The sequence below is a fragment of the Phyllostomus discolor genome, chromosome 3 (genome assembly GCF_004126475.2).
Source record: "Phyllostomus discolor isolate MPI-MPIP mPhyDis1 chromosome 3, mPhyDis1.pri.v3, whole genome shotgun sequence".
Taxonomy (NCBI): Eukaryota; Metazoa; Chordata; class Mammalia; order Chiroptera; family Phyllostomidae; genus Phyllostomus; species Phyllostomus discolor.
In genome coordinates, this window is record NC_040905.2 from 6,037,292 (window position 1) to 6,172,048 (window position 134,757).

At 47.2% G+C, this 134,757-nt stretch overlaps 4 protein-coding genes and 1 non-coding gene across 9 annotated transcripts; 4 read left to right on the top strand and 1 right to left on the bottom strand.

Moving 5' to 3' along the window:
- The first annotated feature begins 6,349 nt into the window (after positions 1-6,349).
- On the top strand, positions 6,350-36,648 carry PAIP1 (poly(A) binding protein interacting protein 1). Its single transcript, XM_028518482.2, has 11 exons — positions 6,350-6,549; positions 7,307-7,460; positions 15,402-15,588; positions 19,419-19,531; positions 22,857-22,968; positions 24,575-24,700; positions 28,143-28,249; positions 28,714-28,831; positions 29,546-29,600; positions 33,302-33,395; positions 35,499-36,648. The coding sequence occupies exons 1-11, from the start codon at positions 6,522-6,524 to the stop codon at positions 35,590-35,592; spliced, it is 1,188 nt and encodes a 395-aa protein (XP_028374283.1). The 5' UTR covers positions 6,350-6,521; the 3' UTR covers positions 35,593-36,648.
- Positions 36,649-44,160: 7,512 nt separating this feature from the next.
- C3H5orf34 (chromosome 3 C5orf34 homolog) lies at positions 44,161-63,164 on the top strand. 4 transcript variants are annotated; one of them, XR_004901884.1, is made up of 12 exons: positions 44,165-44,498; positions 44,650-44,739; positions 47,073-47,722; positions 49,507-49,608; positions 50,657-50,780; positions 53,526-53,617; positions 54,948-55,017; positions 55,703-55,873; positions 56,305-56,399; positions 57,528-57,626; positions 60,575-61,670; positions 62,763-62,820. XR_004901884.1 is itself a non-coding variant. In XM_028523882.2 (12 exons), exons 1-12 carry the CDS (start codon positions 44,304-44,306, stop codon positions 62,951-62,953), a joined length of 1,920 nt encoding a protein of 639 aa, XP_028379683.1. In that variant the 5' UTR covers positions 44,167-44,303; the 3' UTR covers positions 62,954-63,164. The 4 variants fall into 4 exon arrangements, 3 of the variants coding, with proteins under 3 accessions (XP_035876059.1, XP_035876058.1, XP_028379683.1); XM_028523882.2 differs by having other exon boundaries at positions 44,167-44,498; positions 61,630-61,670; positions 62,763-63,164; XM_036020165.1 differs by lacking the exon at positions 62,763-62,820 and having other exon boundaries at positions 60,575-62,458.
- A 560-nt stretch (positions 63,165-63,724) lies between these two features.
- TMEM267 (transmembrane protein 267) lies at positions 63,725-74,805 on the top strand. Of its 2 annotated transcripts, none has more exons than XM_036020167.1 (3): positions 63,725-65,033; positions 67,644-68,034; positions 70,278-74,805. In XM_036020167.1, the coding sequence occupies exons 2-3, from the start codon at positions 67,723-67,725 to the stop codon at positions 70,611-70,613; spliced, it is 648 nt and encodes a 215-aa protein (XP_035876060.1). In that variant the 5' UTR covers positions 63,725-65,033; positions 67,644-67,722; the 3' UTR covers positions 70,614-74,805. The 2 variants fall into 2 exon arrangements, with proteins under 2 accessions (XP_035876060.1, XP_035876061.1); XM_036020168.1 differs by having other exon boundaries at positions 63,727-63,865.
- Positions 74,806-85,936: 11,131 nt separating this feature from the next.
- Positions 85,937-86,060, bottom strand: LOC114514429. Its single transcript, XR_003686059.1, has one exon. It is a non-coding gene; the product is annotated as a small nucleolar RNA SNORA25 (small nucleolar RNA).
- Positions 86,061-88,845: 2,785 nt separating this feature from the next.
- Positions 88,846-106,856, top strand: CCL28 (C-C motif chemokine ligand 28). The gene is made up of 3 exons (XM_036020169.1): positions 88,846-89,015; positions 101,874-102,000; positions 105,787-106,856. Exons 1-3 carry the CDS (start codon positions 88,952-88,954, stop codon positions 105,992-105,994), a joined length of 399 nt encoding a protein of 132 aa, XP_035876062.1. The 5' UTR covers positions 88,846-88,951; the 3' UTR covers positions 105,995-106,856.
- The last annotated feature ends 27,901 nt before the right edge of the window (positions 106,857-134,757 follow it).

The following is a 134,757-nucleotide window of genomic DNA, read 5'->3' on the forward strand; positions in this document are numbered from 1 at the left end:
TGCACTGGAAGTAGCGTTTCCAGCTATTACATTGCCAGTGAGGCCAGCGAGGACTTCAGTTCAGTTCGTCAAATTGTGCAATGACGAGAATGTTGCATGTTGCAATTATTTACCCAGCACTTCCTTGGTTTAGCTCTTATAACTCATGCTCTGACCACCACTGGCTTTCTTATGCAGCTCCCTTATTTCTGTCTCTTGCCCCCTCTTCTCTTCCAATCCATTACTTGCCTTTCACCTTCAACGCTTTCTCCCTCCATCTCAAACCATGAACACAGCCCCTCAGCCCCTTCCTTCTGTCTTTATCCCTCTGCCTTAACCTCACGGAGGAATCTTGCTCCCACCCACAGGCTCCTCAGTTCCCGCATCAGGTCGCTGGAGAGAGAGATCGCAACATTGTCGATGTTGCCTCGACAAATCCTGCTCTCCGACCTCAGCTGGACCTGCTGCACCACCCAGGGGTCCCCCTCTGAGCCCCCCTGCTTCTCCCAGAGCGGATTCCGCAGCCACAGACACTTTCCTCCAGATCCCTCTTTTCGTGCCTCCCACCCTCCCAGCAAAACCCCTGCCTCCGTTTTGACTGAGGCTGAGACCATCTCAAGTTTCCAGCGCCTCTCTCCTCCTGCAATCTACCTGCGTCGGCTTCTGTGTTTCAGTGGAGTAGCTTTCGTCCCACCCAAAGTTCTTCCTGCTGCCCGTACCCTGGATGTGTGACCTGCCACCTCCCCTGGCCCTTAATTCCGTTTTCCCCCTTTTCGCTTTGCCTCATCTTCAGCTAACAAACACATCTTTCTCCCATCTTAAAAAAAAAAACAAGAGCAAAACGTCTTTAATACATTTGCCTAGCAAATATCCCCTCTCTCTCACTTATTTCACACCCAAGCTTAGAGCTGTCTGTGCTTCCTCATACTGACAAGTGCTTGCACCCAAATCTGTCATTTCCATAATATTATTGGAATGCCTATTTACTACCTTAGGTAAGAAATGTGGCTCAAGCGGAGTAGAGCGTGTGCATCAGCAGAATCCACTTACTTGCTCTGGAGACGAAGGGCAGCATCCTCTTCCAACATGCGGGCTCTGGGTTTAACGGAACGGAGTCGCTCACTATTTATGTGACTTTAGGCAAACGAATTAGCCTCTCTGAACCTCAGTGGTTTTATTTATAAAAGGGGGTAAGTAATAGTAGCTGCCTTGTAGAGTTGTTTTGAAGATTAAATGAGATATTTAGATGAAATAATCCATGTAAAGCGTTTACCTGAAACATCGTTAAGTGCTACATATCAGCCAGCACTTTTGTCATTGTTCCTCTCCAAAGACAAGTTGAACAGACAGCCAAGGTATGGTCAGAACACTGTGTGGCGGTGAGGGGGGACTTGGTTCCCGGGTCGTTCACGCAGGCAGGGCGGGACGTGCCAGGAGGGCAGGAGCTCAGGACGTGGCCCGCTCTCACAGGCCCTTCAGAATCCTGCTTGCACGTGACATCTCGGCCACACACGACACTTCGGGGATCCCCCTCCTTGACCCCCAACTCCCCACGGGCTTCTCTCTCGGTTTCAGTCCTCTGTGAGTCGGCGTGAGCAGGTTCCTCTTCTCCAACCCAGCCATGACGTTGGGTGCTCCTCTTTGCGCTTCTGCCGTCATACACTTCCCGTGAGCCATCTCCTTTCTCCCCGTGGCTCCGGCCATCGCATCTCTAACTCTAGGCAGCATTCCTCTGGACTCCAGCTCCACAGCGTAACTGTCCACTGCGCGATTCCACGTGCCTGCTGCAGGTGCCCAGTGAAATGCCCCGCATGTAATTAGACAGTGTCCCCTCTGTAGGGACAGCCTGGCCCCTTTGGTATGCCTGCTCCTAGGGATCCAGGCACTGAAGCCAGAATCCTGGGAGTCATCTTTCCCTCTGGCTTCTCTTTAAGCCTCACACACATCGGTCAACCTGTTCCCAACCACCTCCGATTGGGTCTTTCTCTGCAGCCCCACCACCACGACCTTAGTGGCTATCATCACTTGTCTCAGAATTCTGTCCCAGCCACCAGACAGAACCTTCCACTTCCGGCCTTGCGTACCTCGCACCTGCTAATCTCACATGCCTGCATGTCCTCAGCACATAGAACAGTGCCTGGCTCACGGTAGGCATGCAGCAAATGCTGAACGAATGAAAGAGTGAACGGATAAGTTCCTATCCTCACGGAGTTTACGGTCCGGCTGAAAGATCAGGACAAAACAAGTAAGTGCACCACAAGAGATCCCAAAGAGCATCCCAGGCTCTTGTGGACTCAAAGGTGTATTATTGAACCCTAATCCACATGGGAGTCGTGTGTTGGCTGGCTGGGACTGCCTTTCACGGCGAACCCGAGGGACTAGCAGAGGAAGGTAATTTACACAAATGAGACCCAAGAGAACAACACATCCGCTTATTCTCCATTTGAACGTGTAAGTTGCTATGATGATTCGGGCAGAGAGGAGTGAACTGGACGATCTAGGAAAGAGTTGGGAGTGATGGAACAGGTTTATATATGTGTTTGGGTTTTTAAACTTTTTATTTAGAGATCACGGTAGGTACGCCTGCAGTTGTAAGAAGTACAGAGATCTCATTTACCCTTCATCCACTTTCCCCAGGGGTAACATCTCACATAACTAGGGGGGCATCCCCAAAACACTGGGATTATCTTCTGGAGGGTGGGCCCCTTGTAGTCCAGGCTTCCCCCACTGAGTGAGTGTTCTGGCAACCCACCTGTATCAGTGCACCAGCTGGTGTTGTTGTGAGAGGCTGTGTTCAGCTTCAGTGAATTTTTTTAAAGACTCAACATGATTTTATGATGGGTGACTTATGAGCACACCTGCCCACTGCTAAGAGTTTAGTTTTTGACCAAAAAATGGAATGACCCCCGTGCCCCACCCTCCCTATTCACTCGACCTCACTCTCCCCACCCCAGGGAATTTTTTTTTCTCATTTTCCTGGATGAAAAAAGTCCTCAAAGGGAAACATTTTGCCCATGTGGAAGAGGTGAAACAAAAAACGGCAAAAGCACTAAAAGGCATCAAAATTGAGGAGTTCAAAAACTGTTCTGAACCATGGGGAAAACATCTCGATAGGTGTATGGCATCAAACAGAGAGCACTTGGAAGGTAACTGAAGTTTAAACATGTGAGAATAAATGCACAATTTTAATGAATAAATTCCGGGTTTTGGGGTGCCCCCTTGTATAATACACATCCAGAAATTTGACAATCTACAATCCACCTACCTTACTTTCCCGTGTACTCATTTGTGTGTGAGCACGCGCACAAGGTGTGTGTGGCCTCTTGGCATTTTGCCACACCTACCACCGGGCATTTAGCCCAAAAACTGGACCCAGAGGAAGTTAAGCCTTTGGGATATCTTGGGACCTTTTTTGTAAAATGAGGATGATTGGAATGTCTACTGTTTCATAGGATGTGAGGGTTAAATAAAATGATAAAAGTAAAGCTCTTGGAGCAGTCGCTGGCACATAGTAAACACTCACAAAGGTTAGATATTATTATTATCGAAAAGCTAATTCCATTCATGCTATCTTCAAATCCACCTTTCCTATTGTAAGAGTAGGGCTACAGTTATGTCAGAGTAAGCCGGGAAAGGCAAAAGATAACATCTGAGTTATCTAACTTGCCTAACAAAACAGGGCTGTAAAGATGCAGATGAGAGAATCTGCACAGGTACAAAAGGTGCTACCACACGAGTTCTAGGGGGGAGGAAAGGGTGCCCAGTGCAAACAAAAGCTGGGACTTCGACTTCCCCAGGGCACACAGGACAGCACCCTCACTGTCTTCAAGTGAAGGAGACCAGAATATGTCACTCTGACCTTAGTTTAAGTTCAAGTTACTAAAGAAACAGCCAGTGCAAGGACATGCTGACCCTCCTTTGTCCCCTGAAATCAAAGGATAAATCTCCCACGTGAAGGGACCCTCCCTGGACCCAAAGGGGAGAAGGCATCCTTATCACCGGAGAAAGGGAATTCAAGGCTTGAGAAGGCATGTAAGCAAGCTTTATTACTTCATCACTAATTTGCTACCTCAAGCCCAAACCTCATTGTTTTGCTAATTCTTCACAGGTTTATTGTCTCCTGGTCTAACAGGTGTAAAAGCTGCCTGCTTTGGTCACTTTCAGGGAGTTTCCTACTTTTATGGGCTCGTGTACACAACATACAAAATTCAATTTGTGTTTCTCTTGCTGATCTGTCTTGGTCAATTTAGTTACTAGAACAACCCAACAACATAGAAGGGGGGAAGGGAAAGCTTTTCTGTCCCTGCGCGAGCAGGCTGTTTGAGTCTTTCCTATGTAATAGAAAATCCCAGGCAAGAAGTGGCTGATGAAAGAATGGGTTTTAATGTTACAAGCATTAACTCATCTAATTTTCACATTGTAATCTTGTCTTGCCTTTATTTTTTTTTAAAGATTTTATTTATTTATTTTCAGAGTGGGAAGGGAGGGAGAGAGAGAGAGAGAGAGAGAGAGAGAGAGAAACATCAATGTGCGGTTGCTGGGGGTTATAGCCTGCAACCCAGGAATGTGCCCTGACTGGGAATCGAACCTGCGACACTTTGGTTCGCAGCCAGCGCTCAATCCACTGAGCTACGCCAGCCAGGGCTGCCTTTATTTTTTTTTTAAGATTTTATTTATTTATTTTTAGAGAGGGAAGGGAGGGAGAAAGAGAGAGAGAGAGAGAAACATCAATGTGCGGTTGCTGGGGGCCGTGGCCTGAAACCCAAGCATGTACCCTGACTGGGAATCGAAACTTCGATGCCTGGTTCGCAGCCCACGCTCAATCCACTGAGCTATGCCAGCCAGGGCTGGCCTATCTTTAAGAGGTAGCTTATAGCTACAGCATCCTTATTTTGTAGCTGAGGAAACTGAGGCTCAGAGAAGTTAAATCCCTCACTTACTCAAGATCACCCAGGCATTCATGGTCAAGGCCAGGACCCAGACCCAGCTCTGGCTCCTTTGAATCCTACATTCTTCCTCAACACCACGGAACCACCCTTTTTGCTAGCTTTCTCCCGACTTCATTATTTTTGCCAACCATCAGCGGCCTGAATCATGACTGCCTTCATTAAAGCCATGTTTTCTCACTCCTTTAGGTCAAGATGTCAATGTTTTCTGTATTAGCAAGGAGAAAAAGGTCAAGATGAGTTTTTTTTCTTAATTGGAATGATTCTCCAGAGGACGAGACTGAAAAACATTAAGCCCTGCTGAAAATACAGGGTTACAATCAGTTTGTGGAGATGTTCCGCATCCTTCATTTGGCTTCAACGCAGTCAGGCCTGACAAGAAAGTTATCTACACGTAAAGTCTGTAGAAATTTGTTGTGCCACGCGGTAGCCCCTAGCCACCTGCTGACTATCGGTTATTTAAAATGTACCTAATCACAACTGAGTTGCAGAACGTGTAAAAATCCACATTGGATTTTGATTAACGTGAAAAATCGCATTAGTATTTTGTACTTATTGCATGTCGAAATGATGCCATTTTGAATATAATGGGTTAAGTAAAAAATACATTATTAAAACTCATTTCACCTGTTTCTTTTTACTCATTGAATGTGGCTTCTAGAAAACGTATAATTACGTAAGTGGTTTGCATTTGTGGCGTGCTCCATGTATTTACTGTACGACCCTGGTAGAAGATTAGGCAGAGAGGATTTTCATCCGAAGGTAGTGCATTTCCTTAAAATTTCCACAAGGGAAGGTAAAAAGGAAGAGACTGAAGCGTGGTCCCAATAGGTGTGATGTAGAGTTAAATGGCTGCAGTGAATTGAAAAGGCGGCGGGGGGGGGGGGGGGGGGGGGGGCTCTAGCTCGGCTCTTTCTGCTCCCGCCCCCTCCACGAAAGAAGCGGGCGGCGGAGCTTCCTCCACGGGCGGTTCCCCCGGGCCGGGCTGCGGGCGGCAGGCCGCTGAGCAGCCCACGGGTGAGCCACACACCTGCGCGCCCACCGAGGTGCGCGTCCGCGAGCCCGGGCGCCGGCCCCACGCCCCTCCCCCCGCGTTTTTATTTTCCCGGCCTCAACCGTCGGCCTCGCGCGCGTCTTCGGAGAACCACGGCGCAGGGAGGGCCCGCCCGGGGTAAGCGACCCCGTCCCCGCGCCCGGCCCCCGCGGCGGGGAGGACGGTCGGGTCCCGGGCGCCGCCCGCCGCGGGTCCTGCTGGGCCGCGGCCGCAGTTCTGTCGCGAGCGGAGCGGCCGCGGCGGACGCGCCGGGGGCCTCCGGGCCGCGGGGGGCCGCTGTGACCCGCCGGGGCCCCGCAGCGCCGGAGGCGGGGTAGCGGGCTCCAGGGGCGAGTCGGCGAGGCGGCGAGCGGCGAGGGCGGGCGCTCGGCGGCGGGGGTTGCAGCTGCCGTCCGCTCCTCGCGCGGCGCGGACGACCGAGCGGGGCCGGCCGCCCCCCGTTCCATGAGGCCCGAGTGAGCGCGCGGCCCGCGGCGCCTCCCCGCGTCCTCCCCCCAGCGCAGAGCTGCGCGGCGCCGCGGCTCCGGAGCAGCAGGCGGAGCATGTCGGACGGTTTCGATCGGGCCCCAGGTGCTGGTCGGGGCCGCGGCCGGGGCCTGGGCCGCGGAGGGGGCGGGCCTGAGGGCGGCGGTTTCCCGAACGGAGCGGGGCCTGCGGAGCGGACGGGGCAGCCGCCGCCGCCGCCGCCGCAGCCCAAAGCCCCGGGCTTCCAGCAGCCGCCGCCGCTGCGCCAGCCCAGGACGGCCCCGCCGCCAGGGGCCCACTGCGAGCTCCCCGCCGGCCCCCCGCGGCCCGCGCCGCTCCCAGGTACGGAGCCGCGCCGCCCCGGGCCCCGGGCCTCCGGGCCCCCCGCGCGCGCGGTGTCCCCTTGCCCCGCCCCCCCGCAAGCGGCCCCGAGGGCCCGGGGTTTCTGGTGGGGACGGCCCGCGCGGGTCCGGAAGGTGGCTGCGGGACTCCTTTGTGCGCCCCGCGGGGGAGGGGCCGCGCGCGGGCTGCGAGCGCGGCGGCCCGGGGAGGAAGTAGCCCGTCGCCGCCCCTTCCCCAGCCCTGCGAGGGGACATCTTGGGGGAGCCAGCAACCACCTTTCCCTCACCGACTCTTGTAGAAGGAGAGCACCCCCGAGCATCTGCGAGGGGAGCAGGCCTGTCCCTAAATGAGCCAGGGCAAGTCTATTGTTCCTTTTTTGCAGGCTCTCTGCCCCCATCCTAGCTCTTGTGTAACTCTTAAAAACCGGTCCTTCTCAAATGGCTTTTCGCTGCACAGTAAGTTACTGAACAAAGGTATGAATGCATCTAACGCCCCCCCCCCTTTTTTTTTCCTTCCTCAGAACAAGAGAGACCCCAGGACAGTGTTTCTCAGCAGAACTCGGAGTCAGCGATGGCTAAGCCCCAGGTGGTGGTGGCTCCTGTATTAATGTCCAAGCTGTCTGCGAACGCCCCTGAATTTTACCCTTCAGGTTATTCTAATTACACAGTGAGTACGCCCTCTATTACAACTCTAGGCTAATGTGACTGGATAATATGGTTATTGCTTCATCAGTCAGGGTATACTGCTGTTTTCTGTACTGCACGTAAAAAAACCTGAATTCGTGGAACTCAAGAGGAAACAAAACTGATTCAGGAATGGATTTTGTGGTTATATTCAGGGCATCGGTGGAAGGCGGAAGAGTAGACTCTCGTATCTGTTCTGTTCTCCGCTGTGTCCTCAGCATCTGCAGAGTCAGTCTCTAGGCTGGTAGAACTTGATGTAGGCAAGGACCGCCCACCTTCCATTTACAAAACAGAGACTTTTGCCCAGACTTTATGGACAACCTAAAAAATAGGGGCCCGACAAAGCTGATTTTCCATTTGAGTTTATAGCAAGACAGCGGCACATTCACTGGTAGATTTAGGGTAAATCAAAGTGGTTTTGAGGCTGACTAGTTTGTGTAGGTTTTTCAATGTTGAGAAGTACACATCTGGGCTCTTACATTAAAATAGAAGTGTTTCTGGTCCTGATGAACTCCTGTTGCGCAGAAGTGTTTAGGGGTTTTGGTAAAGTGTTTAGGTAGGTGTAAACAACTCTTGCAAGCTTTAATGTTGATCTTTGTCAAGACTTTTTAAAATTGGTCACATTTTTCTTCAGTACCAAGATGAAACAGCACAGTTGGGGTGGATAGAAAGGAATTTGTTCTGCTAAGTAAATGCATAGCAATTCATTGCAGATAAGTGGGGCAGGAACCATTCTGGATTGAAATAATGAATAGTTCAGCGTTAGTCCTGCCTTTCCTACCCCCTTAGTTTTGTCAACACAGAACTCATAGGGCAGTGCACATGAAGGCTAGCTCGAAGCCTTAGCACCCGGGCCCCCCATAGCCAGTCAAGAAAAGGAGCATTCTCGACATCCCGAAAGCCCCCTCTGTCTCCTGATATTCATGTCTCACTTCCATGCAACATCAGAACACATCCCTGTTGTGGCAGGTGATTGGAGATGACTTACCGTCATTGGTGGCTTACTCTACTGTGTGGCGTACCACAGTGCTGCTTGCCTTGAATGTCGGGGCAGCTTCCACTTTGGGGCTGTTATGAATAGGGCTGCTCTTCTTGGCCATGTCTTCATGGGTATTCACCCTTGCTTCCTTGTGGGATATACCAGGCAATGGAATTGCTGGGACCTAGGGTAGCCAGCTTTGGCAGAGACCGCCTGCTAGTTTTCCTGCAACGGCTCCTGTGGATGCTTGGAGAGGGGGATTTCCAGGTGCTCTGCTTGCTTGGCCGCACTTGGTATCTTCTGTTTTTTAAGTTGAGCCAATTTAGTGTGTGTGTGTGTGTGTGTGTGTGATATCTAGTTGTGATTTTAATTTGTATTTACCCAGTAACTAATGGTAGCACATCTTTTTTGTTACTTTTTTTTTTCTTTGCTTCCACATTTGAGAGGAAGTACGGAGAAGCTGTATTCCGTGCTTTAGAAACTCCACACTTTGGGAAAAGCTTCGGGGCTGGAAGGGGGGGAAACGTAGGCGTAGCAGACAAAGCCATTTATTTGGGTCCAGAGGAGCTGTCAGTCCTGTAAAGTGGAAGTTGAGAGCAGGCTGAGCTCTTGCCAGAAGATTGTATGTGGCCCAGAGACGAAAGGAGCCATCATCGGAGAGCTGCGAGTAGTTGAATAGACTCAGGGGTGCTCACCTTCTGACGGCACGGAGATCCCCATCCGTTTATGACTCCCTGTCGACTGAGCTACCTCGTGATAGGAGGGATGCTGGTTTTTCGCAGTTTTACGTAGTTCAGGTGACTCCTGGGCTGGCGGAGGAGCAGTGGGCTGAGCTGCATCAGGCCGCTCACGTGGAGCCGCTGTCATCTTCAGGCATTCCTCGGTGACCTCCAGCACGGCTGCCCTGCCCAGTTCTCCAGAACGGACTGCAAGCTGGCAGGCAGCCTGTGGCTCACGTGTAGCCTGTAGGCGTGCTGCCTTTGGTCCTGTTTTTTATTTTTTCAAAGGATTTTTTAGCCCTGGCTGGTGTGGCTCTGGAACGAGCACCAGCCTGCAAACCAGGTCACCTGTTTGATTCCCAGTTGTGGTTCAGGCCTAGGTTGCCCGGTCCCTCGTTGGGGGCGTGTAAGAGGCGGCCAATAAATATTTCTCCCACACATTGATGTTTCTCTCCGTCCCTTTCTCCTTCCCTTCCCCTCTCTCTGAAAATAAATAAATAAAATATTTTTAAAACGATCTTTAATAAGTTACCAACACTTAAATTAGATAGTGCCCATCTGAATTTTCTGGTTTCCCTTGAAATCGAAAGATCGGTCTTACTGGACTATTATTTTGGTAGAACCTGGCTGAATAGAGGCAGCCCCTTTAGATGGAGTGTGTGAGCTCTGATTCACTCACTGACTTACCTCGTTTATTTGTAATACACCTGGGTTTCATCAGCACTCAGGTTTGCTGCCCTGCTCTGGCATAGTCTCTGGCCTTTGCCCTTTAACCGTCCGTCAAGGCTAAGCTTACGTTTTCTATAATCCCCTAGTCCCCTAACTCTTGGGAGAAGGTCTTGCTGTGAGGGAAACTTCTCCTTACAGTAGCCGTGATCCCAAGTTAGCTGCAGTCACTCACTCACGTGACAGCAGTTGAATACGTATCCTGAGCCAAGCGCTGGGGGTACAGCAGTGAACAGACGGGACAAAACTTCCTCCATTGTGGAGCCTCTGTCCTGGTGGTCTCCATCCAGGCTTGGTCTCCAGAAGCCCCCTGAGTCTGCCTTCACTGGACACGCACCCCCGCTGCTGGGTGTCCTGAGCCGAACCTGCTCTCGAGAGAGCGTGCTGTTTCTAACAGCCGACATCACAGGGTTTCGCTGTGCTTTCTCGACCTTTCCGACACCCTGGGCCCTTTCGTCATCAGTCCTTCTCTTCACCGCTAGAATGTCCTGCTCTCTCTGATCCCTCTCCCCGGCCACTGCTGCTGCTCAGAGAAACGAGTGCATCTCAAACAGTTAACCACAGTTCATTGACGAGAACCAGAAATTCCACCTAGGAATTCACGGGGAATTTATCACGAGACAAAATTCACACACACACACACACACACACGAGTCCCAGCTTTTTTCTAAGAACATGCGCTTTCAAGTTGCTGCCCAGTTTTCCTCTGCCTTTTGGTAGTAATGTTCCCCGAAATGTAAAGTTAGCTATTCACGGTGGGTGCTGCAACTGTTCCCCGACTGTTCAGACCTCTGCGCACCGATCCCCCTCATTGTACTGGTACTGTTGTGGGGACGCTTACTGGCGCCCTCGGCTTTAAAACCTGTGGTCCTCCCGACCCTCGTCCTGGGCTCTGTTGACCCCGGGGTGATCTGTGGGTTTCACTGAGTCGCAGTGTGCCCGGCCCTGTGCTGGGTGCTAAGGGTACGGCTTCAGCCTCTCACGGTCCCTCTTAGTTTTGGGGGAACTGAACATTCAGGGTGATAACTTTTACCTTCACCTTCCCTCTCTGGGCGGGGTCTCGTGCACTCTGGGGACCCTGTGGCCGGCCTTCTCTCAGATTTCAGCCTGTGAAACTCTCTGCCACCTTCGATGCTGTCAGCACCTCTTCTCACGGGCTAGGGTCCTCTCTTCACTCCCCACCTTGCAGCCCCTTCCTTCCGCGGTCTCGGTGGGCCTTCTGTCCATCTCACTGGCTCATCTGACCGTGGCCTGCCTCCCTCCCTGCCTGCCGGTAACTCCGAGGTCTGATTTTTCCTCTGAACTCCGTGCCTCGTTTCCTTTTGCTTTGACTTCTTCGTAAGGATCTCCCATCCAAACTCCAATATAAAAAAGAATTCATCTCCTGCAAACCTCCCCTGATGTTTTCATATCCCGACTAGCTGCTCGGGCTCCACAGCCTTGGTGGTACATCCTCGCCTTTCTCCTTCATATTCTGGACACTGCAATCCCGTCAGCTAAAGTACAGTTGACCCTAGAGCAACGTGAGGGGTGCGGATGCTGGCCCCGGCACGGTCGAAAATCCATGTATAACTTTGATTCCCCCCAAAACTCAGTGGTCCCTCAGTATCTTCAGGGGATTGGTTCCAGGACCCATGCGGCTACCAAAATCCACGGATGCTCACGTCCCCTCTATAAAATGCTCTATAGTCAACCCTCTCCATCCCCGGACATCCCAACTGCAGATTCAAAACAGAACAGCGGTTCGTCAGAAAAAAAGCTCCTGCGTGTAGGCGGACCCGCGCAGTTCAAACCTGCGTGCAGGGGTCCGCGGTCGTCGTGACGACGCCAGCCTCTGCGGGTCTGCTCGGCCGCCTTTCCCCCCACCGCTCTGCACTGGGTTCCCGATCCGGCAGTGTGCTCCCGGCACCTCCTCGGGGGTGATGCGTTTTCTGACTGACATCCCTCCTAACCTCTCGTCGCCGAGTTCTTCCTAAGAAAAGCAAATAAACGTAAATGCTCCTCGGTCTGGAAGCCGTGCAGGTCCACACGGACGACCGGAGAAACCCGGCACCGGCGAACCGGCGCGAGCTCGCACTCGCCTGCCTCCGGTAGCTCGGAACCCCGGCCCTGACTCCCGTTCCGCTCTACACAGAGCAGCTCTGCTTTCATCTTCAGAATTAATGTTTCTGTTGCTAGTCCTCGCCCCAGGACGTTTTTTCATTGCTTTTAGAGAGAGAGGAAGGCGAGGCGTAGAGAGGGCCCGAGAGAGAAACAAACAGATTGGTTGCCTCCTCCTAGGCGCCCTGGCTGGGAATCGAACCTGCGACCTTTCAGTCTGTGGGGAACAATGTTCCAGTCAACTGAGCCACGCCAGCCAGCCAGGGCTCAGATTTTCTTAAAAAGAGAGTTTTGCCTATTAAAAAAAAAAGATTAAAATTAATGATCTAAACTACTCCTGTATTTTGCCACAGTGAATGACATTTGATAGAAACCATTAGGAAATTAATACCTTCAGCTAGGACCCGTAGACTTCCCGCTTTTCATCATCAGTAATAATGGGATACTGCAGGTCTGTAGCAACTCTTAACTACATATATCAAAAGCTTAACTTGGGTTTTAATTGTAAAATCTCCACATGTATATGGTTAATATTAAATGTATTATTTAATGTACGTATTTATAATGTGTGACTACTTTCACAGTTTCATAATAAATGATCATATTTATAACAATTTTCTTTTTTAATATATTTTTTAATGTTTTGGTATTTTTTAAAAGATTTTATTTATTTATTTTTAGAGAGACAAGGGAGGGAGAAAGAGAGAGAGAGAGAGAAACATCAGTGTGTGGTTGGTTGCTGGGGGCTATGGCCTGCAACCCAGGCATGTGCCCTGGCTGGGAATCGAACCTGCGATGCTTTGGTTCACAGCCCGAGCTCAATCCACTGAGCTACGCCAGCCAAGGCACAAACAATTCTTTACAGGTCACTACTATTATCCCTTGTTTATCTTTCCAGAAGTTCATTACCTATAAGTCTCTTTTAAACAAAAATTATACTAAAATACAGTTCTTGATTCTCTTTTCATTTAACGCTATATTGGTGATATGTCTGTGTTGATATTTGTAAATCTTGTTTCCTTCACTGTCTATGTGATATTCCATATATAGAGATCTAAGGTGCTGTATTTAACTACTTCCTTGCTGATGGATTGTTAGATGAATTTTGGCGCTGAGTGTCTTTGTACTTACATTGAAGATGGCTTTTGAGATTCTTTGTTGGTTGGTTGCACAGCACAGAGGGTAGAAGACAGGTGGTGTTCTGTGCTCAGTTCTAGCTCTGTGACTGCGCGTAGGTGGCATGGTCCTTCCTGGCTGAGCCTTCCCCAACAGCCACACCCTGGGTCTTGCCCGCCCCCCACCCTCCGCTGCCTTTCTAGGAAATGCGTGAGTGTGTTTCCCGTCACCCTCCACCATCTCCCTGTCTCTCTGATTGCTCATTAGCTCCCACCCCCTCCTTGGTTTCTGTGTTCTGGCCTTTCTCTCTCTCGAAGGCGTCAGGCAAGCACCTCTCTCCGTGGGGCCTCTTTCTGTTTCAGTTTCTGTGTCACCTCTTTGGGATCCTTCCCCGACCATTTTTTTTTTTCATAGTGTATCTCGCTATCTGAATAATGCCCCCCATCACGGAATATCAGATACGTGGAGGAGGACCTTGTCCCCTCTGTCCATGGCCTGACAGTGCCCCCCCCACCCACGCCGAGAGCCGTCCACACCCGCACGGTTCTGAGTGAGTGACGTGCGTGCAACTGGTGCCGCCGCCGGTGACCTGACCAGTCGGAGCACCATCCCCGGTTCCGAGCAGTAGTTTCTTCTCACTCTGCTTCTTACACTGCAGCCCTCTTCGGTAGGACGGCAAGGCAGCTCCATTCGGCCTACGTTTCCGTCTTTAACTGGAAGTCAAAAGTGTATTTGTTCAGCACTCAGTGCCTTACTCTGTGCTGGTCTGGTCACTGGGTCACTGGTTAACTTACTCATTAACTCTCTTCACTGATCAACTCGTTTACTGGTGACCCTCAGTCACACGTCTGTTGGTGATTCGTGGATTTGAATTGTATCAACACTAATTAAGTTAATGTTGCTTAACTTGGATTCAGGTGTGTGGGGGGGTGTGCGTGAGAGAGAGCAAACAAACGTGATGTGTGAGTGTGCCTGCTCTTCTCAGAGAACACGGAGCGTGACTTAGGCCCACGGGTCTGCTAGGGTTTCCTGGTGCCTCGTGGCATGTTACGTATGAGCTTAGTGTCTAGAGATAAAGAAAAAATAAGCACCAGGGCCTCGGAGTGGTGGTCAGCAACACTGGAGAAGCAATTTTCTGGGTCAGTTTTTCCATCAAGATTGTCCATCTCCAGAAGGGAGCTTTTTTTACCTAAGAAGAATTCTGACAAAAAGGTGTGTTTTTTTTTTCTTTGTGCACTCTCTGACTTAGAACTTAACCCTTTCTGTAGTCGTAATTCTAATCCTTTCATACTGGTTTCTCATTTGACTCCTTTTGGAAAGGGGTAAATTTTATCAAGTAACGTGGCTGCTGTTAGAGCATGACTGTTGAGTACGCTTCAGGGCGCTTTGGGTGGGATCCACACGTCGAGACTGTAAGCTGGCGCTCTCATCAGCTACCTTTTGCAGTGCTCACCTGCTCGGCCTCTTGCCATTAATTAAAAGGTTGGGAACCTCCAAAGGCGATGGTGGTGGATATAATGGTTGGAAACTACTGCTCTCGAGGTTGGCTTGGAACCTGGGTATGACACTGGTACACTGGGATGAACTTTTATAGTCACTTACCTGTATGTGTTTCCCTGTCCTTGGGCATTAACAGATAGATGACAAACTTACTTTTTCCGATTGGAAGTTGTCGAATACCTACCTGAGAGTGGAGAGTGGTGTAGTGCATCCACCTGGCCTGGTCAGTCGGCTTCATGTGGCCATTCTCAGTTCTGTATCCGTGGCCCCACCTCCCCTCCCACTGCAAACCCTGGGTCTTACTGTATCCATAAATAGATTAAAGTCTTAATTTTGATATTGGTATTATAGCAAAACATTGGTTTAAACTTCATTTCTCAGCCATCTTGTAAGTCCACCAGGGATGAGAAGACAGTTCCCTGCCCAACTGGATGGGACCCTCTGTTACAACATTTTGGCCATGGGACAAGGAAGAAGAATAGTTCACTGGACTTAATTTTATTGAAGAAAATAACACATTTTATCATAAGAAGGATTCCTTAAAAAATTATCTGTTGGCCCTGACCCGGTAGCTGGGTTGACTAGAGCATTATCGCAATACGCCAAGGTTGTGGGTTTGATCCCTGGTCAGGGCACATACGAGAATCAACCAATGAATGCATCCGTAAGCTGGAAACACTTTCATATCAGTTTAAAAAAAATCAGTTTGTGCTAGGGACATCTCAACTTGAAGCTTCCTCCTGTCTCTTTTAGCCAGTTGCATGGATTAAAACTTTTTTTTTAACTTTGTAGGACTGCCTATGAGGATGGTTGTGAGGACTACCCCACTCTGTCAGAGTACGTTCAGGATTTCTTGAACCACCTGACGGAGCAGCCTGGCAGTTTTGAGACCGACATTGAGCAGTTTGCAGAGACCCTGAACAGCTGGGTCACGACTGACGATGCTTTGCAGGAACTCGTGGAACTCATCTACCAACAGGTGGGTTGGCTGATAGCACGTGGCATGTGGTGATGGTCATCCGGTGGCCTCCTTGAAGCCCAAGGGTAGCAGCTGTTCCTTGAGGGAGGACAGGTTCATGGTCACCCGCCTGCACACTCGTTAACTCTTGATGGTTCACGGGAGCTTTTAAGTGCGTGTTGCAGGAAACTCTTGTCAGTAGGGCCCCAGGGCTGGAGCCGGACGGCAGATCCACCTGTGTGGCCGGGGCTCCGAACAGGCCGTAGGGAGGCGCTTTGAGCATTCGTGAGGAAGGTCCCTAAGCATCAGCCTTTCCCATCCCTTTCTGTTTTGTGGGGCCTGAGATTGACAGTACATTAAAAGGACCACAGTCTTTTCTCCTAGGTGTTGAATAATACAGCATTATTGCAGTCGGGCAGGAAAAAGACGGGAGAATTTTCTTGCCTTATAAATGAGTCCTTTCAAAAATAATCCGAATCACAGAGCACCCTGTCTTGTTTCAACATTTCTGCTTGTATATAAAATTTTCAACAATTCACATCTTCATTCCTTGAAAGTCTAATGCCCAGGTTGGTTTTTCACACAGTTTCGTGTTGAGCCTAGCACACCATCACTGATACGTCACTGCTCTTTTAAGAGGGGAACATCGACAACCCTGGATTTTTTCAGACGTTTAAGGTCCTGTGAGGCCGGCCAAAACCGAGGAGGAAAGGAACGCAAATAGATCCTTTTGTGTTCGTTGGGTCCCCGCTAGGGGATCAGCTCGGACTCGGAATGTGGGGACGGTCGCGAGAGTGGGTGGGTTGGCGTGTTTGCCACGTGACGCCTCATTTGACTGCGTTTCCGGTTTGTCCTGGGTTGTTCCTGGGCCCCCAGTATATTGCAGCGCAGCAGTTTCCAACTTTTTTTGTCTCCTGGCACCTGTGAACTCATCATCACTGCAGTTCTGCGGCACACCAAAAAATATGTTTTGTCGATATGACAAAAAATAGCTGTAACTCTGATTCATTCACACCAGATGGCTGTTGTGGTGTTGGCCGTTGTCATTTTTTTGACGACCTAAGGGAAAAGAGGTCATTGCCCCTAAGTAGTGGGGTACCGCACGTTTCACAATGTCCTGCACCGCTCTGGCTGAGAACCGTCCTAGCCTGCTCCTCGGGTGTCCGGGAGTGCCTGGGACGTCAGGGACGGGGCCGCTCTGTTTGTCCCGGTACCCGCGCTCCGCCTCTGAATGGGGTGAAAGGAATGCGAGGTAAGACAATGGAAGACTTACGCTGACTCCTTACCTGCCGAGTCTCAGCTGTTCGGTGGGCCGCCCGATCCTAGTGCTTCGGGGCTGGGGGGAAGGGCTGTGAACCGACCAACTGTGGCGGCTGTGCCTGTCTCAGAGCCAGTTCTTCAGACATGTATGTGCTCAGTATTCAGTGTTAACATTCCATGACCAGTGATGCACAGATTTACCAACAGTTCTTACATTTCTTTTTCTTCTTTATAAGAAGATCTTACTTGTTTTTAGAGAGAGTAGAAAGGGGAAAAGGTAGAGAAACATCAGTGTGTGAGAGAAACATCAATGGGTTGCGTCTCAGCCTGCAACCCAGGCATGTGCCCTAACCGGGAATTGAACCGGCAACCTTCTGGTTCACAGGCCGGTGTTCAATCCACTGAGCCACATGAGCCAGGGCTGAACAGTTCTTAAATTTCACTGAGGGAATTAACTCATAGCAACTAACAAAGGAAGACCTATTATGGGGAAGAAAAGAAAATGACGGTAAATATCCATGTTCAACTTTGGTTCCTCCCCAGATACCACTACAGTGGCAGTACGGGGTTTTTGGAGGCCAAAGCCTGTGAGGACTGGGAGGGGAGAGGGGGTGGAAAGCCCAGTTCGGAGGCTGGAAAGCAGGAGGGGTGAGTGGTAACGGACTTGGCAGATCTAAGTTGAATTCCAGACCAGTGAGGATAGCTGAGAATCTCCCTGGTTTGTGATGCAGAATTTCAGAAAGACTCTAGGATCTAAAGGAATGAGGCAAAAAGATTGCAAGAAAATCTAAAAAAAAATTAGACCCTCTAGATAACGTTTGTACCAAGTAGCCAATTTAAAGTTTTACTGGAACCGTTCTTGAGAAGTTATGAAGAAGGTACTCCAGCAAAGCAGGAATTCAGCCAAGGACAACGACGTGGGGACTAGGAAACGGGGAGTTTTATGGAAGTGTGTGCCATCCAGGCGGTGGTGACAGGCGGTCACAAGAGAGTGGCCACGGGCACAGCCCTCCGGGGGCCGGCCTCACTGGGATGGGGCAGATGCTCCGGGAAGACCCCCTGGTGAGGTGAGCACAAGGGCTGAGAAATTTATGGACTAGTGAGTTTAAGAATGAATCAGTGAGAAGTGCATAAAAAACAAAGTACTAGGAAAACAACTGGGTGTCTAGGTAAAATAGTTGTACACAAAAGCTATAAATGGAAACACTAAAATGGTGATATTACCGTATTGGTAGATGCAAGGACGGGAGAACAGTGGAATGGCCTGAGGTTACGTGGGGTGGAAACTGAATGCTCATCTTGCATGGTGGGAAACTAGTCAGAAGTAGTGTCTCAACTGGAGGATCATGGCTCATGCAGGGGTGAAAACCTTTGACCTGCGAGAATTGAGGGCGGTTGTCCGTGGGAGTCAAAGCGAGGGGTAGTCAGGGAGCGGGACCCTGCAGGCACCGGCCTTGTAGAGCTTCCTGACTTTCAGTTGCGTGCGGCGATCTTTAAAGTAAACCAGGAGCGGGCAGTGCCGCTAATGAGAAGAGTATAATTTGTAATTCCAAGTCTTCTGTGGTATCAGACACACAGTCATGATGCCAGGAGAAGCCAGTCTTTCTCGAGAAATGCCGAGGGCCCCGGATGAGCAAGGTGATGATTAGAAATGAAATGATCTAGTAATTATAAAGGACTTTACACCAGTGATGCTGACCACTCGACGCGTAGTGAATGTGCCTGCTCCTTCCTCAGTGGTTGTGCGGCATTACTCTGATGCCCACTATATGTATCTATAGATATAGATATATCTTAACCGTGAAGTTAGATGGCGTTTCTAAGGTTACCACAGCTAGTGAACAGACCAGCATGGGGTCAGAAGGGTGTCAGGCCGTTCGTGAGATGCAGATTCTGGTTAACTATCTTTGTGGCCTCGGCCAGGTCCCTTAACTTCTCGAGGTGTATTGTCTTTGCCTAACATGTAGTAGTGAACTCTGTCCTCTGCTATTTAAAAACTACAAAATGAAAGTTAAACTTCTTGAGCACTACTTTGGCAATATCATACAGTCTTTGAGATACCGTGTTTTCTCACTCTTATTTTTTTCAAATGGCTTATTTGTTTTAGTTTTCTATTTACCCCCAAGTGTTTTTGGAGTGTTGTTCAAGTATTACTCTCTCGCATCGGGTACCATTAATCACCTCTTTAGGAGTCAGGAAACCGAAGCTCAGGGAGGTTAGTGAAGTCCGGTCACGAAGCACAGGCCTGGGAACCTCTTTGTGGGTGCCCAGGTGCCAGAGTCGGTGCCTGCGGTTGTTGAGAAACAGCACAGATCGGTAGTTTGGCAGACACTCTGGTTCATAATTGGCACTATGCAGCTGGGTACATGTACAGATTTTGTGCAAAAATGGGTTCTTATAAAGAGATTAAGTGTCTGTTTGTTTTCAGGTAAATGATGGGGAGAACTTACCTTAAACCTTTTTCTTTGTACTTGAACTGGTTCTTGGTATAAGGATGGGGGAGTCGAAATGGTTTTTTTCCTCTCTGAAATGTTGCTGTTTGCATTTATGACAATGCGTCTGTGTCATACAAAACTTTTTCTTTTTGAAAGGCTACGTCTATTCCAAATTTCTCCTACATGGGAGCTCGCCTGTGCAATTACCTGTCCCATCATCTGACAATTAGCTCACAGAGTGGCACCTTCCGCCAATTGCTGCTTCAAAGGTCAGTGTGAATATATGACATTAAAGGAAAGCTGCTTTTAAAGGAGCTAGAATTTGACTGTTCCTTTTTTCCCCAAGACTGTACGGTGTAGGAAGTTGCGGGGAGAAAAAGAACAGACCCTGCGTACTTGTGCAGTGTTAAACGTTCATAGTTGTTTGTATCAGTCTTTTCTGCAGTGGTCTCCACCTTCGGTTTTGTGCTTAAAACAGCCTTTCCTTTCCCAAGTTCATGAAAAAAGATCACATATGTATTTCTTTGTACTTTTATACTTTGGGTTTGAGCCAGGATCTGATTTATTTATTGCCGTGTGTGGCCAGTTTTTCCCACACCACTTTTTTGAAGGACCCATTTCCCTACCGATTTGAACTGCTTGCTGCCTTTATCACACTGTATCCTTCTATTTGGGTTTTGATGCTGGACTTCCATTATTTTCCACTCGTCACTTGTTTTATCACCATACTGTTTAAAAGTACATTAGCTGTTTTTTTTTTTAAGATTTTATTTATGTATTTTCAGAGAGAGGGAAAGGGAGAGAAAGAAACATCAATGTGTAGTTGCCTCTTGAGTGCCCCCTACTGGGGACCTGGCCCGCAACCCAGGCATGTGCTCTGACTGGGAATTGAACCAGGGACCCTTTGGTTCGCAGGCCAGTATTCAATCCACTGAATCATACCAGCCAGGAGTAGAAAGTACGTTAGTTTTTTAAAGATACTTTTAATGGTTGCAAAATACTCCACTGTGTGGTTAAGCTGCACTGGAACAGGGTAAAGATTCCAGAAGCCACTTCAGACACACTTGGAAATCAAGCTTTAGACGAAGGTGGTGCTTCAGACGCACAGGTGTGAGATAAGCCGTGCTGCTGACACGGCTGGCTGGCTAAGTCGGTTGGGCAGAACGCAAAGCCAAGATGGGCTCCTGCCCCTTCACACCAAAATGTATTTCAGATGTATGAGAGATCTGAGTAAAAGTGAAACGGCAAATAGCAGGAGGAAAATTGGCAAACAAAAATCTTAGATTGGTAAAGCCCTTTTAAGTAAGATATGATACCCGTCTTGGCCTTAAAGTAAAGATGAAACCGTTTTACACATAGTGTGTAATATCTTGGGGGGTCATAAACTTATGAACTAAAGTAAAAATAAGAAAATATATAACACACGGTGATTCGCTCATTTACTTAATATGAAAAGAGAGGCCTCTTAGGAATGAGTAAGAAAAAGACCAGTATTTTAATAGAAATGTTTGGAATGGCTCAGAATAGGGCAGGTACAGTTTGGGAAAATATAAATGACAAGGTTTAAAAAGATAACTGACCTTCCCTGTAAGAACCACAAATTAAAGCTTCTGGAAAGATGTGAGGGTGGGCCCTTCCGGGGCAGATGGCAGAGAGGCCGGCGTGCCCTGTCAGGGCTGCTCACCCTGCCCTGCCCTGAGATGGGCGAAGCCCCTGCCCCCCACTCAGGGAGATTCCCATGTAATGGGCTGAACCCGAGCCCCAGCTTGGTTTCCAGAGCTGTTGGAGTGAGCCTCCGGTGTACCCCTGGTCGAGAACCCCTCTCCCGACTCTCTTCCTCTCTGCCCACGTGTGCTTCTGCAGTGGCGACACTGTCGAAGAGGTTCACGTGGAGAAATGCAAATCGTATCACCAGAGAGAAGCAGGACACAATCTGTCACCTAACCTAGAAATACGCACACTCGAAACAGACAGAAGTTACCTTCACAGCAGTTACCTTTGGGTTGCAGTGACTTTGTTCTTTATTTTTCCCTGTTTTAGCCTTTCTGAAATAACCATGCTTTCATAATTGAAACTCTATAGCTTGAAAAGGTTCAGGTTCTTTCCTTTCACCTAGATGATCAATAATGTACATGAGTAGGAATTTGCTTTTGCACACACATTCACCTGTCTTAATGTAAAATAGTCACAGTGTTTATAAAACAAAAGGTCATTGCATCAAAGATGTTACCTGCAAAGTCGTAAAAGTAAAAACAGATAAAGGAGGGCAGGCATAAGGTGCTTGGATAACTGAATTGGCGTTATTTCACTGACCCTTTCCACTGTTAAACGCAGTGTTCTATTTAGAGCTATGCCACCTTTTTCCCCGATGAGGAGTTACTACTACGCACGAGCAGGTAGTGAACACCTCTGTATCGGACTCGTACAGAAGGTGGGCTCGTCCGATAGAACTTGGAAGCACTGGACTCAGCCACAGAGGCACGCAGTAAGCTGTGTTAGGGTTTGTCTGTGGTTGATTCATAAACTGGCCCAAGGAAAATTCTTGGTCAAGGAGTGACTTTTTTTTTTTTTCTTTTGACAAAAAATAGCAACCTAAACTGGTCCTTCATGAATGAAAGCCAGTCTCCATAAGCTCCTCCTTTGGTCTTTAAAAGAACTGTCAAGATCAGTTTTATAAAACACACAACTTTCCTGCTTATCACCACCTTAATAATGAAGATAAGAAAAAACATTTAACACTAAAATAGTAAGCAGTTTAAAAGTCCATTAAAAATTGGCATTAGCAGTAGCTGACTTCCTTATTCACTGACACAGGCAGTGACAGGCTTGTTGTGATGCATTTTCTTTATTTTATCCTTGCCCAAGGGCTCACTTATTGATCTGAGGGAGCAGGGAATGCTGCTCTGACTGGGGACCGAACCCGGGACCTTTGCAGTCTGTGGGTCAACACTCCAGCCGGCTGAACCACACCCATCAGGGATTGTTGTGATGATTTTAGAAATCTTGTAGGAACTGTGTCTGAAAAGCTCCAAGAAGACAGTTTCTTTTTGTTATTATGTAAGGTAAATGGACCAGGTCGGGGGAAAATAAGTTATTTGATGCTTTCAGTCTCTATTTAAAAATAGAGACCAAATTAATTGCTTTCTGTATGTCTGTTTTGGGGATTTTCACCTTATTTCTCCTCTGATTTATATAATGGAAATTACAAGGATACTGGACTTAATATGATCTGTTTTAAAGTTAATATATTCAGAAAGAGCAGACCATTTTACAGAGACTGCTTGGTTTTATAAAATCAGTGCCAGTATATATGAACCTCATGAAAACTTATGTTGTTTAAACTTATTACAGCTTGGTCTACTGGGTTTATTTTCTACTATTCTTACCAGTTTCTTAAAACTAGGCGTCTTAGTATGAAAAGACGATGCCCAGTCTGGCCTCTACGATGCACAGGCACACTTTTTGTCACGGCAAGGCTGGGTCATCTGAACTCGTCTCTGCTGCTCATGGACAGCCCAGCTGGCAGACGGTCATCTGGTTGGGCTATTTACGAAACAAAGCGGTGTGAGATTACAAAAGATTTATCTTTATTAGATGTCGGGCTGAATATGAACTTAAAGATCAAGCTGCAAAGGGGGATGAAGCCACGCGAAAACGATTCCATGCGTTTGTGCTCTTTCTGGGAGAACTTTATCTTAACCTGGAGGTGAGGAGACCTTTTCTTTTGATAAGTACTTTTGGGAACCGTGGGATCTCAGGAAGGGATTTGTGTTTGCACCATGCTTTTACAGCCTTAGGAGTGAAATGGGGGAGGGAGAACGAGGGGAGGGGGCAGAAACTAATGCTTCAGTGCCCACTCGTGGTGGCGTCCCAGGGGACATTTGTTTTCCTCTTTGTGGGCGAGGTGCTGGGAAGTGGTTTTAATTAAAGTCTCCACGTACTTGGGCAAAGCCACGGTGTCCGGTGCATGTTTAAGCTTTTCAAATGTAGACACTCATGCTCTTTGAATTCATGCATCAGGAACATTAGCACATAGCACGTTGACACTCAGGTGGTGGCGGAGAAGCAGCTCGACCTACAGGACACAAGGCTCGGAGCGGGGAGGTGGGGGGAGACGAGAGTCTCTGGGTTTTTCCACCTAATTCACCCAGACTAGTTCTTGGTCCTGTTACATGTTAATCTTCCGCATAAAATGCATTTGTACAAAGCGTACAGCTAAATTTATTTGTTAAATTGGTGGTTTACTTGAACATATGCTTGTTTTTGTTTTTAAGATTTTATTCATTTATATTTAGAGAGGGAAGGGAGGGAGAAAGAGAGCGAGAGAGAGAGAGAAACATCAATGTGCGGCTGCTGGGGGCCGTGGCCTGCAACCCAGGCATGTGCCCTGACTGGGAATCGAACCTGCGGCACTTTGGTTCGCAGCCCGCGCTCAATCCACTGAGCTCCGCCAGCCAGGGCAAACATATGCTTGTTAATAGGAAACTTAAGCGTTGGGTATTACTTTGTAATGGATTTGTGTGATTTGTGTTTTGACTAGTCTCAGGTACAGGTTTGTCTCTTTAAACCGTGCATTGAGGACCTAGTACCATCAACACCACTGAAAAGACACATGACCCACTACCAAATACATGTGTCAGTGCATCCAAAGGTCTGGGTCCAATCTAGGGCCTAATGGACTAATGCTTTTTATCCAAGGGGCTTATTTTATAAAATGTCACGTCTTAATCCTTTTCAGTTTGTTACATAAAGCAGAATGAGAGCGCGGTCTGAAGCGTGCCCTGCGTGGGCAGCCACTTTCGGAATGCCGCCGTGTTCCTCTTTGGAAGCGCCGGCGCTCTGTGTGGGGGGGGGCGGGGGCCCGGGGGGGGGGGGGGGTTGCGGACAGTGGACAGGTCAGGCATGGCTCTGCAACCCGAAACTCTTCCAGCTGGAGAGCCAAGACGTGTAAACCATTATCATGCAAAATCAGAGTATTTTAAAGTTACAAAAAGCAGAGTAAAATTGTGTGTTCCCCAAAAAGGTGGTAGCTTAATAAACTCGGGGTGCTTCATGAAGCAGTAACGTTCAAGGAGACTCACATTATCTGGACTGTGCGTTTGGTGTGATCAATGAAAATTTTTACCTATGGTTTACTAGTCTTGTTAGAAACGTAGTTACATGTGAGGTGAGTAGTTTTGTGAAGATATCTGCGTTGTTCCTATGATGTCTGTATTGTTTTAACATAAGATACCGACACTTCGTCAGACCACTTATATATCTGTGTTATGTGTTGGCATACTTGCTTTTTTTATTTTCTTCTGTCCCAAAAGATCAAAGGAACAAATGGGCAGGTTACCAGAGCAGACATTCTTCAGGCCGGTCTGCGGGAGCTCCTGAACGCCCTCTTCTCTAACCCTGTGGACGATAACTTAATTTGTGCGGTGAAGCTACTGAAGGTGGGTTTCACTTTTCTTTCCTTCAAGTGTCCTTGTTCTACTCCTTTCAGGTATAATTTGGAGGAAGTATGGTTCCTTTAAGGTAAATGCTGACATTTTACTTTCCTCTCCGATTTAATATTGGAAAGCAGTATGTACTTACGTAATGCAAGAAGCAGATTTTAGAAGCGGAAGGTGGAAACCCTTCACTCGACCCCTTCCTCTCCCGTGCTGTCGGCGTGCTCTCCTAAGCACGGTCTTACTGTGTCGGGGCTTGTCTTCACCACCTACCGAAGGTCTTGGGTCTTTGTGTGGCTTTGATCTTCTTTCTGCGGGAGCGTCCAGTATTCGTTGTTTACACGCACGCTGTTTGTCCATTCTGTCTCACGGCCGTTGGGTGTTTTCAGTTTGGTTATTTCTCTGTGGCACTGTCAGTGATCGTGTCTTTTTATGTGCGGTTACTTGTGAAGGTTAAATTCCTGCATGTAGGTTTGGTGGACCAGAGAGTGTGTGTGCCCTAATGTGATGAGTACACATGTTCCTTGACTTAGGGTGATGGGGTTACATCCCACTAAGCCCATGGTAAGCTGAAAATATTGTGTGTTGAAAATGCATTTAGTACACTTGACCTACCAACCAGCACAGCTATGGCCAGGCCTACCCTAAATGTGCTCAGAACACTTGTGTCAGGCTGCGTTGGCAGAATCGTGTAACGCACAGAAACACAGCAGGCTCCATTGCTCACCCCGTGATCAAGAACCTGCCCGGGAGGTGTGGCTCTCAGCCACTGCCCAAGAGGACCGTACCACGTATCACCAGCCTGGGGAAAGACCGGAATTCAGAGTAGTTTCTACTGGATGCTTACTGGTTTTGCACCGTTGCAAAGTTTAAAAAAATTCTAAAAATTGTAAATCTAACGTAAGTTGGGGGCCTTTGGTAATGCCAAATTTCCCTTCCACACACTGAGCCGGAGGGTATGCCCGCCAGCAGCGAGGGAGTGAACCGCTTCCCATCCACACCCTTCGCAGTGCGGGGTGCAGCCAGTCCTGGGTTGGGTTCTGTCGTAGGTGATGAGGGAAGATGAAAACCTCATTTCAGCTCGCATTTTCCCGATCACCAGTGAAGTGAAGCATTTCTTCATGTTTGTTACACATTTTTAGTTTCTGTGTATTACTTGTTTATATCCTTAACTCATCTTCTCCTGAAGTTTTTCATAGAAAGCTTTAATATTACTGCACTCTGCATGTATCAAAAAGTGACATATTAGACTTCCGGCCAAGACCGAGGCGTGGGTAGACACGCTGTGCCTCCTCGCACAACCAAAAGAAAGACAACCAACGAATTTAAAAACAAAAAACAACCAGAACTGACAGGAAATCAAACTGTATGGAAGTCTGACAACCAAGGAATAAAAGAGGAAACGTTTATCTAGACCGGTAGGAGGGGCGAAGTCGGGCAGCCAGGCGGAGAGGACTCTCGGCAAGGTGGCGGCTGGCCGACCCGCCGAGGCAGTGGCTTGCAGACAGGGCGGTCTGACATGCCCTTGCAGATAAACCGGGAGGGACAACTGGGGAGCGGGAAGGACCCACAACCCAGGGCCCCAGCGCCAGGAAATAGAGCCTCAAACCTCTGATTGAAAACACCTGTGGGGGTTGAGGCGGCAGCAGGAGAGACTCCCAACCTCGCAGGAGAGTTCGAAGAGACACCCACGGGGTCCTAGAATGTACACAAGCCCACCCACACGGGAATCAGCACCAGAAGGGCCCACTTTGTGCGGGGGAAGTGACTGAAATCCGGCAGAGAACAGACCAAGCGCCATTGTTCCCTCTCGGGCTCCGCCTCCCCCCTTCCCATGCAGCGTCACAACCCAGCGAATGGGTTGCCCTGCCCTGGTGATCACCTAAGGCTCTGCCCCTCATACGTAACAGACGCGTGGAGACAAAAAACATGGCCCAAGTGAAAGAACAGTTCAAAGCTCCATAAAAAATTCAACTCAGCGACAACAAGATAGCCAGCCTGTCAGATGCACAGTTCAGAAGACTGGTAGTCAGGATGCTCCAGGAACTCACTGGGTACTCCCACAACATAAAAAAGACCCAGGCAGCAATGAAGGTCGCATTATGTGAAATAAAGAAAAATCTACAGGGTACAAACAGTGATGGGAAGGAAACTTAGACTCAAATCAACAGTTTGGAGCAGGAGGAAGAAAGAAACATTCATCCAGAATAGGGTGAAAGAATAAGAATTTTAAGAAATGAGGAGAGGCTTAGGAACTTCCAGGACGTCTTGAAACGTTCCAACATCTGAATCAAAGGGATTCCAGAAGGAGAAGAGGAAAAGCAACAAATTGAAAACTTATTTGAATAAATAATGAAGGAGAACTTCCCCAATCTGGCAAAAAAAATACGCTTTCAGGAAGCTCAGAGAGTCCCAAAGAAGTTGGACCCAAGGAAGCACACACCAAGGCACATCATAACTAAGTTACCCAGGATTAAAGATAAGGAGAGAATCTTAAAAGCAGCAAGAGAAAAGGAGACAGTTACCTGCAAAGGAGTTCCCATAAGACTATCAGCTCATTCCTCAAAAGAAACCTTACAGGCAAGACGGGGCTGGAAAGAAGTGTTCGAAGTCATGAAAGGCAAGGACCTACATCCAAGATGACTGTATCCAGCAAAGCTTTCATTTAGAATGGAAGGGCAGATAAAGTGCTCTTTGTCTAAGGTCAAGTTAAAGGAGTTCATCATCACCCAGCCCTTATTACATGAAGTGTTAAAGGGACTTGTCTAAGAAAAAGAAGATAAAAAATATGAACAGTAAAATGACAACAAACTCACAACTATTAACAACTGAACCTAAAAAAAAACAAACTAAGCAAACAAGTAGAACAGGAACAGAATCACAGAAATGGAGATCACATGGTTATCAGTGGGGGCGTGGGACAGGGGGAGAGAGTGAGAAAAGGTACAGAGAATAAGTAACATAAATGGTAGGTAGAAAATAGACAGGGGGAGGGTAAGAATAGTATGGGAACTGTAGAAGCCAAAGAACTTACATGTACGACCCATGGGCATGAACTAAAGGGGGAGAATGCGGGTGGGAAGGGGTGTGCAGAGTGGAGGGGAATAAAGGGGGGAAATGGGATAACTAATAGCATAATCAATAAAATATATTAAAAAGTGACATACTGATTAAAATGTTATGGCCTATCTTAGTCATACAGGGTATATACCACATAGTCATTGACGCACAAAACCTGTGATTACAGTTCTGCTGCAGTTCCTTAATTCCTCTCAATCAAGAAAAACAGACGATATTGAGGTAACTGAGTATTAGATGGTAGAGAACACGCAATAGGGAATATTTAACTTGTTTAAAGAATGCTTGAATTGCTACTAATATATATTGAGAATATCTGTGGTTTATTGAATTCTTCATTTTACGGAAACTGTGGTTTTTTTTTCAGTTGACAGGGTCAGTTTTGGAAGATGCCTGGAAGGACAAAGGGAAGGTTGATATGGTGGAAATCATTCAGAGGATTGAGAATGTTGTCCTGGACGCGCACTGCAGCAGGTGGGAGGAGCAAGGGAGGCAGGCGGCACAGGTCCCGTCCTCACTTGTGCTGGGGGTGGTTTCTGTGATCAGCTGCAGCTGCCGGAACAATGGACACCTTACAGATTGCTCTACAGAAACGTTTTCTTCAGAGGCATAACGCTTTACCTGTGGCTTCTGCTCCCCGAGCCATTTCCCTTCAGTAACTCAGTAAATCTTTGGGCGACGTACTGTTATAAGGCACCATAGAAGTGTCTGCAGGATGGCCACTGTCTTTAAGAACCATCTAGTTAGTTACATGAAGCAAATTTCAAGTCTGTTTTTTTGAAAAAGTAATTATGTCCTTACAGGAAATGTGTAGAAAATGAAAGCACCGACTGTCCGGGTTAGGTTGACGGGTGGGTTTCAGGAGTCCGCGATGTTCTAGAGCCCGAGGACCCCTGCGGTGCACGCACTCTAACCCCTTTCCAACCCTCCGTCTGCAGAGACGTAAAGCAGATGCTCCTGAAGCTCGTGGAACTCCGGTCAAGTAACTGGGGCCGAGTCCACGTGACCTCAACATACAGAGAAGCAACACCCGAGAATGACCCTAACTATTTTATGGTATGCCAGCGTTTACGTGTTAAAGTTTGCTGATTGCTTGAATTCAGTTCCGGAAGTTTCTAGATCAGTTACAGAGAAAGTTGTTCCCAACGTGCAATGCCTGACACCTCTTCATGGGTGCAGTAGGGTCACGTGGTGGCCAGCAGAGCGGGTAGAGGGAGACACACGGAGTCCTCCCGGGAACGGGTGGGCCGGGAAGAGCCACCCAGTGGGGGGGGGAACTTGGCAAGGCTTGGGCTTGGGGGTGAGTATGGGATTCCAGGAGACGGTTTTTCCAGAGAATTCATAACAAAGCCCTGCATCTCGAGCTTTAGTTGGCGTGTTTTCATAAAGTAAATTCAGAAAATAAAAGTGGTTGCCGGGCCGGCGGTGCCCTGAAGCTCGAGATGTGCCTGGAAAGCGGCTCTAGCGGAATCCCTCCCAAACCTCAGCCTTGGGAGTTCTGAAAGAACAGAGTGGTGGGAGCCAGGTGTGAAGCCGCACGGCACGGCACGGTGCAGCGTGGGAACAAGGACCCGAGGGAATGCAGTCAGTCCCAGAGCCACAGACACTCCCAGTGACACGATGCGGGCGCCAGGAAGTCAGTGTTTCCGCTCCGGGTGCGCTGCGCTATCCCATGCACACGGTGCCTCCGGCCCGGCTTCCCTGGTGCCGGGCTTCCACAACCCCGACTGTGAGATGCTCACACACTTCTGTCGCTCTGCTCTACCCTAGAATGAACCCACGTTTTATACGCCTGACGGTGTTCCTTTCACTGCCGCTGACCCAGGTATGCTGTCTCGGTCCTTTTCCCGGGGGTTTTTTGTTTGTTTGTTTTGGTAAGATGGTAAATTACAGAAAACCGTACCTTCACCAGCACAAACCAGCTTTTTGAAGAGTTCGCTTCATCCTGAAACCCAGGGTAAAGGCTCATCGGATGTAGAGAACTCTGTGCAGTGACCACTGGGAACCATTCCCAGCGGGACATCTGGCTCAGTGGGTAGTGTCTTGTTGCTCTAACAGTAAAGAAGTGGAAGAGTCCCCCTAATTAGAAGAATTAAGGGTGACCGTTTTTATTTTGTATTTCCTCTAATATTTTGGTTTTATACTGTTTTAAACTTTGGGGTGATTAGAATGAAGGGGAAAGATGGCTCTAATTCGCTACATAGTCAGCAGCTTTCGTTAATGCAGGTTAATAGTTGCCGATACCAAGAATTATGGATGTCGTTAATCCTTGGTGGGTCAGAGTTAACAAAACCTACGTCCCTGCGTGCTTCCCCTTCCGGAGAGGGCGTTTGTAGAAGCCGTGCTTTCATTGCGATAAACGGGGCTGCAGTGTGAGCCACAGGGGGGCTGTTTCCACTCGGCACAAACCACAGCCAGCGGATGGTCAGCATTTCCCCGAGTGCCCTCTCTGGACAGCAGGCCCTGACCGTCTCGGCCTGTGGCACAAGGGGACAGAGAGGACTGGTTCCTCAGCTTTAAATTAAGAAACATTCAAAAAAAATGTAAAAACCACAAAAAACTGACCTGTTGGCGCACAGTCAAGATTAAACCAAGCTCACTTTGCCATACTACTGTGTGCCTTGGGTCTTTTTAAAGACATACAACCCTGTAGACAGTACTAAACCATTTCCCTTCGCAATGACCCTTCGCCCCCAAGTTCAAGCCTCCATCACTTCTCTCCCGAAGGTGATGACCATCCCTACTTTGTGTCACCGCGATGTCTCTTCACTTCGTGTGTGTCTGTAAACTGCTGGATTGACACACACAGTAGTTTTAATCCCAGTGCTGTCTTCATGTACCCTGCCTTCTGCAACTTATTTTTATTCAGTTTATTTTTCTTATTTGTCTGTGTTGATGGCTATAGCTTCGTTTCCTTTATTTTAAATGCCAAATAACACTCAGACTGCACCACAGTTTATAGATCCCCTGTGTGTGTGGGTGGGTGGTCAGGTGGTTCACACCTGTCCCTGCAGACAGTGCTGCGCAAACATCTTTAAGTCCTTGTGCACGTGCAGGAGTTTCTTTAGGGTCAGGAGGTAGAATTGTCGCGTTCTAGGCTGCTTGTGTCTTCAACTTCACTAACCGAAGTTTGGCTGCTTTTCAGGCAGTTACACCACTTGGTTTCCACAGCCCATGGGGTCCCGGTCTCATCTTGGCAGCACTTGTTACCAGGCCTAATTTTTGTCCGTCTGATTGTGTGAAATTGTGAGATTTTATCTTCTTGCTAATGGTACTGAATTTCTTTTCGTGTTTCTGTTGAACTTTGGATTTCTTCCTTGGAGAATTGCCTGCCTGTGTTCTTTGCCCATATTTCCATTGGGTCATTTGTTTTCCTGGTCGATTTGTAATTCCCCGCGTCGCCTAGGAAGTAATCCACAGTCGTGTTCCCATTTGTCTGAGCGCGAAGGAGCTTTGAGTTCAGTGTAAACTAAGTTATGTCTCCTTTGTGCTCCATGTGACTTGGTCTCCTCATTGCCATCAAATCCCATTTGCTTCTGTAAATCTTTTATTGTTTCATATTTAGGTCTTTAACCTGGCTGATTTTTATGTGTGGGATACAGTAGGAATTAAGTGTTTTTTCCACAGTCTTCATGTCAGCAGGTGTTGACTCATCCTTCCTCTTTCAGACAAAATGTTCCTGTGTCGTATACCATGTAACGCCCCTGTAAACTGTCTTATTCCTCTGTCTACATGTGTATCTTTCTTCTCTTTGTCTGAACACCAGCACCACGTTCTTAATTATTCTGATCTTGCTCATAAATCTTACAGTCTGGTAAGACAAACTTTCCCTGTTCCCTTGTGCTTCAAGATTACTTCATTCCCTCATGGTTCTTCGTCCTCTTTGTTGGATGTGTTTTCCTGCCGTTTGTTCTGTCCACACTTTCTCTCTGACGGCTGTGGCGTGTCAGTGCCTTTTTCTTCTCGAGAACTTGTGGTTTGGATTGCAGGATCATCTGTCCGGAGTGGGTTTTATATTTACTCCTGCCGGGAACCACAGGTGTAAGAGTGGCTTGAAATAAGTTTTTATTTTCTTGTCATGGGTTGTTTTTTTTTTTAACATAGGTAGTAAAAATGTGAGGTGTAGGCTTATTGTCACAAATTCTCCGGGGAGCCCGAGTGCTCCCACCCCCACTCCAAACCCAGACAGACATAACCAGGCTTCTTTGCCACTGAGGTCTTGTACTTTCTTTTCAACCTGGTTCGTCTTCTGCTAGAGAGAGTCAGCCCTTGAATGCCCTGGCTTCGTACAGAGTGAGGTGAGCGTGGACGTGGGTCCCATCTTCCTGTCTCCGTGGGCCCAGGACCTTTCTTTGGGTTTAAAGTCCAAGTTCACTGGTTCCCCGTGGTCAGCCAGCTTCCCGGCCGCAGTAATGGCGTGTGGCTTTCAGTTCCCTTCTCGTTTCTGTTGTCGGGAGACTTGATGTTTTTTGTGACCTCATCTGTACATTTAAAGAGAATGTTTGTCTTACCTCCTACCTCAGCTGTTTGTTGCAGGAAGGTTTCATAGTCCAGATGGTCTCCAGATTGCCAAAATTGATTGTCAAAATGTTGCTAATCCTTTAAACTGGAATTAAAGTTTTTACAGTAACTGACAGTCTTGAGAAAACGTGGTCTTTACCCAGTCAAATATAATTATATTATGCTCTTGAGACCTGAGGTAGCTGCTGTCCACAGGAACCTAATTCTGAGGGAACAGTGTGAATATACACTGGTCCACTCTATTACTCAGTGGCAAGGCCTCCGTACAGACATGCTGATCTTACAGGAGCCTCAGTAACTGGGCCCAAGGCAGTTGGCAGGCGGAGAGCTATACTATCCCCTGTACCGCCGAGGGAGAGCCCACTGGCCGGCTGAAACATTTATTAGGCAGCTGCCTTCCAGCTGTCTCTGAGGACAGGGAAGAAGAGAAGAAACGCCCTGCGTGCGGAACCTTCGTTGGGGCGGCCTCCTGTGATTGAGGACCCCGGGTCAGTGGCTGTCACCTGCCAGCCGGATGGACGGCTCCCTTTACCTCCCTGGGGAGGAGCGACAGAGCTGGAAGTCAGCTTATTTGAATGGAATCTCTCCTGTGGAAGGAAACCGGGAGAATGGGGGGAACGTGTTCTTCCCCAGCCAACGGCGTGGCTAGCGTTTTGTCGGATGGAAAGAATCGGGAGAGGGTGGAGGCGGCGTACACAGAGGCCAGGAAACGTGCTCCGGTGAATTCACAGTGGCTCCGACGTCCAGCTTACGCTTGGGGGAAAATACATGTAATGAACATCTGTGAGCATGCAGAGGGGCAAAAGCAAGCCAGTTAGAGTATCAGATTTATGAAAGCTATTCTTAAGTGTGTAATTAAGCTTACTTGATAGTAAACATGGCTTACTGGTATTTAAAATTTGGGTCTACTTTAATGTCATAATACGAAAAATTAAAAATAACTGGATATTTCATAGGACTTTTTCAACATTTAAAATTTTCCTTTTACTTATTTATTTTTTGTAGATTACCAAGAGAAATATCAAGAGTTACTTGAAAGAGAAGACTTTTTCCCAGATTATGAAGAAAACGGAACAGATTTATCAGGGGCTAGTGATGCGTAAGTTCTCGTCAGCTACTGACTTTATTGGTGAAATTTCTGTGGCCACAGCTTATATAGAGAGTTTAGACTAGAAGAAAGTAGGTAAAAGAACGTGCCTTTTGATTTGATGGTATTATAATGGTACATATGTAGTACTTATTTACCGAAAATTTTCTGATAATCATGTTGGAAACCACACAGACTGTGATTTTTAAAGTTTACATCTAGTTGAGGGGAAGAACTATTAAAATGTAGTATACTCAAACATAATTAGTTTTTACAAAGTTCCATTATCATACCCAAGATTTTAAAGCAAGCGGCTCTAACACTGTAAGGTCTTGGGCAGGTTGCTCCACCCATAAAGCAGGAAGAATGGTACCCTCCTCGAGTTCCTCTGAGAACCGGGTGGAAGACCGTGCTCCGGCCCGGAGCAGCAGGCTCCAATCCGAGCCGTCACAGGATGAGTTAAGACTGAACACAGCGGGTTACTGCGTAAAAACGTTTGGCCTGCCCTGGCTTACGTGGCTCAGTGGACTGAGTGCCGGCCTACAGACCAAAAGGTTGCCGGCTTGGCTCCAAATCAGGGTGCAGGCCTGGGTTGTGGGCCACGTCCCCAGTTGGAGGTGTGTGAAAGGCAACCACACATTGATGCTTCTCTCCCTCTTTCTCCCTCCCTAACCCTCTAAAAATAAATAAATAAAATCTTATCTTTTTAAAAGCTTTAAAAATAAATAAATAAAAATCTTGAGATGTTTGGACTGATCGGAAGATGTAAGTTACAGTCCTGTTCTCATATTTGTTTCTTACCTGCCGTTCTTGGTAACAAAGAAATTTTTGTTACTTTTATCATTAGATTTAACTATATATGTATATATATTTTTTAATTTAACCCTCAATTTTTTTTAAATTTTTTAAATATTTAATTTATTTTTAGAGAGGGAAGGGAGGGAGAAAGAGAGAGAAACAATCAATGTGAGGTTGCTGGGGACTGTGGCCTGCAACCCAGGCATGTGCCCTGACTGGGAATCGAACCTGCAATGCTTTGGTTTGCAGCCCACATTCAGTCAGCTGAGCTACGCCAGCCAGGGCAGATTTAACTGTATTTTTTTTTTTTTTATGGAGGGATGAAAAGCTTGTGAGGATTAGTCCCAGCCCTGTTAATAGCTCACATGAATTTGGACAAGCTGCTCGGGCTCCCTTCTTCCTGAACAGTGGGAGGAGTAAATTAAGTCTGTGGCTTCGGTTCTTCCCACGTACCTTCTCTCATTGAGTGGGTTTTAAAAAATAGTTGAACCGCTTTTATTCTATCTAGTGACATTTTACATTATAAGTCAGTTTGCGGTCTTCTAATACCTAGTGCCATTCTTAGAAACTAGTTTAGTAGTAAAAAGTCCAGGTCTTTAAGGCCCTAAGCACAAGCACAGTTAGGGCAGGTTTGATCTACTCTACCTGCTGGGTGTGCCAGTGGAAGTTCAAGTTGTGCTTGGCACTAAGATGGTCGTAGTGCCTGCCTTTGTAAGATGGCTATGGGGGTTCGGTCAGGATGTGTATATATTAAGGCCTTCATGGGCACGAATCTATGGAAAGCCTAGTTTTCCATCATCTTAAACTACTGAATAGTGGGGGGGGGACCCGAAATACAATAGATGATCTCGGAAGTAGCTTCTTGCTGTGAAACTCTGATTCCCAATGGATTGTGACTTATGTTGTCACTGCAGAAATACCATTTTCAGTGTTAAGTAGACACAAAATATTAATGCATCATTAGAGGGGGATGATACATCTGAAATGTTCTAATTTTAGTGCAAGTGTTAACAGGCTAAATTTATGAAATTAATATCAGTCTTGACTCCCCAAGTTTTTCATACATAAAACCTTTAACTTTTAGATTAGGTTAAGGAATTTAACATATGTCTGAAAGTATCGCAGAGCCTTCAAACAAAGGAACTCTGTCCAGTGTAAAACTCAGTGCGCCGTGGTGAGCATTTGTTGTCTAAGGACTGACGTTTGATGTGACTCTGAAGAGTTCTGTCGGGCACTTCTTGTCACGGCTTAGTGTCTTAAGAAATTTCCTGCACTGAAACACATTAAACTTATGAGTCACCTTTGCTTTTTTCATAGATACTTGGATGATATTGATGACGAGATGGACCCAGAGATAGAAGAAGCTTATGAAAAGTTTTGTTTGGAATCAGAGTGTAAGCGAAAACAGTAAAGTTAAATCGCAACGTATCAGTTTTATAAACCAGTTTAGGTTAAAGTGATTTAGCAGAACACAGGACAGAAAGGAAATTGTGTCACTTATACCAAATTAAGGATTTTGAGTTACGTTACTAATGTATGCAACTTTAATTTTGTTTAACACTATCTGCCAAAATAAACTTTATTCCCTATAACTTAAAATGTGTATATATATAAAATAGTTTATTATGTACAGTTAATTCCACTGTTTTGGCTGCAATAAAATCGATTTTGAAATAAATAAAATGTTGAAAGTAAATTTTGCTAGCTGGTTAGAAGCTTATCCTTTAAATTCAGCTTTTCTTGAGGGAAAAAGTCTTAATCTGGAAATACATATTACTGCAAAAATGTAGCATCTTTCTTTTCGGTTAAGTACGTAGCTTTCATTAGCTTTACATTGAGTGTCTCAGTGAACTCGGTTTCAAATATGAACCAATCATACAACTCTCTGGCACTAAAGTCTTAGAATATATCATTAAGTGATTTATATACCCAGATGTTATTTGATACCAAGGGCTTTTAAAATGTCATAAAAAAAGAGAACTCCCAACTAAACAACCAGGATTCTTCACTGAGGATTTATTGCAATTCTAAATTGTTCAATTTTTTCACCTAACTTCATTACTCAGAAGCCTAGGATGTTATTCTGCTTTATTTATAAGGCTTTCTCATTTTTATTTGGTAGCATGAGTTGCATTGACTTTTTTACTAGAGAATTTTGCTAGATCTTTGTCACTCAGTTTTCATCTCCTTTATAATTGATACACCTTGAGGATCACTTTTCTAATACTTTTGCTATAATGTGGTACCACCTTAGCCCTATTTTTACCTAATGTCAGAAATCTTTTTCCAACTAACTACAAGTAAAACTTATGTACAAAAGGATTGCTTGTAAATATGCATGTAAATAGTTCTGTTAATAACCCCACTGTTTTACATTTGGTACACCTGTGTCTGCTACTACAGTCGGCTTTCTCACTTTTCTGCTTGTTTGTTCAGTCTGGATTAAAATTAGACTTTGAAAATAAAATTGAGATGGTTTTGTTTTCTCTAACTTTTTGGAATGGTATCCTGGTTTTTTAAAGAATTTGTGTTGAACTTTTTTATATGACATTATAAAATTATGGCTTGAAATCACAAACTATACTGGTATAGAAGACAGTCTATCCATTGTCTCTTGAATAAAAATTCAGTTCAATGACTAGTTGGAAAAACTGGCATATGTGCAACATTAAAACTTCTAGATTCTTCATTGTAAAAACTACAGGGTTTTACAATGGCAAAAGTAGGGCAAAAGTAAGGCAAAAGTAGATTTACAGTTCATATGGAAAAGACTATAATAATCAATAAATAATAATACAAGAATAAACTGTTTTGTGTACTCACAACTGTAAACCCACTTTTGCCCCAACTTATATATGCGATTAGAGTTTTTGGAACTCATAATCGTCACAACTCTTTTTTTCCTAAATGGCTCCTGTAACACGGTGGCTGTTACCTTAATCTGCAGTTCTCTAATGGGGGCGCTCACTGCCTCTCTGGGGGCAGGGGAAGGGGCAGGATGTGAGGACGGGGCCGGGGCAAGTACATGCTAACTGAACACTTTAAACTTGCAGCGTTTGCTCTGTGAATAACATTACTTGTCCTTCTGTCCACGAGCTCACTGTCGTCTACCCCTGCCCCTAACAGCCTCCCACATGGTCAACGTGTGTTCTAGTTCCTGGTGCTGCTTAAAACAGCACCCCAACTTAGTCTTCGTACATAAGCATTTTATTTATGCTCGTGGATCCTGTGCCCCCTACTCCACAGTGTTTGAGGCCTCGGCTGGGAAAACGAGGAACTGGGCGGTTGGGGTGGCCTGAACGCTAGCGGTGGCCAGAAGACATCACTGGACGGAGGACGCAGGGAGGGCCGGCGTTCAGAGGCTGTGGGCGGCGTTACCTCCACTGCAGTCTGGCTCCAGTCGCTAAGGCCATATCAAACAGGGCTATCGGGAAACGGGTGGCCGTGTTTTAAAACTGCAACAGTGCATAATTAAAGGAAAATCTGGTCCTATGCTACAGTTGTTGGCCTGTAGAATTGCCATATCTTACAGAAACATGAGTCAGTAAGTCTTTGGTCCGGATTATTCATTAGTCCGAGTCTGCAGAGAGGATGCAAGGGAGCGAGGGAGTGCCATTCTTGGGGCAGCGAAGTGCAACCCCGGTCTGAGCCTGCTGGTCCTGTCGTCACCTCAGACCCTCTGTCTTTGTGTTCCCAATGCCCTCCAGCTAAAGACTGGCAGGAGCACACCTGACCCTCAGCACGCTGGGCTTGGTGCCTGTGGTAGGGCAGAGTATGCACTGTGGGGAACTGTGGGCTGTCAGAAACAACAAATTACAGGATTGCGGCTTTGATGGGGTGATTCGGGAGAGTCTAAAAAAGGGCATCCAACCCTTTGTTGGCGTCTCTGAGCCACACATGAAATACACAAAAACTGATGAGCAAAAAGAAAGGTTTTAAGTGAATTTACGACTTGGTGTTGGGCCACATTCATAGCCATCCTGGGCTGCATGTGGCCTACAGGCCATGGGTTGGACACCCCTGCTACATGTTATCAGAAAGCAGGGGCAATTGTGTAATTGGGTATTTTATTATATCTTAATAGGGGACAGACAGGTATAGATTAAGTTGTAATTTATTTGAAAAGGTACATTTAGCAAGAGAGGAGGAAACTTGGCTTGGTTATGAAAGTAAAAAGTCATCCAGGACTGAAGGACTGAAAATTGACTCAAACTGGGGGGTAAAAAAAAGGAAAAAAAGGACCTGCTGTTCACAGGCCGGGAGGACGGACTCAGAGAAGACCCGCCGGGGACTTGACGGGAAACGTCCTTTCTTCCAAGGTCGTACGGGGCAACTACACCCTGCCACCCTGACCCCTTCTTTCTTTGTGTGACCGCTGCTCTGTTATCAAGGACACTTTTGGGCGTCTTTGCTGTCCCCTCCCACCCATTCCTGGGGACACCCAGTGGCTAGACGGCCCTCGCGCCCCACGGCACCCACCTAGTTAGTCCCCGCCTCTCCTACTCCTGCCGCGGGGACGGCGCCCCGCCCAGAACCGGTCTCCCTTCCCCACTGCCGCCGCAGCACCCTTCAAGGGAGCCCAGACCTCCCCCCTACCCCCACCCCCAGCTCCTCTGCGGTGGCCCCTGGCTTGTAAGTCAGTCAGGGTGACTTTGTCCACCTGCAGGCGTGAGCCTACAGTAGTCTTTGGCTGATGACTTTGGCAGATGTAAATTTAAGGTCATGCGTGCTACTGCCATATTCTGTCAGCCTATCAAGACGCCAAACCTGGATGGACCCTACACCGGGGCTGCAGCCAGACAGCTGAAGGTCGTATTTCTGGCTCTTGCATCCCACAATCCATTCTCCACTCCGCTGTCCCAGGCATATTTCTGAAGTACACAGAGCATCACATACACCCTGAGTTGTAAAGAGAATTGACCTCTAGGAGGTTCTCAGACACTGGCGAGAAAAAAGGTGGGAGAGGGCCAGGACCTGAGTTAGCACTGTATAATACAAAACGACGTAAGGTTGAGGTCAGTGTGCGTATCAGACGTTTAAAAACGGAGACGGACTTAAGCAGTTACATTCCTCCCCACCCCGTGGTGCTGCCACCTTTGCTCAAAGCCCTTGTAATAGTTTGCTTTTAAGAGGAAGTCTGAAATCCCTAACTTCGTAATGATCTTGCCCTGCCTACCTCGTAGCCCCCTTTCAGGTTTCTCTGCCCTAAAGGCCTGCTCTTTCATCCTTCCTGCACCAAACTGGATTCCTGGCCTCAGGGCCTTAACCCAGGCCGTCGCCTCTGCTTAAAACACTTCTCTTCACCTGGCTATTTATCCTTTGGATTTCCGTGGAAGTAGTTCCTCAGCCCGGGTGAGGGCTACCACTATATGCTGGCAAAGACCGGAGCATTGTATTTTAGGGCCACTTACCACAGCTCTGGTCAAATTCCTGTCTAGTCGTTTCTTTGCAGTTGATCTCTAGCTCCCAGCCTGGGCCCCCCTCCCTGCTTTGTCCCCAGCGTGCCTGGCTGCCTGGCGCAGGGCAGGCGCTCGGAAATGCTCGTCTAAGGACAAGAAACTGCAGTCAAGCCTACTTGCCATTTTAGATACAGGTGCAGATACGAAAAGGTGCAGACACACTTTCTGACACCAAATTAGAAGAAAAGGTCGAGCTCTTCGTTTACATCCTTCTTGGGGTGCAACCGTCGGTCAGTGACTTCAAGCAGTGTCGCTGCACGAGGGCCCGCCCGCGCGGTGAGCGTGGCCGGACCGTTAGAAGCTCGTCGCCACCGGCTTTCCGACGGCGGGGTCGGACGGCTTCCGTGCTGAAGTACCGGAAGTAGCCGCGGAAGAGGAGTCCACCGGATTCCGCATTGGGACCCCCGGGGAAGTTTCCCCCACTTCCGGCCCCTCCCTTCGCGGGGAGCGCGAGGGGGCGTGGTCCAGGAACGGGGCGGAGCCCGGGGCGGGACTTCCGGACTTCCGGTTTCCCGAATGGGAAGCGGTTGCCACACGGGGCGGGAAAGTCTGAATCACTGTTGTTGGGCTGTGTTTTCTCTCCGGCGGTGCCCCGGGTGCTGCCGTTGCTCCAGCTACTCGGGCCGGATAGAAGCGTTAGACAAAACACTCTCCCAGTGGCCTTAGACCCCCCCCCCCCCGCGATTGTGATTGTTTCATCGGGAAACATCACTCGTTGGTAATTTGTTAAATTCGGAAAAAATTCCTCGAGAAGCAGTCATGGACGGGCGCAGACGCCGCGGTCGGAGCCTTTCGGCGAGTTAAAGTGCAAGGGCCGCGGATTGGCCTCGTTCCCACGACTTTTCAGCTCGGAGCTGCTGTGTGAGTTCAGAACGTTGTTCGCTTTGGTGAACTTTTCCTGTAACTAGGTAATTGCATTTTGAAGAAGGAGGTTGCCCTGGCCGCGGAGCTCAGCCGGTGAGAACGTCTTTTGATGCCCGGGTTGCTGTTCCCCGGGTCCGAGCGCATGCAGGAATCAACCGATGAATGCGTAAATAAGTGGAACGACAAATCCATGTCTCTCTCTCTCTTTCTCTCTTTCCTTCCCCCTTCCTCCTGTCCCCTCTCTAAAAGAAAAAGGAAAATGAGATTCCTACCGACATCAAGAACAGAGTTGTGGCTTAAAAGAAATAATAACAGACTTGTGGCCTTTTGATGGTTAAACATACTCAGACGTAAGGTGTGCTGGGTGTTGAAAACAAACAGGAAGGAGGAGTAAGACAGTTGTGGCTGGAAATGTGGACTGGGGCAGATTTATGATATGCCTCGAACTTTAGACTTATGTTCTCGTGTACGCTTCTTATTAAAAAAAAAAAAGTTACACCTCAATAAACTTTATAAAGAAATAAAAGCCTTGGCCAAAGATACTTTCCCAAGTGTTATCACAAAATATGTTTTCCTCCTTTGTTTGCTTTTTAAACATTAGTGTTTTGTGGCCTTTTAAAAAAGATTTCATTTATTTCTAGACAGAGGGGAAAGGAGGGAGAGAGGGAGAGATACAGGAATGTTGCCTCTCGTGGGCCCGCCTAATGGGGGGGATCTGGCCTGCAGCACAGGCACGTGCCCTAAACTGGGATTTGAACCAGTGACCCTTTAGTTCACAGGCCAGCACTCAGTCCACTGAGCCACACCAGCCAGGGCTTCTTCCTTTGTGTATGCACATATTTTTGTTTTCCCCCCACCCCCTGCAATAGCAAGTAGACATCATATATGTGACTGTCAATATTTATTGCACACAACAGGCATGTAAACAAGTGATGTAAAGTGGTTGGTATGGGCTGGGCTGTGCACAGTTACCTATGACAGCAGTCCTGGAAACATGTGGGAGAGGGAAGCAGCTAGAGAAAGGTGCCACGGAACTGCAGGAGCTGCAGGAACTGGGAAGAGTTGACGGCCTGAAATGGAATAGGAGGGAGGAGCCAGGCTCCTGAGAGAGACCAAAGGAACAGGACTTGTTTCAAGAGAGTGGAGGGAAACAGAGTCAGAGGTCAAATATTGCTAACACTGAGCTTCATTGACTCAAATTGCAAAGTCAAGAAAAGCAAGAATTTGAGATCAGCTCGGGCACTGAAGGAGGGTATGGCCGTAGACAAAAAGCAAGAATTTTAAAATGTACTTATTCTTTCATCATTAAGTAAATATTTATTTCACCCTTATTATTTTCCAAGTATTGTTTTAGATGCCAGGGGTACAAATCTGATTAAGACAGATGAAGTCTCTGCTTTCATTGCATTTATGTCCTAGAGGGAAACGACAAAAAGTGAGTAAAAAAGTAGAATCACTTCTGAGAGTGATAGATGCCCTGAAGGAAGAGATACAAGGTGATTGGAAGCAACTGTAATTGAGATGGTCAGGCCTCTGAAGTTGTGACGTTTGCACTGAGATCTTGATGGCAACAAAGAGCCAGCACGTGACGAGCCAGGAAAAGGACCCGCTAGGCAGGAAGAGTAGTGCAGAGGTTCTGGGACGGGAGACGGCTTGTTGTGAAAAACATGAAAAAGGCCAGTGGAGCTAGTGCCCTGAGCAGGGAGACAGCCAGGAGGTGACATTCCGAGAGGCAGAGCGGCCAGAGCGCGTGGCTTAGGTTAGGTCCTGGTTAGGAATCTGGGTTTTGTTGTGAGTGCAAGTGGCAGGTTGTGAGCCAGGGAGTGATGTCTCATTTTCACTTTAAAAGATCCCTCCGGCTCCCGTAGGTGGATGAACATGACAGGTGAGTGTTGACAGTGAAGTTAGGGGCTATTGCAGACATGCGTGCTCGCTGGGAGTGTCTGAGTTCCGTTAGTCATGCTGAGTGTGATTTCTCCGTGGACAGGTGGGGGGCGGGGCCAGCAGCTGGAAGCCCTGCAGAGGGTCGGGTAGGTTTGGAAGGTCTTTAGAGAAAGAAAATAATCACAGTTGCGTGAATCTCCTCAGGAGAGATCCTACGGTTTAACATTTACCTCTGCCCTCACATAGTCCATAAACAACTGTTAGTTAATCACGTGTAGCGATTACATACATGGAAAGGGGGTAAGATTTTTTTTAAAAAAGCAAGGGTGGGCGTAAAACTGACACGAGTGTATGTAGTTAAGGAAGGAAATGGGCCCTCAGGTCAGGTCTTGAATCCTGGGTTTAAGAGAACGGTGAAGAGGAATCCTTACACCAAAAACAGAGGTAGACTTGGGGGGCAGTGGGGAAGCTGTGGCAGCCCCTCTCCCCCTTTTTTAAAATAGAAGGCAGAGGAAGAGCGAGTTTGCTAAGAGCAAGGTGGACAGTGCTGCCGCAAGCTGACCAGTCTGCCAGGACGAAGACCGAAGTCACTGGTGCAGGGCGATGTTGGGGACCGTTGTGAAACGGTTTCGGTGGTGGGGTGGAGAGGAAGGCTGGATTGCAGTGGAGTGAAGGCTGGTGGACAGTGAGCGGATACTGCACTTGAGAGGTGTGTCGGTAGGAAAGGGGGGTAAACTGGGGAAAGTGGTGTCCAGGGAAATTTATTTTTTTTCTGTCAGGTGAATCTTGATCACCTGAGTAATAGAAGGAAATAATGTCCTAGAAGGACATGCAGTGAGTGTTAGAAAGGAATCGTAGTTATTGAGCTCCTACGAGGTGACATTGGCAGTACTAGGTACTTTCATATGTGTTATCTCCTTTTAGTCCTCACAACAGTCCTGTTACTGTCCCCAGTCTACAATAGGAAACAAGCAGCCTGAAGTGCATCACTAGTGCGTGGTAGACACAAATGGGACCCATCCCCTAACCCCGTTTCCGTTGTACCTGTAATATGGAAAGCAGAGGTGCAGGTAGCCAGCCATGTTAAAGGTGGAAAAGAGGAAATTGGACCGAGTGAGACGAGGATGAATCTAAGCCCTAAGAGATGGTTAGCTTGCTCTGTAGTGACGTGAAGGTACCTCCTGAATGCCAGGCTAGGGACAAGGATCCAGGTGTCCTTTTAGGCCTAATAGTTAATTTTGGCCTGCCTTTTGCATTGTATTACAGATGATCTCCTGGATTCTTATTGCATGGGTGGAATTTACGTGCTGTTGGAAATGAGATGTTGAACATACGATGTTCTGAAATTGAACTTCAGGAGAAGTAAAGCTCCTAAAATGATAAAGGCAGTTATAACTTGGTGGGCCGTCTTTGCCCTCTAGGTTCTCTACCCACCCTGGAGTAGAGCCTTGGGGGTTAATCAGGGCATTCTGTCAAGGATGTTAATTTCAGACCATTTAAGTGTGTCTAGTAAGGTACCGTATTTCTCAGACCATAAGACGCACCCAGGTTTTAGAGGAGGAAAGTAGGAAAAAAATTTTGAAGCAAAAAATGTGGTAACATATTTAATTATATAAATAACATAGTAGTTCGCCAATGTAAGTGTAAACAGAGCTCAACAGCAGCATTAACAACCATTATTCCTCCCAAATCGGGAGGGGGGTGGTGCGTCTTATAGTCTGAAGAATACGGTAATCACTTTTCCTTCCACAAAACTAAATGCAATGGCAGTACGTTTTACCTATGCTCTTAGAAAATGCATCGGCTTATTTCGATAGGACTTTTGTACATTAAGAGAACTCTCTGTGCTCCCGTTTCCTAATCCCTTAGTCCTCCTCGCCTCAGAAGGACGTTTCATCCACGGTAACTAACGGCGATGGCGGCCGAGGTGCGCATGATCCTTTATGAAGACGACTCAGTGCAAGTGCAGTACGTCGACGGCTCCAGGCTGCAGCTCTCTCCCTGTGGCTCGGAGTTTTTGTTTGAAAAGGCACCTCCTGCTTCAGCACATCCTTTAGAACAACCAGAGAGAATTCGTCAAAGGACACACTTTGTTATTAGCGCTTACCGAGTAAGTCAAGGTGACACAAACAGCACTCTTTTTTAGCACTGAAGTGTTGTTGAGGTGGCCAGAATATGGAAAGTCATCAGGACGCTGAATTGCTGCCGCACTAAATTTATTCCCAATGATTCTTTAAGATTGTATGTGTATCTTTTTGTAGGAGCAACTACGGAGAGCCCTAGATTTTCGAAACTCTTTCGCCACTTGCCCTTTTTTGTCGGAAAACATTATACCTTCTGAAAGAAAAAAGGTAACTTTTTACAACTCAGTTTTTTAAGATTTGAGGACAAGTGATTAGAGTAGGTTTTTTAATATCTAGTCTTTTTCTTTACGACAGTCGGAATAGACGTGTTGCTATAGGATGCATAGGCCTTTACATTTCACCAGACTAGGGAGCTTTCATGTTTTCCATATTGACTGAGACACAGAAGTTGCATAATTCATTACCCTGCATTTTTTCTTTGTAGCCCAGGATTATACTCAGAACTTTTCATACTGGTGACTGTTTGATGGTTGGAGGTGTGAAATTTCAGAAATTATGTGGACATTTTTAGTAGCTTATGTGTAGTTGTTTGTTCATGTATAATAGAGATATGTAATTACTTATGGGCATACAAATTTTATTCTTTTGCTTGTATTCTACTTTGAACTTGGAATAATAATAGTAACTATCCTTTATTGAAGGTTTACTGTGGGCCAAGAACTGGGGGTGACATTAAAAATATTTGATAGCACCCTGGCTGGCGGAGCTCAGTGGATTGAGCGTGGGCTGCGAACCAAAGTGTCACGGGTTCGATTCCCAGTCAGGGTGTACATGCCTGGGTTGCAGGTCATGACCCCCAGCAACTGCACATTGATGTTTCTCTCCCTCTCTCTATCTCCCTCCCTTCTCTCTCTAAAAATAAATAAATAAAATCTTTAAAAAAAATATTTGATAGCACCCGTTTGCCTTGGGGTGCCTGCTGGTTAAAGTGAGTGTCCAACTAGTCAGAAAAGGTATACTGGCTGGAAATCAGCTCCTTCTCACAGGCGAAAGAACTAAATCTCAGAGAGCTTGCCTAACTGTTCCATGGAAATTTTCTTACCGGCCAAGTGATTTGAACCCAGTCTGTTTGACTCTGACGCTGCCTATTGTCTACTTCTGTTGCCTGTTTCTACTGCTGTCATGATTTCCTGTTGTATCGTCTCGTCTCGTGACAAAGAAGCCGTGAAAAACCGTGAGCCGTAACTTAGCCTACAGGCTGCTTTCCCCCTGTGTCTGTGCAGCAGTTCACTCACTGAAGTTGCGTATCTTGCTGCTGGTGCTGCAGCAGGGTCGTCAGGCAGTCTGATTCCAGAGGAGAGGACTTTCTGAGCTGGTCATCCTTACAAACCAGCTTTGCCATCAGTGAATACTGCCCTTAACTGTAGTGCACTAGTATAGCAGTGCAGACTTAAGAGGCTTCCTAGACAATGGTTTTGGTAAATTTAGAGTTGTATGGAAATGGAAATTGAAGTGTTTAGTTGTTGGCAAGATGAACTGATTAAAAGACTGTTCCGTGACGCCTGCTGTTTCCGTCTGAAGTGAAACTTCATAGCCAGCGCCGGGACCTGTTACGAGTCTGTTTGCTGTTGGTCAGCATCCACTGACCTTTGAGTAACTCAGTTGTTAAAAATGTTACTCCTTGAGTCACCTGGAATTTATTGTAGTGTATGGTGTGCCAGGTGCGACCCAGGACAGGAACCTTAGTCTGGGTTATAATCCTTTGAGATAACATTTCCTAAGTACTATTCAGTAATTCAGTGCCATTTCTTAAATACTTCTCCCTTTTCCCTTTGTTTTGAAAAACTTGTTATCTCATGTAACATTTTTAAGATATATTGAGTCTGTTTCTGTATACTCTGAGTTCTGTCAATGCTTTATGTGCTAATTTCATACCATTTAAGTTAGGATTGCTTTCAATATAGTACATTCTAGAGCTAGTCTTCCTTCATTTATAGTCTTATTTTTATTTTAATTCTCTTTTTTTAAAGATTTTATTTACTTATTTTTAGACAGAGGGGAAAAAGGGAGAAAGAGAGGGAGAGAAACATCGATGTGCCAGAGACACATCGCTCTGTTGCCTCTCACACACTCCCAACTGGGGACCTGGCCCACAACCCAGGCATGTGCCCTGACTGGGAATTGAACCGGCGACCTTTCAGTTCACAGGCCAGCACTCAATCCACTGAGCCACACAAGCCAGAGCTATAGTCTTTTTTAGAGTAGACTTTTGGGAGGGGCTCAAAATCTTTTTATCTCTGATTCAGTGTACATTTTAAGCAAAAAAAAAAAAAAAAAAGTCTTAACACTAGATATAATTACGATGATTTTTTCTTCTTTTCTCTCATTTTTTGTCAGTGTGTGTGTTGTACCATTCTAAAGAGATATCAAATATTCTGTGGAAAATCATATGTAGGCTGACAACCCGAATCTCCTTTTTCATTCTCTCTAGGTAGTAAAGCAAACTTTAAGAGCTCTCTTACACATACGTATCAAACGTATGGAAAATTTGGTCTGTTAACAGAAAATATTGACCATCTCCTTTTCTCCCCCCGACTCAGCGTGTCTTGCTCGATGTCTCAGAAGCGAGGTGGCCCAGTCATGACGCCGATGACGGCGTGGTGTGGCTGCAGGGCGGCACTGTGAAAGTGGCCTCTGTAGACGGTCATGCCTACCTCTGCCTGCCCGCCTCTCAGCATGAATTTACAGTGCATTTTTTGTGTAAAGTAAGCCAGAAGCCAGACTCGTCTATCGTATTGTCAGAAAAAAATAATACTCAAGCCAAGAAAAATAAACTGGTTGAAAAGGCAGGCAAAGTCCTTACGTGTGGAAGCTTACCAGGACAGAGGCTGAAGAATAAAGAAAATGAACTTCACTGTCAGACCATGAAACCCAAAGGAGCTTCAGAGGAGGAGCGCTGTGTAAACGGAACCGAGGGGAAGGAGGCGCTGCCTCCGCCTGGCCTGAAGCACACGTGTGTGCACGTGTGGGTAGAGCAGCGCTGGTCCGTGGCCTCCTGTCCAGAGCAGTGGAAGTACCCTCTGTCTTTAGCACTTCGTTTCCACGATAAAATCCGCAGTTTGTCCGGAACTGATGTAACTGTCACCCAGAACGCGACTCTAACTTCCAATGTGTCAGAGGAAAGAGGAAAGGAGGTTTCTGCTCTTCCCAGGGCCCTGCCACTCAGCTGCCCTGTGCCACACCTGCACAGGTAATGGCATCATTGCTCACTTGGCGTAAAGCTGTTGTCAGAACCAGTCCTCCTGAGGGTAATTTTTCTTTCTAAATTATCTGATACCATTTGTAAGGAGAGTTCATTCAGTTCATCCAAAAGTTTGTTTAGAACTTCTAGGAAATGATTTCCCTAGCACCTGTGTTGATCGTGTTTCTTGACTCTGTGTCCATGGAATGAACGTTTAGGGAAGGCCCCCTGTGCACGGGATGCTCTGTGGAGTGCAGAGACAGATGACTAAGACCCAGTCCCTGCTTTCTAGGAGCTTATGGTCTAGTGAGGGTCACTGTCACTGCAAGGATTATTTATTTATCTCTTATCTTTTAATTTTTAAATGTATTGATTTTAGAGAGAGGAGGAGAGAAACGTCAATTTCATGCATTCGTTGGTTAATTCTTGCACATCCCCGACGGAGGATCGAACCCACAACCTTGGCACAGTGGGGATTCTGCTCTAACCCACTGAGCTGCCCAGGCCAGGCTGAAAAGATGATTAAAGTGTGGGAAGGGACGGCCCGGGGACTCGCACAGCGCTCTGTGGGCACATCCACTGCCACTCAGTGGGGCCTGTTCCCTCGATTGCTGCAGACAGAGCTGAGGAGTTTATGATCGTTGGTTCTTTCTGCCACAGTTGTTCTCAGAGGCCATCCCTGTCTTTGGTTGACTACAAATGTGTCCTTTTTATAAAGTGGTAACGTGGAGAGGCTTCTGGATGGCTAGGCATAAACCTTTTACCTCCACTAAGAGGTGAATGACCTAATGATGCTAGACGTAATATAAGCGGTGCAGTGGTAATGATAACAGCTAACACCGAGCACTCACTGTGTGCTGGGGATGGCGGTACTTTTCCTGTTTCCTCCCTGTAGTAGCCCCGTGAGATGATAAGTGCTATCTATCATCGCCCCGTTTTGTGGAGGAAGCCGAGAAATAGATGTTAAACAGCCTGAGCAAAGTCGCATAGCTGGTACTTGCAGAATTGGGATTTGATCCCAGGTAGTCTTTTGAATACATATTTGTTACTTAAACAGAGTATGCATCAAAAGACATTAATGCTTCTAAATCCATGATTTTTCAATAACTTGCCCCTGGCTGTAGACTGAAATTCATTATCCTTAAATATGGCTCAATAGGCCTTCCACGACCAGGTTCCTTCCTGCATCCGTGGACCCTGTCTCAGAACTGGACTTCTTGCAGGCCCTGAGAGCTTGCTCAGGCTTCCGTTGCCACTGCGCCTGCTCGCTCTTCTGCCAGGAGTACGCTGCTAACTTGAGTTCATGTCCAGGTCTCTGCATGAGCCTCACTTCCTGAGAGGGGCTGTCTCCAAGGCCGGGGGCTGGATGAGGCTCTTACACACACCGTAGCATTCAGAGGTTCCCCTTGCTTCGTGCTCTGCGTCTGCCCTCTGACGTCACAGCGACCATGTTTCCTTTTCTGGGGGTTGTATCATCCCCAGTGTATGCGCAGTGCCTGGCCCACCGTAGGTACTTCAGTGAGAGTATTTGTTGTCTGGATCCTAAATTTTAAAGGTTAGTAAAGCCTGTTAATTTATGTAATTGTGCTGAGACTCAATAATGAGATCATTGAAAATGCATGAAAAACGGACTCATTTTAAAATTTAATTAATATACTTTCATATTTTTACCTTTTTTGATCTAATGAGTTAAGCAAGGAATAACTCTTGTGACAGTAGCACTATTTTGTTGACTTCTCAAGATAATTATGTTGAGTAACCCAAAACAGTAACTTGCATTTGATCCCTCACAGGTGGAGTTTTTGCGGCTCCCTCTCACTGGGACAGTCTGACGAAGGAGAACATTCCTATCCTGAACTGGTGAAGGTGGTGTGGTACAAGGGCGTTACGTACAGGTGAGGCGCCCGTGTGGGAGTTGGAGCCATTCCGTGACGTCACCGAGGGGACAGGACTAGCCTTGCAGATAAACTACAAGAGGATAGAGTTTGGTGGGGGCCACCATGCTCCTGTGTTTGGTCCTGAGATTCAAGGTCACGATACTTAATTATATTAGGGCAACAGGGGCCTTGTTACTAATTCCCATCAACCATATCTGCAAGATTTTCGTGACAGCTCCGAAGGCGGGGATTAGTTTTGCCAGTGAATGAAATACACATGTCCTTTATTTAGGGTACCCCTTCCAAGCACGGGGGACCCGGTTGTCTGAACTCGTCCCAGCGGAAGGCTGCCTGGGGAGTGTGGGATGAGAGGGGTTAGGTAGCTCAGGGGAGACTTCAGCCTGCACTCACTCAGCAGATACTCACCGAGTGACTGCCTTGTGCCCACACCATTCCACTGAGGTGTCCCTCCCCCTCTAGCGACCGGGACACTAGTGCTGGCCAGACCTGGAGGTTCACGTCTGTAAATAATGCCGAAGAGTACTGCAAATTGTTTATTCGTGGGCTCTCTTTTTCCTGCATGAGGACCCACTTGCTTCTGACAGCATATTCTTCATCTGTTTCAGTAAAATTGACTTGGCTTAAGTTTTTATACCTCACATGACGAATCTTACCTATCAGGTATTGATTTTACTAGCTCATTGTTAAAGGAGAATCTTATTTTCAGGTTCTAGAGTTGTTATGTTTAGCTCCTAGGCAATGAGCATTGCTTTGGTGACTATTACGCACCAGCCACTCTGACGTGGGGATACCAGGATAAGGAGACAAGATGTTTCACTTCCAGAAGCTGAGCCTGGTTAACTGAAGTAAATACATTAACCAATTCTCTGTGTTCTATTTACTCTGCTGCAAAAAATTCATTTAGCTGGCTGGTGATACAGAATATGAAATTATCCATTTGCTAGATAGGTAAAAATTCATCTTCGTTATTGTTTGATAATTGACTTGATGCATGTTTTAATCTCAATTAGAAAAACATTTTTAAATGATTATTTCTTTTCCTTAGACTTAGCCATAAAAATGTGAACTCAATAGAGATTTATCCTGGAGATGGATCTGTTTTCAAATCAGAAGGAGCTTATTTTGGGAACTTTTTCACATACTATTCCACTCAGGAAGGATCAGAAGAGGTGAGCTGACAATAAGGTCTCAACTCAAGATTTTTGGTGTAGAGCTGTTTCCAAATAATTGTGGATTTATATGGGATATTTGATCTTTAGATAACATAGCTTGCTACTACTTAGTCTAAACAATTAACATAACCTACTGCCAGCACTGGCACAATAATTATTAACCACCTTACTTTCACTGTGTTCTCATACTGTATTTTGTCCTCTTTTTGCCTAAGCAATTTGTGTTTAAATCAGAAGTTAAATTCCTCTGTTAATTTATCAATAGGAAGCACTAAAACCAACAGAATCACTTTGAATTGATATACTTCTTTGAATTAATACTTGCACATTAAAAAGTATATCCTTTTCCCTCCAGCATGTATTATTTGCATATTTTAAATATCTCTTAACTCCTAAATCTTTATGTATAACTAGAAAGCTGAACAAGATTGTTTTCTGTTGTTGAAAAAACAGGGAAACATAACATGATATATCTAACAAATCAGATCAAAATGTAATAATGTGGATATTTTGTTAGTAATTCTTGTCCCTAGTCCGACACTTGACCTTTTATAGGGGTCACCATAGTATCACGTTGCTTGGCCTTGCAGGATGGAACACAATAAATGCATTTTCTTTCCCTATTACAGAAGAGAATATTTAAGTGATAAGATTATCAGAAGTGCTAGGGAGAAGAGTTAAAAATAGAGTAGATTTTTTTCTTTTTAACTATGGAAACTTGCAAACAAATACAAAAGTAGAAAGATAAGTGTAACACACCTTCATGTACCCATCACCCAAATTGTTCCATCTACACTTCCCACTGCCCCCGACTCCCTGTTTAACTTGACGCAAATCCCAAGCACTTCATTCACAAATACTCTAGTGTATACTGGAACAGATTCCCTTCTGGCATCTATTTGTAGGAGAGTATTCATTTATTCAGTAAGTATTCATTGAACACTCTCAGACAGGTGCTCTATTAAACACTGGGTGAAGATGAAGATTTCCTGGCTTCGAGTGTCCACGGCCTAGTGGTTAGATTGGCAAACAAGCAAATGAAGTGAAAGCATGACCAGTAGTGTGTGTGGGGGGGTGTGTGTGGTACATGAGACAAGAGTGAACAGGCAGGTAGGGTAGGTGTGCATATCTACACTGCTGACTGCTGTGTACCAGGAGGTCACAGAACTACAAGATGGATACAGGACATCTTCTTGGAGCTTCCGTTCTACTCAGAGGCATCAGGAGGAGGGGACGATCATTCTTCTATTGAAACAAACTTATCATGAGCTTTTTGGATAAAACACAAAACTTTCAGACAAGTTGTGCCTTTGTGGTGGAATTCTCACACTTTCACTGTCCTCTGTCTGCTTGGGTGAGAAGATCAGAGACAATTGGCTCTCTTTTGGGGATAAAATTGTTTGCTCCTTACTTTCACCTGTACTCCAAAATAAATCCTGGATGGGTGTGAGGGCTAAATGGAAGAAACCAAACTTTTACATAATTGTTAGAAAATAGAGGGGAAAAGTGTTAATAATCTTGGTGTAGGAGAGGCCTTCTTAAGTACAATACAGAAAAAAACAAGCCATAAAAGTTTGATAAGCTTGAAATTTTCAAGCTTATGTTAAATTTTAAATATTTAATGTCTGTTAAATTAGTCAAAGCAAAAAATGCAAAGGCATGGAAAAAATATTCTATGTTATAAATCAATGGTAATCCTCTCCCCGTGGTTATGATAATAGCAAAGGCAATGAATATAACCCATAATACTTGAAAACATGTTCAACTTTACTCTTGCATCAGGGAAATGAAAATTAAACTAATAATTTTAGTATTTTTCACTCATCAACTTGTCAAGAACTGAAAAGGCTGAGACTGTGTACTGCCAGCAAGGGTGTGGGAAGCGGGGTGCTTCCATTGTTGGGGTGTGAATTGGTTCGGCCGTCATGGAGGCCACGTTGGCAACGTCAGATAAAATTGGCCAGAAATGCTTCTGTGAATGTATCCTAGAAGAATAGTGGCACATGCATACAAAGAAGATGGCCAAGAATGTCAGTTGTGTCATTGTTTGTATAGCAAAAAATAAAGCACCCTACATGCTCATCAATAGGGAAATGATGCAATGAGCTTTACTTATCGGGTGAGGGGAATGCTGTGCAGCAGTTTAAAAGAATAAGGAGAACGTAGGTGCATAGGAGAGATATCGAAAGCTCTCCAAGACACACCATTGAGTGAAAAAAAGAAAATGGCATTAACAACATATATAGTGATAGCCTTTACATTAAAAAAAAAAAGCCCCAAACCAGGAATCTAATCAACAGAACAAACGGAAATTCAAGACTATAAATAATATTGTCTTCCATAAACTGTAGCAATAGTTAATTCCATTAATAAAATGTAACAAAATGATTCATGGAATTAAAATGATTTTTTTGCTGTTTTTTTGTTTATTGGTCTAAAGGGAAAAGCTTATGTGATGTTTCCTAATATGTAGGAATATTAGTTTGTAACCGTGTTAATTTAAGTATAGCCAAGGTTTAAATTGGACAGTAAGTTATAGGCTATGAGAATATAATTTTTGAATAGGTAGGAAAAATGGAAAAGCATCATAAACTACCTTTAAACATACAGATTTTATGGCCTTTAAGTTAAAATAACTGCTTGCTTTGTTCCTATATAAAGACATATTTCAAGAAAAATAGCTAAGTAATAATAGCCAATATTTATTATTCATGATATTTTTCATTTTAAACTAATTTTCAGAGGGAAGAGAAAATGTATTCAGTAAATAACCTTCCTCCAGACAGACCAGGAAGTCCATTCTCTGTGCGTTGTCTAATTAAACAGGCAGCTAGGTGAGTTCTGACAACCTTGATACCTTTCCTAACAGTTAGGATGAAATTAAGAATTGGTAGTACAATAGAAACACATGTATCTGGTAGAAATCTGTCAACTTTTCTGGTCTCATCATTTATAAAATAAGGTAATCACTGTATTGTTAAAAGAGTAATTCCGTCTTTGAAATGTAAGGTGAATTATGAAGAAACACTTATATGTGACGAGCAAGTGCTGCTAAGAAATAGGTGACTTCTCATTAATTTGGCACCATTATTGTTTCCTGGAATTAAGTTGAGGATTTGATACATTTAAAATTTTCATACTTCCTTATTATCTTCATAGTGATAAAGATTTCTAATGTGTGCTGAAGATGAAGTTTAGATTAGTTCATGTTTTTTTTTAATTCTAATTAATCTGTAGCACTGAGGAGACTGAAAGGGTAATGTTAGATTAAATGATTTAATTTTATAAACTATATCTAAGCCAGTTCCAAAGTGGATTTGAAGGAGCAGGTCTGTAATTTGATTTCCTGGGAACAGTCAATTTATATCCCGCCACTCAGCCTATTCTAAGCCTTTCAGGTGCTGTGAATCTTTCCCTCTTAAAAAGAATTTGCACCTGCAACTTCTGTTTGGAGTCATTTCATTGCTAAAAACTAGAGGAATAACTTCAAGTACAAAAGATTAGCACAAAGGGAAACAGTAGTGGTACTTGTCTAAGGACTTAAGGATTTGTGGGAGGAGATAGGTCTGGGCATATTTCAGTGGAAATGAACTACTTGCCTGAGATGCCGTATGGCGGTGGTTTTCATCACGTGTGCCACAAGAATTTTTAAAACATGCAAGACCCTGGCCCGGTAGCTCAGTTGGTTGGAGAGAGTTGTCCTGATTAGTCAAGGTTGTGGGTTCCATCCCTGGTCAGGACACATAGAAGAATCAACCAATGAATGCTTCAATAAGTAGAACAACAAAATCAATGTTTCTCTCTTTCCACACTGCCCCCCTTCTTTTCTCTTTCTCAAATTAATAAATGAAAAAGAATTTTTAAAACACGCAATGCCTGAATATTTAGTCGGGGCTCTGACCTCTCTTCCCTTAGACTGTTACACAAAAAAATAACAACAGCCAACACAGTAATAGCCATCTGCTGTGAATGAATCAAAATGATACCTATTTTTTGTCAGGCAAAAAATATATTTTTGGGTGTGCTACAGAATTTTATTAGTTTATGTGTGCCACAAGAGGAAAAAGGATGAAACTGGCTGCTGTATGGCATTGAGAATGTTTTGCTACAATTTGAAAATGCTATTATTGGCAAGTGTTGAAATTGTGCTTTTCCAATTCACAGGATTCTTCAGCATTGTGCCAAGATGAGGCTTTCTCTGAGTCATAACTATTGTATATGCTGCTGGAAAATGGTATCTTAAAATTATTTCAAAAGCAAGATATTTTAAATTGTTTTTATTGTTCCTGTATATACTAAGTTCTGCTTTCATCTGAGTTGTGCGAGAAATTCTTTGTAACAGTATTAATTTATTCAGAAAAATATCCACTTAATAGATAAACACTGCAAAATGATGCATAATTTTATGTTATATTTTTATTGTATATAGTTTGTTTGTTTTTCTTCTTTTAAATGGAGCAGGAAGGCCATGGGAATTGATGGCATCTGTATGTGTTTATGGCCTTGAAGTTAAAGTAGCTGCTTGCTTTGTTCCTCTATAACAGTTATTATAAACCTTAATACTACAGTCTTCTACTCTTTTAATGTTATAAAAGTATTTTCTTTAATGCTTACTTGAAGGAAGTGATTTCAGACTTTGATTTCTATATTTTACTAATATGGTTATGTTGCTGCCATTTTTATCTGTGTCCTGTGTAAAGCTCAGAGCAGAATAGTAACTTTCCCAAGATACCGGAGCTTGATTTGCTTGCAATAGACTGTTTTGGGCATTCACTTCTGGAAAAGTTAAAACATGTGTAAGGATTCTACAGTATTGGACTTCTGCATAAGAATCTGAAAGTCGCCTCAGAGTTTATTAATCATTTAAATCTTATCAATGGATAACTCTACTTCCTGCTGTTTTTACTTACTTGGCTTAGGTCCCTGGGATAAAGGATAACAATATACTGCCTTTGCTTTTGGGAGAATCATTCATACCTGGCGTGGGAAAATTTCTTGCATATTCTGATGACAAAGTACACGTTATCTTCTTAGATGGCGTTACTCTAACCCTCAATTGGAATTTTGGCTCTTTTCTTGAAAAGAGTCAGGTGAGTATGCTTCAGACTGAAATCTGTTTTCTACTTTTCTTTCATCTGTGGAAATACTTTCGTACTTTATTTTTTGTTTTTTGTTACATTGCAATTTATTTTTTGAAGTATAAAATCTGTCAAAAGGCTTTACTGATCTCATTGGAATTCCTAGCAAAATTCGGATAAATGTGGCAAATAGTCATTTTTATAAAAGGTAACTCTTAGAGGGAACGGCTAGTATTTTTGTTCTTTTGGTAAATATTTATATAACAATGGTAGTTTAATCATGTCTCATATAAAATATAACTTTTAAATTAGTCACAATAAATTTGTAATGATTTATATACTTTTTTAAATTGTTAAGTTAGAACAGGGTTTTCTTTGGGTTTCTTTTTTTTCCCCCCCAGTTTTTGAATGATAAAACTTACCTTTCCTCCTTGCTTCTGAAGGTAAATCAAGGACTCAGCTTAGGCTGGTGTAAGTTAACTTTTCCTGATGGACACGATCAGTTAATTCAGATTGAACACTCCAGACCATATGAAAGGTACTGAAAGGCAATGTTAAAAGTTACTTTTATATTAGTAAAAAACCTTTACTTTTAATTGACAGAGGGGAAAGATATAAACCATATTTGCATGTCATATTTTTTTTAGTTTTTACATGTGGATGTGAATGAAGTCATTTCACAGCTTTCGGAGCTTACAGTTATGCTGGCATCTAGCATAATAATAACTACAAAGATTAGGTCGGCTTTAATTACTTCCATTTGTATTCCAGTGATTTTTCCACGTGAACGTGTTAGATATGACAGGCCTGTGGAGGTTGTGGGCAGATATGTTAACCAATTAACCCCCTTGCCAGTTTGAAATAAGATTTGCAACCACAAATAACTACCCCTTTGTAAATTTCTATAAAGTAGAAAAAATTAACTGATTATTCTTAAAATGAAGAAGATTCTCAAAGTCAGCTTTTTATGAATATACTTTTTTTCTTTTGGTTTATATAATTTGTTATCATCATTGTACTTACGATGTTTTTGACATTTTAGTGATTTTACTTTGAGAATGTTCACAAAAGAATTGTTTTTTTACCTCTTGAATTTATTTTTCTGTTGGGATTTACTGCATTTTTGTCTAATTGCTCTGCTACTCATTGCTAGTTTGAATAATTTGCCTCAAAAAGATAGTATCTTTAGCAAATATTGCTGTTTGTTTTTAGCCAGTTACTTCAGAACGATCAGTTTATTAAACTTGATATTTGTTTTGTATATTCAGTGAATTATTTATATATATATACATGTGCATTAATGGGTGTCTTCTAGTTTAAATTTTAAAAAGCAAATGCTCACTTAATCTTATGTGTAAACACATTTACATGATACAGTTTAATGAAATTCATTTTTCTTTGAAAAACTAAAAGGAGAATTTAGACATTTGAATTTGAACTTTGAATGCAATCCAAATATCCCCTTTGTTCTGACTCTTAAATCTCATCTTCATTAATCATGAATGTGAGTAAATAATTTTCTCCTTGAGGAATATTTCCAATGAAGTAAATGCCTTACTTTAGAATATTCTCTTTACCCTTCTCCCCAAATTGTCTTAATTTTTCAATCATTTTTTAGTATTTTTATAAATATTATACAAGTATTTCTTTTAATGTATTCAATTAGGTATGTGTCAGCGGTAATATCATGGTGCAGAAAACTGGCCCGGACTAGTCAGAGAGAGAAGCTCACAGATCCTTCATTTTCTGTTCCTGAAGAAAATTGGTATTTATATTTCATTTAAATTTTTTAAATTGTTGTTCAAGCACAGTTGTGTCCACTTCTCCCATTACTCTCCCCAGCCCTACCCACCTCCACCTCCCACCCTCAACCCTGCCTCCCTTTGGCTTTGTCCATGAGCCCTTTACATGCTCCTTGACGACCCTTCCCCTTCTTTTCCCCATCATCCCCCTCTCCCCTCCCCTCTGGTCACTGTCACTTTGTTCTTTATTTCCATGTCTCTGGTTATGTTTTGCTTGCCCATTTGTTTTGTTGATTAGGTTCCTGTTAAAGGTGAGATCATATGGTATTTGTCTTTCACTGCCTGGCTTGTTTCGCTTAGCATAATGCTCTCCAGCTCCATCCAAGCTGTTGCAAAGGGTAGGAGCTCCTTCTTTCTCTCTGCTGCATAGAATTCCATTGTGTAAATGTACCATAGCTTTTTATCCATTCATTACTGATGGGCATCTTGGTTGCTTCCAGCACTTGGCTATTGTAAATTGTGCTGCTATGAACACTGGGGTGCAAAGGTTCTTTTGAATTGGTGTTTCAGGATTCTTAGGGTATAATCACAGTAGTGGAATTGCTGGCTCAAAAGGCAGTTCCATTTTTAATTTCTTGAGGAAATTCCATACTGCTTTCCACAGTGGCTGCACCAGTTTGCATTCCCACCAGCAGTGCACTAGGGTCCCCTTTTCTCCACATCCTCACCAGCACTTGTTTTTTCATCTGTTTGTGATGGCCATTCTGATCAGTGTGAAGTGGTATCTCACTGTGGTTTTAATTTGCATCTCTCTGATGGCTAGTGATGCTGAGCATCCTTTCATATGTCTCTGGGCCCTCTGTATGTCCTCCTTGGAGAAGTGTCCCTTCAGGTCCTTTGCCCATTTTTTAATGGGATTGTTTGTCTTCCTGGAGTCATGTGCGTTCGTTATACATTTTGGGATCAAACCCTTGTCTGAGGTGTTCCTGTAATTGGCAAATATATTTTCCCATACATTTGGTTGGTTCCCTTTTCATTTTGCTGATGTTTTCTTTAGCCGTCCTTTTTTTAGCTTTTAATTTTGGTGAAGTCCCATTTGTGTATTCTTTCCTTTGTGTCCCTTGCTTATTTCCTTTAATCGTGTAAAGGAGCCAACTACTACTCAAAATTAAAATGTCAAATGGTAAACTCGAAGACTTTTTTCCTAAGAATACCTTTTTCTTAAATATATTTAACCATGTTTTTGATAGCTTAAGATTAAAAATAATTTATCTTGCCCTGACTAGTGTAGCTCAGTGGACTGAGCATGGGCTGCGAACCAAAGCATCGCAGGTTCGATTCCCAGTCAGGGCACATGCCTGGGTTGCAGGCCTCCAGCAACCGCACATTGATGTTTCTTTCTCGCTCTCTTTCTCCCTCCCTTCCCTCTCTAAAAATAAATAAATAAAATCTTTTAAAAAATAATTTATCTTTAATCAGATATATAATTTATTATAGTTCATTATCTTATATTTCATCTGGAGATCAGAAAACTACACTGTTAAAACATCATGTCAAAATGTTTGTGACTCTTTCAATGTGAGAAATTCATCCTCAAAACTTTATGGAAAAGTTAAAAGGAAGTTTAAAAAAAAAACTTTAGTAATACTAAGGGAAATAAATGTTGACTACATAATAAGCTTTCAGAAAAAATAGATTTTTAGGACCTTCCCCAAGTTAACTGACAAATCAAACAAGCGTTGTAGTGCCTCTTGTGTGCATTTTGATGCGCAGGACACTGGCACTGGGCGCAAGGAAATGCTTAGGGAAAGTAAGACATTCTAGGGAGGAAGTAAGGACAGGGAAAAAAGTGGATACCTTGGAACGTGGAGATAGTGAGAAGATAGGTTTTACGGAGCAGGCGCTGTCTGTTAGGTATAGTGGGGGTTTTGAATGGATCTTATATTCACTAAAGGAATTCAGACTGGATGGAATTACAAGTTCCTATATGGAAAAAATGACAAGAAGAAAGGTCATTAGGAAGGTTAGTATCCCTGAGCGCATAATCTGAATACACTGGAAAAGAAGGATACCAGGAACAATTCAGGAAGCTTTAAAGTAAGTTGTAAGGTGTCTTAGCCTAGTGTGGTGAAAAATATAAACATTAGCATGATTCCTATCACCTTTTCTGAAGTTTGTCAGATAAAGAGGCACAAGCCAGCAGATACTATTCAATTGCCCCCGCTATTTTAAGGGTTCAGCTTTCCCCATCCCTCATGCTTCCACGACATCCTGTTTGGAGCAGAAAAGTTGTCTGAGTAACTAGCAAAACACATAGTTGGGAAGGAAGGGAAATAGTACGTAGCTATAAAATTGTCACTTCATCATCGCTCAGCTGGCACTTTGTAAGATGCCAGCCTTTTTATGTGAAGGCTTAGAAGAGGGTAACTGTCAAGACACACTAAAAAGCGAGGGAACAGAGGTGAAGATGGGTGATGGCAGCGGTGGGTAGAAACAAGGAGAAGCCACAGAGAGATGAAGGAATTGAGGAGGATTAGGGAGGGGACCGCTTGCATTAGCCCGTTTCCTTTGCAAAAAGCCCTAAGACATCTCCCACTGTAAATTGTTTTCTTGTCAAAGGTGGGCTGAGGAAAGAGAAGAGACTGCAGAGTACATAGCTACCTAAATGGTACCGCAGTATTTTTTTCCCAACTCACCTTTTGTTGTTAGCCTACTCATTCAACTTTTTAATAGGGATGCTAGTCTGAAAATAATACGGAAGATGTTTGATAAGAAGTTTATTCATTATATGAGCAACAGAACTAAAGGTAGTTTGTGTCGTTGTTTATGGCCAGAAAAAAAAAATGTGTCTGTTTAAAAAAAAAAATAGGTATTTTGAAGTGATGAAAAATCAGCAGGTTTTGAGTGAGTTATATCCAAATCTTTATCATAAATGCTTAAAATGATGAAAGATCTCACTCTCCACCCACAGGCTAGAGTACAGGGAGAGAGTATAAGCTGACAAGGAGGTACATGTGGTCCATTGTAGGAAAGCCAGGGGAGAAGTCACATATCCTCTTACAAACTCTCAAGAAGACCTTTCTACAGACTTGAATAAAGAGGCGTTTTAAACATTAATGCCCTCCTTAATTTTGCAGAGAGCTAGTTGAGTCATGTTATTTTCTAGTTGTATGCCACTGCTCACATTTGACTGTAGCTTGATGAGGAAAGAGAGAAAGAACACACAAGCAAGAGGTTCTGCTGGAGTTGCCTCCTACTCCATACCAGTTGCCCCAAAATCTGTCTCTGTGGAAAATGGGAAGAGCTAATGTTTGCAATGTTAATCCTTTAAGTCAAGGAGAAGAGAATGTTTAGTGTGACTGTGGTTAAGAAGACAGTGAAATGACAAGGTAGTTTGTTCCAGAAGGAATTTAATAGAAACTGTTATGACCTAGTTCAGCTGCATAAAAACCTTCCCAAACCATCCATACCCTGAGTTCCATAGTAATGAAGTCTTGCTGTCTGTGCACAATACAGAAGAAGAAGAAAGGGTCCATACTACTCAAAGAGACAATCTAGGTATTAAAAGAATAAAAGAGTTCAAGAGAACACATTACAAATAGGTATATGATTAATTTAAATAATCTATAGGAATTCAAGGGAGGAGAGATCACTTATTGCACAAAAGTGATGGGGTTTTAGTAGGTTTTTAAAATTTGAGTATACTTTAAGGAAATAGAGGGTTTACTGTGTTAATTCTAAGAAGTTGTAGCAGGAAGTCCATTACCTTCAAATATCAATACTTGATTAAAAATTCCTGGGGGTGGGTACTTTTATTCACTTGGCTTACTCATTAAAAGCACTCAGTAAATTTATCAGCTGAGTCAAGCTGATTTTTTAATAAATAAAGCTAATATAAAAAGCTCTTAACTTTTAGGTTTTTCTAAAATTCTAACCTTTATGAAAAAAACTCAAGTATGCTTATTTGAAATATTGTGGATAAAATAAGAATGAGACAACTAGCATGAACTTTTTTTTCCCCCACAGGTGTGTGGCTTCTGAACTTGAAAAGATCCAGAAGTTTAACTGTATCCTTTAAACATAATGTGTTGTCCTGCATAATTACTTTCCGTTCTAGGCTTAATTCATGACTGCAGTTTATGGTAATCCAAATGTATATTGCAGAGCTTCATTGAATATTTAAGATACTCTAGATGTATCTTGTCTGTAGAAGGTACATCCTATAGATTTTTGCATGTGTATCAGGGATATTGACCTGTAATTTTCTTTTCTTGTAGAGCCTTTGTCTGGTTGTGATTGTCAGAGTAAGGCTGGCCTTATACAATGAGTTTGAAAGTGTTTCCTCCTCTTACTGGTATTTTTTCTTCCTTAAATGTTTGGTAGAATTCACTAGTGAAACTGTCTGATCCTGGGCTCTAGTTTTTGGGGAGGTTTTGATTACTGTTTCAATCTCCATTCTAGCATTCGGTCTGTTCAGATTTTCTATCCATGATGCAGTCTTCGTAGGTTGCCTGTTTTTAGGAATTGACCCATTTCTTCTATATTGTCCAATTTGTTGGTGTGTAACTGTTCATAGTAGTTCCTTATGCTCCTTTATATTATGTGCCGTCAGTTGCAATTTCCCCATTTATTGTATTGTAATTTTGAGTCCTGTCACTTTTTTCCTTAGTAAATGTAGCTAAAGGTTTACTGAGATTTTAATTCTTTTATTTATTTCCTATCATCAAACCTCCATCCAAACACACACATACGTACGCTTTCCTTTACCCCTCCCTTACACTCTAGTTTCATCTGTAAGGGATAGACTCGATAAGTTTTGAAGTGCCAAGAGATCTTCCTCCCAATGGAAAAATCGGATTTTTAAAAATTTTTTATAGCAAAAATTTTTTTAAGATTTTATTTATTTTTAGAGAGGGAAGGGAGGGAGATAGAGAAACATCAATGTGTGATTGCTGGGGGGTCATGGCCTGCAACCCAGGCATGTGCCCTGACTGGGAATCGAACCTGCGACACTTTGGTTTGCAGCCCGGGCTCAATCCACTGAGCTACGCCAGCCAGGGCGAAAAATCGTATTTTAATATGAACGTCAGGCTTCCTGAAATGAAAAATACTTGTATAATGAAAAATGTGGGTAAAATCTCCTTAACTAAGCAACTTAGCGTTACTGGAGACTAGTGATGTCCTAAGCCAGATTTCTAACGAGAAGAATGAACGGTCTTCTGAATATACACCAGAACGTTCAGAAACCTTGCTAGAAGAAGTTAGTGGAAAGACAGTATCAGTAGCACTGAAAAAAATCTCTGAAGTTATTCAGGATATTGACTGTCTCCTATTAGACTCTAAAAAGTGAAAAAGGGGATTATTATATTACTAAATCTTAAGGATGTTGTTTCAAGTGACTGGTATAAAATTACTAGAGAACCAAGGAATTGTACATTATGACTTCTGTACAATAATTACATGAGAAGTGACATTAAACTTTGTAACCTGTAAACTTAAAAACCTGTAAATTTAAAGTATACATTTATAAAATACTTTATTAATAAAGAACTATTTTGAAATCTTGAACTTTTTAATCTCAGATTTATGAGAAAAAACTGTAAAATTAGTTTCATCCTGGAACTATCGATCAAGGCTGTCAATGACGCAGACCGCCCCAAGGGGGCGGTGAAGCGCTGCGGCGGCGCCTCCGCCCGGGGCCCCGCGGAGCGAGTCGAACTACCTCCCCCCTTCGGGGGGCGCGGCCGGGACCCCACCCGCTTCGGTGCGGCTCACTCTGCGCCCCGGCCGCCACTTGGGTCTGCCGCACGGCGCCGGCTAAGTCAAGAACGAATCCGGGTTTGACAGACGGGGCCAACCTGGCACCTGCCGGTCTCACCCCGTCGTCCCAAAGGCCTCCTTTCGGGGGGACGTGCTGGGGAAGAACTCGGGGTATCCGCTCCCTCCACCGAAGAACGTTCGAATACCGGCTCCTCCAGGCGCGGAGCGGCGCTGCATCCCGTCGTCCCCTGGGGCTGGAGCCGCTCTGGCCGGCGCCGGCATCTCTATGGCACCGGCTGAATGGAGGGGCGGGGCCTTCCCCGCTTCCGCGGTCTCGGAGCGGGAGTCCAGGGTGGGTGCCACGGAGCTGCGGCGGAGGGCTGGGTGGGAGAGGGGGTGTGATGGGTGCTGCGAAACTGCGCCTTCGGCGTGGGGCCGGAGGCAGGGACCAGCCGAGCCTGAAGCCTGGAAGGTCCGGGTTCCAGATGGGGAGGGCGTGCAGGTGCGGCAGGCGCGCGGGACCCCAGAGCCAGCAGGGTGTGCTTGGCTCGCGGGCCGGCACCGTCCGTGCCCTGGGACTTCTGCAATGCCCTCCGCTTCGTCGCGTCTTCCCCTAGGCTCCACGCTGCTGGCGTTTCCTTGACCCAAGCTGGGGAGCCGGGGGTTGGGGCGGGGTGGGCACCGGGGAGCTGCTAGAGCTGCCCACTGCTATCGTGATCTGGCTGCAGAGCCCTTGGGCGCTCCCCATCCTGGGAGGCACGGATGCGACGAATGTGACTGAGTCTTCCCTGCGGACGCCACGGTTTCCCGCCCTGTTTTCTTAATCGTTTTAAAAGTTATGGCCTCGCAACAACCTGGCGAAAGAATGACTGTGAGAATTTGCTGAGACTTGAAACATCACGTTGAAATGCAGCATCGTAGGTTTTATTCGTAATGGTCGTAGGAACTAAACGTTTTGTATGCAGGCTATAAAAAGTTTCCGTGAAAGTGAGCAAGGTGTGTGTTTCTTTGCAAGTTAGCTACATTAGATTTGGCATCTGCTTCGGGTGTTGTAGCGTTAAAGAAAGACAAGCTTCGCAGCAACTCCAGTTCAGTGAAAAGGACTCGTTTGTAAGGCATAGTAAAGGCAGTTTTCCGCTTTTATATTGTGCTTTTAACCTCGAGTTTTTGTAGATGTTTGTGAGTAGGGGAGGGGAGAGGAAGGGGGTGAAGTAGGAGATGACATTTACCTTGGGAATTTGTTAGCTCTGATTTGTTTTGGCAGAAATATGTCTTAAGAGGTTATTGGCAGACAATACATAATAGTGTATAATTTAAGCTACTGGTTAATTATGTGTTTGTGGAGTTAAGGAAAAGGAAGATCACTGCTGTGAATACTTGGAAGGCCCCACGGTTGATTGCATTTTACTGTAATGAGGATGAGATGTGTCAGAGTTTGGCAATGACGGAAACTGGTTCCTGCAAGTCAGAGAAATGTGTGGTGTAGGAGACTGGCTCTCAGAGCAGAGAAGTCACAGCTTTCGTTCCAAGGCTGAGGATTGCTTACCTGCTCATCCCTTTTATTCAGTACAAGGAAATATTTATTAAACACCTGTGCACTTTAGATTGTATGCACGACAGATTTAAAAGAAAATGATAATTACTGTTCTTAAGGAACCTGCTCCCAAAAAGTGAGTATGTAAAATAAACAGAAGGCTCCTGTACAATTTGGGAGGTGCCTGAGTCCAGTCTATGTGTAGGGGGAGAAGCAGGAGTTAGACGAGGGGAGAACAAAGAAAGAATAAAAGTGGGTCACTTAGGTGTCCCGGTCAGAGACGGTAAGTAAGATGACGTGCACTTACTAAGTTTCTCTGTCTCGACTAGGAATCTAAATATCTGCACCAATAGTCGGAGAGGAATCGACTTCAGAATTGTGTGTTTCTGGGACCATAATTACACCTTTCTAAAAACAGAAGCTGTTTCGTAACTATTGCTGCATAATGAATTACCCCAAAACTTAGAGGCTTAAAGTAGATCTTTTCTTTTGTCTCAATCTGTCTCTTAATAGAGAAATTTAACATTTACTGTGCTGTTTGTGTTTGCTGTGCTTGGTCCTAGTTGCTTTTGGGGAGGCAGGGGTCAGGGGTAAGGTTTTCTTTGCTTTTTTCCCTTTTCTGTTCTGCTGTATTGATCAAGTTTTCTCCGTTCCTCTCCCCTCTCTCCAGAGATTGAGAGATGTGGAAGTCCTGCCCCTCAGTCTTCTCTTCCAAGGAATCGTACATAGGCGTTGTAATTTCTGAGGCAGAACGCCCAAAATTCGCGACTGTCACCTTGGTCCACAAGGTGCCCGAGTCTGGAATCCGGCAGCGACCCTTTTGTCTCAGAGTTCTGCACCCCACAGTGTGCTCGTGTTACTGTTGATGTTAGTCACGCTGCTTTGCAGATACCCTCTTTGCTTTTTCCTGACTTGAATGCCAATAGAGAATGTTCTCTTTATTTTTCATATTTACTTTTTCTTCTAATGCTAGTTCTTTGTTCTTTTTTCCCCCCCTCAGGCTTCGGGGGGAAAAAAATAAAAATTGAACCTGTTTGTGTTCACGTGTGGTTTTCGAAGCACTCGTCTCACTTTGCGGTGCTTCTGCTGACCCTGTAGCTGGGCGGTCAGGCTCTTCACCTCCGTGACCTCTGTCTGGTTTGCAGATGGCTCCTTTTACGTGTACGTCTGCTGTTGTCATTGACAATAAAGTCTATCTTCTTTGGAGTGTAATCGACACGATTATACTCCAGAAGTTACTCCATATACTCCACGGTAAACTAAGAGAAAGGAAGGGAGAGAAACACTGATTGGTCGCTTTTCGAAAGCGCCCTGACCAGGGAACAAAGTCCCCACCCAGGCACATGCCGTGCAGGGCTGGGAATCCGTCACTTTGCAGGACGACGCCCAAGCAGCTGAGCCACCCGACCAGGCCCTCACACCACAGTCCTGGTCCCTGTAGCTGTATGATATGGCTTGAAATCGAATGGTGTAGTGCTTCACCTTGATTCAAAGTGTTCCTATTCTGGGTCTCTTGCATTTCCCTATAAAGTTTAAAATATGCAATGCTCTGTCTGTAGTTTTTATTACAGAATCGAAGTTCCGTCATTCTCAATGAATCGCTTAGTTACTCTTTAGTCTCAGAACTAAAACAATGCAAAACAAAAAATTCAGGTGTCACACCCTGTGGGTAACTTGAACTGGATAAGCGATTTTGGTGTTCTGTGCCAGGTGAGCACTCCGCACAGACGTTTCACATTAGTTGGGGTTCTGCGGTTGGAGGCCACAGGGAGGAGGAAGGGATTTCCTGGGGAAATGCTGGGCAGTTCGTAGCCGTGGAGGGCAAGCTGCGGGAGTGGAGGGCAGCTCTGGGAACTGGGCGCTGGGCCTGAGGGCTTGACATCCTTACGATTCTTTTTTCCCCGGGCTGCCCCGTGTCTCGGAGCCCAGGGTCTGCAAGAAGGAAATGAACACTCCTCACCAGCTCCACTTAGGAAAATTCTGGAAAGGAGTCTGGTCCAGCCTGGACCACCTCCATCACTCATTTAATCACTACTAATCAATCACTACTGGGAAATGATTACTAATTAGACGTTATTAATTAATCACGATTACTAACAAGGGAGACGGAGAATCCTAATTGGTCAGCTCTGGAGTTTGGATGTTGTGATGAGCCGTTTTCCCGAAGGAAGGGGATGCTGTTACCACAAGAAGCGTGGAACGTGCTATGGTCGTTGGGTGCAGGGATGGGTGCCCACCGCCGTGTAGTGAGCATTACTGAGGGAGAGAGGACCTCAGAGAGAGGGGTGACAGCGGGCTCTCGCACGTCCCTGACACACATGCCCATCTAACCCGTCCTTCCTACAAAGCTGTCCTCTTCGGGTCACTTAGCATGTAGTACATGACATGTAAGAAATGCCTTTTTTATACCTGAAAGTTATTAAGAGAGTAGATCTTGAATGCTCTCTACACAAGAAAAGGTGACAATGTGATGTGTGTGTTCACTAACCTTACTGTGGTAATCGCTTCAAAGTATGTGTGCATATCAAATCATAAAGTTGCCCACCTTGAGCTTACACAGTGTACCAAATTGATCGTATCTCAAAAAAGCTAGGAAAAATAAAATTAACTGATGCCAGTTTAAAAAAAAATACCAGTCTTACGCCTTGGTTGTATATTTGTGAAGTTACTGCTGATAACGTTTTGATAGTATTGTGTGGCAGCCCATAACCTTCATGTCAATATTTTTCTCTGCTTCCCACGTCAGGGTGACGGGGAATGGCCGCGAGAACCGGCTGCCCGTGGTGTCCTGATGGCGTGGCGGGTGCGCTGACGCGGGGTCTGTGATGGCCTCGGAGGCGGAGAAGGCCCAGGCCCTGCTCCAGTCCTGCAGCACCAAGCCCCTGCTTTCCAGCCTGGGGCTGGGGCTGTTCTGCCTCGTGGCCGACAGGCTGCTGCAGCTCCCCGTGCTCCAGCAGAACCCCTGGTCCCGCGCCCTCTCCGACAACGCCGTGCACGGCGTGATCGGCCTGTGGTCCTGGGCCATCGTCATTGGGGTCAAGAAGAAGGCCGACTGGAGAGAAATCCTTTTAGCTGGATTTTTAGCCTCCGTGATTGACGTAGACCACTTTCTCCAAGCAAGATCCCTGTCTTTAAAGGTAAGAAGCGTGTCCGTTTGATTTTTCAGTTCTCTCCTTTAAGGTCGTTAGCTCCGCTATGTTGAACTTTGCAGCATCGTTTTAGTTAGAGCTGTAGAAGACGAGCCACATTTTAAAATAAGAAAGCCCATCCATCCGCCTCTTTGGATGGTTGGAGCACTGTGTATCAATACTCCCCCAATGGTGCACACAGGCAGCGGGGTCATCCTCAAGGCCGTCCTGTCCTCCCTGTGTCCATGTTCATCCTCAGGACCCCACTCACGTTTGCCCGCATCTTCTTCATGATTTATCGCCAGCACGCAGCTGCTGCGGGTGCTCCCTAACCGCGGAATGGCTTTAAGATGATCCCAGGCCTGGGGCGGGACTTCGGTGGATTCATTCCCGAGTCCCTCTGGGAGCCACAGGTGTGCATGTCAACGGGCTGCTCAGGGCACTGTCCCTGGCGGAGAAGTTGCAGAATTTCATTACGTCGTCAGGGGTTCGGCCATGCAGGGACCGCCAGCCTCGCACATGAGCCAGGCTTAGCGTGGCAGGTCAGATACTACTTTCTAGTGTCAGCAGATGTGTCTGCCTTTTGTACGTGTTTGTGATCTGCAAACATCTCATGGAAAGAAACATAAACTCATAGAGGAAGGACGTCGTCTACCCCCGCTGGCCTCGAACAGTGCCCAGCCCACCTGGCTGTGCTCCATAGGTACGTGTTGAACAATGGGAAGTGGCGGCCTCTTCTTCCCGTCACGCGTCAGCGCTGTACCAGGCGTTTCTCAGAGGCTGCCTCACTTGCTTAGAGACTCGACCCATGCGGAATCAGCAACTCCCGACTAAAGACAAATCTAACTTTTTTTTTTTTTTTTTTGCTCTATGTGGAGGCAGTACAAGATTGGAGTCAGAAGATCTGAGTTCGGATCTAGGGTTGTGTATATTGTTAGCACGCCTTTTCTCCCCTCAGTCTCAGCTTCCTCGTGGGTAAAATGCGGAGTATACCATGAACGACCTCGGAGGGTTGTTGGGAGGACTAAAGGGGCAGTGACACGCCACTCCTCAGCACGTGGTTAACGACAAATGGTAGAGGTTAGGATAAGCTCCGGAATTTATCTCTCTTGTTGCAATCTCTAAAGATATTTGGGCTGTTAGCCCTGCGGACTCTGATTCATTTGGAAGCCGTGGTGTTACGACTGTAGCCACGGAGTCGGGCAGGGACCCGGGTCGGTTCCAGCTCCACCACAGGCCGCCCAGCGCAGGGCAGGTGCTTAGCCTTTCCTTGTCCCAGCATCCTCTTTGTGACGTAATCCCCGGCTCAGGGGACCGTTACAAGAATTAAATGAGATAGTGCAGGTAAAGTATAGCATTGTGCTGATATAGATCCTTTTTTAAACATTAAGTAATTTCTTAAGTTGAGATTATTGGGATGACATTGGTTAAAGCCACACAGGTTTCAAATGTTCTGCAGGCTGCATCGTGTGCCCATCCCCCACAGTGAAGCCCCTTTCCACCCCCAGCCATCCCCCTTTCCTCTCTCCCACCTCCCCCATCCCCCTTTTCCTCTGGCTGTCACCACACCGTTGCCTGTGCCTGTGTATTGGGTTGACCAATACACTTGCACAACTTTTAGATGTGTATCGGGTTGACCAAAAGTTCGTTTGTTTTTTTCTCTAAGGTGGTGCTAGTAGCACTTACTTATGTTTAACTTCATTCAAAACAATTTTGTTAGATTGTATTGTGACAGCTGTGCTTTTAAAAAAAATCAAAATTGGTGGCTTTTTGCATAGCCATTTTAATATTGTAGGTGGAAGAAATGCACAACACTTTTGGCATATTATGCTTTATAATTTCAAGAAAGGTAAAAATGCAACTGAAATGCAAAAAAAAGATTTGTGCCGTGTATGTAGAAGGTGCTGTGACTGATTGAACATGTCAAAAGTGGTTTGCGAGGTTTCGTGCTGGAGATTTCTCACTGGACAATGCTCCATGGTCAGGTAGACCAGTTGAAATCGATGGCGATCAAACCAAGACATTAACTGAGAACAATCAACATTATGCCTCACAGAAAATAGCCGACACGCTCGAAATATCCAAATGAGTCACGTTATTGGTGAATCTGAAAAATGTGTCTTTTATTTTACAAAAGAAGCTTAACGGACTTATTGGCCAACCCAAGATCTTGCTTAATCCCTTCCTTTTTTCCCCCAGCCCCTTGATGGATCCCTGGTTTCGAATGAAGTGTTACATTTTTTCCCCGGCAGGCTGCGCTGAATCTCCCTCGGAGGCCCTTCCTGCACTGCTCCACGGTGATCCCCGCCGTGGCCCTGGCCCTCAAGTTCCTGATGCACCTCTTCAAGCTCAAAGACTCGTGGTGCTTCCTGCCCTGGATGGTGTTCATGTCCTGGACCTCACACCACGTCCGTGATGGCATTCGCCACGGCTTGTGGATATGCCCGTTTGGGAAAACTCCTCCCTTGCCATTCTGGCTGTACGTGGTGGTCACGGCATCTTTGCCGCACGTCTGTTCCCTGGCCATGCATTTCACCGGGGCCAGACAAGTGATGTCTTCCAAGCACGGCATCCGCATCGACGTCTGAGCTGGCCACGGGGCAGCTGCGAGGAGCCCGGCTCGGCCGGGACAGTGACGGGCAGCCCGCATTACAGGGAGTTTTAGGACACATATTAGGTGCTTATGTTACTACTATAATTCCTGAGTTCTCTTGCTCAGCAGGCATGGACACATTTTTAAAGCGATACACTTGTAATTCTGCTTCTCCGTCTAGATGTAGTGCAGTACTAGAGGTCCGTTTATTCCCTTGTTTCTTCTGTTCCTCTAGCTCTGCTAATAGCTCTGTGAGGTCAGCATCCAGTTAAGTTTTCCGGATGTAGAGTTTTAAGGGAGTCTATTTCCTGATGAAAAACAGTTCAGATTTTAGGGAGACTCATTTGTGGACAGTTAGCATCATATTTGGATCCTCCTTTTCCCGAGATGTTGAAACAGTGAAACGGCCAAAGTGAGCGAGCTCACGAAGGAGGTGACTAGGGAACGCTCCCATTTCTCTCTGCCCTGTGCGTGTCCGGACGGGAGTCTACTTTGCCAGGTGCCGTCGTGCGTTGAGATGACTGGCGGAATCGGCTTCAGCGGGCCTGTGAGAAATGGTCATGATACTCGTACACGCAGCAACTAACATTAGATCGAGGTTATTGTTCCACAGTCCCTTCAGGAAATGACTGCAGTGTGTTGGCTGGAGTAGCATCCTCCCAAAGTGCCCCCAAATCTCGTGTGCTGCAGTGTTAACTGTTTGGGAAAGCATAACTAAATTTAACAAAATGTTTGCTAAAAATTAACATGAACACAGTATCGACATGTGGCTCATAACCAGAGAATTTGAACTCACAGCCGGAAAAGGACTCTCCGGCGGTGTCATTTCGAATGTGAGCTCCTGAATGTGCCGGTGAAATGGTTTTAGTTGCTGTCGGTGTGTCTGCACACTCTTCTGAAATACTGCACCAGTGTTGTGTCATTTTTTAAAAAAATCGGCCTGATACTGAGAGACGACGCGTTTTTGTCCCGAGTAGTCTTAGAAAAGTTGATGTTTCCTTTTTTTCTTTCAGGTTGATCTTCTGTCAAAAACGGTTAGCCTTGGTTAGCGAAGGGACTCTCATGCTATCAGCGTCACACACGCACAGTTTACGTTGCTTGGACATGAAAAAGCCCGCGCCCCACAGGCACCAGCTTGCGTGGCACACGCACCACGCGCCGTCTTCGCGTGTCCTCACTCACCCGTGACTCTCGGCGCTGGTGGCTGCGTGCCCTCCTCTCTGGGAAGTGGTGCGGCCGTGCCTGGCTGACGCGAAGCAGACTGGGTTGTGGAGTTGGATAGCTCTGTGAATCGTACCACGGCTCCAGCCCTTCAGCTCAGTTTTCATTGTTGTCGTCCATCAGTCGGTCGTAATCCGTTATAGTTTACAGCCTCCTGGGCCTTACAGTCTGTTACTGTCTTTGGAGAGCAATTATTGTATCTGTTGGGTTGGTTTAATAGTAAATATTGTGGGGGGTAAATTAAGGTAGAGGTTTTTCAAAAGCATGTGACTTCAGAAACCCATAGAAATGAAGTCTGGATCTTGTATAACTTTTCCTGACTAAATTATGAAACTCTGCTTTTCTCTATGTTAAACAAAGGACTGTCTTTAAAACATAGGGCCTTCCTTAAGAATGTCACAGTGAAAATCTGGGGGTTGTTCTGACTTCCTTTATTAGAACGGGGGTCCCCTTTGCCCGTGACGCTGTGCCTACACAGTTAAGTGTGGGCTTGCCTGTGCTCCCACCGCCACCATCAGGAGTGTTCCCCGTCCCCGCCGTGGGCTCCGAAAGCTGTGGTTGCCACCTCCAGAAACACGACAGCCAGCCTCCCGTGCCCCGGTTCTGTGCCTTTTCTTAGTGAAGGAGTTCGTGTCACGACCTTAGCCCGACGGCTGGGCTGTGTCTCGTCTGCCTGTGTGTGACGTCTGTCCCCTGGATGTCCTCCGTCCTCTTACCTGTCCCGCCCACCCACGCTGCCACCTTCCTGAGCCATCCCGGTTATGCTGGCCGCCCCCAGGGCCTTCGCCCTGAACTCAGCACCCCGAGCCTCGTTTTCCTTAGTTGGGGGCCAAACCCCCCTGGTGCCTATGGGTTAAAATTCCCACTTACCCCCTCCCACCCACACCCCGTCATGCAGACCCACCCTGGGCTCTTTTGGCTGCTGGAGTGCTTCCTGACTTGAGTCCTTTTTCCCCATCTGAAGGGGACAGGACCAGGGGCTACCATGGTCCTTGCTCACCCTGTCACAGCTAGACCTTTTTTTATCCATCAGCATTCTCAGTTCCCTTCATTTGATATCTCCTTGTGTTACTCCCCCAAACCCTCCTCACCCCCACACACTGTCCCTGAGGACCACTCCCACCTTGGACCCTGGGAGCACTTGGTTCCCTTTTGTCTTTTGATTTCAGCCCTCGATGTCACTCACCCTCAGGCATCAGGGGGCTGCCTGAACTCTGGGCTTCAGCATTTCCCTCCTCACCTGCGCCCTGACCTTTGTCGTCCCATCCTACCAGCCCTGCGCCTTGCGGCAGGCCTCCGTACCTGCTTTCCAGGTGCCACCGCCCAGTTCCGAGACCTCCGCCTGGTTCCTTTTTGTCTCCCAGCGCCTCCCACACCAGCAGACATCAGTGTCACCTGTGAGTCAGGCTGAAACGGAGAGTGCTTGAGACCCATCCTCAGAGCTCTGGTGTAGGCGCCAAGAATGTGCATTTCCCACAAGTTCCCGGTTGACAGGTGTCTGTGCTGCGGCCCAGGGGCCACACCTGGGAGCCACAACTCTTGGTGCACTTCATTCTCCTCCCCTCCCGTCAGCAAGCCTGCTCTCTGCCTTTCTAGGGCTTAAAGCCCATAAGCCTTTTATGGCTTAACCTGGGACAAAATAGGCATCACCAAACTGGCTGCAGCCTTCCCAAGACCCAGAGCCGCTCCTGAAGACAGCCCAAGCGAGTGAGCAAAGACCTGCGTGATCACAGGAGGCAAAGAAACTGATCTCCCGTGGAAATGAGGTGACAGACCCGCTAATGTGCTTCTGGAAGGGCAGTGCTGGGGCGGAGATCTTCCCAGCACAAACAAGGCCGTGCAGGAGAAGATGACAGACCTCTCACAGACCTGGACCCCTGGCAACCCCACATTCCCCCCGACAGCTGGTGTGTGCAGGCAGAGAGAATGTTGCTCGTCGCCTCGTGTCCCCAGCCCCTGGCCAGCCGGTTAGCCACCTGACTCAGGCCCAACAACCCGTGCCCTCAGCTGGAGGGACCTGAGGATATCCTCAGTGGTGACAACCCCATGCTCTCAGGACAAAAAAAAAAAACAGGATGGAAGAGAATCTCATGTTGTGATTTTCCTCCTTGTGACTATTTTCGGAAAGCTGGGGATCGGCAGGTACCCCAAACCAAATTCCCGAGAGCCACAATCCCAACGCCTACCACAAACACAGGATTGAAAGAGGGCGTGCTCACTGCCCCCGTGCGTTCTTTGGCAGCAGAGCACCGTCGCTCTGGGTGCTCTGTGCTCTCCTGCGGAGGCCGGCACACACTCGTGCCGGGCAGACAGAAGAAATCATGGGAACTTGCTCGTGTGCCCTGGGCTCCCAGCAAAGTGACGTCTATCGGGCTACATAATCCTGACGTCCTGGCTGTGAAACATAACGTATATGCTGCCCACACATAGTAACCCAGCGATCAAACGTGCAGATAGGTTTCCACTTGTTTTCCCGTGGCATCTCCTCTGGACTCAAATCGTGGAGCTCTAGCCCGTAAGGAATTTCTTTGCCTGATTTCCAATCCCCTCATCTCATGATGTGACTCCCCCAGCGCAAAACTGCACTGTCACAGTGCCTCAGGGAAATCTGATGGCCTTTTTGCCTTGGTGCAGGAGAGCATATAAATCCTCCCACGTGGATGCAGACCCTAAGTCTCGGGGTCTCCTGGGAAAAGCCGCTCGCCACTTCTCTTCGACAACAGTTACTGTGTTAGTAACGCCTGGGGTGAAAGACATGCTGAACGCAATTCTAATGGACTCTGTAGCTGTGGTCAGAGGTGCATTGTGATTTAGTTTTGTTATGAATTTATAGGTATTATTTTGTTTATTAGGGTACTTTTTACCTATCTGTTTTATCAAGAAATGCTTGTTTCTAATGGTTGCAAATTATTGTAAGTATAATTGCTGTTATAGAAATAAATCCTCATTTAAATGTAAACCCCAAACCATCGGATCTAATTAACATGTAAGAGAAAACAGCAATGAATTGTTCTGATTGTCAGTTTGGCAAAGTTTAGAAAGATCCACAAGACTCAGTGTGGGCAGGAAGTGTAAAGTGAACGGGCATCGTTGGTGTGGAGCAGACCTTTCTTGCCGGAGGGAATTTAGTAAATGTGTCTTTAAAGTCTAAGCCATTTTACCCAGGAATTCCAAATTCCAATTCTAGGAATTTATTCTGAAGAACTTAACAGGTACGTGTACCAAGGAAAGTTTTGCTGGCTGCTGACAATGAAAAAAAAAACAAGTACCTTGAAACCACGTAAAAGCCTTTAACTAGAGAATTACGCCCTCAGTTACTGAACAGCGGAATGCTAATAGGTGAAGCAGACCCATGTAATGATATGCAAAACCACCTGTAGGGAATACTTAGAAAGTAAAAACCAGTACTGGAGCGGCATGGTTTCATTTTTGTGAGATCGGTATCTCCACTTTCCTACTGGAGGCGCGGCTCTCAGGCCGCGGAGCAGGTCTGGTCTGACGTGAGCCCCCGGCACCCAGGGGTCCTCAGAAGCCCAGGCCATGGGTGCTGGCGCAGTTGTCCCAGCAGGGCAGCGAGCCGTCCACCTGCTTCTCTGCGTCCACGTGGATTTACCACCTCGGATAGACCCGCATGGCTCTGACTGTCACTGAACTGTGTGTCACCTGACCCAGGGACAGTCCAAGACCCACGTGAGAGCCAGCCCCAAGCCAGGAGGCTCAGGGGCTCCCATTGCCATCTGAGAACCTCCTATGAATGAATCATTCTCCACGGTTGCCTTGCACTTTGCATAAAACCACAGCATGGCCACACGTGTCCCCTTGGCATCGGCTTACTTCCCAGGAATAATGATGATAATGCGTGAGTTTCTGAATCATTTTGCACTTTTGCTTGCCCTCGCCAGGAGGTGTTGGGTTTGCATGCCCAGCAGCGCCAGCGAGTGTTGCTCCGAGGTCCGGGCAGCCGTCCAACCCCAGCAGCCCCGTAATTACCTGGACACATGCTTTGATCTTCCTCAGACAGCTGTGTGTTATTAAAGCATCCATCTGAATTCACACGCCTTTACCCATTCAGTACGGATTTGACTTCATTGCTTAATTAAGAGCACTGGCCAGGTGCCCAGGTGCCCAGGTCAGCAATACCATCCAATCACACAAAGGGGAAGGCAGGGAGAAAATTTCCCCCAAATATGCGGGTGGTGCCAAATGGAGCATAAAATGTGGACTGGCATCCCCTACCAGAGGGCAGGCAGCGTGCCACTTCTAAATGTCAGTGGTCATACCTCACGGCCCTCCGCTATCCGTCACAGGGAGTGGCTGGAGCTTTTTCAGGTATTCATAGGAGGCCAGTTATAAGGACCACATTGTCAGCTGCGTGGCCCCATCTTCTCAGAGAGCCACATATAAATGCACTTCCTTCTTGCTGGACCTCCAGGGTGTTTGCCTGGAACAATGGTCTCAGTGTTAGGCCTGGTTTCCTGGCCAGCAGAGAAGCTGGTGTTTCTCCACGTTCTGAAACGGATGAGCACCGGGCCGCCCCTGGCCCATCCGGCCTCCCCCAGAGTGGCAGGCGCCCGAGGCCTGTCCCAGGGCATGAAACCCAGAGCGAATCGCTCTGCAAGCCGCGTGTCCCCACCTCGACGTACTGATCCAAGAGAAATGGGATGGAAATAACTTCCATGGGATCTTTGAAAGGGTAAAAATACTACAAAAGAGTGAGAAGAAAGCACAGAAGAGAGAGGGTAAGCTGTATGGCCCACTTAGAGGGGTGTGTGTGTGAATGCTGTGTTATCCTTCTTCTACTGCTGTAACAAATGACCATAAACTCAGTGCTTTAAAACAAGACAAATGTATTATCTGACAGTTTTTGTGTTTGAAACCCAGCATTGGTCTCCCTGGGTTAAAATCAGGCGTCGGCAGGGCTGGTTCCCCTGGAGCCCGGGGGACAATCTGTCTCCTCGCCTCTTTGAGCTTCTCCCCGGCTCCTGGCCTGGCCTCCGCCTCCCAGCTCAAAGCTGGCGCCCAAGGCGAGGGCGTAGCAGCACGAAGATGCCTATGGATTCGGTGCCAGTTACCTCGGAATTGGGGGTGCTTACAATCTGAGAGTAAAACGCTAGGAAAGCTATCTAAGGAAAATCGCCCCTCCCTTAACCAAATCAGGGATGTGGTCCCTCTGCCCCTGACGGTGGCCTTTGAGGATCACGCCCGGCCTCCTTGCACGGAGCCCCGCAGCACCGCACAGCCCAGGACGCAGCACCGCACAGCCCAGGACGGAATGCGGAATGCGCGGGCCCGCCTTTGTGCGCGTCCTGCTCCCTCTGCCTGGGAGGCTTTCCCTCCCCCACTCGCACGTCTGGGCAGCTCTCACTCCCCCAAGACTCACCTTAGGTGTGTGCTGTCTGTAAACAGTCTCGCGCCCCTCAGTCCAGCCTCCAGCGCAGCGCTGGGGCTCCAGGTCCGTGGGGTCTGCTGCAAGTCCTTCTGGCTTCCGGTTCTCACAGTGCCACGTGGGGCAAGGCCCAAAGGCTCGCCCTGGCCAACCCTGATTCAACTCTGGGGGCAAGGCCTTGCAATTAGATCACGTCTGTGCATTTACCATTTATTATGTGTTCATGTAAAAGGCTCAGTGCTCTCTGAGGAGGGTAGCCCCCGATCTCGGTCAACAGGAAACCAGGGCAAAGACATGTTGGTGCAGGGAAAGGACTTTCTCATCTCACCAGGGATTCAAAGGGAAATTCATCCGGGGGGGGGGGGGCGGGTGCCGAACCCACCGCAGCCCTTCACAATGCCTCCACCTTTTCCTGAGCAGCCGTAACTGGGCAGAGGCAGAGAGCGCAGGGGTGCAGAATCTCCAGGGCAGCAGAAGGCTCCAGTGAGGACTGAGGCTGGCCTCCCAAGGGAGGGGCCCGTGCCTGGCTGAGCGCAGCACACTGAGGCCGGAGCAGGGAGGGAGAGCTGGGAACTGATGCCCCTCCCCCTGCCCACAGGTGCCTTGCAAAAGGCCCGGAGATGCCCCTGCGGGAGGCCCAGGAAACAAGGCCTTGCCCCAGAGAAAGGCTGGCTCACACTGTGTGTGTTCACTTTGGGGTGGGGTGTGGGGGCGGGGGGGGGGGGTGCATAAGCAAGTATCAGGAAAATAGATAGATGAGGGTCTACGGAAGTTCTCAAACTTCCCTGGCTGACAGTTCTTCGCATCTCAGTGATTCTTCACCGTACACTAGGCCAAGAGAAATACCAAACAGTTCCTGCTACCGTGTTCGATCCAAATGACCTCACACTGGCAGACGTGTGGTGTCCCAATCTGAGACGGTGGAATCTTTTTGGGGGTGCTTTTAAAGAAAACGACAGCGAAATGATTGGGGCGATCTGGAGACAGGCTAGCTGGGGCATGGAGGAATACACTCTGGTCAAACGTTCCGAGGCAGACGGACGGCAGTACCTCGGGTCCTCACGCTGCTCCGGAGCCTGGCCGCGCTCCATTGAGAGGGGGAGCCTGTCTCCCTGGGTGGGACTTTCCTTTTAACCTGGGCGGGACTTCTCGGCTATCCCGACTAACCCAATGCGGTAGACGTGACCCTGCGTAAATTGCCAAGACAGGTCCTAAAAGGCAATATAGCTCCCACCCGGCTCACTCGCACTCTCACAAGACACTACTCAATGGCCACCATGCTGTGAGGAGGGAGGAATGCAAGCTAGTCCTGTGGAGAGGCCACCGGGGTGCAGCTGGCACCCAGCACCCACGGCGGAACAAGGGAGGGAGCCCCTCCAGGTGGTCCCAGCTGCCAGCCTCCCAGTCACCCCGGGGAAGACAGGAGTAAGGCGTGGACTCGTGAGTGACATCAATGCTGTGGTCGTTGAGGCCACACGTGTTGGCCTATTTGTTACAAAGCCTCAGCCGTTGGAAAACTTAAAACATTTCTTTTTGACTGCTGTGTCTGCAAAATGTGTACCTAGTGTGGTGTGGAACACAGAACTCCGGACTCGGACCGCCTGGGTTCCGGTGCTAGCCCCAGCCCTTACACGTTTGATGACCTTGAGCAAATTACATCAGCTCGTGCCCCCGTTTCCTTACCTGTGAAGTGGAGGTAATGAGAGTTCCTGCTTTGCAGGACTGTTCTGCCCATTAAGGGACAATATATGCAAAGTGTTTGAAGCAGCACCTGCTACAGAGCACACTCTCTAAAGTATCAGATATTACTGCGGGGGTCACGGTGGCTCCTGGTTGGCAATAGCAGCGTAGGGGACAGGAACTCAAAGGAGGCCCAGCCAACTTCGCTTCCTGCTTTCCAGCCGCTGTGTAAGGGCCTCGCCTGGAGTGCAGTGGGCCACAGGATTTGCCAGTAGCTGATAGAAAGCGGCAAAGGTAAAGGGATTTTGCAAATGGAATTGAAATCCCTGAAGCTGACTTTGATAAAAGGAAGATTGTCCTGGGTGGCCCTGACCTGAACAGGTGAGCGCTTTAAAAGAGGATCAAGAGCTCGCCCTCTCGCCGGTCTTGGAAAGCAAGCTGCCCGGAGTTCAGCAGGGAAGGAGGAAGGCCAGGTGTCATGTGATTCTGCACAGGACCTCGGCCTCAGGTGGCCCAGCAGCCTGGGGCCGACACCACAGCCTCAGGAGATCCCGAGCAGAGGACAGGTAAGCCGCACTGGACTCCTGACCTGTAGAAACTGTGACCTAATAAAGAGATGTTGTTTTAAGTCATTAAGTCTTACTAATTTGTCATCCAGCCATAGAAAGCAAACATCGTTCGTAAAAATTCCAACCATTAAAGGTATAAACAGTGAAAAGATGTTTCCACCACCCCAGACCTTCGCCCTCCTCAGAGGCAAACCCAGTACAAATCTGTGCTTCCACATTCCAGAAATCTTCTGTGCGTCACAAGCATTTGCACGCGTCTGCGTGAGTGTGTCTGCAGACATTACAGTTACAGATCTGTGGAGATCTAGACATGTCTTTAAACAGCCGAGGACAGTGAGTGAGCGTGTGAGATATTTTAGAATTCTGTATTATTTAGAAACAAGATGGAACATTTTCCAGCTGAGGTTGCTTTTAGGAGAGCTGGGCAAGGTCTCCGCCAGTGCCGTGGCTTCGTGATTGACTCCCCGTAGTTAAACGGCTCACGGGGCTGGGCACCAGGTGTGCGGGAGGACCCAGAGGGGAGAGCTGTGTGCGGGGATGCATGCGTCTCCCTGCTTTGCACCTTGCCTTGTCTTCCCTCTCACAGACCAGAGGTCTTTCCTGACGACACATTCCTGTTACCTCTTGACTGTTAAACTGTAGTCCGTTGTGCGGGTACGCCTCGGGCTCTTTCTTTGACACTCTGTTGATAGATACACAGGTTGCTTTTCACCATCTGCTCTTGGAGATAATGCTACCACGAGATTCTTAAGGCCACATCTCTGCGTGCATGTCCCCGCACCTGCGGTGCCAATTCCGACAGTGAAACTCTGCAGTCTAAGGGCGTCTTCCTTTGCAGTTGCCAGGTAGTTCCGAATTTACCCTCCAAGACGCAGCACCAATTTGCATTCCTGCGAACCACATGTGAGCAAGTACTTGCTATGTAACATGAAACAGTTTGACCTTTGACAGCCTGGTAGGTGAGACCATATCTCCCTTTGTTTTGCTAATTGGAATAAAGTCGAGCATTCACAAACATTTACAAACCTTTTTAGTTTTGTTCATATCCGTAGCACATTTTTTGATGAGTCATTGAGCACTTCCTTACTGATATGTATAAGACCTCTGTGTATAGCAGCTCTTTATTGTCTTACAAACGTGCCCCCACCCCCCACCACACACACACACACACACACACACACACACACACGGCTGTTTGCTATTTGCATTTTAGTGAGATTTTTTTCCCCCGTTTATTTCCATGAAGTTTCACTTTTTCCATATGGTCAAATTTTTCATTCTTTACTTTGTGCTTCTGTTAAAAGTCCATCCTGCTCTAAAACTTAAAAAAAAAAAAGCTTCCGTGTTTCTTTTGGATAATTTTATATTTTAATTCTTTATAGTAAATATTTAATCCATTTGGAATTGAAAACTTTGGCTTTATTTTTCCCGCATGGCTAACCAGGTGTTCCTAAGGCATTCATTGGAGAATCACCGCTCTCCCTGATGTGAAATGCTGACTTTTCTGTGCGTTCCGTTCACACAAACGTTCTAGCTGCTGGATGTATGCTTCCCTGTCTAGTGTCTACAGCAGACACACAACGTGTTTTAACACAGAAGGAGCCTGTACTGCTTTTCTTTTCCAGATGTTCCCGCTGGTATTCTCTTTGCTTTATCAGGTTAACATGTTCTTCTCCACCCCTCCCCCATTCCCAATTTATTTATTAATCTTAGGCAAGTTCCTGACCTCCTGCACTTCAACATGATCGTAAAACTGGTAGCAATGGTATTGGAATGCGTTTGGGTTATTGCTGTCTGGGAAGCATGAGCCCTAAAAAAGAAGAGTCACACACTGAAGTCGGGAAAGGAAATCACAGTGTTAACCAGGAATAAGAAATGTAGGAGGAGGGGAATCCCCTACTCTGGCTCTGGGTCCAAACTCTGTTTGCTGTGCTGAGTGCTCTGCACTTTCCTCTGTTTACTTTGGCAGGCCCGGGGCCCAGCCCAGGAGCGCACGCAGCTGAAGGGAGTAAGTCGGGAAAGCACAGCACGGGCAGCGAGCTGGCGTGGCTCTCCTGAGAGGCATCTCAGCTGGAAGATATTTCATCCTGTTTCTAAAGAACACAGATTTCTGAAATATCACACACACACACACTCCCCTTGGCTCTTGTTTCAAGCCTATAAATCCCCCGGTGATACATAGTTTTATATCTAACCATCCTCCACGCTTTAAGGGAAACTCAATGTATAATTTGGGGGGGGGGGTTGTGTGTGGTATAGAAAACAATTTCTACTGACAAACGGACATTTAACATATTATTACCAATTAGGCTACCGATATTCAGAAGAGGCCAGGGGATTATCACTGTAGACCTCTGTGACCACATGGGCAAGATTTGGCCCATATAATGAAGGCCTGTTTATTTGCATACACCAATTCCTCATTCATTCAACAACCACTAAGCACCCAGCACTTGCTGAGCACTGAGCTAGGCATTGGCTGTGCAACGATGAGTAAGCTACAGGCCCCACCCTCACTGAGCCCCTTGATTGGTGGATAGAGGCACACACAGAGATATTTGTAATAGTGCGAGATAACTTGGCGATATGTATTAAAGAGATTTAATTGGGCAAACCCGTTGAGAAGTTCCACTTTTAAGAATTAAAAACAGATGTTTAGACGAGTGAGCAAAGTGGCTGATTTCAATAGTAACGATGAACGCCAGAAAAGGGATACACCCAGGCTACCTAACCATTCGGCAGTGGAGAAAATGAAGTCCATAAACCATGGCAAAGCCATGAACACTGCGCGTCCCTTGCCGGAGAAAAGGCGGCTCGGCTCTGCAGGCGTGGCTGTGCCTCGGAGGACCGTTCCTGGCCCTTTAACTGGAAAACACAGTCACAGCGAGGGTTACACGACTCTCTCTCCGTAAGCATCACTTTCTTTTTAAGAGACATGAAAAATTCTAAAAGGATAGACATCCAAATGTTAAAGAGAAGGTCACATTTGACTGGCTATTTGGTTACAGATGACGTTTATATTTTCATATTGTTACAGAACTAGGCCAAGCAGGGCGGGGGGGGGGGGGCTCAATTATTAGCCCACCCAGGGACGCCAAAAACTGTTACAGAGCACACCCACACACGCAGGGCCAAGGGGGTTACGGTATAATATTACCAGAAGGACCCCCACTAGGTTCGATTGCCCGCTGCCTCAGGAAAGACGTCTCTCAATGCCAGCTTTGTGAAAAGGAAAGGAAATGTTTATTTAAAGCCATACAGACTTAAAATAGTGACTTAATGTCTTCATTAAAATATCAAAGTCCTTTTGGATACCCACAGATGCCCACAGTGCTTCCTTCTCCCCCTGCCCTAATTCGGGGTACCGTAATTCCAGAAAAGAAGCAAACATCCGTGTTTCAGGCTGCTGGCACCATCAGCTGTGTCACCGTCCAGGTAGAATCTCTAACTGATCCAAAGCCATGTGGCACCTTCTCATGGGCTACTGGCAGGAGTTCTTTCACCCTTCTTCCAGGCAAAGTCTCTCCTGCTTCCCAGGCCATGTGGCCAAAGGGAGCACCCCAAAGCTGCGTGGTCCTCTTCTACCAAAGCTGCAAGGGTCCCCACTCTGGCCAAAACCATATGGTTCTTCTTGGCAAAGCTGCGGGTGGGGGGTGGGGGTTGCTACTTGGCCAAAGCCAAATGGTGGTTCTCTGCTAAAGCCGCATGGTGATTCTCTCTCACAGGGCTGCAGGGGTCTGCACTCTGGTGAAACCACGTGGATCTCTTTCCAGTGGCTGCGTGTCTGGGTTTAAATCCTTGCACCAATCCTCCTCTGCAGCCCCATTTCCGACTCCTCCCACAATGGGCTATACTTGCCAGCATTCCCAAATCCTTCCAGCTTTACTGGGCTGCCATCGTGAGTCTGAGCAGGTGTGGCCCCATGTCATGGAGCCAATCTTCTCCAAGCTCCCATGCAGGCACTGTAACATGGGGGACCTGCCCCCCAGGTACATCTTGGTGGGGAAGTTACTTCCATTCCCCCTGGCTCAGAGCACACCACAGCTATTTAACATATCTATGCAACCAGTTAAAGGTTATAGATGTGTTAAATGACCGCACCAGAGGTTAGCTGCAAAGGTTAGTTGCTATGCAAAACAGCTCTCAATGGCCCTGCTCCGTGTGTCCCTTCCCCCAACCCACACCTGGGGGATGGGGGGTGAGGACATCTTAATATTTCCTGGACACCTTGAGTTCTGGACCCCATTCCAAATCCCTGTTTGGGGCCCCCCTCTTGGCTGCACCCTGGAACAATATAACATACTATGATAAATACACGTTAATGTGAATGGATATTGTATTTTATGTTCACATAAACACTTTACGAGGACATTTTTGGTCAGGACAGGAGTTTGTGAAGGCCCAGGCGGTGGGTACAGGGCCCGTGGCCAGGCGGCTGTGCTCCCCTCACTCGCACCCAGTGAGTGGGGCACCCGTGGGTCCAGCCTGAGCGGCGCTCGGGGAGGCAAAGCCGACCTCAAGAGCGTCCTGCTCTCAGGGCGCAGTGAGGACAGAGGGCGGCTTAACCAGGGTGAGGATGCGAAGAAGGCGGGCAAGGCGTGTTCAGAGTGACCCCGGAGTCGTGCCTTAAGGAGCAAGTAGGAACTTTGCAGCGGATGGGAGGGGCCAGGAAACCAGTCCAGGGAGTGCAAAGCTGTCACCGGGAGATCCGGGCTGCTGTGCCGGGCCATGCAGTTTGCAGCACCTGCTGCAGGCTGCCTGCCGAGGAAGGTGCGGGGTGAAAATGCCTGCCTGCCAAGCCCTGCACCCTGGCTGCCTCTCCCCAGAGGAAAGGGCACCCTCTCCCCCACCCTGCCCTCTGGGGAAAAGGAGCCTTTTGTTTCTGCAACACCCTCGGTTTGTCAGGCTGTGGGTCCTGAGGCTGAAGAAAGTGTACAGGCCTGACCCCCCACCCAGACGAGCACACTTTTTCCCGTGTACGGGAGGCGCACGAAAAGCCTTAAGTCTTGATTTGGGGAACAGGTCTTTGGGGGATGAAAGGGCCCTGCCTTGTGCTCTCCAAAGCTATTTTAAAACCTGAGATTTGCTTCATATAATTAGACCCATCGTTGCAGAATGATGGAAAAGTGTGGAAAGTGCTGGAAAAAAAAATGTAGGTAAATATTTCACCTTAAGGGCCTAAATATCCAACAGAAGCCTTGGGAATATCTGTGCCCTTTAACTTCGCAATTGTGTGCTTTTCAAAATTTATTCTAAAGAACAAGCGTACAGGTTTGCATTCTGTGAGTGAGGCGTTGCAGAATTATTTATAATAGGGGAAGAATCCACAGTCTAAGAGTTCAGTGTTCGGAGGTGCGTTCCAGCCAGTACAGTCAGTACCTGTGCGCTGTGCAGTACTAAAGCAGGCAGCAGTTCAAAGCACGTGTGAGCGCCAGTTCACCCGCAGACGGGGTGCGAGTCCCCTGCTAGTAGAGAGCCCTGAGCGTGTGCTTCCCCGTGTGGCCGCCGACCACAGTATATCTCTAGGGCTCACTTTCTCGTCCTCTCTTCAGCAGGGGCTGCAGCCCCTTTGCGGCCGTTTGTCTAACACAACACCTCGCCCCAGCACGACACCTCACACAACACAATGGGTCCCTGGCAAAGGTCTGGCAAAGGTCGGTGCGATGCATGCATGACCAGACCTGCCTGGAGAGAAGACTGAAGGAATACGCACCGAAAGGTTAAGAACGCTTATTTCTGGATATTTAAACGTTCCCCTTCTTCATACTGTTTTCGCACACTGCAAGTTTTCTCCAGTGGACAGGATATAATTTTGTGATCGGAAGAGAGCAGCATACTGTAGTTAAAAAAGTGTAGCTCTGAGCGCGGGCTGTGAACCAAAGTGTCCCAGGTTCGATTCCCAGCCAGGGTACATTCTTGGGTTGCAGGCCAGAACCCCCAGCAACCGCACATTGATGTTTCTCTCTCTGTCTGTCTATCTCCCTCCCTTCCCTCTCTAAAAATAAATAAATAAAATCTTAAAAAAAAAAGTGTAGCTCAGAGCCCACCAGGAAGTGTTCTGAGTATGAGAACCGTGTTTGACTCTGCCCTGCTCGGCGAAGCCGTGCTCTACAAACCAGAGAGCCAAACCCCCACACAGGGTAAGAGGTGACTATTCTCAACACCAAAGGTCCGGGGTGGGAGGGGGCACCACACTGTGAATTCTTTTAGGAGATTTCCGTGCTGACATGATTTAAAAAGTAGTCCACCTTTATACCAACGTTCAAGACACATCTTCAAGGGAATTGACTGGCTTGATTTTACTTCGTGGAAGTTGCTGTTTTGACATCTTCATCCCCGGAATTCAAACCAGTCATTTTATCTAGAGCGTGGATGTCATCATGTGTCTTTATGACAGCCTCAGGTTTAGGCTTTACTTATCTATCTATCTGTCTGTCTGTCTGTCTATCATCTATCTATCCATCTTATATCTCCTCAGGAAGACAGCACTGGTCAGTGCCTGCTACATCCTACAGAAAACTTCAATCTTCGGTCCCAGCGTTAAGAGCTCCTGGTTTGGGTCCCATAAGTCTCTTTAAAATGACCTAACACTTTACTTCTCTGTAATGAAAATGATCTGGTTTTTTTTTTCTGGTAGAGTTAAAAAAATACATTTATTTAAAAGCCGGCATCCTGGTATTCTTAGCCAGGGACATCGCACCATGAACAACTACAAAACAATCGTTTTTAGGTTGTCCTCAGACTGTTTTGCTCCATGGCTCGATGCCCTGCCACCCCCACCCCCGCCCCCGCCACTTTGGGTTTGCAAAAGGCCCAGGTCCAGATAAAAATATTTAAATAGTCAAACTTGTTCCTCTGACACCCCCGCCACCTGCCACAGCAGGTCTCCCTCCTCGTTAGTTCCGGTCCGTGCCCCGTCACTCACAGAGACACACAGCCCATTATTACCGCTCGTGTCCCACGCTCTCCAGACAGAAATCCTATTATTCGGTTTTGCTGTCACCCCAGTGCAAACGGATGCGCCCAGCGTTCGTCTCCTGCGCGTCTTGTTACATAACAGCGTGGCTTACGGTTTCCAGTGGCTCACTGATTCCCGCTGGTGGACCTCACGCTTGCGTTTCGACCCCAGGCTCGCGTCCTGCCCTGGCCCCAGGCTGTCATTCTGATGCTGTGGTTTCTGCGCGCAGGCTCAGTGCTCCTCACTCCACACATCTCACCGCCGGTCTTCTAGGAACCACGTTCCAACCCACCAGCCCCTTCCCAGTGCCACCAGTACGGACTGGGAAGGAGAGGGAAAGCGCTAATCAGAAAATGGGACGCCTGAAAGAGGGGGCCCGTGCTCTCCAAGTCCTTGGAGTCTGCACCTGCGCCTTCCTCCCGGCAGCCCCGCGGCGATGCTGCGCAAGAAGAAACCAGCGCACGGTGGAGGGGAAGCTGTCCTGTCCGCCGGAGAAGCAACCGAGGGGCCACGAGTCGGCGCACGGGGCCTGTCTAAGCCCAGGGGCCCCTCAGGCCTGCGCACTGCGCCCACCTTCTGGGGGACTACAACCTACTCCTGCTCCCAAGGGCCGCCCTTCCCTTCCTCTGCAGACAGACAGCCAGCCAGCCGTCCGGGTCCTCGGGGAGGCCTCTCAGGGAGACACCGTCGGGCGCAGGGACAGGACAGACTGGTCAATGAGTGCTTAGGCACATGTGTTGTTTTGGTATATCAAAGTCATTTTGTAAACTATTACAAATCAAAGTAATTTTTAGAAATTGGCCATTTCAGAATTTAATTTTTGCCCAGGTTCCCTGCCTCTGCCGACTTTTGGAGCTCACTGCTTGATCCTCTCTGGTTGTTGTGGTGGGTGCACCTGAATTCGCAGCGGTGACAGTCACCTCTGCAGGTGCTCTGTGCTCTGTCACCCAGACCTGTGGCGGGGTCCCCTTGCTCAACCACAGAGGCTGAGACTGCTGCTTTGTGCGCCTGGGCCTTGTCACTCAGGAGGCCACTGTCTGTGCCTGCCCCGTGCCCTCCAAAGCGTCATCTCCTATTTTTTTATAACTCCACCTCTTAAGAGGGAAATTGGAGCGTGGTTAGCTACCATGCCTTGTCAGCGTGTGACCTTGTAAGGCAGCACTGTGCGATGCAAAGAGACTGTAAGCCCCATTTGTAATTTAAAATTTTCTGAACAATCACATTAAAATAGTAAAAACAAACCAGTGCAATTATTTAAAAAATATCTTATTTGACTCAATATATCCAAATAGTATCATTTTAGCATGCACCCAATATGAAAATTTTTAACAAGATATTTATCTATTTTTGCACGAAGCATTTGAGACAGGGGTGTGTTTCACACTTGCAGCACGTCTGGACTCGGACTAGCACATTTCAAATGCTCAGGGGCCACGTGTGGACCAGAGGCCACGCCACGAGACAGCTCAGATAGACAGGAAGTGCGTCAGGGTTCTGGGAGATCATCCCACCTGACTCCTTGCTTACAGGAAAGTTAAGGACCCTTTCTGAAGTTCTGCAACCACGAAGTGGAAAAGGCAGGACTAGGATCCAGTTACCCTCTCCCGAGCCTGTGGTCGTATCCACGAAGCTGATCAGCAGCAAAGCTGGACCCACTCGCACCTGCTCTGGGCTCTCTTTTCCACCAGGCTGGGCAGGCAGGGACGAGGCCCCTCCCCCCGCCCTCCCCTTTCTCCTAGTTCAACTGACAGCTTCATTGGAAAGCGATTTGGCTGCAAACCAAGTCCACGGTGGGATCAAAATTTTCCGTATCTTTCCATCAGATAATAATGTGTTTTTTATGACCTGTCACCCTTGTCCCCAGAAACATTTAGTTCCAACAAGGTACTCAAAAACTCGGATTCGTTTATGGGATGGTTCTCCATAAAGATGTCCATCAGAATCACATATGGAGATTTTTGAAAAAGAAAATCTTATTTATTGACTTGAGAGAGAGAGAGAGAGGGAAACACCGATTTGTTGTCCCACCTACTTATGCATTCATTGGTTGCTTCTTGTTTATGCCTCGACCAGGGACCGAACCCACAACCTTGGCATCAGGACAGTGCTCTAACCAGCTTTTTAAAAAATGCAAATTACTGGCTCCCTACTCCAAAATTCTGACCTACGGGTCCATGGAAAAAATTCTTGTAGACAGCTGCTTTATTTTTTTAATGATTTCCAAGTGACCTGAAGCATATCCCCAACTCACAATGACATCAGGAGCTGTCAGAGGGCCCCTGACATGGCTCGATCCCTTGCGGCCAGTCACAGGTCTGGTGTGAAGAAAGAGCCTGCTCTCCAGGAAAGAAACCTGAGAAACAGGTGCCCCAGTACCTCCGGGAGGCGGGGTTTGCTGGCCTTTTCCTCACGCTCTTTCCCTGAACCCCAGGAAGACTTTAGCCTCATTTCTCGACCTACCGCACAGCTTCACCTGAGGTGCGGTGTGCGTGTGAGCCTGAGCCGGGTGACGGGCAGGAATGCAGCAGGCGGGACTGGCTCTCGCGGCCTTGGCTGCCTGTGTGGCTCTTTGCCCCTCGGACGGTGAGTGGGGGTGCCTGCTTCTCAGCCTCCAGGGGAAGGAGGGGGCCTGCCTCCCAAGAGGAGGGGGGCTGTCAGCAGTTTGGAACAGGAATTTCGATATTCAGATAGGAGTTAACAGTTGTCTACAAGGTAACAGTGTAAGCTTAAATTCCTGATCTCCAGGAATTTGGGGGGAAGGGACCTCATGTGAACAGAAGTGTTAGAGATTCGCTGCCTGGTAGATGAGTCCCTTCTGTAGGGGTGAAACTTTGGGCTGCATTTCCTTTTCTGATGGCAGCATCTTAGAAAACCCCCAGGGAGAGGGAGGGTGGGAGCCCCTGTCTCCCCTCACCCTAACCTGTTACCCTGCGTGCGCATGCTCCTGGAGGAAAGACAGACTTGACCTTCTGGGTTGGGGTTGGGTAAATGGCAAGTTTTCTGGACAAAGTCGGCTCTGTGGCTACTGAAATCCAAAACTTCAGTCCGACCTTAAAAGGGGGTGCAGGATACAGGAGACTGGCCTGTACAAATTATATCACAGGGAACGAAACGTGTGAGCTGCCAGCATTCATACGGGGGCTGTGCCTACTTCTCAGCTTTCCCGCTGTCTTCAGAAAACCCTGAAGACGGGTGCTTCATACCAGGCGGAGTCGACTCTCTTCTCTCCCCATCTTTTTTCCTAAAACTTCACCCTGAAAAGATTCTCTAAATCCAGAGCAGAGAGGAAATATATTTTGTTGGGTCTGCTTTTAAAAAAAAAAAATTAAGCCAGCTTTTAAAAACAGACCGATTTCCAAACACCTACTCACACACACACATGTACAAATTGGAGTTTAAATCTGCTCTCGACAACGTGGGTCTGGCAGCCCTGGTCCCGGGTGCCTGGTGGGGACCGGCGGGAGCAGACCGGCCCGGCCCTCCTCTGGAGCTGCTGGCACCTCGGGAACTGCCTGGCGCTGGAGGTGTTTGCGTAGGGGCCAGTGTAGTGCACCCGTGACCTGGGTTGATATTACCGAACCCGGGAAAAAAATCTGGATCATCTCTTCCATTTAAAAGCATAAAATGCATTTCTATCCATCCATTTTATCAAGACAGAGGACAGAGTATTTCATTGTATGTTTCTGTGCGATTCTTTAGAAAAATTCACCACTGAAATTGAAATAAGACTCGTTGTTGTTGCTGTTTCTCAAAGGTCTACCTGCTCAGGCTTTATCTAAATGAGGGCATTTTGGCAACGCAAATCCACCCGCCTGCGGGGCCAGGAGGTGGGGTGGGGAAGGGAGGGTGGAGGGGCAGGCAGGGGCAGGCAGGGGCAGGCGGGGGGCGGGGAGGCAGCCCTGCCAGGCCCAGGGCCGAGTTCCTGGGACTGGGTCCAGGCAGAGGCGGTGGGACAGCAGAAGGCAGACTCCCCGTGTTTGGAGAAGAGCAGTCGGGGATGAATGAAAGACAGGGAGCTGAGGAGACCCAACCTTACCTTTTGGGTTAAGTTGGGGCCAGAGGACCTTTACATTGTGTGAGAAAGCCCAACCCTCCACCCTTTAAAAAATGAGCGCTTTGGGGTTAAAATGCACGAGAAGAGGCCTGAGCACAGCTGTGGAAGTGAGAGGGCCACCCACTGCCGTCCACAGTACACTCTCAGCGTCCGTGTCCCAGGACCCTGGGGAGGCTCTCGGGGGACCCCAGCTGGGTAGGGCTGGGGACTGGCAGGACGGAGGGAGGAAGGGAGGGAGGCGGGGGAGGCGGAGTGGTTCAGGGAAGGATGGACAGGTGGCCTTGGCAGTCGTTGCAGGGAAGCGGCCTGTGCCAGTTCGGGACTCTGGGAACCACGTTCTGTCCTTCCAGGTATTGACTGTTCCGTTTTCTGCTGACGCCCCTGCAGTGGCCCCCTGGATAGGGCAGCGCAGGGACTGGCATTCCCAAAGTGCGCTGCACAAGTCAGGAAGCAGCAAATGGAAGCCCTGGGTTTCTGCCTAAGGGCAAGAGGGCATACTCCACACCCGCTGGCCTGGCGCCGGGCTCCCAGGGCTGGGTGTCGAGTCCATAAAACTGTCTGTCACCCACTCTCTGGGGCCCTGAGCCAAACTTTAAAGCCACACGCAGGGCGTCTCTGGGCCACACTGGAAGAAGAAGAGTTGTCTTGGGCCACCTACTAAATACATTGCAACATATAATCACACACAAAAAAATCTCATAGTGTTTTATGTAAATGTACGATTCTGTGTTGGGCCGCATTCACAGCCACCCTGGGCGGCACGCAGCCTGTGGGTCACAAGTTGGACAGCCCGGGTAGGCCTCCGTGGGCCAGGCCGTGGCCGCCAGATGCAAGCTGGGGACGTGGCTTCACGGAGTCCCAGACTGGCTTCCTTCTGACCAACGGTCCACTTCCTCAGATGAGCATGGCCCCTGATTACACAAGCACTTGCTTGCTGGAGACTTGCGGCTTGCATCCTGTGTAAAAGGAAACTGTCTCTCACGTGTTTTAATTGCAGCAGGCTTCCTAGGAAGGGCTCCCAAGGGTGTGCGTGTGTTCCGTACCGTTGGGACTCTCCCCGTCTGCAGGAGTGGTCCCTGAGGACGTGGCCTGCCAGGGGACCTGCCCTTCAGTCTCTCCCCAGGCGTGCCCTTTAGTTAAAACAGCATGTCCCTCATTCCTCAACACCACTGTTAGATCAAGGGTCTAGATTTCGGTGAAAAACCCTGGTCATCATATCTATAATGTGGTTCAGGGCTTTTAAAAATGCCCTTTGCTATGTCCAGAGGCAGAGCGATGAACAGCAACCTTCTCAAACTTGAGTCACCTGCGAGCCCCCTTGAACGAAGCCATTTTTTTTTACTCTCAATCATGACTTTTAAGTTATTGTACTCTATTACTTGATGTATTCATGTAAGATTGTACATCTCTCTCTTTTCTGGGACTATAAAATCAAAATACATTTAAAGTTTAAATAAAAACACAACTACAAAGCCAGGAAGGCTGAAAGGTAACATTAACTTAATATAATACTGTTGGGTGAAACCTAAATCACCTCTCCAAACGCGAATGCAGCGCTGGTTCTCGAGGTGCCGGTTTTGAGTTTGATGGGCAGGTGCTACCACATTGAGAGTAAGAGGTGTTTTCCCCACCACTTCGTTCCGTTAGAACCACAGTGCTGTGATGTGGCCCTCCCTGAGCAAGAATGTGTCGCGAATCCACTCTGGTCTGTTCTGATTGGCCTGGGACAATTAAGGCAGGACCTGGCTTGCAGACAACACTAACACAAACAGGTGAAGGTCAAATGTTCTGAAGGTGCTCTTTTAAGACGGCCTTCCAGAAGGTCCAGGACGTGTCTATTTAAAGATTATCATTGAAACGACCTACTAAAATTTAGGAAGTGTCTGCCGAGCTCACGAACCCTGAGAGCACATCCCTGAGCCCCTTCCCAGAGGTCAATGAAAGGGCAAGTTTGAGGAATGTTGGCTTACTCAACTAGGGAGAGCCTGGGTGGGCTCTGACCTCCCTCAGGCCAAGTCAGAATTTGGGAAGTTGCTTAATCACGCTGGGCTCGGGTTTCCTTATCGGTAATACAGAATAACAATGGTCTCTTACCTGGTTATTTTCATGATTACATGAGAATATATGGAGTGTATCTGGCCTATAGTGGCTGTTCAATAATTGTTAGTATAAAAAAGTCAAATATAAAACATAGATTTAAAAAGATGAATTCACCTCTTCTCCATTTTTTCAAATCTCTCTCCCCTCCCCAAAGGTAATAACTCTTCTGGGTTCTCTGTGTCCTTCCAGAACTTCCTCTGTAAATTTACAAATATGAACCCACTTATATCCACACTTATTTCTTAAAAAATAAATAGGACCACCATCTACATATTGTTATACTTATTTTTTTTAAATTAATCGGTCTAACCATGATTCTGTACACCTGAAACTAATATAATATTGTCAACTGGAATTTAAAGAATATAAAAGTTAACCATTTTACTTAATCATAACAGTATACCTGTTTAACACACATAATTATGTCATAAAAGTTTGCATCATTTATTTTATAGACAACATACAAACATACCAGGACAATTTGGAACATTACAGTTTCATCGATTCATTCATTATGAATCAGGGTGCTATCAAGGAAGAAAACCAGACAATAATTTGAACAAGGAAAGTTCAATGTAACAAATTATTAACTATACCAAGGGATAAGCTGGAAAGAAGTACTCATATTTAGAGACTTCTGAGACTGAGACAGAGTTTTCAAGAAGACACCTTGCACCCCTTTGCTTCCCAACCGAGATCCAGACCCGGGAGAGGACACAGCCATAGCTCCCCTAAAAGGCAAAAAAGAATCACTGGGTCAGCCCTCCAGTTTGCAGGGGAAAGTTCTCAGGTGTCTCACCGGAGGGGGGCGCTGCCGGCCGCTGCGCTGCGCTCTCGCAGAGCCCGGTGCTGGAGAAGCAGCCCCAGTGCGAGCGCGCTCGGAGGAGCCCGGGAAAGCCTTCTTCCGCTAACGTCTCTCTAGTGCCCTCTACCGGCAAACTGTAACATGACAGCTGGAGAAGGACAAGTTAGTATTTTAAGAATTGGCAATTAAAGGTGAATTTGAAACGGAGGGGCAATAAATCGACACATTCCACAAGCACTGAATAGACACCTGGATGTCTGCCACGGGGCGGGGACTGTGCTGCATGTTGGCCTCCATCTAGACGTTTTCGTTTGCTTGTTTCCATTTATCGAGTGCTTACTCTGTGTCACCCCTGTTCTAAGCACTTTTGTGCACGAACTCACGCCATCCTCACAGCAGCCCTGTCGGGGGGTGCCATTCCCCTTCTAGCCGACATTACCGGTAAAGGAACTGGGACAGAGAATCAAGTAACTCACCCAACATTGGCTCGTGCGCGGCAGAGCCAGGAATCAAACCGGGATGTCTGTCTCGTATGCTTAACTACCGTGTGGCGATGCCTCTCAGCGCCTCTCTGTGGCCCCGATTACCCACCCCCCTTCCAGGAAGACCCCCTGGCCACTCCAGCGCCCATGCTGTGGGAAGTGCTGTGACCATGTCTCCATATGAAGGAAAAGAAAAACCCTCCTTCACGCCCCGTTACGCAAACGTTATCCCAGGGTTCCAAAGAGTCCAGGGGAAGGACTTTATTTGGGCCCAGCGTTTCATGCACCGTGGCTTGGGGACGGCTGTGGACACCTGTGTCCGTAGGCATCCGTGAGTGATGTGTCTCCATAAGGCAGGAAGTCCGCTGTAAGGGGGAAGTGTGTCCCTCGCCAGCCACACGGAGCATTGCGTGTGTTGACATATTGCCTTTCTCAATCTGCACCCGTCGACTTGAGATGCTGCCAGCAGCCGGGTGAGCCTTCCTGAGCGATGTTTCCCTTTATCCTGGGAGGCCTTTCTCCCGCCGCCATGGCATGTGCCTTTGCTCTATTCCATGGGTCGCTTTGCTGCGACCCATGGTGCTCTTTATGTCAGAGATTTTCAAACTGCATTTCTAATAAGTCCCCAGTTTATGCCATTGCTACAGCTCTGGGGACCATGTTTGAGTAGCAAGAGACTGCGCCGTACCTCCAAGGAAGAGGGGAAGCTGGTTTACGTCTCTTTGGGAACAGGATCCTTTCCCCCTAGTTTTTGTACCACACGTGTGGTGTGTAGTGCTTTAGTGTTCAACTTAACAGGCCTTGAACACAGAACTCTTTAACGCCTCCAGTGACCACAATGGGCAGGACCAAATCAGGGACAGACGTTCACGGCTAATCACTCGATCCACTCAATACTGGAAACAACAAGGATTACAGCCCAGAACCAACAGCATCAATAGCAGTAACACTATAATCAATAAGACACATAGTAATGCTTTCATGAGATATTAATATCACCTTTAAAATATTAAATGTAATGGACAAATGATTTATTTCCTCTTGAGTGGACCCCTGATTGTTTGAGGGTAGATGGATGGCATGTTTCCAAAAGGCGCTATGAAAGTTTATAACATTTAGGACATGAGACCTTGACCCAAAACTGATCCTCTTATTTCCTAAAAAAAAAAAAAAAAAAGGAAGCCCTGGCTGGCGTAGCTCAGTGGATTGAGCGCAGGCTGCGAACCAAAGTATCACAGGTTCGATTCCCAGCCAGGGCACATGCCTGGGTTGCAGGCCACGGCATGCTCCCAGCAGCTCCCCAGCAACCGCACATTCATATTTCTCTCTCTCTCTTTCTCCCTCCCTTCCCTCTCTAAAAATAAATAAATAAATCTTTTAAAAAAAGGAAAAGTGTTTAAATGGCACTGAAAGCCTTAAACCACAGTCAAATAAGACATTTGGGACTACAACAGGACTTAGTTCAGCTCAAGAGTGTTTCCTTAGCACTAATCCCAGGCACCATGCTGGGGTGCGGGTAGAAAGATATCCTGAGGGAGCTCACAGTCAAAGTCAAATAGACCCTTAATTTTTTATGTGGTAAAGGCAGGCAAACACAGGGCTGTGGGACCACAGATTCGCATGGAGAATGGCCAAGACTGGAAGCAAGAGGGCAACTGGGAGGCTCAGGAGACCAGGAGTCAATTAATGAGGCCTTGAACTCGGGCAGTGGGAACAGGGGTGCAAAGGGAGAGACACCCCTGAGCAATGTTAAGGGAGTAAAGCTTACAGGAGTGTGTGACTGGCTGTGGGGCGTGCGGGGGGCGGGGTGGGAATGACGTGGCACCGGCCGGGTTTTGGCTCGAGGAATTGCAAATGACGGTGAAAGCAGAGGAATTGCTGATGGGAAAGGAGCAACTTTCAAGGGGCAGGAGATAACGTCTTCAGTTGGGTACCTACTGAGTCAGGGGAGCTGGTGGGAGACCCAAGTGTGCGTTCAACAGCAACTGGATATGTGCCAGGATATTGGTAGTGATTTAGATAGAAAGAAAGAGTGGAAGGTCAAGGATGGAGCTTTGAGGAATGGAGCAGTGGGCCAAGGAGGAGGAACACACAGGGCAGACCTGACCTGTGGAGACGGCACAGCCCGGGCTCCGCCAGCCGGTGCACGGACCGCGATGTTCCGAGCCCCTCTCTGTGGCTGGCCCCCCAACCCATCTTGGTTCTGACAGGCTTTTCCATGATTCCCCAGTCGAAAGAGTCTTGATACTTCTCACATTGGGGGTCCTAGAGAAGAGTCCCTTCACTCTAACAATCTGGGGCAAGGTGGTCTGCCGGGGTCGGAGGCTGGTCTCCCCCATGGTCAGAGCCCCCACCTGCTCGCAGCTGCCCTGGACCCACCCCCACCCTCTGCTGCTCCCCTAGGTCCCCCAGAGGACTGATCTTCGGCCGCAGGTGCTGCTCTCATCAATCACCGTTCAGAGGAGATTCCAGGTAGAGCTGATGGGCTGACACTCTGGAAGGTCCTTCCCCCAAAAGAAAAGGGCCATCTCTGGAGGGGTCAAGGGAGGAACTGGGGGTGATGTAGGCGAAACCTCCATTCTTGACCCTCCTACCTCTGGGCCCTGCGGGGCCTGCTCTGCAGGGTTTCTTTCTTATTTGCAATAATTTCCACTTAGTTCCTGCTGGGGAGCCCCTGCTCCGCAGACAGGTCCGCGCGTGAACTCCTGTTTTACAACAGAGGCAGGCTCGTTTCCTTGGGGTTTCTGGTCTTAGACGATGGTGGCATCAAAGGGGGGTTTGCGGGAAGGTGTGGTTTTCCTAATTCCTCCTGAGCCGGCTTCCACAAACAAGTAAAACGTATCCTATAAATGAAAACTCTGTTAATGCAGAAGAAATGCCACCTAATCCCCTTTGCAACCTTATGCCACTACTAAATCTCACCTGCACCTGCATGGAAATCAGAGGCATCGCTGACCTTTCTTTAAAAATGGAAATACTCGGACTGGAGGCTGCATGAGAAAACCTCTAGGGGGCGACATCATCCAGAAGACTCTTACCACTGCCCGAGTCCGCACCGCCCCAGCAGGTTCTTCCCGGCCCAGCTCCCGGTGCACTTGCACAGGGTTCCGGCCTTTTACCTCCTGTGGGGCCAGTCACATCCACCAGCACGTAACAAAGGCGGCCTGCCTCTTGCCTTTTGACAGTGAACCTGATGGGGTCAAGCAATCTCCAGGTGAGCCCGTCCTACCTTTACGGTTGAGACATTTGAGAAATGCCATCCAGTTCGCTCAGGACTTAGAAGTCGTGAGGGTCTTTCTGGCTTAAAACCACCCCTCGAACTGATGTCAGCCCTCAGCAAACTCAGATTCCTAAATAGGCAGGTTTGCCGACGGCGCTCGATGCCCACGCTGCTTCGGGAAATCCATCCGCTGTTTCGCAGTTGCCTGGGTCACGGCGCGTGCGTAGCAGTGGCCTGTGCATGAGTCCTTTGAAGCTAGTAACCCTTCGTTTCCCCACCTCCAGCTCTGGTACAGATGTAGACACAGAATAGATAGGGATATAGATACACAGAAGTGGTTCATTCTGTGAGAATTCACACCGTAAGAAGAGTAGATGTGTGGATGGATGTATGGATACACTCCAAATTTTAAAGGGGATATTGAAAATAAAACAGCGTGACGTGGAGAATAGGCAGCGCCATGTAGCTAGAGAAAAAACCAATTAGTTTTGGGAAATAAATGTGTCAATACTGGTAAATATCAGGACAACCACTGTTCTGTTCTCCTTATAGCACTTTTTAAGAAGTTGAAGTGTAGCCCTGGTGGCATAGGTCAGTGGATTGAGCACGGGCTGCAAACCAAAGCATCGCAGGTTCGATTCCCAGTCAGTGCACATGCCTGGGTTGCAGGCCACGTCTCCCAGCAAGCGCACTTTGATGTTTCTCTCTCTCTCTCTTTCTCCCTCCCTTCCCTAAAAATAAATGAAATTTTTTTAAAAAAGAAGTTGAAATGTAATTGACATGCCATAAAATTCACCATCTTGCAGTGTACAGTTGGGTGGTGTGTAGTGTATTCACAGAATTACGCCGTCACCAACACTGATTCCAGCACGTTTCGTCACCCCCAAAAGGGGCCGTGCACCTATGAGCAGTCACTGCCCACCCCATTGCCCGCACCCCAGGCCCTGGACACCACCAGTCTCCTTTCCGCCTCTGAGCATTTACCTGCACGGACACTTCCTATAAACGGAATTTTACAGTGCGTGACCTTTCGAATCTGGCTTCTCTCACTTGGAACATGTCTCTGTTGACTCTTCTTTGGCTGTGTTGTGAGTATTTGTTTCCCTGCCCCCCAGCCCTGTTAGACCCTGTGGCTGCTTTATTTCGACATTTCCGGTTCGGAGTGACGGGCCTGGCACACGGGGTGATGCATGTTGGCTGCACAAACGATGCTTTCCCCGTTCCAGCGAATCTGGCTGGGTGATGTTTGGGCGTGCCTCCATACACGTTCCTCACATGCAGAACAAAACAGAAAGCACTTACTGGCTCTAGATTGCGAGGGGAGAGAGCGATCCTTGCGGCATGCAATAGCTTGCACTGGGAAACGGAAATATTTTCCTCGTTTGGGCTGCTGCAGGCTTGCAAAACACTCAGTTAGAACTGAAGTGAGGCTGAGCAGAACTATGGACACTTTGTATGGACTGTATATTTCAACTCCACCTGTTCATTTAAATGCAGGGTTTAGCAGTTACTGAAGACAGGGGTGCTCACCCTCCCAGGAGAACAGCAGGGCCTTGCCCTCCTCGCTCCCCTTCCCCCACAGGCAGGCGCAACTCCTAAACTCTAAGGGGGCCCTGAGACTTGCAGCCAGGGGAGCAGTGGGCAGCGGCAGCTTCTCCCGGGCTAACCCCCTGAACCTGCGCCCAAGGCCCCCTGTCCCTGACTTGTCTGTGAACCGAAGGAGTCCCCCCCTGGGCTCTCTCCTGTCGCTTCTATCCTTAGCCCTTCCTGGTTTCCCAGGAAGCCCTTATTAGACCTGTCCCCAGCTCTAATACGCTTCCTCTCCAAAGTCACCTGGACGCGTGTTGTGAACTCTGTCCTGCATGAGGTCAAGAACCCACACACCACCAGCCGGCCCGAGGCGGCGCTGCGGGCTGGTCCCTGCCCGGCACACTAGGTTGTCAGGATCAAGCCGAGATTCTGTTCCCGAAGGAGGAGTACTGATTGAGCTCTTGGGACAGGTGGGCGGGGAAGAAGGTGCAAGTGTGTCTTTCTGGGCGGAAAGCACTCCGGTGCCCTGGGCACAGGTCCTCCTCGAGGGCCTGGGACTAAGGTCAAGGTTTTTTTCCCCGGCCAAGGAGAAGGCCTGAAGTCACTGCGGAGCCTCCTAGTCATACTGTTATTGCTGATGAGAATCTGGCCAGAGAGGACTGCCGGGTCTAAGACACCAGCTTCTGCACGTTTGACTCAGTGTTTCCTTCCCTGCTGCTCCCCTGGGTGTGAAGTTCTTGCTTCTCGGGATGTTCCATCCACACCCACCCACCCCACCTCCATCCGGTGGATTTCCACTCCTCCTTGAAAACTGGGTCCCACCTTCACGTCCTCTGCTGCTCCCCTTCTTCCCTAGTGGGGTCCCCTAATATTCTGTGTTTCTATAGGATCTGTTCTGGATCTTCATGGCACTGGACTTTTTCTTAAGACTTTATTTATTTAGCCCTGGCTGGCGTAGCTCAGAGGATTGAGCGTGGGCTGCAAACCAAAGTGTCACAGGTTCGATTCCCAGTCAGGGCACATGCCTGGGTTGCAGGCCATGACCCCCAGCAACCACACATTGATGTTTTTCTCTTTCTCTCTCTCTTTCTCCCTCCCTTCCCTCTCTGAAAATAAATAAATAAAATCTTAAAAAAAAAGACTTTATTTATTTATTTTTACAGAGAGGGGAAGGGAAAGAGAAAGAGAGGGAGAGAAACATCGATGTGTGGTTGCCTCTCACGTGCCCCATACTGGGGGCCTGGCCCACAACCCAGGCATGTGCCCTGACTGGGAATTGAACCAGCCACCCTATAGTTCACAGGCCAGCACTCAATCCACTGAGCTACACCAGCCAGGGCAGCACTGGACGTTTCTAAAAATATCAAGTATCGCCAGCCAGTTGAAAATCTGTCCCCTTTCTAGAAGAAGTCTGCTTATAAATCTGGGACTATATAGTCCCACATCTTTTCTTCAGTGTATCTGTGCACATTTTTTTAATAAAAATGGAATCATTTATAGTTCTCACGCTGAGATGTGCTTTCCTCACTCAACAATAAATTATGGGATTCACATACATGAGAATGTATGAGCAACCTCACCCTCTCTTCCCTTTAGACGGACCATTAGTTATCGATCTGCGGGCAGACAAGCGGATGGTCTCCAATGTTTTGCTCTAGTGAATACCTCCGTGCCCGTCTTTACGGCTTGCGGGAAGCTTTCAGGAGGACCACATATCAGACGTACAACTATCGTGGGCCGACGCGGTTATTTCCGAAGCCTTTAGTTCCAAATCTGTCTCCACTACTGCAGCCTCTTAAGGAAGGGGACGTATTATTTTATTTATTTCCGTATCTCCCAGTGACGAGCATGGCGCCTGGAACTGCTTGATAAACGTTTACTGAAGAATTAAATGAACAGGTGAATGGAGGGATGGCAATGGAAAGTTCTGGTGCCCAGAGAGTGAGTCCCATAGGGAGTCCAACTTCATATTCCACTGCTCTCTGCCCACAGTTGTGCAGGGGCCTGAGGTCGCCGCGGGCGAGGCAGGGACGTGGGGTTGCTCTCCTCTCCCCGGGGCAGGTGGCCGTTGCTCACACCTGACAGCATGACGCAGCTGCAGCATTTCTATTAACTCCTCGCTCAGGGGCTCCCATCTGTCTGAAATGATCAGGCTGCCACCTGCCGCCCCTTGATTCTAATTCCTAAATTTGTTTCTTTAATTTCCTCTGTACTTGGTAGGACAGGAAGTGTAGGAAAATGCCGTGCGCCTGGGGCAGGTGGGAATTTGCAGGAGCACACTTAGCAGGGGTGAGATTTCCTTTGACTCTGGTGTTGCTGCCCTCGTCCCCTTACGTCTGGGTGACATGAGCCCCTCCTAGCTTGAGTTCCTACCCCCCGCCCTGCCATCTCTCCCATTTTAATCCACCTTGCTTACCACCGTAATGTGGATTTTCCTAAAGCCCTGCTCCTTTCTCTGATCTGTAATGGTCTCCCTTCCACAAGGGCTAACCCTCCTTAGACTGACATTTAAGGCCTCGGCGGTGTGACCTCTGTCTTTTGAACAATGGTCCCCACCCCTCATCTTCCTAGCTCCTCAGTCCGGACAGAGCGGTCTATTTCTCTCTGCGCCCTGGATGCACCCGGAATGCGCTTCATGCCTTCCTGTCTCAGAGCTTTCACACACGCCCAGCCTGGGGGCCAATCCTGAAATGTAGGCTCGTGCCCTGACTGGGAATCGAACCCGGCGAACTTTCTCTCTGTGGGGCCGTCACCCACTCCACTGGGCCACCCCCGGTCAGGGCGTATCTCAGGACTCTTGACTGTGCTCTTAGTCTGGGTAAGTCTCCATTTTTCTCCACCCATGCGAACCCTTCAGGGTCCAGCCAAGTGCTTCCCAGGTGGGGAACTTTTCAACCTGCTCCAGGGGCCATGTGGCCGCCCTCTCCAGGACTGTGTTGACCTCGCTTCTTCCATCTTCTTCTCTCCGGTCAGTCTGCCGTCCCCCACTAGCGCCGTGGTCTGGAGCGGTTTTTCATCTCTCCGCTCGTTTCCTGTCTTTGCCTGCGTGTTCTCAGGTTTATCTCCCGGGAACACAGCGTAAGTTCTGGAAGGCAGAGGCGGGTCTGCTCCGGGCCTGCATGCACCAAGCCGTCCATCAGCACATGCGCAAGAGGATTAACGTTCTGTTTCTCCGGAATCTTCCAGATGAGGGCTGGGCCGTGGTCCTATCAAGTGTAAGTTTAACACTTTCCTTCTTTTCCTCTTTCAGCCATACTTCCCATTGCCTCCAGCTGCTGCACTGAGGTCTCCCAGCATATCTCCAGAAGGCTTCTGCAGAGAGTGAGCGTCTGTCACATCCAGAGAGCCGATGGGGACTGTGACTTGGCCGCCGTCATGTGAGTGCCGGTCCGAGGGGACGTCCAAACCTGCCCAGTGATGGTTTCTTGGGAAGGCCCCACCTGACACACCACATGCACATGATCACTGGAGCAGGAAGGGGACGATCCACGCTCCCCCGGCTCCCCCCCCCACCTCCCTGGAGTGATGCCGGCTCCCTGCACCTGAGCTAGGGTGTCCAGAGCCCCCCACGGCCCCCTGCTGCCCGCACTGCAGGGCAGAGAGATCAGGGCTACATGCCTTCAGTCACTGAGCAAGGCGCTCAAATTTCCCAAGCGAAACGACGGACATTCTGAATAACAAACAAATGCACAAACAAACGTAGAACCAGAAGTGACTGTTCTGTGTCATGGCTCCCACTGCAACTGTTTCCAGGCAAGCCTGTGGGGCGCTGTCCGTCTCACTCCTGCGTTCATCCAGGGTGCGCGTGAGGTCACACAGAAGTGCAGAGGCAACTGCACCTGTCACAACTGCCACGTGCCACCCAGCACAGACGCCCTTCTCTGCTTTCGATTTCGGGCTGTTGGCTCGTGGTGAACCCTCTCACCCTGTCCTGCCTCCACCCTTGGCTTGGTCAGTAAAAACTTTAGACTTAGGTGTGCTCAGCGTCTCCGTGCAGGCTGTAAAATCTGCAATGCACTGGCGCTTTGCAAATCTGGATGCTGACCTCAGTGCTGTGAGGAAGGCATTCGTGAGCCACGTGGCTCAGCAGACAGATGTGGCAGAGATCACCAAGTGCACCTGGCGTTAGGGCGGTCGGTGACGTGGGCCGTGAAAGAATTCACAAAGAGAAGAAAATGCAAAGAGTAAAGATGATATTCACTCTCCAAAAGAGGAGAGGGGCGTGGTGCAGAGGAGAGGGGTGTGGGGGCTTTGGGCTGCTATTGGGTTACAACTGGTTGAAAAGGGTGGGGTTGCTGCTGTGCAGCCCCCGGCTGCTGGGGCGTGGGGACCCCAGGCTGCGGTGTGTTCCAATGCTACCTTCCGCCTGTGGCTGCAGGGAGAGCTCAGCTCTGTTCCCGCTTCCAGTCACTTCCAGTCCTGGGGACAGAAGCCCAGAAGAGTAAAATGGCCATCAGGCTTAAGAAGGTCACAGGCCTGCTGGGCCAATGCTGCCACAATAGCAAATGGGGCTGTCTGTGTCCTTTCTCCTGGCGACACGCAGCTAGTGAACAGCTTCGTCCGGACCACTGTGTCCTTCCCAGGTCTCTCAGAACCAGTGGTGGGACCGACCGTACGGTGCTGTCCCCAAACTCTGCTGCGTTCGACACCTTCCACTCGCAGCGACAGCACATCAGGCATCTCGCCTGCGTGCTGCTCTTAACACCGCCGACCTCTCCGGACACGGCTTAGGGAGCCAGACAGTGCTAACCAGCTGCCGGCGCTCCCTTCTTTGGGCCACACAGGCCTGCTGCTTATCCCTGCATTCCTGAGTCACTGGGGAGCCTCCTTATTTACCCAAGGCATTCAACACATATCCATTGATTAGTGACGAGGTACCAGTTTATATGCTGGGGATGCACCAGTGACCACACAGACTCTGCCCTCCAGGGTGTCCAGGAGACTCCCTCTGGCTGGGTCCTGCTGGGTCCTGCAGGCCGCCCTCTGGGACTGAGCCTGCGTTTCCCCCCTTTCAGAGGAAGCCAACCAACTGCTACCCAGGGTTGAGACACACCCCTCCAAGACAAGGCTGTGGGAAGTCCAGAGGAAGGGTTCGTAAGGTATCGCTGATAGACTTGCTTCAGGGAAGGGGGCCATGAAGGCCCTGAAATTCGTGGGTGTGAATATGTGAGTGGGTTCTGGGGAGAAGGTCCGTAGATTCCCATGAGTAGCTGGCTGCGTGGGGGAAGGGAGTGGACCGAGGGCCTCGCAGCCTCTCCTGAGTTCACGCCACCACGGGGCTCCCTCCATCGGCTCGGGCACCTCCTGAGGGCTGCTCCTAGTGCCCACGTCCTTTGGAAAACTTCAGTATGCGCCCGGCCATCATTCTATGGGGTTTTTAAAATTTAGTCTTTTTTTTTAAAGAATTTTATTTATTTATCTTTAGAGAGGGAAGGGAGGGAGAAAGAGAGAGAGAGAGAAACATCAATGTGCGGTTGCTGGGGGCCATGGCCTGCAACCCAGGCATGTACCCTGACTGGGAATCGAACCTGCGACACTTTGGTTCGCAGCCCACGCTCAATCCACTGAGCCACGCCAGCCAGGGCTTAAAATTTAATCTTAACAAATGGTGCTGGTGGTAGCTGGGGAGTGAACATTCATAGGCCGTTCGTGGATAGGCGATGCTCCGGAAAATGAGAAACTGGACGTTTCTGGCTGGGTGTGCGAGTAGAGCCACATGCTGGGGTCTCCTTCAGCACTGTTGGTGATACTGCTGGTGACAGGAGTTTCAGAGAAGTCTCCTGGGGATGAGCAGATGCAAGACAGAGACCTACGAGGTATAGGAGTAGGCGTATTGTCCTCCCTTGTCCCCCGTTAAGAGGCCTTGCTTCTTTCAAACGAGCACTCCCATGTGTTGGCTTGATTGTGCTGAAGCTCATTCATAACTTTCCCGGCTGGTCCCCCCATTTCAAGAGTCCCCACATGAGCTGACGACTCATGGGGTTATCTGGAGAAACAGCAGCTTCCTCTGTATCTCCCTGGGTTTCCCCCAACGGGATTTCAGTTTATCCAGACACAGGACTAGTGTACTTGTAGAGCCGGCAGGATTTGCAACATTTAATAAGAGCTGGATGGTATCTGATGGGGAATTAAAAGTCATAATGTCTTTTTTTTAAGATTGTATTTATTTTTTATTTTTAGAGAGGGAAGGGAGGGATATAGAGAGAGAGAGAGAAACATCAATGTGCTGTTGCTGGGGGTCATGGCCTGCAACCCAGGCATGTACCCTGGCTGGGAATCGAACCTGCGACACTTTGGTTCGCAGCCCAAGCTGAATCCACTGAGCTATGCCAGCCAGGAAAAGTCATAATGTCTTTAGTAACAAGAAAGTCTTCTAGTTACTAGAAACTGGGACGGGTGCCCTAGGGGGTCTGCCACCCCACAGTCAAATTCTCACACAGAAAAAGGAAACAAATTCTGAGATTCCGTATAGACCTATAGTGCGTTAAAATGTTAACAAAAACCTAGAATATTCCAGTTGATTGTTTCATCGGAAACAAAACCAGACCGTCCTTCTTTTGAACCATTTTCACTTCCTACCTACAACAAATTCCTGAATTCCTACTGTGAACAAGGCCTTCTCAAGACACTTGCAAACTACTCCTCCCTTAGAGAACAGCACCACAGGGAAAGGAGAAAGTCTGAGACTCGTGCTCGAATAAAAGACGGAGTCGACCAGGTGCCTGAAGAGGGACGAGGGTCAGGGCCATGGACACTCAGAGGGGACACTTAGTCGAGAGGGTCTTGGAAACCTGCCTGCGGAGGGGAGGGCGTGCCTGAGACGGGCAGTGAGGGCTGGATCTGTTTTGTCGGATGAAGCTGGGGGTCCAGAAAGAGAATTGTTTTTACTTGGTTTATTCCCTCCCTCCTTCTTCCCTCTTCCTCCTCCTTCTCCTCTCCCTCCCCCCCTCCTCCTCCCCTAGCCCCTTCTCCTTCTTCCTTTACAACTTTCTGCTGCCGAGGAGCCACCGGCCACAGTGCAGTAGAGCTGCGGCCCCTCGGTGCTCATTCTCAGGGTCTGCTCTGCAAGAAGGCGCTGTGTCTGGAAGCAGGGACTGGCGGTAAGTCACCGAGTGTTTGCTTGTCCTTTCCACTAGTGATTCCTGTTGTTCCCTTCCCGGCAGCCTGCACATCAAGCGCAGAAGGATCTGTGTCAGCCCGCACAGCCGCACGGTTAAGCAGTGGATGAAAGAACAGGCAGGCAAGAGGAACGCCAGAGGCCCCGTTTGCCACAGGAGGAAGCGCCACAGCAAGAGGAGCGGTAAAGGGGCACGTCGTGGGGGGCACAGAGCGCGCGGCCACGGAGCTCCTTCTCAGAGACGGCCCAGATGACCCCGTGAACACGTTCCTCCCGTGAACTTGGCCAAGGCGGGTTATACATTTATCATGTGAATGTTCCTTCGTGGGAGCCAACAGGGTGAAACAACATGATGTTTGTTAAAAGACGCAATGACACGGTAGGCAAAGGCAGCCAATACTACACTGAACTGAAAAATGAAATGAGGAGATAGTACCTATCTTCATAGAGTGTTTAAGGAGCACAGCATACAGATGCAATTCTTCAGCTTCATCACGATGAAGTTTTCCAAACCTACAGAGAAGCTGAAAGAGTGGTACAAGGAATGCCTGTGTACTGGTCATCTAGACGAGTCATTGTTAATATTTCGCCACACTTGTTTTCTCTCTCTTTGTGTATGTACATAAAACATTATATAGAAGCATATACATTTTTCCTAAATCACTGGAAAATAAGTTGCAAACATCACGATGCTTCGCTTCTACATTTCTTTTTACCATTACAACCAGCATTCCTCAAGAATAAAGACATTTTCTATATAATCACATGATCAGCTTTATACCTAAAAAAATTACAGTTTCAGATCTATATATTCCACATTCAAATTTGCCCAGCTATTCCCAAAATATTTCATATAGCTTTTTCAATCTCTCAATCAAGGTGTACATATTGTGATTGTTATATTTCTTTAGTATCTTTTAATCTAAGAAAGTCTTTCTGCTGTTTTTCTTTCTCCCCGTGGCAAAGATGTTTTCAAAGGCGTCTACAGGTTTGTCTGTTTCCCATGAGCACACTGAGGTTCAACATTTTCAGTAAGAATGCTTCCTGTATGAGTCTGTATGTTTCTTATCTCATTATTTGGAGTTATAAACATTGGAGTTCATTTTTCTTTGTAAAGTTTTAGCTGAATATCTCTTTAAAACACCTGGTTTGAATAACTACTGTTGATAATCACTGATCGATAAATTCTGATGCTGAAAAAAAAATGTCTGCTGCTCTCCAGGAGCCACCCCCACCCCCACCGCCACCCCCAGTCAGTTCTTAGAGCTTGGGGGGCGGGGAGGGCGGGTCTGGAAGAGGGTCCCAGGCTGGATGACGTTGCCATTTCCCTAAATGAGGAGCCCACCTCTCTGAACTCCTGACCACCTTCCCCACACTCTGCGGGCGACCCTTTCTCAGCTTCCTTTCCCACACACACTTTGGAGGTGGCGTCAGACCTGGCTCACAGGTGTTAGGAGCGCGTGTCCGCTTGGCCAGGTGTCAGGTGTCCTGTCCCCTTCCCTGCTGGCCGGGCCCAGGCAGTGGCGTCACCAGGATGACTTGGAGGTGACAAGGCTCACACAGAGGTGCTGAGTCTGTACAGTTTAAAGTATCAGCAGGTGGCCTTTGTCTAACACGGCTCATGGACAGTACTTCAGCAGGTGATTTACTCACTCTCACCAACAATCCTGTGATACACTGCTATTTCCACTTTTTGGATAAGGAAACCTGAGGCTCACAGGCTTTCAATACTTGGCCTAAGGTCACACAGTAGGTGGGCAAGACAAGCCTTGTAGCCAGGTCTCCAGACTCTTCCTGCTCTCTCGTCGGGCCCAGCAGAGGGCCCTGGACGGTGTGGGCCCCGAGGCAGGGCAGAGGGAGAGGAATTCAGATCAACACCTGTGCACCTGGCGCTTCACAGGGGCCTCGAGGGGGCCTGCTGACAGGTTGGCCTTAGAAGTAAAGCACTATTGTGGGTGCCCCGCACCACCGCTGTCACCAGCCTCAAAGGTTACAACAGGCCCCACTGCCTCTACTGAGCTTCTCAGCCTCAGGCAATGGTGAGCACTGCACGCTCTTTGTCACCTTTGTTGTGCAAACTCTGCCTCATCAGGTTCTTCAACTTAAAATCAGATTATGTAAAAAACTCAGCATTCTTTCACTCAACCCCGGTGGCGGCTTAAGAACAGCAAGCTTTTATTTCTCACGGTTCTGGAGGCTGGGAAGCCTAGGGCGGCGGCCTCAGCAGATTCGGGGTCTGGAGTTGACCCTCTGCCCGGTTGTAGACAACGGGCTTCGCACTGTGTCCTCGCATGCTAGCAAGGACTGGGGAGCTCTCTGGCCACCTTTTGAAAAAAATGTTTAAAGCTCTTAGGGTTTTTTTTTAAAGATATTTATTCAATTTTAGAGAGAGGGGAAGGGAGGGAGAAAGAGAGGGAGAGAAGCACCAATACATTGTTGTCTCCTGAGCGCCCCCTACTTGGGACCTGGCCCGCAACCCAGGCATGTGCCCTGACTGGGAATCAATCCAGTGACCCTTTGGTTCGCAGGCTGGCTCTCAGTCCACTGAGCCGCACCAGCCGGGGGTGTCATCCTTTTTATAAGTCATTAATCCCATTTATGAGGGCCCCACACTCCACCCTCATGCCTGGAAGACTTCCATCCACAAGTACCACAGGGGTTATGATTTCAACAAAGGGGTTTTATGGAGGTATACAAACATTCAGGCCACAGCACTGTCATACAATGGCATCAAATTTTTTGAGAGAGAGGGCAAGGGAGGGAGAAAGGGAAGGAGAGAAACATCGATGTGTAAGAGATACACCACTCGGTTGTCTCTCACATGCCCCCGGCTGGGGACCTGGCCCACAACCCAGTCATGTGCCCTGACTGGGAATCAAACTGGCAACCTTTCGGTTTGCAGGTGGTGCTCAATCCACTGAGCCACACCAGCCAGGGAAAACTGTAGGTTCTAAAAGCCAAAGAGAGGGAGAGAAACATCAATGTGAGAGGAGGGAAATATCCTTCAGAAGCCTTTTGTGTGCACCCTAACTGAGGACTGAACCTGCAATCTAAGCATGTGTCCTGACCAGGAACCGAACACTTGACCTTTTGGTTTGTAGGACAATGCCCAATCAACTGAGCTAAACTTGCTAGTGCTATAGGCTACATTTTAAAATTTTTATTTTAGTTATTTCTGGTCAAAATGGAAGTGTGTGTAGACATGCTTTGTGTCCTTGTGCAACCATAGGGAGAATTACAACCAGAATTCAAAACAAATAATACCCAGAACCATCAGAAAATCGAGCTCTATGGAAGTCTGACAACCAAGGATTTAAAGAAGCCACATTCATCTAGACAGATAGGAGGGGCAGAGTCACAGAGATGAATAGAGAGGCAGCAGCAGTGGCGGAATGGACGCTTACATATGGTGGTTAACAATAAGGAAGGATACCTTGGGAGCAAGTGGTCCCAGCCCCAGGCCAGACCACAGATCCCAGGGGTCCAGCACCAGAAAGATAAATGCCCATTGCCTCTGGCTGTAAATACCAGTGGGGGTTGGGGCAGCAGAAGAAACTGCTGAATTCTTGCTGCTTAAAGGGCCCACACAGACTTAGATCTATGCAAACGCACCTACTCGGGGTTTCATCACCAGGGCAGCAGCTGCAAGGGCACCAGTCACATTGGGGAAGTGGGGGAAGTGACTGGAAACAGGGTGAGTGCCGGGCAAACCTCCAGAAGCCAGGCAGCAGCACTGTCCCCTCTCCGAGCCCTCCCTAACCCCCACGGAGCCACAAAGTGGTGAAGCAGGTTGCCCCACCCTGGCGATTACCTAAGGCTCCACCCCATACAATTTACAGGTACCTTCTACAGGGAGTCAAAGCAGGTCTACCTAATACACAGAAACTAACACAGGGAGACAAAGAAATATGGCCCAAATGAAAGAACAGAACAGAACCCCAGAAGGAGAATGAAATAGAGGCGACCAACCTATCAGATACAGAGTACAAAACACTGGTGATCAGGATGCTCCAAGAACTCACTGAGTATGGCAAATGCATAAGGAAAGAAATGAACCTTACACTAAGTGAAATAAAGAAAAATCCACAGGGAACCAACAATAAAGGGAAGGAAGCCGGGATTCAAATCAACAATTTGGAACATAAGGAAGAAATAAACATTCAACCAGAACAGAAGAACAAAGAAAATGAACATAGGCTTAGGCACCTCTGGGACAATTTTAAACATACCGACATCCAAATCATAGGGGTGCCAGAAGGAGAAGAGGAAGAGCAAGAAATTGAAAACTTACTTGACAAAATAATGAAAGAAAACTTCCCTAACTCAGTGAAGGAAATAGACATACAAGCCCAGGAAAACTTTGATAACTTGGTGAAGAAAATAGACATATAAATCTAAGAAGACGGATGCCAAGAGGCCCACTCCAAGACACATCATAATTAAAATGCCAAAGGTTAAAGATAAAGAGAGGATCTTAAAAGCAGCAAGAGAAATAAGTTAGTTACCTACTGGGGAGTTCCCGTAAGACTGTCAGCTGATTTCTCAAAAGAAACTTTGCAAGCAAGAAGTATTCACAGTGATAAAAAGCAAGGACATACAACCTAGATGACTCTATCCAGCAAAGCTATCATTTAGAATGGAAGGGCGGATAAAGTGCTTCCCAGATAAGGTCAGGCTAAAGGAGTTCATCATCAACAAGCCATTATCACATGAAATGCTGAAGGGACTTATTTAAGAAGAAGAAGATGAAAACCATGAACATTAAAAAGGCAACAAATTCACAACTTCCAACAACTGAACCTCAGACAAACTACGCAAACAAGCAGAACAGGAACGGAATCATAGATATGGAGACCATCTGGAGGGTCAGCAGGGAGGGAGAAGAGGAAGATGGGGGAAAAGATGCAGGGATTAAGGAGCATAATTGGGTAGGTACAAAATAGACAGGGGCAGGTTAAGAATAGTTTAGGAAATGGAGAAGCCAAAGAACTCACACATGTGACCCATGGACATGAACAAAGGTAGGGGGATGGCTGGAGAAAAAGGGGGTACCAGGTGGAGGGAGGCAAAGGTGGAAAAATTGGGACAGTTGTAATAATATAATCAATAAAATCTACTTGAAAAACTTTTGATTTTACAGCAATGCAAATAATTAAAACCTTCTCTGGACTGAGTGCAGTTTCTGAAGGAATTCCCACCTTACTGGCTCTGGCATGAGCTTATGAAAGCATCCCTGCGTTACCAATACTGTTCAGGTCACAGAATTACTCCCGCAGGTATTTTTTAGATTATATTTGTTAAAGTAATACAAGTGAGTAAAAAAAAAATCTAAAGTGCAGCAGAATTTATCATGAAAAACAACACCCTCTCCCTTAGCCTTCCTAATCCCCGCAGAGTGCTACTTCTTTGGCGCAAACTCATTTAACTTTTTTTGTTCGTTTTTTGTTTTCACCACAAGTATTATTGACAGATTGAATAACACAGCTTTCGCCCAACTAGAAGGCACAACTGTGGGTCGAAACACTTTGCTCTACAGCCAAAATGAGAAAAAAAAAGCATCATCTTAGGAACTGGAAATCAGCACGTCAAGGACCCAAGTTCGCTTCTGCTGGTGGCGAGGGGGGGAAGAGGTTTCCCTCAGTCCCCTCGGGGCACCTGGGTGGGTCCTAAAATTAAACTGACAAAGAGCAACCGGAGAAAAGCACACACATGGATTTGGTACCAGTTTTGTGTCACCCAGGAGCCTTTGGAGGGGAGTGACACCCCGAGGAAGCAGCCCCGTGTGTCTGGCACTGGTTTGGTGGAGCGTTGTGGAGGGGCACGCTGGGCCAGAGAGGGGGAGATCCGTGCAACAGGCTGGGGGACCTCGGCAGGGCCTGGGTGTGAGGACTCTTCCCCGTGTCCCTTCAGAGATAAGGATGCTACAAATGACACACCTCCTCTTTCCTGGAATACACATACCTTCTCCTAAACAGTCACCTAGGAGTAACAGTGAAGGCATTTTACAGATGTAATAGACTCACAAGTCAGTTGACCTTAAGATAAGGAGGTTATCTGAGTGGCAGTGACAGAGTCACAAGAGCCCTTTCAGTCTGGGTCTAGAGGTCAGAGGCAGGTCGTCAGAGGGACTGGGAACATGAGGAGGATTCCACTTGCCATGGTTGACTTTCAAGATGGAGAAGGCCAAGTCCCAAAAAATACAGATAGCCTCAGAGCTGAGAGTCACCTTTGGTTGATGGATAGCAAGGAAACAGGGACTGGGTCCTACAACCACAAGGAACTGAATTCAGCCAGGAACAAGAATGAGCTTGGAGCAGGTCCTGCAGAGGGAAGGCAGGTCAGCCCACACCTTGGTCCCAGCCTTGTGAGACCCCCAGCAGAGAACCCAGCCACGCCACATCCGGGCTCCTGCCTGAGAGACCGTGAGCTAATAAATGAGAGCTGTTTCATGTGGCTGAGTTTGTGGTGCCTTGTAATGCAGCAATAGAAAACTAACACAGCCAATAAACAGCACCCTTGCCACCCTGATTATGCGAGCATGGTTCTCTGCCAGGCCACTCAGTGTACTAGAGTCTAGTGTCCTTCCCCAGCAGATTCAGGACACAGGGACCAGACTAGACAGAGCAGAGGAGGGCTGGGGGGATGGGTGAGAAAGGTGAAGGAACTAACAAGCACAAATGGTAGTTACAGAATAGTCTCGGGGCTGTAAGGCAGTGCGTAGAAAATACAGTCAACAAAGTGTCGCAAGTTCGATTCCCAGTCAGGGTACATGCCTGGGTTGCAGGCCACGGCCCCCAGCAACCGCACATTGATGTTTCTCTCTCTCTCTCTCCCTCCCTTCCTTCTCTAAAAATAAATAAATAAATAATCTTAAAAAAAAGGAAAACACAGTCAATAATGTCGTAATAACTAGGTGCGATGCCAGGTGGGTATTGGAAGTTTTGGGGGGAACACTTTGCAAAGTATGATTATCTAACCACTAAGCTGTGCACCTGAAACTAATACAAAATTATATTGAATGTCAGCAGTAATTGAAAAAACTTTAAAAATGTAAAAATTTAAAAAAGTGTATATGAAGATTTGTATGGGAGACACCAGAATTGTTGGGAGCTGGGAGAAGGTTAGGGGCTGGAGGGGATGAGCAAAAAGGAAAAAGGACTCACAGACATGGGCAACAGTGTGGGGATTGGTGGGGGTGGGTATAAGGGAACCAAATGATAATGGAAAAAATATAATAAAGAAAAAAATTTATCCAAAAGAACTTATGCACCCCAATGTTCATAGCAGCACAATTTACAATAGCCAAGTGCTGGAAGCAACCCAAGTGCCCATCAGTAAATGAGTGGATCAAAAAACTGTGGTACACTTACACAATGGAATTCTATGCAGCAGAAAGAAAGAAGGAGCTTCTACCCTTTGCAACAGCTTGGATGGAGCTGGAAAGCATTATGCTAAGTGAAACAAGCCAGGGGGTGAGGGACAAACACCATATGATCTCACCTTTAACAGGAACCTAAACAACAAAACAAAGAAACAAGCAAAATATAACCAAAGACACTGAAATAGAGAACTGACTGACAGTGACCAGAGGGGAGGGAATTCCAGGTGAAAAGGGGAAGGGTTTACAGGAACAAGTATAAAGGACATATAGACAAAAACTAGGGGTGGGTGGAAATAGGAGGGAGGTTAGAGAGGGCTGGGTGGGTGGGCTGGGATGGAAGTAAAAGATAGAAAATTGTACCTGAACAATAATTAAAATAAAATTTAAATTTTTTTAAAAAAGCCCTGGCTGGCATAGCTCAGTGGATAGGGCGCGGGCTGAGAACCAAAGCATCACAGGTTTGATTCCCAATCAGGGCACATGCCTGGATTGCAGGCCATGGCCCCCAGCAACCGCACATTAATGTTTCTCTCTCTCTCTCTCTCTTTCTCTCTCTCTCTCTCTTTCTCCCTCCTTTCCCTCTCTAAAAATAAAATAAAATCTTTAAAAAAGAATTTTAAAAACTTTAAAAAAGAATATATAAAGTTTTGTATGGGAAACATCAGAATTGCCCATTTCCAGACCTCATTGGTAAGCACAGTGATAAACAACCAGAATTTCATATGTAAAACATCGAATGGCATAAATATGTAAAATGTTTTGTATTTATATATAACAACCGACACAGCACACACACACACACACACACACACATTTTGCTTTGGTGACAAAGTGCTGTCCTTTGTTCCTCCCCCTCACTCTACCCCCTAAGCATCACTTTGCTCTGTGTTGCTCCAGTTGAAACAAAATCATGCATAATCTCATCTGTACATGCAATCTTAAAAAAACAAAAACAAACAAACCCAAACTCCCAGACACAGACCACGGACGGGTGGCTGCCAGAGGCAAGGGTGGGCAGGTGGGTAAAGTGGGTGAAGGCGGCCAAAGGCACAAACTGCCAGTTGTAGAATAAATGTCATGGGATGTCGTGTACAGCGTGGTGACATATACAGTATAGTGACTCTACCGTGTTGTGTATTGGAGAGTGGCTAAGAAAGTAGATCTGAAAAGCTCTCATCAGACACACAAAAATGTGGAACTGCCTGGTGATGGGTGTTAAAGACGTTGTGGTAAAAAAGGGGCATTATTTGTGCCAGACCCTGTATCTGGGAAAACAAAGTCTATACAAATAAGAATTCTCTGGAGTTGAGTGTCCCCTTCCATCCCCAAAGAGGAAGCCCGAGAGGCAGGGCTCTTCTTGTGTCAGTCACCTCAGCCCCTTTACTCCAGGCGAAGACAGGAAGTCACCTTACGGTGGCGATGGGTCCGTCTCAATCCCCCAGTGAAGGGTTTCTCAAGCGGCTTCCGTTTGCTGCATAAAAATGTAAGGCTGGTGGGCAAAGGCAAGGGTCACAGTAAGGTCTTCCTGCCCCCCTTGGTGGCTTAGCAGCAGTTTCTTCCATGGACCTCTGCAGAATTCTGGGGAAGAAGCGTCCAGTTGGCACAGGGAGGAGGGAGCACCTGGGGAACGGGCCCAGCCAACCCTCCAACTGAGAGTGGGAGTTAGGGAAACCGGCCAGGGCCACCTTCCCGGGCCACTGGCAGCAAGGCGCCCCTTGCCAGGGAGCAAACTTGCCCGACCAGGAGGCAAACTCGCAGCGGATGACTCAGGCTTCACAGCCGGGGCTCCGTGCCTTCCACCTCGGTGTGGGGTCAGCAGCCAAAGTTCTTAAGACCCTGCCGCTTAGGGTGTATCGTCTGAATCTGTGTGTGACCCGGGCGGCGGGGTGGGGGGGGGGGGCGGGGCGGCTGCCTCTGCAGAACCCCAGCACGGAGCATCCTCTAAGGCTGAGTAAGGCAGCATCCTCTGGACGCCATGACGCTGGGAAAGGCTGGGGGGGGCGGGGGCACAGAAGCTGTGTCCTTGTGCCCAGCCCCGCGTCTGAAGGTGCTCAGTTAACATCAGAGCCTAAAAGTTGCTAATAAGGAACACGGGACCTGGATTCAGTGACGACACCCCAAGGTGGCAAGCACAGCGACAGGGCTGGTCGACAGGAACCTCTCTGTCTTTAGCCGGTGTGTGGAAAGCAGGGGTGCCCTGCTGGGGACTGCATTCTCAGACTGCTCCCGCGGAGGAGACAGGGAGGACTTGAGAGGGACACACCGCAGCTCTTGTGAATAAAGGTGAATCCACTTGTAATCGATGGCTGGGAAAAACAAAAATAATGTGGTTGTATTTAGGACCCAAGCCAACGGAACAAGCTGTACTATTTGCTGTAGATACTATCGCAGACATGGGAAGCATGCAGCCCACAGGTGACGGAGGCTAGGCTCTGAGTCCCCGACAGGACAGGCCCCAACAAGGCTTCTTGTGCCTGGGTGTCACCCTTAACACACACACACACAGAAACACACACACACACACACATGCAAACAACTTTTTTTTTAAAATGTTAGAAATAGCTCCTTGATCCAAAATGGAATCAAGTGACTTCCCAGGGGTAAAAGAAGAAAGGGGTCATTTCTAGTCCCCAAACTAAATTTCAAAACCAATTTTCCCATATTTCAGGCAGAGACATCAGAGGCAAAAAAGACAGGGCCGTGTATGTGGAACTAATATACTCACCTGACTGCTGTGTAAATCATTCAAACGAAATACTAGTTTTAATAGTCTTGGCGTGAGTTTTGGGGGTATTAGCAATTGCTATTTAAAAACACATACAACTTTGAAATTGTACGTGAGTTTTTTTATAAGCTAAACATTCCTGGAAACTGTCAGTATTGCATTTATTTTTACAAATTAAAATCAATTATAATGTTTATTTTAAAGATTTTACTTATTCATTTTTAGAGAGAGGAGAAGGGAGAGAGAAAGAAACATCAATCTGGACCCACAACCCTCCTTGACCCAGGAACTGAACCGATGACCTTTTGCTTTGCAGGTTGACGCTCAACCCACTGAGCTACAGTCAGGGCTGAAGTCAATTTTGAATGAAGCAGGAGAGTTTCTTATTTAAAGAAATTTCTGCAGATAATCCTTTGGACACTCATGAGCATTGTTTTCCTTAATGGAAAAGGAACATTATTTTTCAAAGCTAATTTTGACATTTGGTTATCTGTTTGTGGCGCGAGCATTAGTGGTTAAAGAAAGCACTGATTGCTTTGGTCAGTAGGGCCTTACCGAAATCCTTGTAGACACATCGGTCTGTCCATCTGCCCGAGGAGAGGGTGAAACCTGGACTGTTGTGGAGACAGAGAAGCAGGCACAACAACAGAAGAGTAACCTGTCTCTCGGAACAACTGCGATACGCTGTGAGAAAAATTCGAAGCTGGAGGGAGAGGCCATGAGCTTGTGAACGTGGGGAACCTCTGGAAGCCAGGAAAGGCAAGTAAACAATGGTCCCCAAGGTGCCGCCGCAAGGTGTCCCCTCGAAATTGTGTCCAGAGAGACTCATTTCAAACTTTGGACCTCCGGAAATTTAGACAGTAAATTTGTGTTATTTTAAGTCATTAAAAAAAAAAGATCGTTGTGAAGATTTCGTGTACAGCACCGTGCTCGCCACACAGGAGGATCTCAGGAACTATCTGCTGGTTTTGGGGCCGACTGCAGTCTGCTTTGAGAGCGAAGGCACGCTTTCCAGCTGGACTTTCACGCTCGGATTCCTGGCGCTGGGGCACCTTTTAGACGTGACAGCCTGGCCTCACCCGCATCCTCGTGGAGAGTTGGGGAAGGACCTGCCTTGTGCCTTAAAAAAATTTAAGCCCTAGCTGGCATAGCTCAGTGGATTGAGCTCGGGCTGCGAGCCAAAGTATCACAGGTTCGAATCCCAGTCAGGGCACGTGCCTGGGTTGCAGGCCACGGCCCCCAGCAACCGCACATGGATGTTTCTCTCTCTCTTTCTCCCTCCCTTCCCTCTCTAAAAATAAATAAATAAATCTTAAAGAAAAATAAGGGAGGAAAGAGCATTGTCTTCACTCAGCCAGAGAGGTGACAGGTGACATTGCGGAAGTCACTAAGAGGACAGGGCGTGTCTGTGCCCTTAGCAGCAGCAGCAGCAACTTCGTGTGGGTCACGGGCAGCTGAGGAGACAGGAGGGCAGCAAAAATAAGAAATAATTCTGTGCCCGAGCAAGAGCCCACAAGGTGCCTCTTCCGGAGCACAGTGGGGACAATGGCCCTGCGCCCTGGGGGGTGCGGAGGGCCACATTGCAATAACGTAAACTCTGACCGTTCAGATGGTGGGGTTACAAGACGTCTTCCCTGAGCATCCCAATAGTGCGCCTTATCTTTGAGTCACGTGTGTTCACAACATGGAAATAGCTTGTTTTATGGATTTGAATTGGGTGGGGGAAAAGTTAGAAAATGTCATAGCTTTCCCTCCCCTTACCTCCCCCAACCTTTTTTTTTTTTAAATCAGACCCACCGAGACGTCGGTGGGGGGAAATTAGAGAGAGAAGACAAGAGGGAAAGATCAAGTACAGCTACAGCTTTGTGAAAGGAGCAGGTGAGCTGAGGAGCTCCGGAATGTTTTGTTTTTGGTTCTCCCCTCTGCTTCCACTTGCCGCCGCACCTCCTTCCCCAGCGCCGTTCAAGGCCGAAGTTCAAGGACGGTAACTCTTACTGACTTTCTTGTGGGGTCGAAGAAATGGTTCTTTGGGTTTGACTTCACTCATTGATATCTCTTTCTTCTCTTTCCTTAAGGGTTAGAAATTCTTAAGAAACTGCATTCAATTTCTCTTCTTGCCCTGCATTTACTCCCATATCGTCTGCTGTCGTCCTAGTACATGCGACAAGGTTTTCTGCTCCCTGATTGGGCGCAGTTTGGGTACATGCTGCCCCAAGCAGGGCAAGGTAGGGCAGGGCAGGGCAGGGCTGCCAACCCACTGTCATGTCAGCAACTCAAACTCTGTCACCTCGAATAGCATATCTTTCTCCTTGGAGCAAAGATTACTTATTTGAGGAACTGTGAAAAGCCAGCATCCTCATTTTAGGTACTAAAAAAACCTTAGAACTTAGGAACATAGCAGGAACTCTGAAAATCATTTGGTCCAAACTTCTCATTTTAAAGATGAAGAGAATGAGGGCCAGACAAAAATGAGGTTAACAAGGGCAAGCTCAAAGCCAAGTTTCCTGATTCAGAGATCGTGTATCCAGCCCCCTCACCAAGTGTTGAGGGAAATAATGACCCAGATCAACGACATGCATTCCAGAAAATAGTTACTAAGGATCTGCTTCGGGCGAAGCGTCGTGCTAGATGCTAGAGGCCATGGAGACACGAGCCAGAACAGCATCTGTTCCCAAGAGCTTCCAATTTGGGGGTGGGTGGGAAACGACACCAACAGGTGGGATAACTGTCATGTAAGCCAGAGTAACACATGTTGCATGAGAGTGACGGGGTTGTGAGGAGGGAGACCGGACATCCTACCCTGTGAAGGATATTAGGAAAGGATTCACGGAGGGGACGTTGTTACCAGACGAAGGGGTCCATCTGCCTGCCCACATCAAAGGCCAGCCAAGCAGGAACAGAAGTTTGCACCCAAGGAAGTAAGGGCTTATTGACCGAGGAGATGGCACCGTGCCCCGAGTCACAGGTGAGAAGCGCTCCGAGGCCTGGCTCCCGGGTGGCTTCCAGAGGGTGGGTTATGTACCCAGGGGATGGGTTATGTAAGGAACAGAAATCACAGGTCACGGTGACCAAGGGAGCTGGGGGCGTGGGCTCCCCCGATTGGTTGGGACCAGCTCAGGGTGCAGTGGGTCACTGTACAAGGACCTGAGGTCAGCCGTGGATGGTGCTGCTCTGTCTGGTTTCCTGAGGATGTGGTTTGATTCAGCTTTCACGGGCCCGGGACTGAAACACATGTGACATCAAAGTGTTATCTTTAGCGTGACAAAAACTCTGTTTCTGTGGTCGGACAGACCTCATGCTTTCTTCCTGCAACAGTCTGATGCTGGCCAGAATCTGATGTTCGAAGGGTTTAATGATTAAGAAAGTGAGGGGACACACAGAAAGGAAAAAGGGTCATGTTTAAAAAGTGGAGTTTCTGTGCGGTTACAGTATCATTTGCGGTGAATTTCGAAAGATGGATGAGATTTTGGTGGGTGGAGCTGAGGAGGGCAAGACACTGTAGACAGAAGAAGAGCTCAAGCTAAAGCACAAACATGGGAAATATTCACACGAGAAACATCTGAAGCTGTAGAGAGTTTTCATGAGTTTGCAGCAAAACCGACAACCTATGCCTGGAAGCAAGATCTCTAGTGCTCCAGAGAATAACAGCGTGCGGTTTCTTTTACACAATTGGAATTAAGGAAGAGGACACAGAGAGGGGGACAGCAGGCTGGGACGGACCGCAGCACAGTTAGGACCGTGTGCTCTCCTGAGGGTGGTTACGTCTTCCAGGGGTGGTACCTGCGGCATTTCCAAGGGCTGCCAACCAGGATGCACAGGGCGAGGGACAGAACTGGCTTGAGGACCTTCCACCAAAGACGTCACAGGCCTGGGGCGTGGCTGCCCACCGTGACCTGCCCATTCAGGGATTTATTATTTATTACACCAACGCCTTTTCCTCCACAGAAAGGATAGATTGAATTTGAGGAAGAGCAAATCACCTGGTTTGCTGAGAAAATTCTGCAATAGACCAGAATACTGTTATGGAGGGCTTTAACTGAATGTGGCTTTTGGTATGAATTCTGTAAGAAATGAGGAATGTTCCATTCGTGCCTTCGGGTGTAAAGATGGAGGACTCCACCTGGCCTGGTGCTTTTCGGCGCAGGAGGGTAAGAAGGTCAGAGCCACGCTGCAGCCCCAATGCAGGCACAGAGTGTAAGACAGACGGGAGGAAAGCATGTTCCTTGAGTGAGGCAGGAAGAGACGGGAAACCCAGAGTGTTGCACAAGAATAATATGGGGCACACGCACAGCCAGTCACATGTGGGGGCCAGGAGGAAGGAGACATGCATCAGAGTAAGGCCATAACCGCAGACCTTGGCAGCCAGCTTAAGGACCAACAGAGCCAAGAGATGTCTTGAGCAGGAACTGATGGTGCAAACTAAGGGTGAGGCAGGGGGGTTCAGGGACCTGCGAATAAGGGGCTCACTAGTTGGGACTATTCTCCTACGCCGGGCATCCAGATGACACATAGGAAATTAAACTGGTATAATAGATATAGAATTGCAAAGTGAGTACTAGAATAAGATGTAGATTTTCAAAGGAAATGTTTAAGCACTGGTTTCACTTCCTACAAAATATTCAGCCCATGATAAGGGTGTGATGGCCAGTTTTATGTGTCGGCTTAGCTAAGCTGCAGTTACTAGTCAATCAAACACTAACCCAGGTGCTGCTGAGAAAGTATTTTGTAATTAAAATCCAAAGTCAATTGACTTTGAGGGAGATATGTAGGTACTCTGGGTGGACCTGATGTCACCAGGTGAAAAGCTTTAAGAGTAGGGCTGAGGCTTCTCTGGAGAACAAGAAATCCCACCTGTGGGTGCAGCTTCCAGCCTGTCCTTCCTGCTGGCCTGGCCCACGGGTTTGCCTCCACAATCGTGTAAGTCAATTCCTTGCACTTGATCCATATATATATATATATATATATATATATGTATTTATGTATATATATATTGATTTTTTTTTCTCTGGTTGGACTGTGGCTGATACGTGAGTTGAAAGAGGAGTGCCTAAGAGAGAATTTAGTGAGGAGAGAGGTGGCTTTGACTTCCTCCCCTCAGACTGGGTCTGAAACTGGACTTGTGCCACCTGTCACTACCAGAACCAATAAGTAGAGACAAGGATTGAATCTTTATGGGCTCTTTATTCAGAAACTGGCAATCTGAGAAGACAGCAGGTTATGTAGCCTCAAAAACTGTGTTAAAGCCCTGGCTGGTGTAGCTTAGTGGATTGAGTGCGGGCTGCGAACCAAAGTGTCGCAGGTTCGATTCCCAGTCAGGGCACATGCCTGGGTTGCAGGCCACGGCCCCCAGCAACCGCACATTGATGTCTCTCTCTCTCTCTCTCTCTCTCTTTCTCCCCCCCTTCCCTCTCTAAAAATAAATAAATACAATCTTTAAAAAAAAAAAAAGAATATCTCTTCTAAAAAAAAAACAAAAAACTGTGTTAACCTCTCACCTCAAGCCGACCTTTTTATAAGGAGAAGAAAGGGTGGGTAAGGGATTTGGAAAAAAGGTTAATCAGATACAAGGTGCCGCCCTGCTGCAATTTTCCTGGTGCTTCTTTATCTGTTGACCACCAATTCTTTACGCGCATAACTGCTGTTCCCTCCCTGGAACACAGTGGCTCACACACCAAATCCACCACTGCAGACCTGCTGGGGCACAAGATCGAATGGTTTGTTCACCTCCTGGGGTCACATAGGTCGCGCATTCCAGTTCCTGCAGTAACAGCTTTCCACTTGCCTTAATCACTTAAGCCTATCAACTATGACTGAAGCTAGAATCTTTTACTACTGAGTTCCCTACCAATTCATTTGTAAATTATCTTGATTTTTTTGCATTAAAATAACCATTTCTGGAAAAAAAATAAGGAGCCATAAATCCACAAAGATAGGAAGCCTAGAAAAAGAGACACTAGGAACAGACTTGAGAAGAAGGACATGAAGGAGTGACAAAAACCTAGGGAACCTGTCAGTACCATCTCAATATACAACCATTTATCTGAAGGGAAGAAAATTCTCCTGGCTCCCTCACAGGGAATGACAGTGAATGCAAATAGTGAACACCGAATCCTCAGGTGCCTTTGGATAAACGCAGACAGACACTGCTTCAGTGTTGGGTTACAGTGAGTTTTCAAGAGCCGTTGAGAGTGTCCTAAAACACATCACCTTGATGTCACTGTAAAATGCAATCAACTCATATGTCAGTATGACAGTTATGGGTTTGTTGTGTCTCAGGTTTGACTTCCCCCTCCTGCCCGCTCTGTGCAAACTGTTCTGGAACCATTAACTATTTCTCCTTCCGCACGACAGTTAGCTTCGTCAGCAGAGAGGTGTAGTGATGCAGGTCAGTGAGCCAGGACCAGTGAAATAGGGAAACCAAGACGGACGGTTAAGTGGCCAAGAGGTTTACAGCCATCTAGTAAATTGCAAAATCCTTTTTCTCTAACTCTGGACACTTAACAGTAAATGGTTTATACTTCTCCTCCCCAGCCAGAGTGGAACTAGCTCTTATCACGCTACTCTGGAAGATAGATAACACAAATCTAATTAGTGCCTTTTGTGCTAACCACTTGCGAGGACAGATAAAGTCCAGAATCTCATGTTAGTGCTGCAGTATAAAGCTGGTGAATATTCTATTGAGATCCTTCTCTAGGGCCTCATTTCTGCCTTTGGAAAACAGATAAAAACCTTAAGACAAAGGACCCAGCGTGGCTGTCTCCTTCTCTGGAGCACGTCTGCACCTACCCACCTTCTTTCCTTGGCACGCTCTCTCCGGAGGATGCCCACGCCTTTCCCTCTCCCTTTATCTTCCTCCCCCAGGCGAGTTACCTTTGCCTCTGTCTCTCCTAAGCTCCCAGGGCCGTTCTTTTACCTCTGTAACTTATTCCTTGAGCCTACGCAGACCAGCTGGCTCGCCTTTTCTGCTTCTGTGACTTTCTAAATAACTTTCTCTTAGAATTGGAGTCTTGGCTCTGAATTCTTTCTTAGCCCGAACTCGGATACTGAGGTTGCTGATCTGTGGTCTGACCTCAGGTGTCATTCTGCCAATAACACTAGGAAGACGCTGAAAGAGGAAGAGGGGCTTTGCTTCTCTGGTCCACGTGCCCCTCCCAGCAGACTCCTGCAAAGCACAGTGCAGCGATGCGAGGGGCCACCTGGTGGCACCCAGAGGCCAGCCACTTTCCACCCCCCAAACCAGCTCCCTGGCCTTGCACGGTTTTATTACCCACTGTCTCTGGCGAGTGCCAATGTCTCCAGCACCCAGGAGGGTGAATTTGCAGCAAAGTCCAAAGGATGTCATGGCACCACAGTGACCTCTCTGCCCACGGATGAGCCTCAGCCGAGCTCGCTCCCACAGCCTGGGTCTCAGCCTGGTGGCTTGTGGTGTTCCCCTCCCGTGCTCTCTCTCTGCCTCGGCGATGGTGGTGGTGGCTCCTCCTCTCTGCTGTTCCTGTTTTCTCTAGAGTTCCTTTTACTTCTCGACCCGGCCAGTCCCTCTTATCTCAATCTCGTGATTTACTCAATACTTCCTAATATTAAAATTTTCCTTTTTTAAATTGCTGGGAGTTTTCTCTTTCCCAATCAGGTCCAGACTGATACTGAAAGAAAAAAAAAACCCCAGCAAAATAGACATCCTGAACTTTTACATTTGACTCTGAAAGTACACGTGAAACACTTTGTGTAAATCTGTTGAGAGTCTGAGGGGCCTTCAATATAAAAGTCTTTTTTTCTCCTGTCAGGTTCTGAAACTATTGTGGGCCGGGGTTTAAGTCCTGCCTTTGGTGAAAGCTAAGGCAAAGGACACGGTCTGGTGTGTAGTATCCATGCGCGTCCTCATACTGCACCCCAGAATCACAGACTTGCCCTCCCAGGCACAGGGCATGGGGCGCCAGCCTCTCCCAGGAGGAGGGCCAGGCCAATACACCAAGCGACTCCATGGTAGGTGGCAACTGAGAGCACCCCTCTATGCAGGCCGCTGCTCCCAGTGTGGGGGCAGGGCACATACCTGGTACCTGCGCCCTCAGCCTCTAACTGGGTTCCTCCCAGAGGAGAGGAATGAATGAGTACAGAGGGGCCAATAATACTATGCAGTCTTGCCCTCCACGTGACCCCCTCCCTACATCAACAAGGTCTATGCCATTTTTCCGCTATTTTTCTAGGGGTCACCAGGACAAATTCTGAAAAGACTCAGATGAAGAGGGAGAAGGGGACCCAACACAAGTTGACAGAAGGAGACCGGACTTTGGTGGTGAGCTCATGATGGAGTGCACAGATATGCACAGATATCTCATAAAGTTGTCAACCTGACGCTGTATGATGTTATTAACCAATGTCACCCCAATACATGAATTTTTAAGAGTCCGGAAGACTGGGTTAGAACACATACCCATTAAAATCTCACATTCATACTCTCCCAATACCAATAGGGAGAATCAATAACTGTAGAGGTTATTTTTAGCATAAAATGAAGTGCAATGCATTCAGCAAGGTGCAACCTGTAGAAAATTAGCCATTGTGTCAGATCCCATTTCTGGCTGGTTTAAGCAGAAAAAGGGTTTACTGAAACGATATCGGGTATCTTGGGGAATTTCGGGGCAGGCTGAAAAACCAGCGTTGGGAAATGGACAGCAAAGAAGGGAGGCCGGCCAGTCCCTGCAGGTGCCACACGCGCCGGCGGGGGAGGGCCTGTGGACACACGCAAGGGCCGTGGTTTGCGTCACTCACCGGGAACGCACGCGGGACCTCTGCCTCCGGAAAATGGATGGCACAGCCACAGCAGCCACCGGCAGGAGGAATCCCCCACTGTCCTCGTCTCTTTGCAACACTGGCTTCAGGGTCCAAGTCCCAGGTGGGTGCATGGAACCAGCTGAATCCAGGCCACGTGCTTTCTCCCTGTCCTTTAGGGAATCTGGCAAAGCAATTATCTGCTCTGCTCATCAGACTGTGGGAAAAGACATCAGGAAATATTTGTGGGGAGTTTGCTCAATAAAGGGAAGAGGTCCACCAGCTAAGAAGTCAAGAAAAAAAAACCCCAACAAATGTATACAACAGCTATTTTGGGCATTAGTGCAAATAACCAAATGTTTGCATGGGTTAAAATCGGTCATGGGGAAACCTCAATTTTGTACTCTGTCATGCCTTGATGACCACGAGGCATGAGACACACGGCTCAACTTTTAAAGAGTTAAACTCCACAAGACAAATAGTGTAGCAGTAAATATTTATCTTCATTCCAATTAGGAGAACCAAGAAAGGAAATGCCCAAGCCAAGAAATACTCGAGTTCACATGTTTACTAGTTCTCACAATTTTCTACTTCAAGACTGGAAGCATTCAGAGTGTGAGACACCGTGACTGAATGTTGTTTTCTCAGGTCGGAAACCGAGCCTCAGTCCAATGCTCACAACCAGCAACCCGGCTTGCGCGTGTTTTTCTTCCTGCTTTTTCCTTAAAAACAAATTTACTACATATCATTTAAACGTAATCCTAATGTGCATATTTCGGCATTTTAATTGTAATTCCTCATAAAGTAGTCTGGGAAATACAAGTTCTAAGCTTTATATGTTTATATTTACATATAAAATGTGTGTGTGTGTGTGTGTGTGTGTGTGTCTGTGTGTGTGTGTGTGTCTTTTTCCCATGCAGACATCTGAAAACAACCCTTTAAGTATTCAGTTTCCATAAGTGTTCTGGGCATATTTCCTCTTAATTATTCTGTATCTTGACACCTGCTATGATTTGAGACTCTCATTTTGAGAGTAGGTTATAGCAGGATATACAGTTAATACTTGGAAACAACTTTTGCATGGTGGCATTTCGTGGGCTCAGTTGAACCCCACCAGAGCGCAAGCTTTCTGTGCTTCTCCCACAGAAAGGAAAGACACATCGGGATGCGCCTGCATGCGTCAAAGGTGGTTTCAAAAAAGTGGTTTTTTTCAAACATGGTTGCTGACGGACATTCTGTATTCTCGTTTACATATTTTATTGGTCTGTGCTTTTCCAGGCAACCATACTTGGAGCTGGCATCCTGATTACATTATAATACACATTATAATACAGCTTGGTGGATGTAAGTTTACTCCTGAGCCTTTTGCTCAAAGCTGGCTTCTGAGCCCACAAGGCCCTGTCCTTGGGCATGTTCCGTTCCTCAGAGGAATGAGCCCCGTCCTGTGCACCTCTCCAGAAAAACTGCCTCCTCCCTTCCCAGTGTCTGCCACCCGTCCCATCTATGGTCACGACTCTGCCTTTTTTTTTTTTTTTTTTTTTGGTACATAGAATAGTGGAAAGAACATGAGTTTTAGCAAAGAAGACCTAGGTTTGAATCTCAGCTTATTTACTGCGGACAAATTACTTAAACCCTCTGCACCTCAGCTCTTCACTTGTAAGTTGGAGATAATGTCTACTTAAAGGTTCGTGGGTAGGACGATGGACCTAAGATGCCTGCTACCATGCCTAGAAAATAGCTGATGCTCCGTAACTGCTAGCTAGCATTAAAACGTTTTCATCCGTGTGGTTAGCAGGTGACTCCTAGAGTCACAGCGAACGAAGAACACTCCATTGAACTCACCCCTTTTGCGCCGCCTGGCACAGAGGAAGAACCCCGCACGCTGGGTGCCTGTGCTGCTGACCACGCCTGCCACGTTTCCCCTCACCTCGGGGTAGAGTGTCACTTTCAGGATGAGATTCCCTCTTCGGGTTCAAGTTATGGTTCCCACACTGCTATGGTTTTCCTGAGTTCTGCAAGCTGGCTATGGTCAATTGCTGTACACCACGGAGAGGGTCTGGGGAATCTCCGATTATAGCTGGTGGGTCAGTAGCACAGGTGATGACCTGGACCTGTGACTGGCATCTGAAGTAGGTTGTGGTGGGAGGGCAGCCTTGTAGGACTGGACTCTTCACCTGTGGGATCTGATGATTATCTGCTGGCAGACAGGGTCAGGACTGAGTTAAGCTGTATGACACCGAGCTGGTGCCAGAGAATTGCTCGGTGTGTGGGACACCCACGTCCGGGTGAGAACGGCCGCAGTGTGGGCCAGAGTGCCGGGGCAGAGGACCCGCACCAGCGTGTTTCCCCTGAGACCGCCCTGCTGGAAAGTGAGCTCTGTGGGGACAAGGACTTGGCCGGTCTTGTTTCCAGCGGTTGAGCTTGTAGGATGGGAACCTTAAACAAGGAAGGAGGCTTGCTGAGAAAAATGCCAACACTGAGGAAATCATATTTGAAAGATGAAGATAATAGTAAATAATACACAATAATAGTAAAAGACATCAACTGACTTTGTGGATCCAGTTATCCTTGAAACGAAAGCAGCTACCTGGATTCTTCATTATGGGAACCAGGTGATGGAGCTACTTGGTCTGGTTTCTGTTCTTTGAAACCAAAAGAGTATTGGCTAATATACCAGTAAACAGAATCTTCAAATTAAATCAACCAGCAACACATGGTTGTAAAACCCCGAGCCTGGCGGAAGGAGTCCTGTGATCGCCTACCCTCCATGCAGCTCCCAGGCACCCGCACCCACACAGAGGAAGTGGGCCGGTCGGTCAGGTGCACCAGCTCCCAGATGGGGACTCCGCCACCCGGCAGACCTGGCTTCTGCCTGTCCTTCAGCCCTTTGCTCAGCCTTTTTTTTTTTTTAAGATTTTATTTATTTATTTTTAGAGAGAGAAGGGAGGGAGAAAGAGAGAGAGAGAGAGAAACATCAATGTGCGGTTGCTGGGGGCCGTGGCCTGCAACCCAGGCATGTGCCCTGGCTGGGAATCGAACCTGCAAGGCTTTGGTTCGCAGCCTGCGCTCAATTCTCTGAGCTACGCCAGGGCTCAGCTGCCTCTTCTTGAAAGCCAATACTCAAGAGATGGGCTGGTGGAAGAAAAGCTGGCAGCCTGCAAAGATGGTGGGCCCTCATCATAAAGACCCTCCTAACCTCTCAGCGCAGGCGGGAGTGTTTATGCGTGGGGGGGAGGGAGGCAGAACAAAGGGAACCAGCGGGGGCTGTGGGCTCTGTGGAGGACACTGTGTGTGAGAACAGAGTCGGCGCCGATAGGCATCTCGGAGCCAGTCAGTCCACCGCTGACTTTCATCATCCTGGTGTTTGCATCACCCTGGTTTTCGTCATTCTGGTTTTACATCAACCTGGTTCTGAGGCTGACGGACAGCAAATCTCCCCAAACTGGAATGCCTGAAGGTCAAAGTTCTGTTTCTGGTAAAATGAGTTCCTAGCCTTCTGAGGCAAACAGGCTGTTTATCTGTACTCACATATTAGTTAATAGGTTGTCGCTACAGAAATGATGCTGAAGTGGGGTGGGATACACTGAGGAAATAAACCTGAGGACAACGGCAGACGAGAAAGCAAACCCATAGTGAGGTCTGTGCACAGCCGCAGTACAGCTCTTGCCCCTCTTGTCCTCGGAGCCCCCGGAGAGCCGGGGGGCCTGCTGCTGGGGCTCCTTCCTGCTCTCTCAGGGCGGTGGCATCCTGGGCTGGGGGTGCTCCGCCGTCGTCCTCCAAGGCACTGGAAGAACGCACCACAATCCACCCTCACCTTTCTCAGGGGACCATTCCAACAAGTTTTCTTTCAAAACTCTGCAGGGCAAAAGCAGGCACCGACCTCTGTGTTTCTGTGTGCTCATCCCCTCCCCCAGGGGATGTATGTATGTAAAGCTCTTCCAAGGATGCCCCCTGCATGCCCCCCCCCCCCCAGGGCTTTTTAAGGCAGCAGCGGGACAGGCCTACAGGCTCTGCAGCTCTCTGTGGGCTGGAAGGGTCCCAATGCATCCCTTCCGTACCCTGCAGCGAGGGGCAGTGAGGGCAGAACGTCTTCTCAGCGGGTGGAGTCCGCCGTGGGGCGCTCCCTCAGGCCCTCGAAACCAGACCATCTGCAGAGGAACGAGCTTTACAAAGTGGACACATCCTGGAGCAGATATAGAAGAAGTCACTCGAAAGAAACCAAAGATCAATTAGGCAGTTAAGACTACACTCTAATCGGATTGATCACACCGGTTTGTTTCAAGAATTGACAACAGGAAGTGGAGGTGGTTAGCCAGGGCCTCATAACAAGGGGGTGTGGTAGCGGTAAATGCAGGGTTCAGTTAAGGGCAGTCTACAGAGGAAGAGAGCCTGAGAGTGAACTTCACGGATTCCGGTCTCAAAGGGGCGTGGGGGGAGGCAATTGATAGCTTTAAGGCCTTGCCATATCTCTACCCCTAATGGGAATAATGTCCTATTGACAAATGGATACGTCATGTTCTCTTAACCCCACAGCTTGGAAGCGCTGTGTTTAACTCCCCCACCCCCCCCCACCCCACCGCCCAATTTCATGTTGGCCAATCAGTGCCCTGAGGATAACTGTGTTCCTGTGTAGGTTGACCTCGAGGGTGAGTGATGCGGATTTTGAGGGGTGTGGTCCCTTTTGCACGATAAGTAGTAAACTGGCATTCTGGCTTCGTGCGTCATAACTTGCTTAAGTTTATGCAAGTACTCCACCCCTCCGAGGTCAGCTTGTTCTTAGCAAGCTGGTGAAAGAGGTCCCATGAGCCAGGGGCAAGATGACGGTGGGGTAGAAGGATCTGTCTTGTGCTGCCTCCCAGAATCAAGCTGAAACTAAAGAAAGGAGGGGAACAGTCACCCAAAATAAACAGCTGAAGACTACCTGAAGGGGAGACACCCAAGGATGGGCAGAAGCCACCTTGAGACCAGTAGGAAGGGCAGGGACGGGACAGGGGCTGGTACTGCTTTCATGGGTGGTGGACCCAGGGGGCCGCACGCCCCCCCGCCCCGCCCCAACAGGACTAAAGCCTGGACCCCAGACCCAGCTCCCAAACACAGAGCTCGGGACCAGTCACCCATATAGCCCCCAGTGCTGAGAGACCATGGGGTTTTTGTCTGCTGGAGACAGAACCCACTGGACACAAAGCCACTTTTTTTCCCTTTTTTTTCTAAGGGGCCAAAGCACAGGTTTCTCATTCATAGCTACACACCTTGGACTCTGACGAAGGGAAGGCAGTGAGGTCTGGAGTTGCATGAGGAGAGCCTGGAGCGGTACGCTGTGGGGAGGGTCAAGGCGGGACCTCGCGGGTGGGCTCCTGGTGCTGGGGCACTCCTCCGTACTGTAGCAGCCATCTTTCTTGAGGAGCACAAGCCACTCCCAGGCGGAAAAACAACAGCCCCACCCTGTGGGAAACCACTCATCCCACCCTCCAGAATCCTGCTCACCCCGTCCTGCGTCTTTTTTTCTTTTCCAAAAAATTGTATTCATTTGTTTTTAGACAGAGGGGAAGGGAGGGAGAGAGGGAGAGAAACATCAGTGTGGGGGTGCCTCTCACACGCCCCTTTCTGGGGACCTGGCCCGTAACCCAGGCATGTTCCCTGACTAGGAATTGAACTGGTGATCCTTTGGTTCACAGGCTGGCCCTCCATCTACTGAGCCACACCAGCCAAAACTTTTTTTTTCCTCTTTTCTTTCTTACTTTCCCCCCAACCTGTATCTTAACCTCTACCAAGGAGACAGCAACACAGGCAAGCTCGGGGGTGTCAAAGACTGGCTTTGGCAGGCAGAGACCGGAGGAGGCAGGTCCTGCGGTGCTTTTGGTCAGTAGTTGACCCACCCCAGGCCAGTGTGGATAAAAGCCAGCCTTGTGGAGCAGCGAGGCCCATCCCCAGTGCAGCCAGGCCCAGGGGGGACAGCCACAAACTGTGGATCACTTGTAGCTTCGATCAGGCTGCCCAGGACTAGATGCGGACGGCATCTGACCTTGGCTTACGCCCTTTCAGCCAACATCAGAGTCGTATCCAAAGGGTGAGCCCAGCAGGCAACCACTAAGCTCTGCTGAGACAAAGTCCACTTTGTTCTTTTTGACTATTTTCCTTGTTTTTTTCTTTCACATAGCTTTTCATTATTTTTTCCTTCATATCTTGTATTTTACTCTTCCTTTTTCTTACTCCATTTTGCCTTTTCCTTTCTTTTCTTATTTTTTTATTTTATTTTCCCCTTTCTTTGTTCTTTTGTGGTGATTTCCTCTTTCTATTCCTTACTCTTATTGTTTCTCTTCCTTCTGTCCTCTTATAATTATTTTTCTTTCCTGTGGTCTTCTCATATTCTTTTTTTTTCTTTTTTTTTTTAAGATTTTAGTTATTTTTTTTTTTTAGAGAAAGAGGAAGGGAGGGAGAAAAAGAGGGAGAGAAACATCAGTGTGTGGTTGCCTCTTTCATGGCCTAACTGGGGACCTGGCCTGCAACCCAGGCATGTGCCCTGACTTGGAATCGAACTGGTGACCCTTTGGTTCACAGGCTGGTACTCAATCCACCAAGCCATACCAACCAGGGCTCTTTTTTTTTCTTACAATATCCTATTTCTTTTTCCACTTTTATTATTCTTTGCTCTTTTGCCATTAATTTTGCTGTTGTTGTTGGGTGTTGTTTTGTTTTGTTTTTTTGCTTGTCTTGGTTTCATTTTGCTCTGTCAGTACTTGTACAATAGCATACAGACATGGTGGGTGTTGAGTCTCTCAGTCAGCCAAGGCAGAGGGGAGATCCCACAATGAATAGGCCACAACGATAAGACCAGATATAACAGAGAGAGTTTACATAGTCCACACAGGGGCATTGCTAGAGCATCCAGCTCAGAAGATCCAGGAGACTGCACACTGAGCCCCACAGGACTCCTACCACATAAGGCCACCCCACAAAGACAGGACGTCAAAGCAGATCTATCTAATAAATAGAAACAAACAAAAAGAGTCAGCTAAAATAGGGAGCAAAGAAACAACCCCCAAATAAGAGAAAAGGCAGAATCTCCTGAAAAGGAGCTAAATGAAATTGAAACGAGCATTTTATCAGACAAAGTAATGTTTAAAAGGATGCTCAAGGAAATTAGTGAGAACTACAGGAAACTTAGTGGGAACCACATCAGCGTGAAAAAGGACATAGAAATTATACTTAAGAAGCAGTTGGAAATGAAGAATGCAATATTTGAAATGAAGAATGCACTAGAAGGAATTAAAGGCAGGTTAGATGAAGCAGATGATCAAAATAGCGATTTGGAAGACAAGGTAGGAAAAATCCTCAGTCAAAGCAAAAAAAAGAAAAGAGACTTAAAAAGAACAAGGAAGTCTTACGGAGACTTTGGAACAACATGAAATGTAACAATCCACATCGCAGGGATACCAGAAAGAGAAGAAAGTGAGCAAGGGACAGAAAACCTATTTGAAGAAATAATGACAAAAAACATCCCTAGCCTGGTGAAGGAAAAAGTCACACAAGTTCAAGAAATACAAAGAGTTCCAGTCAAGATGAACCCAAAGAGGCCCACACAAGACACATCATAATTAAAAGGGCAAAGTTTAAAGACAAAGAGAGAATCTTAAAGACAGCAGAATCAGTCAGTTACCTACAAGGGAGCTCCCATAAGACTGTCAGCTGATTTCTTTTTTTTATTATTTTATTGATTATGCTATTACAGTTGTCCCATTTTCCTTCCTTCACTCCCCTCCACCCCAAGCTGATTTTTTTAAAGAACAGTTCAGGCCAGAAGGGATTGGCATGAAGTATTCAAAGTAATGAAAAGCAAGGATCTAAAAGCAAGACTACTCTAACCAGCAAAGCTATCATTTAAAATTGAAGGTGAAATAAAGAGCTTCCCAGACAAAAAAAAAAAAACAAAAAAAACCCTAAAGGAATTCATGAACAGTAAACCAGCATTGCAAAAGATGATAAGGGGACTGCTTTAAGAAGAAGAAATGGGGAGGGGGCATAGGTATAAAAAAATAAAATGGCAATGAACAAGTACCTATCAATAATAGCCTTAAATGTAAATGGATTAAATGCTCCAATCAAAAGACATAGGGCAGTTGAATGGATAAGAAAAATATCCCATATGTATGCTGTCCACAAGAGACCCACCTCAGATCAAAAGATTTACACAGGATGAAAATGAAAGGATAGAAAAAAAATATTCCATGCTAATGGAGACAAAAAAAAAAGCTGAGGTAACAATACTTATACCTGACAAAATAGATTTCAAAATAAAGGCCATAACAAGAGACAAAGAAGGTAACTACATAATACCAACAGGTTAGTTCCAACAAAAGGATATGGCCCTTATAACCATATTATGTGCCTAATACAGGAACACTTTAATACATAAAGAAAATCCTGGTGGACTTTAAGAAAGAGACTGACAGCAATGCAGTCATTGAAGGGGATTTCAACACTCCACTGTCACCAATGGATATATTTTCCAGACAAAAAATCTACAAGGAAACAGCTACCTTAAATGACACACTAGATCAAATAGATTTAACTGATATTGATAGAATGTTTCATCCCAAAGGAACAGAATAAACGTTCTTCCTGAGTGCACATGGAATATTCCCAAAGATAGATCACATGTTAGGACACAAAGTAAGTCCTAACAAATACAAGAAAATTGAAATCATATCAAATATTTTCTTGGATCATAATGGCATGAAACTAGAATCAACCTCAATAAAAAAATTCAAAATTATTCAAACACACAGAAGCCAAATAGCATAATGAATGGGCCCTCAATAAGATCAAGGAAGAAATCAAAAGGTACCTGGAAACAAATGAAAATGAACACACACCAACCCAACCGACGGGACACAGAGAAAGTAGCCCTAGAAGGAAGTCCATGGCATTACAGGCCTACCTCAAGAAAACAGAAAAATCTCAAACAGGCAATCTAACCCTATACTTAAAAGAACTAGAAAAACAACAAACAAAGCCCAAATGAAATAGAAAGAAGGAGATCATCAAGATCTGAGAGAAAATGACATAGAGACTGAAAAAAAATTCAAAAGATCAATGAATCCAGGAGCTGGTTATTTAAAAAGATAAACAAAATTGATTAACCTTTGATCAGAAGAAAAAAAATACTAGACCTAATAAATGAATTTGACAAAATAGCAGCATACAAAATCAATAATCAGAAATCAATGGCAATAGCACTACTATAAACCAATAATGAACATCAGAAAGGGAAACTAAGAAAACAATCCCATTTACTATTGCAACAAAAAAGAAATGATGTACACAGGAATACATTTAAAGCAAGAAAGTAAAAGACCTGAATTTGGAAAACTATAGGATACTGAAGACAGAAACTGAGGAAGATACAAATAATTGCAAGAATATACCATGTTCATGGATTGAAAGAATTAACATCATTAAAATCTCTATACTGCCCAAAGTGACCTACAGATTCAAGGCAATTCCTATTAAAATACCACTGACATATTTCACGGATCTAGAACAAATATTCCCAAAACTTATATGGAACCAAAAAAAAAAAAAGACCCCGAATAGCTTCAGCAATCTTGAGACAGAAGAACAAAGTAGGAGAGATCACAATACCTGGTATCAAACTATATTACAAGGCCACAATAATCAAAACAGTCTGGTATTGGCATGAGAACACACACATAGATTGGTGGTACAGAATAGAGAGCCCAGAAATAAACCCAAGGCTCTATGGCCAGTTGATATTTGACGAAGGGAGCATGAGCACACAATGGAGTAAAGACAGTCTTCTCAATAAACGGTGTTGGCAGAACTGGACTGTACTTGCAAAAAGAACGAGACTACCTCACCAATTTACACCATACACCAAAATAAGCTCAAAATGGATAAAAGACAAATATAAATCACAATACCATAAAAATCCTAGAGGAAAAAACAGGCACTACACTTTCAGACATCTCATGTAGCAATATTTTTGCCGATAGATCTCCTAGAGCAAGAGAAATAAGGGGAAAAAAATAAACAAATGGAACTATATCAAATTAAAAAGCTTCTGCATGGCTAAAGTAACCATCACCAAAGTGAAAAGGGAATCTGCTGTATGAGAAAATATATTT

Coding starts and splice junctions, on each gene's coding strand:
- PAIP1 (XM_028518482.2), top strand. CDS start 6,522: ATGTCGGACGGTTTCGATCGGGCCCCAG. Junction 19,532..22,856: donor CGCCAATTGCTGCTTCAAAG/GTCAGTGTGAAT, acceptor TATCTTTATTAG/ATGTCGGGCTGAATATGAAC. Junction 28,832..29,545: donor ATGACCCTAACTATTTTATG/GTATGCCAGCGT, acceptor GCTCTACCCTAG/AATGAACCCACGTTTTATAC.
- C3H5orf34 (XM_028523882.2), top strand. CDS start 44,304: ATGGCGGCCGAGGTGCGCATGATCCTTTATGAAGACGACTCAGTGCAA. Junction 55,018..55,702: donor GTATATGCTGCTGGAAAATG/GTATCTTAAAAT, acceptor TACTTGGCTTAG/GTCCCTGGGATAAAGGATAA. Junction 56,400..57,527: donor CACTCCAGACCATATGAAAG/GTACTGAAAGGC, acceptor GTATTCAATTAG/GTATGTGTCAGCGGTAATAT.
- TMEM267 (XM_036020167.1), top strand. CDS start 67,723: ATGGCCTCGGAGGCGGAGAAGGCCCAGGCCCTGCTCCAGTCCTGCAGC. Junction 68,035..70,277: donor CAAGATCCCTGTCTTTAAAG/GTAAGAAGCGTG, acceptor TTTCCCCGGCAG/GCTGCGCTGAATCTCCCTCG.
- CCL28 (XM_036020169.1), top strand. CDS start 88,952: ATGCAGCAGGCGGGACTGGCTCTCGCGGCCTTGGCTGCCTGTGTGGCT. Junction 89,016..101,873: donor GGCTCTTTGCCCCTCGGACG/GTGAGTGGGGGT, acceptor TTCCTCTTTCAG/CCATACTTCCCATTGCCTCC. Junction 102,001..105,786: donor TGTGACTTGGCCGCCGTCAT/GTGAGTGCCGGT, acceptor CCTTCCCGGCAG/CCTGCACATCAAGCGCAGAA.